This window comes from Gastrolobium bilobum, unplaced genomic scaffold (genome assembly GCF_033153095.1).
Source record: "Gastrolobium bilobum isolate Gb01-03AN ecotype WA unplaced genomic scaffold, APGP_CSIRO_Gbil_v1 utg34786, whole genome shotgun sequence".
NCBI classification, from domain to species: Eukaryota; Viridiplantae; Streptophyta; class Magnoliopsida; order Fabales; family Fabaceae; genus Gastrolobium; species Gastrolobium bilobum.
Window position 1 is genome coordinate 53,580 of NW_026897306.1, and position 144,179 is coordinate 197,758.

At 33.1% G+C, this 144,179-nt stretch overlaps 13 protein-coding genes and 2 non-coding genes across 16 annotated transcripts; 6 read left to right on the forward strand and 9 right to left on the reverse strand.

Annotated features, from left to right (window-relative positions):
- Window positions 1-6,530: 6,530 nt before the first annotated feature.
- LOC133305820 (phospholipase A1-IIgamma) lies at window positions 6,531-8,138 on the reverse strand. Its single transcript, XM_061506064.1, has 2 exons — window positions 7,527-8,138; window positions 6,531-7,136 (listed from the first exon to the last, which is right to left on the reverse strand). Exons 1-2 carry the CDS (start codon window positions 8,109-8,111, stop codon window positions 6,531-6,533), a joined length of 1,191 nt encoding a protein of 396 aa, XP_061362048.1. The 5' UTR covers window positions 8,112-8,138.
- A 9,703-nt stretch (window positions 8,139-17,841) lies between these two features.
- LOC133305797 (protein INCREASED PETAL GROWTH ANISOTROPY 1-like) lies at window positions 17,842-21,187 on the forward strand. The gene is made up of 6 exons (XM_061506034.1): window positions 17,842-19,022; window positions 19,355-19,486; window positions 19,599-19,780; window positions 19,903-20,014; window positions 20,722-20,856; window positions 20,946-21,187. Exons 1-6 carry the CDS (start codon window positions 17,907-17,909, stop codon window positions 21,069-21,071), a joined length of 1,803 nt encoding a protein of 600 aa, XP_061362018.1. The 5' UTR covers window positions 17,842-17,906; the 3' UTR covers window positions 21,072-21,187.
- A 2,216-nt stretch (window positions 21,188-23,403) lies between these two features.
- LOC133305798 (protein trichome birefringence-like 38) lies at window positions 23,404-28,158 on the reverse strand. The gene is made up of 5 exons (XM_061506035.1): window positions 27,857-28,158; window positions 27,161-27,332; window positions 24,873-25,048; window positions 24,370-24,528; window positions 23,404-23,949 (listed from the first exon to the last, which is right to left on the reverse strand). The coding sequence occupies exons 1-5, from the start codon at window positions 28,156-28,158 to the stop codon at window positions 23,658-23,660; spliced, it is 1,101 nt and encodes a 366-aa protein (XP_061362019.1). The 3' UTR covers window positions 23,404-23,657.
- Window positions 28,159-36,583: 8,425 nt separating this feature from the next.
- Window positions 36,584-37,507, forward strand: LOC133305801 (F-box protein At3g56470-like). The gene has a single exon (XM_061506037.1). It carries the CDS (start codon window positions 36,584-36,586, stop codon window positions 37,505-37,507), a length of 924 nt encoding a protein of 307 aa, XP_061362021.1.
- A 4,017-nt stretch (window positions 37,508-41,524) lies between these two features.
- Window positions 41,525-41,597, reverse strand: TRNAA-UGC (transfer RNA alanine (anticodon UGC)). The gene has a single exon. It is a non-coding gene; the product is annotated as a tRNA-Ala (tRNA).
- A 110-nt stretch (window positions 41,598-41,707) lies between these two features.
- LOC133305818 (large ribosomal subunit protein bL34c) lies at window positions 41,708-44,076 on the forward strand. Of its 2 annotated transcripts, XM_061506062.1 has the most exons (3): window positions 41,708-41,920; window positions 43,104-43,390; window positions 43,808-44,076. In XM_061506062.1, the coding sequence occupies exons 1-2, from the start codon at window positions 41,725-41,727 to the stop codon at window positions 43,352-43,354; spliced, it is 447 nt and encodes a 148-aa protein (XP_061362046.1). In that variant the 5' UTR covers window positions 41,708-41,724; the 3' UTR covers window positions 43,355-43,390; window positions 43,808-44,076. The 2 variants fall into 2 exon arrangements, with proteins under 2 accessions (XP_061362046.1, XP_061362045.1); XM_061506061.1 differs by lacking the exon at window positions 43,808-44,076 and having other exon boundaries at window positions 43,104-43,512.
- Window positions 44,077-51,111: 7,035 nt separating this feature from the next.
- LOC133305821 (zingipain-2-like) lies at window positions 51,112-52,878 on the forward strand. The gene is made up of 2 exons (XM_061506065.1): window positions 51,112-51,535; window positions 52,280-52,878. Exons 1-2 carry the CDS (start codon window positions 51,112-51,114, stop codon window positions 52,876-52,878), a joined length of 1,023 nt encoding a protein of 340 aa, XP_061362049.1.
- A 3,091-nt stretch (window positions 52,879-55,969) lies between these two features.
- LOC133305824 (GDSL esterase/lipase At5g45910-like) lies at window positions 55,970-59,366 on the reverse strand. Its single transcript, XM_061506068.1, has 5 exons — window positions 59,126-59,366; window positions 58,775-58,996; window positions 58,524-58,672; window positions 58,125-58,398; window positions 55,970-56,211 (listed from the first exon to the last, which is right to left on the reverse strand). The coding sequence occupies exons 1-5, from the start codon at window positions 59,364-59,366 to the stop codon at window positions 55,970-55,972; spliced, it is 1,128 nt and encodes a 375-aa protein (XP_061362052.1).
- Window positions 59,367-69,740: 10,374 nt separating this feature from the next.
- LOC133305823 (zingipain-2-like) lies at window positions 69,741-71,507 on the forward strand. Its single transcript, XM_061506067.1, has 2 exons — window positions 69,741-70,164; window positions 70,909-71,507. The coding sequence occupies exons 1-2, from the start codon at window positions 69,741-69,743 to the stop codon at window positions 71,505-71,507; spliced, it is 1,023 nt and encodes a 340-aa protein (XP_061362051.1).
- An 8,857-nt stretch (window positions 71,508-80,364) lies between these two features.
- LOC133305810 (GDSL esterase/lipase At5g45910-like) lies at window positions 80,365-83,900 on the reverse strand. The gene is made up of 5 exons (XM_061506047.1): window positions 83,657-83,900; window positions 83,297-83,518; window positions 83,037-83,185; window positions 82,636-82,909; window positions 80,365-80,606 (listed from the first exon to the last, which is right to left on the reverse strand). The coding sequence occupies exons 1-5, from the start codon at window positions 83,898-83,900 to the stop codon at window positions 80,365-80,367; spliced, it is 1,131 nt and encodes a 376-aa protein (XP_061362031.1).
- A 3,319-nt stretch (window positions 83,901-87,219) lies between these two features.
- LOC133305809 (uncharacterized protein YNL011C) lies at window positions 87,220-98,686 on the reverse strand. The gene is made up of 13 exons (XM_061506046.1): window positions 98,325-98,686; window positions 98,058-98,190; window positions 97,754-97,850; window positions 97,235-97,278; window positions 95,458-95,614; window positions 95,203-95,274; window positions 93,765-93,848; window positions 92,506-92,607; window positions 92,119-92,166; window positions 88,695-88,820; window positions 88,357-88,449; window positions 87,551-87,738; window positions 87,220-87,464 (listed from the first exon to the last, which is right to left on the reverse strand). Exons 1-12 carry the CDS (start codon window positions 98,629-98,631, stop codon window positions 87,607-87,609), a joined length of 1,395 nt encoding a protein of 464 aa, XP_061362030.1. The 5' UTR covers window positions 98,632-98,686; the 3' UTR covers window positions 87,220-87,464; window positions 87,551-87,606.
- A 14,452-nt stretch (window positions 98,687-113,138) lies between these two features.
- On the forward strand, window positions 113,139-114,272 carry LOC133305802 (UBP1-associated protein 2C-like). Its single transcript, XM_061506039.1, has one exon. The coding sequence runs from the start codon at window positions 113,139-113,141 to the stop codon at window positions 114,270-114,272; it is 1,134 nt and encodes a 377-aa protein (XP_061362023.1).
- Window positions 114,273-121,230: 6,958 nt separating this feature from the next.
- Window positions 121,231-124,251, reverse strand: LOC133305822 (protein spotted leaf 11-like). Its single transcript, XM_061506066.1, has 2 exons — window positions 123,761-124,251; window positions 121,231-122,225 (listed from the first exon to the last, which is right to left on the reverse strand). Exons 1-2 carry the CDS (start codon window positions 124,234-124,236, stop codon window positions 121,379-121,381), a joined length of 1,323 nt encoding a protein of 440 aa, XP_061362050.1. The 5' UTR covers window positions 124,237-124,251; the 3' UTR covers window positions 121,231-121,378.
- Window positions 124,252-129,318: 5,067 nt separating this feature from the next.
- TRNAG-GCC (transfer RNA glycine (anticodon GCC)) lies at window positions 129,319-129,389 on the reverse strand. Its single transcript has one exon. It is a non-coding gene; the product is annotated as a tRNA-Gly (tRNA).
- Window positions 129,390-130,303: 914 nt separating this feature from the next.
- Window positions 130,304-131,800, reverse strand: LOC133305803 (transcription factor bHLH106-like). Its single transcript, XM_061506040.1, has 4 exons — window positions 131,516-131,800; window positions 130,708-130,935; window positions 130,498-130,587; window positions 130,304-130,384 (listed from the first exon to the last, which is right to left on the reverse strand). Exons 1-4 carry the CDS (start codon window positions 131,798-131,800, stop codon window positions 130,304-130,306), a joined length of 684 nt encoding a protein of 227 aa, XP_061362024.1.
- Window positions 131,801-144,179: the final 12,379 nt, after the last annotated feature.

Genomic DNA, 144,179 nt, shown 5'->3' on the forward strand with positions numbered 1-144,179 from the left:
TAGGTACGTTTGGTACATAGTATAAGATAAAGCCTGATAGTATAAAACCTGATAGTATAAGACCTGATAGTATAAGACCTAATTGTATAAGACCTGATTAGATTTTAATACTATCATGCGTTTGGTATGGTATTGTATAAGATAATATCCTCCAATATTTTAAAAATTAATATATTAAAAAAAATATATTTTAATATATTAATATAGAAATGATATATTAGTTCTTGGAAATTGTACTTTTAAGCAACATTAATACATTAACCCCTTATCAGACCTAATCCTACCCCGTTAGGCTTGATTAAGTTATACATCATTTTGATGTATAAAGGGATCCTGTTGTATAAGCTTATACTATACGATGGTCACACCAAACAACTGAAAATGTCATAACGTATAGTGTAAGCTTATACTATCAGGCCTTATACGTCACACCAAACAGGCCCTTAGCTCCAATATGCTCATATATGGCGTGGCCGTGGACAATCGTTTTCGTTGAACTATTCTTGAAAGTCACGATTGTTCGATATATATTGTTAATATAGTTTAAATGGGAAGGATATTGTGACAACCAAGTTGTGTTACTACCAATCAATCTCACCGTTAGATCGATTATATTGATCCAACGGTTATATTTATTTCCATCTTTGTATGGTTATGATTCCCTATATTTAAAGTGAAAGCATTAAATATAGAAAATCATAACCATACAAAGGTGAAAATAAATATAAAGTATTAAATTTGGGTAATCATGACCATACAAAGACAGAAATAAATATAATCGTTGGATCAATATAATCGATCTAACGGTAAGATTGATTGGTAGTCACTTGGTAGTAACACAACTTGGTTGTCATAATATCCTTCCCCTAGTTTAAATATATTATTACAGAAAGATATTTCTACAGTTAATGCAGAAAGTTATCTGCATTTATTTCCAAAACGACATCGTTTTGGGATTGAAATATTAAAAAAATCAATTATAAAGACTATAATAATCCAAAAATAAATTAAAATTACAAAAATATCATGATTTTTGCCCCAAAATGACATCGTATTAGGCTTACTGCAGATAACTTATCTACAGTAACTGCAAAAAAAACGAACCAATATTATTAACATACAAGATTAATAGGTGAGAGGATAGTTATTTGGATCCACATGATAAAATTCAATAACTTGCATATAAACTATATGGTTTCCCTTAAGCGGAGGTAACATAGTTGGACAATTCAAACTTGATGTCTCTTGGTATAATATTTTTAGTAATTCTAAATCATGTTCAAACTCATAACATCTAACAATCTTGAAGTATTAATTTTGTGTGTCGAAATCGAGCAAGTAAAGTATCTATTCAAAGATCATATCAAGATGAACTCATAGGTGTAATCACTTTCGAGATCCGATGGTGGAATTCACTTGGATCCAAGTTTAAAGATTCTACAGCTGCAAGCTTTGAGTAGAACTCCCAGAAATTTTAGCCTGTGTCAAAAGATGAAACCTTTTGGGTTTTGTTATACTCATCGACGCGATAGTTTTAAGGAATCGTTTGCGTTAAGTAGAGATAAACGAAGAAGATACGACCATTATAAGTTTTAGCCTTTTTCGGTGACCAACGAGTTCTAGCGCGAGGTAATCTAGTGTTAGATTTTTGGGCACTCCAGATCCATTTTTGGGATCTGCTTTTCCAAATTTCACCTTAATAAAGTAGTTTGACAAAAATATCCATGGACTCCAAGGTTCACTCTTTCTAACTCTTTTATGTGATTAAAATGGATAAACATAGTTCCTGTAATATTTCAAAGCAACAATCATTTGATGTTACTGAAATTTGATGCAACAATCATGGTTGGAAATTACATGTTCAATTTGGCATGAAAGAACATGAAATATTCTACACTATATTGAGTGGTTTTGCATCTATCACTGAAAATATGGATGAATATCAACGGGACAAATATGAAAAATTTTGTAAAGATAGTGAACTTACTAAATCTTTGTTTAGTTGTGACTTATAATGAGTCTAAGATAGCGAAAAAGATATTAAATCACTTGAACGCTCAATTTCAAAAATAAGAGGGGATATTCAAAACTCTCCTAGCGAAGAAGTTCTTTAAATTTAAGTTTAATATGAATTCAACTATCACCTCTCGGTTAATTGGACTTAAGAACACGAGAAATAAGTCGAAAGATCATAACTCTAATATGCTTGATAATCTCTGTATTGGTCTTTTGTTGAGTAAGCTACTAGTTGAATACAATTCTTTCAAGACCGAAACACACAGATTGAAAGAACAAATTGAACTGGATGAATTAAAGAGATATATTATAATGATGATAAAAAATTCTCTAAGAATAATTTGGAATAAGTAGGACATCGAAATTGTATGTGTAGAGGGGAAATCTCGTTAGTTGTATGGTAGTATAAGAACAATATGGGGTTTTGGTAATGGCAATCAACCATATTCTTTTTTGGAGTAAGGGAACGTCCTTCAAAGCACCTAACACCCAACATGTACAACGTAGTCATGTGCTCCACGTGTTAAGTGGTGGCTTTGTCGGGAAATTATATGGCTGGTAGGGCAAGGTTATCCGTCTGGTCCATAATAGAGTGTAATTTCATATTACTTGGGTATTATACTAATGTAATTTTATGTTGTTGAGAAATTATATTGAGATTGATAAAAATTAGTGTGTTACATTATTGATCATATTTTAGCACTAATTCTTACTATACTACTAGCTCATTATTCATGAAGATGTAATACTTATTGTATGTGAGTATGAAAAGTCATATGCCATGGTATTTTCAGCATATTGATCATCATGTTCTTAAGATAGGGTTATGTTGGATTGAATTGGATTAAGATGCTACAATAGAAATAGTTTTACAAAATTATCATTGCATAAAATGATTTTCTAATTGTTAACACGATAAAGTTGTTTTCAAAATAAAACAATTTTTCAAAGGATACTAAATTAATTAATATTTCCCAAATAGAAGAATTTTAGAATTTTTTCAATATGTGGGCTTTATTAATTAATTATGTTTTAATATTTTAAAATATTTAGGTAAATAATATTTCAATTCGGCTAATTATTTAATTAAGCCCATTAATGTGATCATATATTTTTTGAGTGATGTCATCTGAATTAGATTTGGCAATGTAGTGGATACAAATTCTTCTAAGAAAGGTTTATAGCTATATCCCCTCTTTAGCTTATTCAACATAAGTTTGACTTTGTGTCATCCTAACAAGTACGGCCACAGATGTTTTTAAAAAATTTGAGTGTCGACACGTGTCCGATACGGACACACTCCGACACGCGGTTAACATTTGAGGATATGCGCTCAACTCTTCGACACGTTCTGACACGTTTTTCTGAGTAGCAGTCAACTTTTTTCGACACGCGACCAATGCTCCGACACGTTTTTTTTAATCTTAATTTTATTTTATTAACTAAATATAAAAAATTAATTTATAAATTAATTTTTTTCTATTATGAAATTTGACATTAAAATTAACAAAGTACGAAAAAATTATTTTTATTTATATTTATGTTATAAAATTTAAATATTTGATTGGTTATATAACTTAGTGTGGACTCTTATATATATTAAATATAAATTATATTATAAATATAAAAAAATTTATTTAATATCAACCCAACGTGCCAAAATATGACATTTTTTAAAATTAACGTGTCAGTGTGTCGTTTCGTGTTTAATGTCAGTGCATCATACGTGTCATCACAAAGGCTACCAATAACGATAAGCGAAAGAGAGAAAGGCTACAACATTAAGTTTCTTCCTTTCCTCCATTTTATAATGACCTAACAAGGTACGTATATATGCACATTAGATTTTATTATTATTCAGATATTTTATAATTATATATATTACATTATTCATCCAATTTTAAATTTATTCATGATCTACAATTGCAATAACAACGAGCGCTACGATTCATGTGCGTCGTCATCCTACCGAGTTCTTTGATTTATTTCTTATTTTTCTTCTTTATTCAATGCAGGGAAAATAAAAGATTACACACTGGTGTGGACTCTAAGGGACTGTTTGGTAAATGTATGTTTAGAAAAATACCAGAAAAGTTATAATGGGTATCCTATTTGGCTATGTTTGGTAGGAGTTTTCATATTAGTTGACTAGGTATCCAGTTTGCCCTGAAATTACTTTTATGACCAAAATGTGTTATACTTTATCTTCTGAAATTACCACCAAAGAGGTGATATTTGTAAAATACCCAATGTAAGGACTTGTAATCTGATATTTTCGGACAGTTATACCCTTCCCTTTTGGCAGCTGGTCTTCATAACTAGAGCCAGTAAAACGGGCTCGACTCGGCGGGCCAACCTGCCCAACCTGCCAAACGGGGCAGGGCGGACTCATTTTTTGGCAGGTTGACGGCTAGCATTGGCGGACCGAGGCGGGTCAGTGTAAAATAAGTTCGGGCTGGCGGATCAACCCGCCCAACCCGCCAAACGGAGCAGGGCGGGCTGAGTTTTTCAGCCCACTTTCAAAAGCGGAGCGAGGCAGGACGAACTGACTCATTTTTTGAAAGGTTGATGGCGGGGCGGGACGAGCCGCCCACTTTGCCACCTCTATTCATAACTAATGATAAATAACTTCATGGTATTAACTAATGATGAAGATCTCCGTTCACTTTTGGTATTGTTGCAATGTCTGTATGGAGATTGAGAATGGAACCAATATTATTTCCTCATATAGAAGCTGCAAATTCTGTAACTGATTGTGCTTTTTTCCTTCTTTCTGGAATAATTTGATTTTCTTCTGTTATATTCAGGGATTTGGGATGGAGTTTAGTGAGCTTGAGGAGCACACCCATGGATTCTTCAGCAAACTTACTAGGAGGATGAGGTGATCTACAAAAATCACGATCTGTAAATTTTCAAGATGAATATGGTGTTTTTTTTTTTGGTAAACTGAATATGGTGTTTTTGTTTTGAACCGTGTCTACATAGTTAATGTATAAGGTTATTTTCGTAAAACTTTCCTATATTCCCATTAATATTTTATCATCAACTAAACAACATCTCAGGAAAATTAATCAAAATACCCAGTAATATTTTTGCCTACTAAACAACTTTTTCGTAATATTATCGAAAAACAATATTCTAACTATATTCCTAGTAATCATGATTCCCGAGAAAAAAAAAAATTTCCTCTACCAAACGCCCCCTAAGAATCTGTTTGACATTTTTTAAGTTAAAATCTACTTTTAACTTAAAGTTAAAAAAAAACTTTAAAAATAAAATTATAAGTTGTTTGATGATTGTATAAAAAATTTAATTTAAAAGTTGTTTAAAATTGTTTATTTAAAAAAAAAAGTACACATTTTAGAAAAGGTGATAAACTTAAAAAAATAAAAATAAATCTTCCTATGAACTTTTGGGTTTTGGTTTCTTCTTTTTTCATTATAAAAAAAGCTTTTTTTATTATAAAAGATTTTGTAAAAATCTGTTTAGCCTAACTTCTACTTATAAGAAGAAAAGAAGCTGGTTACCAAAAAAAAAAAAAAAGCTAAAAAAAAGACATCTCATGCACTAAGAGCCTGTCTGCATCTTTTTTATACTAGAAGCTACTTATAAGTTAAAACTAAAAAAAGAGCTTAAAAAAAAGCTAAAACCTGTTTGATAATTACATAAAAATTTTAGCTTAAAATACATATTTCAAGAAAATTTTATCTCTCTTTATAGCTCTTCATTTAAAAAAAACACAATTCAAAAAAGATTGATAAGACCTTAAACAAAGCTCCTCCTATGAGCTTTTTGCTTTTAGCTTTTTTCTTCATTATAAAAAAAAAAAAAAATTATTATAAGAGTTTTTTTCAAAATTTGTTTGACCTAGTTTATACTTATAAGTAGCTTATAGCTTGAAAAAAAAAAGAAAAAAGAAGAGAGATCCAAAGAGTGACTAAGATTCTTTGGTTTGTACGTAGTCTATTTATGGAGCATAAATTGGTTATCAATTATTCGAATAGAGTAAAGAAGAAACATAAATTTGTGCGACAATAACAAAAGAATAAGAGTTCATATTATCCAAATTCACCTTAAGCTAATTCTTCAGGGAACATTCTTCATCAAAAAAAATAAAAAATTCTTCAGGGAACATCTTCTTATCAATCTAATTGGAACATAAAAATAAAAGAATAATCGCATCTACCAAAGTTCAAAAAGTGAGATTTGATAGCTACCAAAACACAATTTAATAACTAGTATATGTCACTTAAATTTTAACACGAAAGGATGAAAATCCCATTCACACAGGTGCATGGTTTATTAATTAAATTGACGATTTCATAAATTTCTGGTATAATCGATGTGAACAAATCACAGACCCTCATAATTAAAACCATAAGTATTGCATGGAAGAAAGAAAGATAATTCCCATCTTATAATGTTTTCTCCGGAGAGAAACAGAACAGCGCAAAATGACAACCTCAAATGTGAAACTGAAAACCAAAGTGTTCTCAACTCTTTAGTCTCAAGGATCAGAAGTCGTCATCCTCATGATCCATCAACTTCCATGAACCATCTGGTTGTTGAATCATACCCTTATTCTTTTCAGTCCTCCATGACACTGGTACAAGGTATTCATCTTTTAGAGCATCCAATATCTTATTCACAAGTGCAATATCACGATTAACCTCGAGTTTGAATCCTCCATTGCTCCCTTGAGTTCCTCCAACTCCATGCAAGTAAGCCTCCAAGTTATGCCAGCTAGATGGATTCCCTGGACTCTTCAAGTACATAGATTTTCTGGTATCAATTTTCAACTCTTCACCCACATCAAAATACCCAAGAGGAGGATAGTTTGGAACAATATCTAACTCATTTCGAACGCGTAAGGTTGATAGATCTTTGTACCCAGAATAAACCTTCCGAAAGTTGATGTCACCAACTCGTGGGCTTGCAAATGCAATGACTGTGACTGGAGAAGCCTTGAGAGATGGATCACTTGGCTTGTTGTACCCATTTGCAACAATGTCCACCGCATTAAGGGTTGCAATTGCAGCACCTAAACTGTGCCCAGTTAATGTTATGCTTATTTCTTCATTCTTATATTTCTCCACAAGCCTTCTCACCTCACTCAGGACCTGCACATATATATAATAAGTCAATATCAAATAAAATAATGTTATATATACTGTCATTGATTTGTAGTGAAATTAATATTCTCCCCTGAACATTAATTAATCTAATTCTCTTTCCTCTGTTTGGCAATGTTTCAAAGATCAAAGATTGAATGCCACTTTCACAGGAGGGTTTATGAAAAGGGACAGAATCATTTGCATTATTGAATATTTAAAATAACTAAACGAAACAAGCATATGTCTAATATATAAAATTATTAGTGTGACTTTCACTCAATAACTTAATAATTTGGATTGAATTAATACTTTAAATGATAACATATCATATAATCTAGTGGTTACGAGTTTGATTTTGGTGTCATGTGTTAGAATTAATTACATGTATTTAATTACCTGGGTTCTGGCACTGGTCTTATTGAAAGGAGAACGTGGGTCTTCAGAAGTGTAAATGGAGTACCAGCCTTGGTGAACTTTAGGATCAGTGTTATTACCAAACACTTTGGGAGCAGGGACAAAAATGAACTGAAGATCATTAACCCACTCCAAGGTCTGCACTGTTCCTCTCCACGCAATCACAATGTCCCTTCTACCTAACACAGCTTTCCCTTCATCTGTGGCCACCGCAACATACCCAATCCAATTTGATTCCTTACTCCAAGCCTCCCTGGACAAGGGCTTTATGATAAACGCTTCAGGGACATGGATGTTTGACGTTGCATAAAGAAACTTGGTCACGGAATACTTGAAGGGATTGCCATTTTCCAAAAACACCTTGGAGAAGAAATCTCTCTTCGCATACCTGCTGCTTCCAGCATACTTTGATGCTTTCTCTGTGTTGAAAGCATCGTATGTCGCTTGAGCCATTTCGCCATAGCGTATTATGCACTGACGCAGGTCAATATCAAGAGGATCTAGCATACCTTTCCAATGATTTTGGCCGCTGAGTTGTCGCCATTTTTTAGGTATATTGTTCTCCATCTTCTTCTTCAAACCGATCCACCTTGTTATGACCACTGCTACTGCATGTTTTATATATGGAACCAGAGAGACCTTGGTCTTCATATACTCCTAAATTAATGATTATCTGACTTTTGAAGTATATGCCACTAGCTATGTGATTCTAAGTTTTATCCAACCAAATATATACAATGTAAAAATATTAATATACTAGTATATAGTATATAGTATATAATAAGGTTCAAATTACATATTGGGTACACGTTTCAATGAATAAAATCTTCATTTCTTTCTTTTACTTCTAACTAAATAGTAACAATAAAAAAATATTTAATGTTTCTTGGGAGAGTAAGATATAACTTTATCTTTTCTGCCCATACATCAAAGAGTGGCGAAGTTGGGTTTTAATTTGAGTCCACCCCAAAAATTATATGTATATTTATTTTTTTAATTTTAATTAATTTATATTATAATATATTTAAATTATGTTAAATACAAAGCACATGAGCAGACAACACTAAGAAAAATTATAATTTTATTAAATATTTTTTAATTTCTTGTTATACAAGTGAGAATTGAACACATAACCTAATATAACTTACCCAAATCTCTTACCAAATATATCTTAATTTTTAGATAGGGCAAAATACAAATTTAAGCCGGACCAAAGTATAATTAATTATATAATTATATGTAATAAGTATAATTTATTAAAATTTAGCCTAGACCGAAGTCACTCCCAGCTACTAAGTGGCTCCACCACTGCATCAAAGTGGGCGGATCATCTTTTTTTTTCTTCTTACAGGGTCTCATCCATTTTCACGTGTATGTAGTGGATAACATGTGAGAGAAACATTAAATTCATAAAAAGATTATCTTTCAATATTTTTTTTTATTCTTTTGAGTTCTTAATATATAATTAAATGATTTAATATTTTTCATGTTATAAGAGATAACATTATCTCAAAAAAAAAAACTTATAATGGAGACAACTATCCGGATGATGTTCACTTTCAGCCTTCATGTTGTATGCTTAATTGAAGGGCTTCTCCTTGAAGTGTCAGCCATATCGCCTAATCACTTGTTAAACCTTTTAAACAACTGTGACAAGAGATAATGTTGTGATTATAGATTAACTTAATTAGTATATATGTATATATACTTCATCTACATTCTAAAGTTAAATATTATTTCTTTTCCCCGCAAATCATGGTATAACTTTCCAAGAAAGAGTATTCGTTCAAGTAATGTCTTGTCCAAATGTTAAAAAATTGAATATTGAAGGCTTGCAAGGCATTCTAAAAATTGGCGGTGACTTAACCCAAAGAAAAACAGCAGTACCTTTCAGTTAGGCAGGGATGATAACAACATCGCACTCAAAATTAGAAACTTCCTAAGTTAATTTCACTTTTCCAATACCTCAAGCAAAGGTTCTACCCCTTTCTAGGGGATCAAAGTGCGTGGAGCAATAGCTGTGAAGTCAGGCTAGGTACTATGCGTCACTTGCCCATACTAGCTCGTCTTCAAAGACCATTCCCCTGTTGGAGCAGAGTAAATACTAATCCTGGCCCCACATGAAACTATTTGTGTTTGCAAACAATATTCAATTATAAACCTATCAAATTATATAACCGGCACTTATATTTACAAATTTTTTTGTTTATAAACTTTTACAAATTACATTATGTAGGACTGGTCTTACATTAATCACACCGTGTACGACCAGTCCTACATTAGTGTAATTGCAAAAAAAATTTGTAAACATAAAATTACGGTAATCAATTAATTATTCCCGCTAATTTCAGTTATCACGATCTTTTCTCTCTACTTAAATCTTTAGAGTAATTATTTTCATTCTACAACCTAAAATAAAGCCAAGCGATGAAAAAAAAAAGTTCTACAAAGAAAATAAATAACACGTCAAAACAACTGCAATCCACTATGCTTTGCCACAAATAAATCAAAACATAAGTATTCGTGCCAGTTACTATCCGTGTAATTCCGTAAGCAAAGATAAACGTAGTATATATATGGCAGTCACGCACTTTTGAAATTAGAAATATAAATTGACCACATGATCTTAAGTTGATGTGGAAATCCTTATGTGTATGGCATCAGATTATAGTACTGCCTGTTTTTGCAAATTTTTATGTCCCGCGGTAGATTCTTATTTCTCAGCCTTCAAGTTACAAACACGCGATGCGCGTATATAGTATTATTGAGATGCTTGCAAGTTGAAGAAGACAGGTATTTTCAACTAATTGGTTAGATACTTTCGTGACTTGCCAAGACAAAGCTTAAAAAGGGGTAAAGTCAAGAAAAAGAAAGGGACTGCGTTCCCCCCCGAGCTGGGATTTCATACATGTAGCCCTCTAGGAGACGTTAGGAACCACCTAGATGTTGTATCTCTCCACTATAAAGCACGGACACGTGCTTTCTTTAAAAAAAATTGTGTGTGGGACATGTTTAGACACCGACATGTGTCCTATACGCGATTAATATTTTGGTAAACATAGTCAACACTCTGACACCTAGCTAATATTTTTTGACACCCGGTCAACATTCATACTGATTCAAATTTTATTTTATTCATATTTTAAACTAAACATGAAAAATTAATTTATAAATCAAATATTTTCTATTATGTAATTTGACCTTGAAAAATTAACACGACATGAAAAAATATTTTTGCTTTATATTATGTTAAGGAATTTAAATATTTGATTGGTTATATGACTTATTATGAGCTGCTATATATATTAAATGTAAACTATGTTATATATATTAAAAATATTATTTAATATTAAAATATGTTCTAACGTGTCGAAATTTAATATTTTTTAGAATTAACATGTCAGAGTGTCATGTAATATTCCATGTTGTGCCGATGCAAGATAGTATCTTTACACAATTTTTACCTTAAAAATGTATTCTTAGTTACCATTTGATCTCAATGTTTAAAGATATAATGTATAAAATCATGAAGGTAGTTAAGGTAGCCTTCACTTAAATAATTATGAGTTTTAACCTAAAATTTTAAGCTTGCAAGTGGTTAACTTTTAATGGTTATATATATATATATATATAGTCAGAATCATTTTACATCAATGTCAATTACACTCTCAATCTTGATCGTTAATCCTATTTATATCTAACGGTTCTGATTTATTGGATATTTGAGCCGTTAGAAACAAGCAAATCAATGATCAAGATTTGGTGTAAGCCTTCTTATTCTTATACCGGTGTCAAACTTTGAAATTTGACTCCAAATCCTAACCGTTGATTTTCGTCAATCAACGGTTATTATTTATTGAGAATTAATAATTATTTATAACCGTTGATTGGCAAAAATTAACGGTTAGAATTTGGTGTCAAATTTCAAAGTTTGACACTGGTGTCAAAGAATCCTATTTGTGTGTGTGTCTATATATATATATATATATATATATATATATATGGTTATATTTACAAACTTTTTGTTTACAAACTACACTATCTATTATGGGTAGTACAAGAGAGAGAGAGAGAGAGAGAGAGAGAGAGAGAGAGAGAGAGAGAGAGAGAGTAGGGTTATATTTACCCCTTTGAGGTGAGTCGGCATTTTGGGTATCTCCACAAGTTTTAACTCTTTGAGCCGACTGTGAGACTAATCACGATTCAGGTTTTTAATAGTTTTTAAATTATATTTCTCTAACACACCCCAAAACAAGAGTCGTTTGAGGTTGAAGCAATTGCACAGATCCAATTTTTTTATTCTACCTTGTGATGACTTAATTACACTTTAAAATGGAAGGGTGATGATTAAACTCGTGACCCCGTCGTCACCTTGGCTCTAATACAGTAATACTATATAAAACAACTAATTCAACCTAACAACTTAAGCTTATAAGTGATAAGTCTTCAATATTTTTTATATTAATCTCTATAAAAAAGGTAAAAATATGGACATGTGCATTATTCACACTTTAAGTCTGAGAGTTAGAGTTATTGTGTGAATGGGCATACTACTAAGATATTCTATGTTTAACAACTTAAATTTTTTGAATGAATTTACGTTCAGCGAGCAATGTCCTGGTTCATGTTTTTTGACCCGTTAACAAATACGTGTCGCGTATGGGTCGTGTAATTTCGTGTACATGTCGTGTCGTGTCGGGTTGACCTGTATTGCCACCTCTACATATTACATGTGGCATAGGATCGAGGAACTGAAGGAGAAAATTCATCAAAAATTGGGGATGCATGGAAATCAAGTTGTTTCTTAATTGACAGCTAAAACTTGTGTTGATGATGGTGAATACACCGATGTGCTGATTAATAATGATGGTGAATACAAGGTGGTTTATTGAGTTGTACATAGATGTTTAATATGCTGAGGATTTGTCACTACTGATTAGGTCACTTGATCTCAATCACAAATCATATATTAGTAACGATCACAAATATGCATGCATCATCATTTGTACCTTTACCAGATTTCAATCATATAACAATAGAGGATGAAGATGACCCAATCTGAATGCTCGACAGAGATGACAACGACAATGAGGATGACGAAGACGAAAACACCTATCTAGTTGCTGAGGTGGAGAATGATCTTAATCCAAGACGTGGGTGAAGGTTAATTAATTGACCGATTCAAACATTTATGGTTGTTTTTATATTTACTATGTTCTTATATATGATTTCGATATATGTATATTGTAGGCAATAGTATAACTCCATTTTAGAATAACATTTTGTGTTACACTTGTGTTACACTTATGTTGATTGGGAGTATTCAGATGAGGAGCTAGAGTATCAAGGTGCATGGAAAGTTGATGATGAGTTATTTGTTAAACAAGATTTTAAATCCAAAGAAGCAGTGCAAATGATGGTCAAGTCATATTGTATGAAAGTACATCAAGAAGCTGTGGTAGTTACGAGTATGACAACCAAGCTAGTAAAAAAATGTTAGAACCATGATGTTGGTTGCACAAGGCGAATGAAATCAAAGAATGAAAATATGTAGGTGGTAAGTAGGTGGGTTGGACCTCACAATTGTGTGAACCGATATCTATCCCAAGACCACATGTAACCATCACTTCTATCTGAGCCCATCACGACTCATATGTGCCGTGTCTCCCATAAGTTAAAATAAATTATTAATAATAAGACTAAATCTATTAAAATACAAAATTAAATTAAGAAAAATATTATATAACATTATAAATATATTTTAAATATTCTCTAACAAAACCAACCTTTTTATTTTTTTCCCTAAAAGTAATATATTTTGTTAGCAAAGCAAGGAGAGCCTAAAGTAGGAGAACTACAATCAATGGGTTAAGCGAAAATTTCCCACAATAAATGGATTTGACACCATGTATGAATCCAAAATCTTAAAACATTAAGTTCATAAGTCCTCCCAATTATATAGCCTTCACTTAGACCAATGTCAACCAATTTGGGATTGCAATATCCCAAAAATCTCTCCGTCAACGGAGGTCCCTTCGAGTACCCTAAGTCCAACTATTCAACTTACCTCTAGCCAAACATTTGGCTAGCCTAAGCTCATATTCTGGCTCTGATAACACTGTCAGACAGATTAGGGAGACCATATAAATTCATGGATCATCCTACTTATATAATCTTCACTTAATCTATTATCAACTAATATGATACTCAATCACGCTTAAATATCCTAACGTATTTATAATATTTGAATTCATCATGTTGGTGCATTTAATTTAAAACGTATATTAATATTATCCATATGATTTACCCATTCTTTGTTTTGGTGATATATATTGTAAATAATAAAGTCTTAATCATATATTTTTGGTACTATTGAAAATACTATGAAATTAAACATAATCTTTCAAAATTTCCTTTATTTCAGACTAAATCAATCTTTTAACTTATAAGTAATGGTTGGTTGACCATTTTTCCTTCCTTTTCATTTTTTTCCCACTTTCCTCCCTTCTTAAATTGTATATTAATTTTTCCATCTTTTTAAACTATATATCAATCTATATCTTCTTAATTAAAGTTTAAACAACACAAACTCAAGTAAATGAGTCTACTCAAATAAGTCATTTACATCAATTACAGTGTTAAAGAAAATATTTACTAAGGTAAACTCTCAGATTAAACCTTTATAGATTACAGTGTGTTATCACATCAAATATTTAGAAAAATATCAAATAATGTTTTTAAAGATTTAAAAAGTCACTACTATATTTGTCTGCATAGAAAACTAATTAAAGTGCTGACACAAAATAATCAATTCAATAACTAAATTGTATCTTTGATAGACTAATTTAGTGGCAAAAAATTAAAATTAAATTTACAACTTTTATCCGATTTTAGAAAGTCAGATAGATGGGTGGATGGACAATCAATGCATTAGAGTGCTGTCATTCTCCAACAAAATTAAGTCTATATATGTCCTGCTACCAAATGATAATTATTTGAAAATATTATATGTTTGATTTTATTTAATTTAATGAACAAAATCCAGCCTTCGTTCTTTATCTGTAATTTTTACATGACTTTTTTGCTTATTATAATTTCATAACTTAAGTTTGAAACATATAATGCTTGATTCGTGAATAATTTATATTTTAGTACAACTTTTCAGTAACTTTGATAGTTTATATTTTAGCTTTTGAAAGAAGGATCAGTTCATTTATCCTAAATTTTTATGCAGAAAAAGAAAAGCACAACTTTCCAAATATGGATAGTATCCTAAAGTTGAAACGGATGATCACTATCTTTTGGCTTGGAATAGCAAACAAACGACCTAACACTAACAACCATCACGTTGAAGTATGAGAAGGTGCAAGCTAACATGAAAGCGATGACGAAAGTGCGGGCTAGTGATGGATAAAAATTTGCAGTGGGAACTTTGGCTCAGTAGAGCAACTCTGTTAATGTGATTGGGACATTTTTAGTTTGTTTAACAAACACTATCTTGATTTCGTTCAAATTTATTTCTTATGTGTTAGCCTGATCTGGCATTAAGGGCTCTGATGTTAATGGAGAGAGACATTTTATTTTTTCTGAGCCTATATATATGTAGTTTTATTTTGATTGTAAATGTTATAATTTTAATATTTCTATTCTCTCTGTTTTTTTAGGGCTTAACAAAATATATATTGTTATAGTAAATGTGTAATTATACGATATCCTACTTATCAATATATATGTTTTATTATGATTTAAGTGAAAACATACGAGTAAGAATTTGCAATTTTATTTGGACGGGAAGATTAGATTGACTCGATGGATAATAGATATTTTGATTCATGATAAGATTAATAATATTGATCTCCGTATATTTAATGATTATAATTTATTTGAAATTAATAATTAATTAGTAGATATGAGAATAGATCTTTTGACTCTCGTATAAGATAAGAAAACTCACTGCTCATTTCAAACATTATAATTTATTCGAAATTAATAATTAGTTAATAAATATAACTCAAAAAATTACAATCATCAAATGCAATAAAATCAGCGGATGGAATGATAAGTAAGATTTTTTAATTTTAAACCAGAATCAACAGATCCTCCTTCATATATATTTATATGATTCAAGGGATTTCTAGAATTATCTATGTGACATTAGAAAACTCTACATTCACTTACAAATTCGCATAAGAAATAGGTTAATTTTTTTAATATCAATTTTAAATGAATAAAATTTTAAAGTTTAATTACATAAATAAATAATGAAAATATAGGTAGATTAAATAGTCCATAACCTATATAAAAAACCTGAGTAGAATTTATCTTAGCTAAATCATACTTTATTTATTGTTTACCAGCCGTATACGACGCAATCTTTCATGGGTTGGCCAAAATGAATTGGGCCAACCCAAATTTACACCCGACATACGTATAACGTGTTAATGGACCATTCCACTTTCAGACCACAAATTTCCTTTCGTTTCTTAATAAATTTAGTAAAATTACTTATGTACTTTGATTTTGATATCATCAAATGTTCCACGGATAAAATATGAAAACTTTTAAAATATGGGGTATGATCCGTTTACAAATTTTTTTACAAATTTTTACAAAATACAGTATCTTCTCCCGGGAGAATATAGTGTAACTAGTGTTCTCTCGGGAGAAGATAGTGTAGTTTGTAAACAAAAAAAATTGTAAATATAATCTGCCCTTAAAATATGGTAAAATTACTAGATATCTCTGATTAGTAAAAAATTGAAGTTTAAGTCGAATATATTATAAATAAGTTATTGCCCATATTTAAATCAGTATTATTATGATGTTAACAAAATTTAGAGAGATACTTTTATTGAAAAAGAAAAAAAAATGAGTTTAGAAGATTTTTCCACATATATATATATATATATATATAGTTTAAAGTTTATAAAGTTACTTTAGATAACTTTATTTAATCTTTACTAAAATACACACACACACAAAATGTGTATGGTTCATGTGGAACCATGTGAAAAAAAGAGAAAAAAAAAAGAAACATGAGCCCTACACACTTTTATGTATATATTTTGATGAACATTAGATAAAATTAATTAAAGTAACTTTAGAAATTTTAAACTCATAAAAAAATAAATATAGTTATTTTAAAATGTTACACTTAAATGGAAAAATAAACAAATATAAGACCAAAGTAATATATTATTCTCGTGGCAATATTTTTATAAAGTTACAAAAATCTCAACTTATTGTTTCAAATTTATTAGTGAATTTTAAATTAGTCTTTCAAAAATTAATATACGATAACATTAGTTTTATAATATATGTGGTAATAATATGTGTTGCTCGGACATCGATTCGTAACACGGGATGCAATACGATATAATATTCTGACACGCTAATTTTAAAAAATATTAAATTTCGACATGTTTTGATATTAAATAACATTTTTACTTTATGTATAATATATTATATTTAATATTCAATAATTTAAAAAAAAATAAAGCTAAAATTATAATACATATTAATTTTGCAAAAACATATAAGATATCATAAATATTTATATTAAACTTAATAAAATAGTAATCGTAATCCAACAAATATAATAGTCTGAATTGAAAATGCAACGCAGTGCGATCTAACCTCTCAACCATTTTTTTAGTTTCTACAATGCATGTTGGAGTGTCGAGAAAAGTCGAACACAATAAGTTACATTTTTTAAAATGTCGGTGCATCATAAGTATTAATCAATCATTAATTCAGAGATTTATAATGTCATCTACTAAAAAAAAAATTAAATTTCACAATATTAATTTTATGAAAAACTAAAATAGTAAAGAATATTGATTTCACAATATTAATAGAATACTTAGAAAAATATGGGAAAATAGAAGTATAATATTATAGAAAAATATTTAGTTTATGTTATAGAGATAGAGATTGTGGGACCCATACTTTTTATTTTTTTTAGTTTTTGAAAATAAATATAGGTCCCACAATTTCTATCTCTATAACATAACCTAAACACTTTTCAATAACATTGTACTTTTTTTTCCCAAAAATATATACCAATGGTTTCCTATAAATTTGTTGTTTTAGTTTATTTCAGAAGTGTTGGGCCAAAATGGATAAGGGATCCGAAAATAGAAGAAAAGACCGTTCATTGTAATTTGTGCCACCTTTAACATTTTCCCTCTCTTTTCACGAACCTCCTTCTTCATTAACTTGTTTTTCTCTCTGTCTCCGAGACAGACACTCAGAAAACGACGTCTTTGTTTAGTGTTACTGTTAGGTTCCTCTCTCTCTCTCTCACTCTCTATGTTATTGCGAACCAGACAACTCTAATCCTATTCTCTATCACCATTGCAAATGGTAGCTGGCAGGGTCAAGGTAGCAATGGGTTTGCAAAAGTCGCCGGCACCACCAACCCCTCCGCCCTCCTCCGCCAACAAGTCTTCCTCTCACAAATCCCGCTCCATCGGTGCGTACTTCCCACGCTCCTCTGCTCAGGTTCAGCCTCGCCCTCCCAACGTCGCCGACCTCCTCCGCCTTGTCGAGGACCTCCGTGAGAGAGAGTCTCAACTGAAGACCGAGCTCCTCGAACACAAGCTCCTCAAGGAAACCGTCGCCATCGTCCCTGTTCTCGAGAACGAGATCATCGCCAGGGACACACAGATTCTAAGGAACGCCAAGATAATGGAAGAAATGGAAGCAGAGAACCATAGGTTAAGAAATGAGCTCGAAGAACTGAAGTTCCAAATCCAAGAAGAGAAGAAACAGAACCTGATGAAAACCAAGGCATTGGAAGATGAGATGGCGGAGCTGAAGAAAACGGCGTCGGATGCATTGCGAAACGACGAGGTTTCTTCTTCGCAGAGGTTTCAAGGGCTAGTCGAGGTGTCAATGAAGTCGAATCTGATCAAGAACTTGAAGAAAACGGCGTCGGTTCAAGGAAGCGGGAACCAGAAGCAGCTCGAAGCTACTTTTACTGATTTCAAACGAGAGGTGCCGGAAACGGAAAGGGAAAGGGAAAGGCCACGTCACTCGCTGTTTGACTCGGACGAACTCGCTCACTCCACTGACTCAGTTCTAACCAGATCACGCGCGCCTCGGATACCCAAACCGCCGCCGAGGCCGTCCTCTTCGTCACCGCATTCGCCGTCGACTGGTTCCTCTGATTTTGCTCCGTCGGAGAACAATAAATTCGAAACAGAGCAAGCGATTCCACAACAACCGCAGCTAGCTCCTCCTCCGCCGCCGCCCAAGGCTGCTCCGCCTCCTCCTCCACCGCCGCCGAAGGGGAGCAGGCAGGTTACGGCGATGGTGAGGAGGGTGCCTGAGGTGGTGGAGTTTTACCACTCGTTAATGAAGAGGGAATCACAGTCACGGCGGGACTCGAGCTCCGGCATGGCGGAGGCACCGCCGACGGCGAATGCACGTGATATGATCGGCGAGATCGAGAACCGGTCATCTCACCTGCTCGCGGTAAGTGTGTCTAGTCTTCGCTGAAATTGCGGTTTTGCCACTGACCATTTGTGTCAGTGTCAAGTGGTAACTCGCTTGCTTTAATTTGAAATGGATTTCTTGGCACATAAGACAGTAATCAGATACGAATTTGGATGCCCAGAACCGTAAATATGCTCCAAAGTAGTGTCACTTTATGGAACCACATGTTTGCTTTTTTAATGGTCAAACAGGAAAAAAAAATTAATACGATCCATAAACTGAAATCAATTAATGTTAAATATGGTTAGGTTAGTTTAAGTTGTTAATTTAGCATAGATTAAGGTGATTTTATCCAATTTCTTCGTATTCAGATTAAGACGGATGTGGAAACACAAGGAGACTTTATTAGGTACTTAATCAAAGAAGTGGAGGGTGCCGCGTTTACAGAGATTGAAGACGTTGTGCTCTTTGTTAAATGGCTTGATGACGAGCTCTCCTATTTGGTATTTAATTTTATGTTACCTTTTAACATTTCTTCTATGTTTAAATTGAAAATAAGATAAAAAGAGAAGATTCATTTTAAATGGTTTTTTCGGTTTGTTGTTTTTATTTCAGGTGGATGAAAGAGCAGTGCTGAAACATTTCGATTGGCCAGAGCAGAAGGCCGATGCTCTGCGCGAGGCTGCATTTGGGTATTGTGATCTGAAGAAGGTAGAAACCGAGGCTTCGTCCTTCCTCGATGATCCTAGGCAGCCGTGTGGTCCTTCTCTCAAAAAGATGCAGGCTCTCTTGGAAAAGTATGTGAATTCGTGAAACTCTCCCCCACTTGCCAATATAATAGCAACATCACTTATAAAATATTGTGAATTGAAAGCCTCAGAGAACACACTAACTTTGTGGTAAAAATGCGTTATGCCAGATTAGAGCATGGAGTTTACAATATCTCAAGAATGAGGGAGTCAGCAACAAATAGATACAAAGTCTTCCAAATACCCGTACATTGGATGCTTGACAATGGTTTGGTGAGTCAGGTAATTTTCATGTACCAAATAGGAAGTTACATATGCTTAACTGTAGCTGCATCCAGCAAATATAGAGTAGACTACCAATTATCTTCCATGTCTCGTTAGATTAACTCAAATAATTAATTTTGTGGATTTCTAAAGAATAATCTTAGCCTTATTTATTGGTAGTGTTCGTTTTAAATAGGCCTATTAAGAAATATGAATGTTTAATTATGTCTGGAAAGATACAACCGAAACATTTAAAACATTAAAAAAAAAAAAAACATTTGTCTTGGTAAAGTTTGCCATCAAGTATCTAGTATAATCAACAAGGTGCAGTGCTGGTAGCAAAATGACAAAGCAATGGTTGGACTTTTACTTCTGTTTCCCTGTGCGTATCTGCTGCATGCGCACGTGAATTCCCAGATCTCTAAAATCTATCTGTTTGTCTGCTTCGGCCTTTTAACTTGAGAAAAAAAAAAAAAAAAAAAGAACGAGATTCTCTTTTCTTGACTGTTAACAGCATTCAAAGGCACACTAGGAAGGATAATATATTCTGTATGTTTTAAATAATTACATGAATAATAAAGTAAAGAACACCAATTAAGGGCATGGATTTCAGGGTAGTTTGCTATTACAATTTTCTAGCTATATAGTGACGAATGATGGCGCAAATTCTCAAATGTTGATTACCTCATTTCACTTATTGTGCTTGCAACGTTATGTTGTGGCAGATCAAGCTGGCATCTGTAAAATTAGCCATGAAGTACATGAAGAGAGTCTCTGCTGAACTTGAGACAGGTGGTGGTGGTCCTGAAGAAGAAGAGCTCATTGTTCAAGGAGTTAGATTTGCATTCCGTGTACATCAGGTAAATCCTCGAATAATAATACAAAATAGGTGCCTTTTCAAATACAGGGGCCATCTGATCTGGAATAATGAGTTGTTGATATTTGGCAGTTTGCTGGAGGGTTTGATGTTGAGACAATGAGGGCATTCCAAGAATTGAGAGATAAAGCGAGGTCATGCCATCTTCAATGCCACAGCCAGCAACAGAAATTCTTTTGCAGGTCTGCAACATGCTAGTGCTGACTGGAGCAAACTCAGCTTTAGAAAATTAGTAGCCCCGTTTTTGCTGTATAGATAGTGACATTTTGTTTGTGATGGTTACCGTATTCATAATTCAACCATTCATTAACGAGATATATATTTCTCTTCCTAAAAGATATAGCATTATTTTTGTGAAAAATATATAAAATTATTAATGTAAATTTACTTAACAACTTAAATTTTTAGGTTAAATTAATTTTTTACAATTTTTTTGTAAGTGAAATTAGAGTGTTTTAGTATAATATTTGGTTGGAAATTTAATTGTGAATGATAAAAAATTTGTAAGTGATTAAAATTTTGGGTCAAAACGTGATGTTGGATCCGTTTATTATAGGTATATTGTTTAGGTTCATTTTTTTTTTTTTTTTTGATAAACAGTTTAAGTCCGTGGTATATTTGTTGGGTTCATAACCATTGGTAGGGCTATGACTCATTTTGTTTTTTGAATTGTTTATTTTACTGGATTTGTTTGTTTGCCCCAAAATATCTTTCTTTTTATAAGAATTTACTTCTTGATTATTTTATTTTAAATTAACTACATATTTTAATGAAATATTATATTTTACTTTAAAAAAAAAAACATTTTCCCCTTCATTAATTACCGGGAAAGGGAAACAAGACAGTTAACATCGATTAGTTTCCTCTCGTGCATGTTCTGTCGGGAATAGGGTGTTTGCGGTCTGGATTGGATCAGTTTTGGAAATAAAAATCATCCGATCCAATACTTTCGGTTTGATTATATAATCATCTATTCGGTTTTGATTTTTTTCAAATCCGATCCGATCCAATCCAATTTTTTTCGGTTTAGATTGGATCGGTTTTCGGTTTTATGAAAATCTTAAAATTTATTTCATAATTAGTGTGCAAATAACATCTTTTGTATATATTGGCTTTGTATTTTTTTTTTTGAAATACAAAAGCATTAGTAAACTATAATATAATTTTTTTAATTTTAGCAATGAGATATGAAGTTCTACAAAGATAAAATTTTGTTGATGAGATATGACTAGATTTTTTCTTGGGTTTAGTTGATGAGTTAATGAGTCTTGGGTTTAGAAATTTTTAGGCTATGATTAGGGAAATACCCAAGTAGGTAGAGGGAAATTAATATATTGGATCGGTTTTCATCAACCCATCCAAAAACCGATCCAATCCAATTAAAATTTGTGGTTTTTAATCGGTTTTCGGTTTTTCAGTTTTCGGTTTATTCGGTTATCGGTTTTTCGGTTTATTCGATTATCGTTTTTTCGGTTCGGTCATAGCGGTTTGAATCGGTTGATGAACACCCCTAGTCGTGAATTCCTTCCAAATCCGCTACTCTAATACTATTATTTTGTTTAATGATTTATTAATATCTAGTGACTGAATTAATTGAATCGATAAATTTTTTAAGGCAAATAAAAGTTGGCTCAACTTTTTTTTGCTTTAATTTTTTTTTTTAACTGAACCTAAGAAATAAATCATAAAACACCACAACAAAGAAATAAAAAGTTGCAGTCTATTAATTGGCTCAGTTTGTTATTTTTAATTTTTTTAAACAAAAAACAATGCAATATTTTTTAAAGGTATAATGAAATTTAGAAGTGTTATATACATATTTCTTGTTAATAAGGATGGAATAAGGAGGAGATAATTTAAATTTGGCCATTCGTACTATCACTATCAGTAAGGACCAACACAAGTTGCTCTCAGATTCACTTTATGACAAGCATGATGTAGGGTGTATTCCATCCTGATATTGCATGTAATGAAATACTCTTGAAGAGAGGCACTTTCAATTTTGGGTTGTTCTCTCTGCATATTCACTTTGCGGCATTTTAGCACTTAATTTTTTATCCATAACATTTTTATTATTATTCGAGATTAATGAAGTTAATAAAAGTATTTGTCTCATTTTTTAAGCTATCACTTGTTGAAATTTCCATCTATTTTCAATTCAAATAATTAAGGAAGATATACAAATTTTAAAAAATTTGTTACTTAGCTAATTTCTTCAGCTTAATCAGATAGTTAACAAAAAAAAAAAAAAAAAATAACTTATCGTGCATGATCCACTGGGTTCAAACAAATGTGTTGATGGCGGAGCTATAGGTTACGTGGAAGGGCATGCCAAAAATGTTAGCTAGATTGCTTCTGTAAAGAAAACGACCAGTGACATTAAAGTAGTAGTAAAAGGAGAAAACGCCCTTTTCTTTCTTGGAAGGAAAGAAACAGTTTCACTAATAGAATTAATCGCGTAGCTGTTACAACAAGTATGGAATAGCTTACATGGTCTTGCACCAGCCCATGGTACAGTTCAATATCATTATGTGATAAAATAAAATTAATTTATACCCTTACAAAATAGTTTTCTTGATATGCAAAAATTTTGATCTCTCTGAGGAGCTTATTTTGTTTTGGAACTCTGTAAATTATTCTTCTTATAGAATCCTAAAATTTTACAATTGATTTTCACCCCTTCTTAGTATTATCATCCAAATAAGGAAGATATTCTAAAGACACTAACTGAATATATATAACCAAGGGATGAAGAAAATGATCAAGTTGTATGGACTTTCACCTTCACTTGGTGAGAGCTGCATATAAGAGTTGGTTCCAAGTATCAGGTAATCCTGGCAAGCACCAGTGGCTGCAGTCATTGCCTGCGTGATCCCCGCTATAGGCAGAAGGGTGTGCATCTTTTCTTAGTTGTGAAAGGAGTGTAATGTCAAGTAAATAAACTGGATTATTCATCTTCTTTAACACTGTGTTCACTATGGTAGTTGCTGGAGGTAGACCTGCTGGATATGTTGACCCTGACAATGGTTCAAGTTCTCCACTACAACTTCTTTTCGGTTGATTCCACTCCTTGCCTCTGTTTGAGTTACAAACATATCATAAAATACGTTTCAGTTGATCTTAACTGCATTGGTGCACATATTAAATGCTTCTAAACCAAGTTCTAATTTCTCTGTTGTTTTCTGGTAGTTTTGAAAAACAATCATCACAATTTAAATTTATGGTCCCTTTTTTAAATCTCATTTTTTGGTACATTAAAAAGTATTACAATTTACAACCCGATCTTATGATTTTTATCTAAATCATTATTGATATCTGCTCCATTTTCAATTAAATCAATGTTATAAACTACAAAGAGTTTTGAGAGGTAAATTTAGCTACTGATAAGCATAGAAAATTAGTTAATGTTCTAGTCTCAATTATACTAATTTTATAAACTACAAAGCGAATTTTGGCCTTTAAAAAACATAAAAGGAGGGGCATAGGAGTTACTTACTGATAATGAGTAGGAGAAATGCCTTGAAAGAAGACTTTAGTTTTGGTAGGATCAACATTGAGATCAACCCATCTAGCCCAAGTAGTCAATCCCTTATAGTATGCCTCCAAACGGTCCATGTTCTTGAGCAGATTGGGTCCATCTCTTATATAATCCCATCTGAATATGACAATCATCAACAACCGTTAGGTCAGAGCGGAAAATAAAAGGAACAATGAATGGATGAGGTAATACTAAGAGTAGTGCTAACAACTTTAAACTTGCAACTGCATAAAATTTAAAGGTTTTTTAGGAAAGCATCTATTTTTTTTAACACTAAGCATGCTTTATTTTATAAACACTTGCAGTATCTCTGGAGTAATATAAAATTCCCCTTATACATTTTTTTTTTCATTTTTTTAAAAATTATTTTTCTATGAGGATGCTGGCAGTTCTGCAGTTTTATGTGGTTTTGTCTCTACGGTGTTGTGCAGTAAGTAGAATAATGTTACATAAAAGCATACCCCTGAGTTTTTCCGGTGTGGGTCCACCAGTGCCAAGAATTGAAAATCAACATGTCCATGCCTTTCCATGCATTTCCAGCCACAATGGAGTTCAATGTGAGCACTCGGCCAACGTTTTCTCGAATTATGTCAACCAAATATGGTGTGCGGTATAGTTGTATTGTTACTCCATAGTCCTGCACAAACTCACCAACAAGTATATCATCACCAAGAATCCACCAATCCACTTTGAATGGCCGAGATTATATTTCATCACCCCCAGATATTTGACAAACCAGACAATAAATGCATAACAACTAGGATTCACGATAGGCATTCATTCATTCTTATACAAGGAGAAGGCTAATGATATTTATATCACTTTTTTACTTTTACAAATTAATAAGTATAAAAATGACTAAAGAATTTTAACGTAGAAACATCATTTTCAAAAGGAGAAACATGAATGCTTAAAATGTTCACATGGATAATAGTAACAATCTACAAACCTACTCTGTCAAGGTCAACTTTTAAATAGAAAAAAAGATAATGAAGCTATCACATCACTCTATGCTACACATTTTTATAATTATTAATAATTAATAATTAATAATTGTTATATGTTAATAATATTTTTATTATCATTAATTATTATTATTTTAAAATTTATTAGTATAGAATCATAAATTATCAACGAAATAAAGTTGGGGCATGATATTCTTGCACAAGAATAAAAAGTGTTACATCAAATCTTGATCATTGATTTGCTTGCATCTAACGGCTCAAATATTTAATAAATCAAAATCGTTAGATATAAATAGAATCAATGATCAAAATTGAGAGTGTAACTTATACCGGTGTAAAATAATCATGACCCAATAAAATTAAGTACATACATATTATTGAATTTATAACTTTTATTATTCAATTTAAATTTTAAAAATATAATACGGTTCATTATTTTAAGAAGTATCACAGTGGATCTCATAAAAGTAATGTAATAAAAGGGAGTTTAAGAAGTACCACAATGAATTCATTGAAACTTGATCGACGTAAACGTTTTTGAATCTATAGAATATTGGAATAGTTAACTATAAACATTGGAAAACTGTGATTAATCAAACTGTGAGATTTGTCTCTTTCTTAGGTAGGAATCTTGTGAATTTATCTGGGTTTCCACCTTGTGTCAATATGCTTGGGAGTTACTACCAAATTTTTATCTGCAACTACGATTTCTTGCATTATTTCCTATTTTTAACCGTTGATTCAGTTCTGAAATTTTTCCGGGTTTCAAAATTATTATGCATTTTGTAGCTTAACAACGTTGACATTCCATAAATGGTATTGAAATAAGATGTCAACTACCTCCAGCCTGTCAACTACCGGAGATAACTCAGGTTTAAAACTCTGTTTAAAACTCAGTTTCATGGCTTAATTTTGGTGATGAAACAATTTTCAGTTCCCTGAACTCTACATTTTCGTGTCAAAATCAGGCCTTTCTCCTAAGTATAATTAGAATTTTGGGTTTCCTTGAATGAAAATATGTGTGGTTGTTTTATCTGCTTTTTCTTTTGGGGTATTACTGTATTAGCACCTTTATTGCTATTCTTTATTGAGAAATAGTAGTCTCATGTGGTAGGAGACTAGTATCTTATGTCATAGACACTTCGATAAGTGTGCTGTTATTTTCTTTTTCTTTTTCTTTTTCTTTTTTAGTGGTGGGTCCCATCATCTTGTGTCTTAGCATAAGATATGATCTCTTATGCAACATGAGAGTAAACAAACCCTTCTTTATTTTGAATCTCTGATTGCTCCTGGCCCACCAAGAGGAATCTTCTTCTGCCCAAGCAATTATTGAAAGGTGTATGTATTATTTAGATTAGAAAGATAAAGGTCTATTATTTAACCTTTAATTCATTACATCCGCTTAACTTTGAGTACAAATGTACAATGTTATTTATACAATTAAATCCACGTAGTTCTTCCTTTTCTTTATGTTTCTCTCAAAAGTGATAAGTGTGTCTGAGAGCTCTAATAATTTAGATGTACGAGTAACATTTTTCTAACTTGAATTTTGCAAAACAACTACAAATAATTAAATATAGTAACTGAGGTTAGAGAAAACAGAGGAACTTTATAGTGGAAGAACCACCATGTGGCATGAACAATTAAATGAAAAAGCAACAAAGAAAAACAAACAAGGAGATGATAAATGAAGACAAATGTGGGAGGGTTGTATTCATTGAACACCGGTGATTTTTATACCAAAACCCGAAAGGAGACAAAGATACATAAAAAGAAAAGCAAACCTGGAAGGTCACAGTCGACAATGCTTCTTTCCTCAAAAAGCTGGTCTTGGTATTCGGCACAGACGCGTGAATCATGCAGGACAGTGATTCCCACATGTTCAGACTCAGTGAATCACCCACAAACATTATCTTCTTACCGCTCCACCTGTTCAAGAAATCCACTCCATCAAACCTGCACCACACAAAAATTATACTGATATTTACAAAAACCCATTTATCAAACACTTTTTTTTTTTTTTGATAACAATCAAACACTTTTTATTAGTCCACTAATTCACTAGAATGTTTGGCTGAGAATAATAGAGAAAAAAAGAGTACGCTGATTTGAAAAATAAAATGGTGTAAGAGAGTAAAAGTTAAAACATGTTTCTTAATTGTGCAGTTTAACATTACTTGTGATATTAAAAATGAAATCTGGAAACAAAAATGGTATGATTTCTTACACAAAAATGAAGTAGAAGAATTATTGACAAAACCCATTTATCAAACACTTCCAAAACTAACTCCATTAATCCTTTTATTTATTCCAAAGTATTTTTGTTAAACTAGATTATGAAAGCTCTGTTTCAATACTCCTAAGACACACTACTTTTCAAATATTCTGCACTGCAGTTTTAGAATTCGACATGTAACACTACAAATATAGAATCTGGGAACAAGAAGATTTTGGTTTGGACCCAATAAACCTGGCACTACCTGGGTAAGTTGCATGAATCAGGTTTCCAAGCGTATTTGAGGTACTGGTTGTCAGGTCTTCCATACTTTTGGCAATCAAACTCAGCATCAATGAAGGGGCAGCTTGAAGAGTCATAGAGAGGATAAGAAGGGTCAATCACCCAACTTCCTATGAACAAATTGCAACCACTTATTACTATTGGCTTTCTTCCTCTTATGCCACTCACATTGTGGAACTTTGCTGCTCCTGCTTGTTGCAGGGACACAAGCAAAGCTTGGCAAAACAAGGAGAATAGAAACAGAACAATGACCCTGAAACCCATATGGGATCTCAGAGTCTAAAAGCTGATAGAAATAAAGAATGGCTCTGAATTAAACTTGTGTTTATGGATCATATATAGGAGTAGGATGGAGAAACTCAATGAAAAAGTAGTACTTGGTGGGTTCCAACGGTGGGTGCTAGAGAACACTCATTTTTATTTTCTGACAAGTGCTATCTTGGATGGATTTGCTTGTGCTCTGTGTATCTATAACCTATGAGGGTTGAAATTGAATAGCTTGTTTTTTTATGGGGAAAATCAAATGTTAATTGCTACATGTGCATTCCATTGGTCTACCTTCTAAAATGTCACGGGCCAAAGGCAAACCTGTCTCTCCCAATTAAATATTCAATTTTATCTTCTGCTAAAAAAGTATTTTCAATTTATCTGCATAATGTCATGAACCATATGACAAAGAAATGGGAGTTTTAAAGATGGGATTGTCTTTTCTCATGTTGCATAAGAGAAAAGCTATCTCCTACACACATAGGGAGGAGAGAGAATAAGGGAGAGAAAAAAATTAAAAATGGGTCCCACAATTAATTTGTGTCTAATGCATAAGATAACAATCTTATGTAACATAAGATTATTATTTCCCTTTAAAGATTTACGTTACACCTAAATCTAATGAATTTTGATATCTTCAACAGATATAACAAAATATAAAATATTTAATTAATTACATCATTTTATGTAAGTAATTAAATCATTTAGATAAATGACTAATGAGTTAGTAAATATAATATGTAAATAAGTATTTAATTTAACTTGACATTTGATTATTAATACATGTCATTTTATTCTTAGAAATCAGGTGTCACCATCTGAAATTAGCTCTTGCCAGTGAGTGTTGGCTCACATGGTCCTTTGGTATGTAAAATAAAATATTTATTTTATTTTTTAGCAGGTGTCGACACTTATTTTAGATCTTGAGATATTTTTGAAACATTACTTTAGTTTTAAAAATATTATATATCACATTAATTTGATTTTTAAATTTTTTACATCAACGTAATTTAAAAAATATTATTTATCGAAAATATAGTAAAAAAGTAATTATCTAATACAGACTAATTTGACATTGCTATTTTTTAAGCTTGAATTGAGGTTTTGATATATTTTAATAATTAAATTAAGAAACTATTCCTGTTTAAATATTATATGGTTGCTATTTGTTGTATTGGTGTGTGCATGTGTGTGTATATTTATATACCACTCGCGCGCATACGAAGATATCATGATTATTTGCCTATTTCTCAAGCTTTTATAATTTGACAACAACCGCACTTGTGCCTAGGCTTCAGTGGCATGCATGACTTCCTCTATCAGCTCCCGTGGACCCATTTTTTGTTGCATTATATTTGTTTGTGTGTTTTTTTTTTTACTTTGTTTTGGAGTTTCATGAAAAACTTAATTTTACTTAAATCATAAAAATTATCTGATTGGATATTAATTAATATATATCTTTCATAATAAATCATATAATCTGTTTAATGTCAAGTTGAGCAATGCTACAATTATGCTAACTCAAAATATGTACAATTGAAATTAATCGCATTCGGATAAGAATCTGCTCAAATATTTTTATGGAGGAAGAATCTATCTTAAATGGATTTTCTCTATTGAACATATAAATACATCCATATCAATGACTACGAAAGGGAGGACAATTTTGTAAAACTACAGTTTCTTTTGTAAATTTGTTTTGTCATAAGCTTCAGACTTTCAGTTATTCAATTATAAACTGCTTATTAAATCAACTATCTGCGCATTATATTTATTGATATTTATATCACATAAATCTATCATTAAGATACCAAAAGAAAGAGAGAGAGAGAGAGAGAAAAAAAGCTTGATGCAAAATCTTGTTGAAGAAAATGAAAATATTTAAGTTTTTTTTTATCTTTTATTATTATTTTTATCACCATATGAATAAATTAAATTTGAACTATATTTCTACCTTAAAAAAGTCTTAAAAATATGTCACGAATATTAATCAATATCAAAGAGAACTATTTAGCAGAAAACGGCAGGAAAGTAAACCAAAGTTTTTGGGTTCCACTTTGTGGCTAACAACTCATTTAAAGCTCTGTCCACCACCATCGCCACCAACCCCCGTGTTAGCCACCCTCCACTCGGCGATTCGTTGCATCGGTTTACTCTCTTAACAAAACAACAAACTTGCCACCCACCAAAGCCCAAAAGGTAAGAGTATGATTTTCTGGTTCAGTGCTCAACAAACCCACTACATTACGCAATCCATAATGGCCAGAGTTTAGGTTCATCCACAAGATCACATGTAATGGGCCCTATGGGACCCATATAATATTGTTGACTTTAACTTCATCTGATTCCCACGATTGTCCGTTGTAGCTGGTATGCCGTGCACATCTTATCCTTGCATCTTGCAATTAAGGGCAATGTCTTCTTCTCAATTACTTGATAATCTTGAGCACGTGCAATACAACTATAACAAACTTGTCACGGATTAACTTTTATCCACTGTTACTGTACAAAATTAAAAATTATATCATAGTAATTGATACGTCATTGTAATTCAGATACTTTGGGAATCCGTAATTCTGCTCTATTTTTTTCATCTCATCAAAGAAAAAGAAAATATACATTAAAGATAAGTGAAAAAAAATATTAAAAAAAAAATGAGATATTTAAATTCATTATATGTTATCAGTTCTAAATAGTTCACCTTATTTCTCTTGTTTTTGTCAATATTAATTTTATGTGGGTAAACTTACCAAATTTTCTTTTATTTTGTCTTTCTTCTTAAAATCTTCTCTTCTCCTAAATAAGAAAAAGAAATCCTTTTCACTCGTCGTCCTTGAAGTTTATCATTCCCGTCCAGTTTTATACTTCTCCAATACATTTTCTAAAGTCACATTAGAAGCTCCTTTATTAAATTAAACCTACATTATTTCTCAACAATTTTTTCATGTATTCACTACGATCCTCCTAGGAAATCAAGCTCGGAAGGAAAAAGGCGAAAACAGATAATTGATGTTTATTAAATGGGGAAATAATTTTTTCTTTAAAAGCAGAAAAATTGTCTATGCCGAGACAAAATGAAAGAAAGAAAAAAGATAAAAATGTTCATGCAGTTATTGCAGATAATAAGTTATCTGTATTTATTTCCAAAACGACGTCGTTTTTGTATTGAAATCTTAAAAAATTATAAATATAAAGACTATTATAACTCTGAAATAAATTAAAATTACAAAAACACCATGATTTCTGTCCCAAAACGACGTCGTATTGACCTTAGTGCGATAACTTATCTTTAATAACTACAGAAAAAAAACGAACAAAAAAAAAAACATATTTGGTTGATATATAGAGAAAAATACTTTAAATTATCTCTCTCTCTAGTAGATAATTTTTTTCAGCTTTCGAAGTAGAAAGGATTTCCCCTCATTTAATACGAATAAATGATACTAATATGTTACAAAGTCAACTTTTAATCGATATTAAGCAACAAATTGTATATAAGAAGCATTATATTCAATTTTAATTATTGATCTATTTGTATTTAATAACTTATATATTTAATGATTTTATTTTTTTCCCCAGTAAATTTAGATAAATTATCTACGTTGAGCTCAAAAAAATATTATTTTAAGACAAAAATTAAGGTATTTTTGCAAATTTAATTTATTTCAGAATTATAATAGTTTTTAATTATCATTACAATTTTTTAATCTTTCAATATCAAAATAACATCATTTTTTAATCCATTAAAATTCTAATCGAATATCAACATATTTTTTTGTTCAAAAACATTCCATTAAAATTCTTTTGAAATCTCAATTCAATACACCCTTGAAGGTTGCAAGGAAATGAGGTTCATTTAGATTTAAATGGATTCATCTTTCACGAAAATGAGTGCAATTTTTTAAATGGATGGAAAAATATTGTTAGTTAGATATTTTTCATGGAGTATGATTTGCCCTAATTTTTTTACAAAAATTTTATTTTTATTTGAAGAATTAGACTGATGAAATTTAATTATACTAAGTATTGAAAAGAGTTAGAAGAATGATAATGAATTAATAGAAAAATATAATTATGTAATTTAAAAATATTAAAATTATGTAAACAAAATATCAAAGGTAAGTGTTCACTTCAGGTAGATTGTGAATATTTACTGCTTAGGTGATAGATGTATGCGCTTAGAGATATATATCGTACGGGCATATAGCCAATGTACCCATCACTGTGCACTAGTAATAGACGTATAATCAAGGCGTGAGGTGTGTATACAATGATAGGCAATAGAGTAAGGAATTTAGATTGTGTACACGAGAGACTTGACCCTTTATTTATAGAAGAAGTTATATGTAGGTGTAATAAGATTGTGATTGTTGGGGAATAAGATAAATTGTTTCATCATTATCCCTTAAGATATCCTTATCTCTTTAGTCTATCACAGGTTGTTATGTTGTTGAGATATGGGCATATAGAATGAGTCCATAACAGTAAGTATGTGACAAAAAATAATAAAGGCAATAATGAAAAAATAATCAATGGAATTAATGTTTCTCTTGTCATCACAAGTTATTTTCTGTAACTCTAAAATGATGTTATTTCGAGATTTAGAAATATTTTAATAAAATATACATAAAAATACTACTCAAATTTTATATGAGATAATTATCTCATGTTATCTTAATTCAAAAATTACACCCACTCTTTTTCTTTTTAATCCTTTAATGATGGATCCACGTGGTTTCTATATGTAACATAAGAAAATTACTCTCATATAAAATGAGTGTAGTATTCTCAAATATATATTACAATAAGAAAGTAAAAGAAAGACCACCAAAGCAGAAAGAAAAGTGTAGTGATACTGCAGTCTCGGAAATCATCATATGTAAAACATGAGAAACTCACTGCATTATTTGCTCTCGGTCGTTCTATATTTGAATGCTAAAAATATTTGTGCTTAAAATGTAGGGAAATGGAAAAGAGATAAATTAAGTTATATTCAATAATCTTAAATAACGTTGTTTTGGGATATGAAAAAAAAGTGCAGAATATTTTAAAAATTTTATTAAAATATCTCCTTTTTTTTCTCAATTCCCAACACCATGTTATTTTGAAGAGAAGGTTATACTTACAATTTTCTTTTTTTTACAACCTCTTACAATCATATCTTAACATTGTTGATTTTCGCCAATCAACGATTATCATTTATTGTGAATTAATAATTAATTAATAAGTTTAATTTGTGAAAATAATAACCGTTGATTGACGAAAATCAACGGTATTAAGATATGATTGTAAGAGATTGTAAAAAAAAAAATTATAAATATAATCTTCTTCTATTTTGAATTGCATAAAGTCAGAAATAACTTTATCTTTATCTCATATTGTTTAACAAGGGTAGTTAACTAATGCAAATCTAATTTGACTAATAAAAGGATGATGGAATATTTCTCCAAATTTCATTCAATAAAATCTAATTCATTATCCATTCTTGTTGATGCTTGTGCATATATTAATTACAAAACAATCAAAATTAAATATATTTCAAAAAAGAAAGTTTTATAATATTTTTCTTATGCTATTAGACTTTATAAATACATGCCAATGGCTAAAAAAAATGATATGATGTTAAAAAATTGGGACATGATACGTTTACAAATTTTTTTTGCAATTACACTAATGTAGGATCGGTCGTACACTGTGTGATTAATGTAGGACCGGTCCTACATAGTGTAGTTTGTAAATAAAAAATTTTGTAAATATAACATGCCCCTTAAAAGATTATTGAACAAATTTGCATATCAGCACCCGTGGATCCTTAAAATAATGTAGGAAAAGATAAGAAGGAAAACAGAGAAATCTTTATATATCCTTTGCTAATAGCACGCGCGCAAATCAAGGATAACTATGGGCTAGAGCCCATATCAAGAAAAAATCTGGTGACCAAGATTTCAAATTTGAAGAGTAATACGAAGATTTTAGAGGTTTCAAGTATATGGTAGAATAGCAGTTTATGTTCGATTCCTTTTGCCAAAACCCTGAGGTAATACTCTCCTTTTCTTTCATGTTTTACATGTTCATACTTCGACGATTCTGTAATGCAAAGTGATCCATGGTAATGATAAATCCTAATTTGTTATTGCTTCTTATTAATATTGTCTTTTGACACTGTGAACACTGTCATTATTGCTTCTTATTAACATTGTCTTTCGATCAGAGACGGATTTAGGTTGATCAGAAGGGGCAAGTGCCCACCTTTAAAATATGATGCAAAAATAAAAATATTTTTCTCTTAAAATTCAAAATTTTCCAATTGAATTTAGGGGTAGGATATTGTAACAATTAATTAGGGTTACTACTAATATTACTAGCAATCAATTTCACCGTTAGATCGATTATGTTGATCCAACGGTTATATTTATTTTCATCTTTGTATAGTTATGATTCCTCGTATAATACTTTATATTTATTTTCACCTTTGTATGATTATGATTTTTCATATTTAATGCTTTTACATTAAATATGGGGATCATAATCATATAAAGATAGAAATTTGATTGGTAGTAATATTGGTAGTAACCCTAATTGGTTGTTACGATATCCTACCCCTTTAATTTTCCTCATTCTATTTTATTTTCCGGTGAGTTTTTTTTTTTTTCTCCTCCACTTTCATTATCCAAACCTAACAACAGAGAACTCTATTCCATACCCATCGTTTGCATCTACATACTATTTATCTCCTCTCAAACCTACTCAATTTCTATTATTGGAAGTTGGAACATTTACTTCTTCCTCGATCGTTGGTCCAGTTGAGTCGCAATCCATCCAGATCTAGATCTCAACCAGACCCAGCCAGCCGGCTGTTGCTCGCAAGTCACATTCTAGACCAGACTCAGATCTATATGTACTTGAACTTATATTTTAAGTGCCCACCCTTTGTTAATTTTCTGGATCTGCCACTGCTTTTGATACTGTAAACACGATCATGGCATCTTCTATATTTGCTTCACCTCGCTATTCCTTATATTAGGGTATACAATTAAGCATGGCACTCACTGTTCAATATGCTATATATTTGTTTGAAATAAACGATTTGTTTATATAGTTACCATCGTTTGCCTATTTTAAATTGATAAACCCCATTCGAGCTCTTAATTTTTTTTCCAATTTATTTTAGTCGTCATGTGATATTATTCTTTATAAAATTTGATCTCTAAAACTTATTTATCACACATTGACTCTTCACACTTTTCCATTTTGATTTGTTAGAAACTTTTTATTTTATTTTTTTGAATTTTAGAGTTGAGTTTTGCTAAAACGGGTGAGTTTGAAATAATGGTAAAATTATTTTTTTGTCACTAAAAGGTAATCAGTTGGAATTGTGAAAACAACCTCTTTACAGGTATGTGTATGAGTAAGGTTGCATATAAAGATTGCACTCATCTCATACTCACAAGTCGGGATTTAATGAAAATTGGATTTTAGAATTGAAATTTGTTAGAATCAATTACTCAAAGTGAAATTGAATATTTTTATATATGTTACATTGTGTATTAAAAGAGTCTGCCGGCCATTTTGCATTTACTTCTTATATAGTTAAAGCAGGGTAGTATATAAATAGTAGGGGGTGAGTTTTAAACTCGGCGAAGCACTTATTGGTCATTTTGGAATTACTTTTTTATAGTTCTCTTATTTACTCTCATCAAGGACGTTTTCATTCGAAATTCATTGATAAGGGTAGAAATAAGAAAATGCAGATGGCATGCGAACTACTATCCCTCTACAAATACATTGTAAATATTTAATTTTACCTCTTCATTTTTTATTTTTCTATTTTTACTTCTCCCAAGCTCAATCTTATTCTTATCAGGTTTGATTAATTTGCACCAGAAATGCATGTTTCTCTTGAGGTGTCTTGTGCTTAAATGAATTTGGCTGCTGTCAATTTTGTTAATTTTCTATTTTCAGTATACATATTTGCATAGTTCTGTGAAGCAAATTGGATAGCGCAAGAAGTCAAATATGTTACAATTTTTAGAAAATCTTTGTAATGTTAAGATTAGAGTAGGGTTATATTGAAAATCTTTTTTTTTTTTTTACAAACTTACAAACCACATTATGTCTGATCGGTAATACTTTACTCAAGAGTATATTACTGGTCATATATAGTGTAGTTTGTAAACAAAAAAATTGTAAATATAATCTTCTCCTTGAGATTATACATAGAATATGTAAATAGAGTATGTCAGAGGATTTGTTAGGATTAGTTTCTTTATGTGTTTAAATTTCATAAATTATTCCTTTATTTTAAGAATTTTTTATTTAATATAAATAGGGATGGATGTTTTGTATTTCGTATCACTTGATAAAACATTAATATATAACATATTCATTATTCTCTCTTTTTTCTTACCTAAGATTCTACCAGATGCAGAATGACATGCAAAAAGTGCAGTGGTCAAATCTGCCTAATGACCTGCTCTTACAAATTGTGGATCGTCTAGGACTGATTGAGTTTCTGGGTTTCCGTGGTGTTTGCAAAGATTGGCACAATGCTTCTTCAAAAGCTAAGGATAAATCTTTTGGAGTTGATCCTTGGCTTCTTATATATGATGAGGGAGGTTCTCAGTGTTCCCTGCTAAGCAACCAAGATAAAATCTACACCATGAACATCCCAGAATTAGATGGGGCAACTTGCCTTGCATCCTATGAAGGATGGCTTCTTGTGTTTAGACATGGTTCAATGTTCTTCTTTTGCCCCTTTACCAGAGCAAAAATAGAGCTTCCAAGCTGTCCTTTCACAGAAGTATCTGACCATATTGCAGCATTTTCATCTGTTCCCACTTCTCAAGATTGCACTGTTGCTGTGTTTAGTCGAATCAATGATCATGAAGTAGAACTCTACTTGCTTTGCAGGGGGAATAGCATATGGGCCAAGCACAATTATTCTCCCGATAGATTATTAAGATTTGTTACAATAACTGGTGCGGTGTTTAATAAAGGGGAATTTCACTTTTTGGACAAGCAGAATATGTTAGTTACCTTTAATGCTGCTAAGAGCGAAAAATGGAACACGTATTTTTTAGTTCCAGTCCGGAATAAATCTAGCGTGGGTCAATTGAGCTATAATATACAAAAACACAGGTTGATGAATGCGAAGAGTAAACTGGGATTAGAGGCAAATGTTTCAATTTCTACATGCGGAACGCTAATGACACACTCTAGTGGTCAATATGGTATTGCAATTCAAGGTGAAAACATTGCTGCAACTACAGAATCTGAAAGCCGTCACCTTAAAGGGGTGTGGATCCAACCAAGTTACCTTAATATACCTCCAGACCAAAGCTGGTAATTTGTTGGGTGTTTCCCCTTTTTGTCTAGTTATCATTTTGCTGACTCTTCCATCGGTTTGTTTATTTATTTTAAACTTTGGGATTTTATTTTTTGATCTATAGATTTAAGACTATTTTATGCTTAAGAGTTTTTGGAGAAGTTTTTATATATTTTCTTGTATGCTTTTAATTTGGGATGTGTTTGGTCAGTTCTGTTTATAATGCTATCACATCTGCGAAATAGACTTTTTTTTTTTTTTTTTTTTGGTAAACAAAAATAAACTGTTTTATTGTAAGGTCAGAACCCGAACAACGTTCCTGCCCCGGAAAAATATTAAGAATTCAAATTCCAATGCATCACTAAAAGTAAAAATTCTCTCATAATGTTTTATAAAACATAGTTTTGAGACTTGAAAATTTATTTTGTTCCCCGAAAATTCTAATTCTCGTTCCGCTCTTGAGTAATATTTCGAGTGATTTGATAAATTTCTTTTTAAGCATCAATACATGAATCATTTTTGTTTCATGTTTTTTTTTTTGTATCAACATTTTTGTTTCTTGTTAATCCTTTCTCCTACTTATCATTTTCCAACAGTTTTCAAACACATGATGATAGTTAATTTTGACCATATGATATTCAATTTTTTAATGAATTTTTTTATTTTTTATATGTTGTTATAATAATTTTATCGTAATAGTACATTATGTTCTTTTTAGATATTATAACTAAATCGTGCTTTAATATAAATTAAAATTTAAATAGTATGTTTACCAAAAAAAATAAATTTAAATAGTATTTTTAATTTTTTTCGTTATTTAATTTTTTAAGTAATAATTGATACACGACTTTGATTTACACAATACAATATAGAAATAGAGAAGTCATGAAATAAAAGGATGGGGTAACTTGCATTGCTTCCTGTGGAGTATGAGTGTTTATCAACCGATCCAAACTGATTCAAACCGTGATAATCGAATCAAAAAATCAATAACCGAATAAATCGAAAACCGAAATATTGAAAATCGAAAAAAAAATCTCAAATTTTAATTGGATTGGATCAGTTTTCGGATTGGTAGATGAAAATCGATCCAATACAAACCGATTCAATATATTAATTTCCCTCTACCTACTTGGATTTTTTTCCTAATTATAGCCCAAAAATTTCTAAATCCAAGACTCATTAATCCATCAACTAAACTCAAGAAAAAACCTAGTCACATATCATCAATAAAATTTCATCTATGTACAGCTTCATATCTCATTATCCAAAAAAAAACTATATTATCGTTTACTGATGTTTTTGTATTTTAAAAAAAAAATTACAAAGCCAATATATACAAAAGATGTTATTTGCACAATAATCATGAAACAAATTTTAGAATTTTTAAAAAATCGAAAATTGATCCAATCCAAACCGAAAAAAATTGGATTGGATCCAATCGGATTTGAAAAAAAATTTAACCGAATGAATGATTATATGATCAAACCAAAGAAATTAGATCGAATAATTTTTACATCTACAATCGATCCAATTCAAACTGCGCACACCTCTGTTGTAAGGATGGCTGCTTTTCTTTCGAGAATGCTTAATATTCTTCTTTTGCCTATTATCAAATTGTCCTTTTTCAGAATTATCTGACAATATTTTAGCATTTTCAACAGCTAAACGTGTCAAGATTGCATTGATATTGTATTATGAGAAGCAGTTATCACTAATTAAAAAATAAAATAATCGTAAATTTTGCAATAGCATATATATATCGCTTGGTCCAGAGACCAAAACTCGAAGAACATAGAAAATATGTATAAAAATTGATAAAATTCCAAAGTAAGGGGTACATTATCTGTTAGGTTCTGCAACTCAGGGGTGTTGATCAACCGATCCAAATCGATTCAAATCACGGTGATCGAATCGAAAAATCGAATAAATCAAAAACCGAAAAATCAAAAACTGAAAAAAAATCGCAAATTTTAATTGGATTGGATCGGTTTTTGGATGGGTTGATGAAAACCGATCCAATCCAAACCGATCCAATATCTTAATTTCTCTCTACCTACTTGGGTCTTTATCTAATTATAGTCTAAAAATTTCTAAACCCAAGACTCATTAACCCATCAACTAAACCCAAGAAAAAATCTAGTCACAACTCATTAACAAAATTTTATCTTTGTAGAGTTTCATATCTCATTGCCCAAAAAAATAACTATATTATAGTTTACTAATGCTTTTGCATTTCAATTTTTTTTTACAAAGTCAATATATACAAAAGATATTATTTGCACAATAATCATGAAATAAATTTTAGGATTTTCAAAAAACCGAAAACCGATTCAATCCAAACCGAAAAAAATTGGATTGGATCAGATTTGAAAAAAAATCCAAACCGAATGGATGATTATATGATTAAACCGAAAGAATTGGATTGGATGATTTTTGTTTTCGAAACCGATTGGATCAGATGTTTTTTGTTTCTAAAACTGATCAAATCCATACCGCAAACACTCTACAACCTAACTTAAAACACTTTGTTGGGGAAAGACTCAATGGTTATTTATGCTAGCCAATAGACAAAGAAATAATAATAAAAAAATAAAGGGTTTGGTGTTTGTCATTTTAAATGACATAAGTTATATCATTTTAGGAGAGAGATAGACACAGAAAAACAGAAATCATGAGAGAGAGAAAATTGGTGGGTTTTTAATTTAAAATTCAAATTTTCTGTGTCTGTATCTCTCTTAAAATGACATAACTTTCTGTCATTTAAAATGACAAACACTTTTCCCAAAAATAAAATAACAGAAAGTAAAACATTAAAAGGGACAAAAAAATTTATTTATTGTAATTTAATTAAATAATTACGTATATATGACAGTTTGGAAAATATTTACGCATCTATTGCACACTGAGACGCCCCACTGGGGCGTCTCTCATGAAGGGAAGACGCCCAAATGGGGCGTCTCTCGTGAGGTGGTGACACGTGTCACTTGTTTTTCCAAAAAAAATTTAATTTAATCATAAAACTTTTAAAGGCCATAACTTTTGACTCGAGTATCCAAATCAGATAATTCTTTGTTTGATTCCACATAACTTTTTGAGATATACGCAATGACATCTCATTTGATATATTTTATTTCTCACCAACATAATTTAAATTTAAATCAGGTAATCCTTCTTCCTTAGATATTTAGAATATTTATTTAATTATTTCCTTTATTAATACAGATTTTTCAAATTGATTTTTGAGTTTAAATCACAAATCAAATCTTTATTTTGATTTCCTTATTAATAATAATTGTTACTTTTAATTTAAATCACAAACCAAATCTTTTTATAATAAAAATAAAAAAATTATTATTTTTAATTTAAATCACACATCAAATCTTGATTTATTTTTTGTATTAAATCACAAACGCAGAACTCAGAGGCTTCTGAGTTTAAAAATGTGACACGTGTCAACACTTGTTTAAACCTAACACATCACCAATCACGTCTAAATTGAGTTTCAATCAAGAGGAAATCACGCCTAATTCAGGTAATTGTTATAATAAAGAAAATTATTATAAAAAAAAATTAAATCACAAATCAAAATTTTTATTTATTTTTTTATATTAAATCACAAATCCCGAACTCAGAGGCTTCTGGGTTTAACCGCTCTTATAATACCATTCTTGCAAATTAAAATTGTGTTTGTGAGAAATAAAATATGTCAAATGAGATGTCATTGCGTAGATCTCAAAAAGTTATGTGAAATCAAAAAAAGAATTACCTGATTTGGATACTTGAGTCAAAAGTTATGGCCTTTAGAAGTTTTATGATTAAATTAAATTTTTTTTTGAAAAAACAAGTGACACGTGTCACCACCTCATGAGAGACGCACCATTTGGACGTCTTCCCTTCACAAGAGACACCCCAATGGGGGCGTCACAATGTGCAATAGATGCGTAAATATATCCTAAACTATCATTTTTTTTGTAATTATTTAATTAAATTACAATAAATAAATTTTTTGCCCATTAAAAGGATCTTTAAAAGAAATGGAGATGCAGGGGATCGAACCCTGTACCTCTCGCATGCAAAGCGAGCGCTCTACCATTTGAGCTACATCCCCGATATGATTGTTTATTTTATAAATTTAAATTAATTTAAACAAAATTGGCAATATGCGCTCTGAGAAGAAAGGATGAGAGTTATAACATCTCATCCTTTGGAACAAGGAGCCACAAGGAAAAAGGATAATGGCTTCGTTAGCGGTATCTCCTTGGATAGCCATGAGAGCCCCCACCCTCTCAGCTTCTCTCGGTCTCGCTGTTACAAGACCAACTTCACTTCCTTTCAACGTTGCACGCTCTTCCTCCAAAACTCGCTCTTCCCTTCTCCATTGCTCCTTCCTCTCCTCTCCTTCTTCTCTCTCTTTCCCTTCCTCCGTTTCAGGTAATTCTCCCGTCAAAGATAGTTCATTTGGCATCTGGGTACTTGTTATTTTCCTTCCTCCATGTGGTTCTTTACGAGTTATGCAATGGGTCATTTTGAAAAAAAGAAAAATATAATTTGCTTTTGTAAGTTGGGTTTAATTGAACTTGAGCATGGTAACAGTTTGGAATTGAACTTCCTTTTATGGTTTTTAAATGTAATTTATCTTTCTTTCAATTTTAGCGAAATAGGAGTTGATGCTGCTACTTTCTAATGAAACAATTAGGTTGGTTATAAGTGGATAAAGCTCTCTTATGAATGCAAGCAAATGTGCTAGTTATATAGCAACATTACTTCCATATTACCTTTTTCATTTTTATTTATAATAATTACCATATAACTTGCTCAAATTTTTGCCTTTTGGTTTTTGGAGAGATATCTCTGAAATCTGAAATCTAATGTATTTGGAATGGATCGAATTCGTATGCTGTCTGCTTCTCGGTCACACCTTCTATTTGGTGTATCCGGATTGAGCAGAACCAGTTTATATTTTGTACTAGTATCCCTTAATTGCATTTTTTATGATTGCTGAATGAGTACAGCAATGCTTTTACTGGCATGACAAAAATCTTTGCTCTGCTTTATCTAAGGATTGTGACCTGGTATTAGTACAACCCAGTGGTTTCCGTAGCATTAATGTTTGAGTTACTCTGGATTTGGAGGAGTCCTTAGAGACACAAACATAATTGGCTTTGGAACTTTTATTGTTATGTTGGTTGGTGGACCACTATGGAGGTGGAACTCCTTGGTTATCTTGATCTCTTCCTGGCTCAAAGTAAAGGATTTTGGTTAGTTATTATGTAAAAGAGATGCTAGTGAGACTGTTCGCCTGTGTTTGGCAGGATTACCTTAATGACATCCTTTCATAAACATCATTCATGACATTAGGAAACTCAAGCTGTACCTTACCCTGATATAAAAATGCAACATATTTTGCCAAAGAAACATCCTTATGAATAACTTGGCAAGGAAAAAGAGAAACTGTGGGCAGAAAAAGAGGAGAGAACACAGCTCTTAACACTTTTGTGATACAAACTTACCAGCTTTGAATTGTTTGGTGGATTTGTTTAATCTGCATGTATATAATTAAAATTCTTATTCAGATTTTTCTTGACTTGATCTCAACTAATTTCTCAATGTTCAGGTTTGTCACTGGGATTGGATTTGAAATCTAATGTTGGGGCTAGAAGAGGAAAAGGCCGAGGCCTGGTTGTGAGGGCAGGCAAGTATGTTCTTTGCCAAACCAAGAGAAACAGATCACGAAAATCATTGGCACGCACTCATGGATTCCGCAGACGAATGAGAACAACAGGTGGAAGAGCTGTCCTAAAGCGACGACGGGACAAGGGACGGAAAGTCCTTTGCACCAAGTCCCACCCAAATAGCGGAAAATAGTGACGAAGAGGGCTTAAATTTATTCTATTTCAGTGGGTAAATATTTTGATTCCTCTGAACTTGTCTGCATTTCAAGCTTTTCTTTTCTTTTTTCCTGACAGTGGTTTTTGTACCCTTTAAATTTGAAAGTTTTATTATTTTGGAGGCTTCATTTTGTCTTTGTCATCTATAATTCTTGCTTAGTTGCTTATATACTTGCTCAAAAGATGTTTGCTGCATAACAAATCACAAATTAGGCTTCATGGAATGTCAAACTGGATAATTAGTTTGCATGGATAATATCTCTTATGCTATGTTAACCCTATTATCACTGGTAATTTTTCTAAAAAAAATAAAATTGAATATTCTGTACATTATCAAATTGAGTATATTTCCGTGACTGATATTTCTTCTTTACTCACAACATTTCAAACTGCTCCTTCTTTGTTGCAACGGATCTTTCATTGGCATCAGGTATGGCATTATCTGTTGTGATCAGTGTCAAATTACCCCTTTTACATGAGGGGGTGCTATAAACGAGAGACTAAAGATTCAAGTCATTCAACGATGAGATTTCCTCTGTTTCCTTCTATCCTTTGTTACTTGAAGAGGATGCTTACGAAAAAAGAGAGAGTAGTCGAGCAGTATTTTCAATGAAAGTTTAAGCCATTTGTTTCTTTTGCTAATGTTTGTTTGCATGATTGTAAAAATTGTTGGAGGTACAACCTTGTTTTAGATTCAGGTGTCTTATGAAATCCATTTGTGTCCTTCCAGGTACAAAATCCACTTTTTTCCTTGATTTTATTGATTGCTCCTTTCTTTCTCCGGTCTAAACCTGACTCAGGCTAACAGATATTCACGTTTTGTTACGGTAATGTGTTCCAAATATTGCGACCCTTGTTGTGTTTATGGCCTATAGAGAGTTCCTGCCTGAAAGGCAAGGAATTCTTCATAAGTCAGCATAGTTGTTCGGTCATAACTTATAGTAGTGTTACATTCGTTGAATTTCTCTACAAATTCACAAGTTGTCCTTGAATCTTTTATTGGCTTCTACCCCTCTCTGTATTGTTTGCATAAACATGACCATGCACTGCCATCCACTCATCAATTTGTTTGGCAAAGGAAGCTTCATAGCATGAATTGTGAGCCCTGAAAATGATTAAGATGGTAATAATGGATTTTCTGTCATAGTGAAAGCCATCACTCCCAAAGTATAGAAGCCATGTAGCAATGTTCTTTTACTGATAGATTATCTGTGATGAAGTTGTTGGGATCGACAAACGATTTTTTATGTGTATATTAAAGTCAAAGTACAAGTAAGCATAAACAAGCATATGGTAAAAATTGTATCTTCAACTGGAGTGAACATCCCCTCCCTCTAAAACTTAGTTTTCAAGAAATCATTTTATTTTATTTTATTTTTTCTTTAAAAAAAACCCTCTTGTTGGATATACTGTTAAATGTGTGAACACTAAACCTTAATATAGGAAACCTTAAATATTGAGGTGAGCTCTTAAAACGTTTAACTTCATGAATAATAATTGCAATACTTTTCCACATTTCCATGCAATAGATCTGACGAAATATACTTTTTTTTAGTGAGACTTAATGTGTCAATACTATATTTGTCTATAATTATAATACCAAGAAGTGTAAGAGATAATGGCCAATTATCATCTCTCATCATATTTGTCTATAATCCCTCTTTCTTGTATTTCTAGCTGAAAGATTCAACTATTATATATTTACGCTAAAAAAATCCTATCATAGAGAGCTTGAATGAAAAAAAAAAAAAAAAATGCTGTGACAACATAAAAAAGTAAATAACGGAAAAGAAGAAAAAATATATAAAAAATAAGGTATGATCATTTGCCATCGGTGTCAAACTAAAAAGTTTGATATTAAATTTTAACCGTTGATTTTATGAATTTAACGGTTATAACTTATTGGGTTTCACTTATTAATTAATTATTAATTCTCAATAAATGAAAGTCATTAGATTGATGGAAATCAAATGTTAGAATTTGATGTGAAATTTTTTAGTTTGATATTGGTGTCAAAGAAGTCTATTCTATCACATAAAAATTATTATAATATAGGTATGGGGATGCAAGAAATGAATCTTTTAATCAAGCCACTATAATTGATTTAGTAGTTATGGGTTTGGATAGTTTGTACTAGGTTATGTGTTCAATTCTCACCAATGTATAAAAAAAAAAAAAAAAACTTTTAATCATACAATGTCATCACCTTCGGTGTATTACTCATCATTTCGCATTGTTTTTTTTGAAAATATTTCAATCGGTTCATTGCTTCACAACTAATCCGATTCAGGACGGGTCCAGGATTAAAGCTTTAAACCCCTCTCAAAGGTAATCATTTCGCATTGTTTTAACCAGAAGTTGATAACAACATAGAATACTATCATTATTCTATTCGTAAAATATATACTATTTACTCAATAGTTGTTGTTCTAGTTGCAACCTAGCTACATCATAGGGTTTGACATGTCCAAATAATAAAGATTTTGATTTTTTGGGAGGTGAAGAGATTCAAACCCGAAACCAGATTAATCTGATCAATTAGGACTTCGAATAAAGGGATAACAAAATGGGTTGACATGTCATGACATGAACATAAAATCGCCCAACCCATACACAATACGTTTTTGTTGACGGATCAAAAACTTGAACCCAAACACACACGACATGAAAAAATTGAAATTTAAAAAAAAAAAACCAAAACCCCCCTGAAATTGACACGTATACCAGTTGATTGATACGATACAACACAAATAAATTTTATAATGTGAATGACTAAATATATTCCCAATACGGGTTGACACACGAGTCAACCCGTGACATGGCACGACACTAATTCGTGTCAAAAACTTGAACTCGTACACGACCTATTTGAACTCGAGGATCGACACAACACGCATTTTGAAGTGTCAGGTCACAGGTTAACCCACGGGTCATGACCTGTTTTGTCACCCCCATGAATATCGGTTGGCATCTATAAATAAAAAATAAAAAAATTCATTATTTATTCTCTGTGAAATAGAGTTGTTTCAAATCATTCTAGATCGACTAGATGGGCATTTATGAGTTTCTTTATTAGCTGCCTAGCAAGCCCATCATATTAACTCACTAGACTACTACAATGACCACTACAAGAAAGTGTGTGTTTCACGACCGACGATCCTCGTCGAATGAAATATCATGACGGTTATGACGACGTCCTACTCAACCTTAGTTGAATATGAATGAAATATCACGACAGTTATGACGACGTCCTACTCAACCTTAGTTGAATATTATAATTCTACGACAAAAATTCTGAGGCGGTTAAATCGCTTCAAAATATATATTTTAAAGTCGAATTAAACCGACGCAGAATAAAGTATTACACGACGGTTTGAAACCAATGTATAATAAAGAAATATTTTAAAGTCGAATTAAACCGACGCATAATAAAGTATTACACGATGGTTTGAAACCAATGTATAATAAAGAAAGGGAAAAATATTTCTGCAGTTAATGCAGATAAGTTATCTACATTTATTTTCAAAATGACGTCGTTTTGGTATTAAAATCTTAAAAAATTATAAATATAAAGACTATTATAACCCTGAAATAAATTAAAATTACAAAAACACCATGATTTCCGTCCCAAAACGACTTCATAAAGAAATTCACGATCGTTTATGGCATTTTACAACGGTTTGGCTAAATGTGAAAAAATATTTAAACATAATTGTCAGTAGCAGGATTTGAACACAATATGCATTGGAGGATTTAAACGACAACAACCACTATGCCATTAAATTCTTTGTGATATTCTATTATTATTAATAATATATATTACAAACTTTTGTATAAATTTAAATTAAGCTTTTTAGCTAGTAATTAAATGACGGTTACATAAGTGCTATACTTGCCCTAATATATACGCTGGCAATTGGAATGATGAAAACTTAATTCATAGAACAGTGACCAATATGCCATATGTTTGGCATTTATATAACAAACCAGCACACGAACAGTAAATTTATCATACTGTCACGTATTGAAATTCGCTACGATTGGTAGCGAACTTGGTAACCAATAATTTCTTGACACGTGGCACACATTCGAAAGAAAAGTTGACTGCCCCATGTCCAGGTTCGCTACGACTGGTATCGAACTTGGTAGTCAATGATTTCATGACACGTGACACACTTTTGCAGAAAAAATTGACTAAATTAGTTCTCTACCAGGGATAAAGAACTTGATGCGCTATGTGGCACAATCTCGTTGCCCGATCAGAATTAATGTACCAATCACAATCAAAAAAAGAGAACGAAGGAAAATAGTTATTTAATTAATGTACAAATCACAATTAATATAACAATCATCAATCACAATTAATATACCAATTATCAATCGGTGTTAATTTTGATCACAATTAATGTATCAATCACAATTAATTTTGATTGATACATTAATTATGATTGATGATTGATACATTAACTATGATTGGTGATTGATATATTAATTATATATGATATCATTGTTATAAATTCGAACGTGCTACATTGATATAATTCACCCTTTAAGGAATACATCATTCTTTCTGCCGCTTAAGAAGTTCACAAATAATACCGGCTAATTAAAAAACTTCATGGCTTGATTCATCAATAACTCAATAAATTAGAAAATTAAGTTTTAAATAAAACAATGCTATTAGTAAGAAAAGCATTTTTTGAATTTGACCACAAAACGAGATGCACCTTCAAAACGTTGGAGTGGATTTAAAAATAACAGCTTACAGAACTCATTGTCAATCACCATTTTACCACTTTATATTTGTGAAACTTTTTAAGAATATATATATATATATATATATATATATATATATATAGGGGTTTGCATTTGTCATTTAACATGACACAACAAATTTTCCTACACACACAACATTTTGTGGGGCCCACATTTTTTGAAGAAAAATCACGGCACGCAAAACGAATCTCTATAACATTACACACTCACTTTTCCTACAACATAACTCTTATAAAACCCATATATATATGGCTTTAATGTTTCTAAAGTGAATGTAGATAAGTTATCTACATTCACTCCCAAAATGACGTCATTTTGGGTTGAAAAATTAAAACATTATAATGAAAAATACTATTATAACCCTGAAATAAATTATAATTATAAAAATACCTTGATTTTCGTCTCAAAACGTCGTCGTTTTGGGCTCACTGAAAATAAGTTATTGATGCTTCCCGGCAAGTATACCGATCGCACAAGTAATATAATAGTAAGTAAAGTTTGTCTCCACAGAGATTGTGATCGTTTATCAATTAATATTCCTTTCAAGAATGGAAGAGTTCAAAAGGGTTTGTTTGTGACAAATAATGTCGATTTGAGTAAAATTAAAAGTAAAAACTTGTTTTTGTATTTTCATATTGAAGAATAAAAATAAGAATAAGAATGAATTGATTTGTAAAAATGAGAAAAGCATTGTAGCTAGGATACACTCATCATATGATCCCCACTTCTTACTCTGGATTGATTTACAATATTCATTTATAAAATTACTCGGATAAATTATTATCTAAAATGTATTACTAGTTAACCCTCAATTCCTTGCAATGTTCCTCATGGTATTAAGCAATGAACTCAATAATTTAGGCATCCACAATTCAATACACATATATTCCTAGCATGCATACGAACCGTTATCCTACCCCTTTCAGGATGAAAAATCCAATATTCCTATCTAGGGTTTTAACCCTCAAACTATCATCAACTATCAGATTGATCAATTCTAATAAAGATAATATAAATACGCACATGATAGAGATAAAGACAATTTATATAAACGAGTAAAAGTAAACCAATCCGTCGTGACAAGGGTTCACATAGGGTTTGTGACCGTAACTACAATAAAAATAAACTAGCCAACCATAATCACGGCTAAAAATCCAATATTCAATAAAAATATAAAATTAAAAGAGAAGATGAAGAAGAACTTGATCTGCAGAATCCTCTCGGAGCACCACCGTCGTCTCACTTCAATAGAATAGGTCTGTCTCTTTCATTCTGTCATTAGGATCCTATTTATAAACCTCGCTTCTTTATTCCAAAATTTCCCTTCAGAAAACACGGTACTCCTTCCCCGCAAACCGGCGCCATTTGGCGCCGGTGTGGCGCCATCCCGCGCGGTGCCACTGTCCAATTTAGAAAAGTCGGGACAATTCCACGTAACGAGCGCTACTTTGCTTGAGTTTGGCGTCATGTTGCTTTATAATTGTGGCGCTAGTTGGCGCCATTAGGCGCCACTTGCAATTGTCCGCTTCACTGTTCATAGACTGGCGCAGGTTCGTGCCAGTGTGGTGCCGGTCCGCGCCATGTTTCTGTCCATCTTATTATGATACATCCGTGTGAAATTGCGTTAACAGACTTTTTATAATTTGTAATTTTCACTCCTTTTAATTACCTGTATAAACACAACCAATAGGTGAGAAATATTATTGACATAGAAAGAAACAATATAATTAGCAAATATGTATTTAAATTGCTCTTTTATGACTCAATTCTTATCAATTTCAACTTGAAAAACCACACTTGTCAGAGGCACATCAGTTATCTACATTGATTGTAGAAAAAGCGAACCCTATATATATATATATATATATATATATATATATAGGGAAAAATGCTTCTGCAGTTACTGCAGATAAGTTATCTGCATTTCTTCCCAAAACGACGTCGTTTTGGTATTGAAATCTTGAAAAATTATAAATATAAAGACTATTGTAACCCTGAAATAAATTAAAATTACAAAAACATCGTGATTTCTGCCTCAAAACGACGTTGTATTGGGCTTACTGCAGATAACTTATCTGCAGTAACTGCAGAAAAAGTGAACCTATATATATATATATATATATAATTATTTATCATGTCATTTGATCGCTCTGTCACCCAAAACTACATCATTTTGTATATTTATTTTTCTTATTTAATTGATCTTAAATAGATACTATATTTCTCTTTCTTCCTTTATATATTTGCAATTAGCATTTTCCTTTTACATATTTTTTTAAAAAACTTTATTTTGAATGAATAAATATTTTATTATAATAAAATCACACTCTAATAATTAAAAACAACACCAACAAGAAGAATCTATTTTATATGTTAAATACACTTATTGAAAGAATTGAATGCTTACATATATAAATTAATTTTAGGAGTTAGGTAGATGCATATTTTAGTTATTTTAGAAAATTTGAAAAAAAAATTATTTTTTAAAAGAAATATTTCAAGAAGTTGTTTTAATTTTTTCAAATAAGTTAATCCAAACACAAAATGATATGGCAATTATTAAATTAGAAGGGATCAGAATCAGACACATTAGGCATGATATATATCACGACATTAATCATAGATATCGTGTCTAATCCCTACTAACTTGAGCATTTTTAATGTTAATTCGACCTGATACAATTTTGAAATTCAGATATTCAAATATCATCATATATATATATTGTGTTCAGAGAAACTTATTATAAAATTAAAACTCCTAAGATTAATTAACGGACGCATTTATTATTTAACTCCTAAAAAGAAATGAATCTCTTTTAATCGGTAAAAAATAAGATTTTGAATTCTATATATATCTCAAATCTCTACTTACTTTCTGCACAGTTATACAAAATCAGTAAAAAGCCATTGTGGTAGAACAACCTCTTGTATCTGCAAAAGATGTCTATTACTGTTGAAATGAAACGTCTCATCACTGTTTGCTTTATCTTTTGGACATGTGTATATCCAGCCATGTCCCGAACCTTGTATGAAACATCCGTTGCTAAAAAGCACGAGCAATGGATGTTGCAACATGGACGCTCCTATGCAAACGATGCGGAGAAGGATAAACGCTTCAAGATTTTTATGGAGAACTTGGAACGCATTGAGAATTTCAACAATGCTACGAATAAGAGTTACAAGTTGGGCCTGAATCAGTTTTCTGATTTAACTACAGAAGAGTTTATTGCTTCACATTCAGCAAAACTTAAGATTTCAAGCGTACCATATTCACCTTCTTCGATGGCGCCAGTTCCACCCTTAAACACTGATGAAGTCCCCGAAAGCATGGACTGGAGAGAGCATGGAGCCGTCACCGATATTAAGGACCAAGGCACATGTGGTAACACCTTCTTACTTTATATTAACAAAAATTTCTAGGGAGCTAGCATGCATGGCAAAAATTAGGGTGATTTCATTTCATGTTTCATGTTAGGGTTTAATGTTTGTAATTTTAGGAGAAAAATATATACAAGAAATGAAAATCATGGAGAGGAGAGAGTGGGTGATTTTTTTTTAATTTAAATTTTAAATAAAAACTATTATTTTATATTTATCTCTTTCTTAAAAAATGACATAATTTTGTGTTATTTATAATAACAAATATTTTTTCCTTCATATTTTAATATCATCGAGTCTACAATTTTTTTTTTGTCATTCATTAATAAATTAGCGGTTAAAATTTTAATGATAAAATTTAAAAAACATAAAAGAGAAAAGGGTTTAACAAAGATAAGAGAAAGAAAATGTTAGAGGAACCTTCTTACCTTACCGAGTATGGCAGAAAAAATTTATGCAGCAAAAACAGAAATATTGATGACTATTGATGTATCATTGAATAAGTTATATTTTTCTTGTGAAAATTTTGTGCCTGCTATATATCAATCCCTTCATTAAATTAAATAGGTGAAATTAAATTAAATTTTTTGAAAAGAAATAGATAGGTAGAAATTTCAACATAAAAGGATATTCATTAGCGCTTGGTGCCATGGTTGTCACACACAAAATAATCTTTTTAGCCACACCATGATTAATTTCTTGGTACTACTATATAACTCTACCCTATGACCAATGTGTACGTTTGCAGGATGCTGCTGGGCATTTTCCGCTGTGGCAGCTGTAGAAGGTATTATCAAAATAAAAACCGGCAATTTGATCTCATTGTCAGAGCAACAACTTTTGGACTGCGATTACAATGAGGAGAACAAAGGCTGCAATAAAGGTTATATGCAAAATGCCTTCGACTATATCATACAAAACAAGGGTCTTGATAGTGAAACTAGTTACCCATACCAAGGAAGTACTTCAACCTGCCATATTGCTACTGCAACCGCAGCCCAAATAAGTGGTTATGTAAATGTACCTTCGAACAATGAAAAGCAACTACTAATAGCCGTGGCCAATCAACCAGTGTCAGTATACTTAGCACTTAGTGATGACTTTCATTCATACCAAGGAGGCATATTTACAGGAAGTTGCCCAACCAAGCTCGAGGGTGCAACTGATATCCATGCGGCTACTGTTATTGGCTATGGGACGAGCAAAGATGGCATTAAGTACTGGTTGATTAAGAATTCATGGGGTAAACTCTGGGGTGAGGGTGGTTACATGAGGTTGCTTAGGGATACTGATCAACCAGGAGGTCTTTGTGGCATTGCTATCAATCCTTGTTATCCCAAAGTTTAACTAGTTTCAAAAGCAATTGCTTATTATGCAGTGTACGCGCGTTCATTAATAGGTTGAATAACTTTTCTTTTGTCTTTATATTTTTTGTTCAACATTCCTTTCTTTTAATATAATATATTTTCAATCCATGTTTTGATGCCTCTTGTTTGGTAAGGAGTTCCTAGTTTGATGCTCTTTATATATATATATGAAACTGAAGCTTTTAATTAATGAATTTAAGCCCTTTATAACGAATCTGAAAAACTAAACGCAAAATCATGACATGGAAAGAGAAACAGAAAAAAATGGACATATATAAGCTTGCAAAGAAAACTGAAAAGCAATAGAATGGTTAGTGAATTGAATATTATTCATTACGTTTTACTTGCAATGAAATAATGTTCGTCGTAATACAGAAATAAAAACAAATTATTTCGGAACATGTTTCAAAATTATTCACAAGTAGAAAAATAATTTCAACCAGCATTTTCGTGGTGACCTTCACAAAACAAGCTTTATTAATTTAAAGGAACTACAAGAATACATTTCAAATTTTATTATTTTAAAAAGCTAACTATTTCTCTTCATATGTTTTAAAAAATTTATAATGCTCATCCAACGGCCAAAAGTATTGGTAGTTCAACATATGAAGATTAATAATTAAATTTTTTTTGCTGCCTGAAAAACTATGTTAAAATAAAAATTGTTAAATGTATATCACAATTTCTTTAAGTTCATTTCCATATCTTTTATTTTTTCGGTAAATGGTATAGCAGTTTATAATAATGCCATTATAATTAGGTGACCTCATAAATAGGTCTCAGGAGTCAGGTGAGGGATTAAAAAAAAGAAAGATAAATAATGGTGAAAATCAAACCAATTAATTTTTATCAACGAAACCGCCAGCATGAAACGTAATTTACTAATTTCTTACATTTATTCCAGAAAATGTCACTAACAGTCATATGTTGAGAAATTTTGACATGCTAAAGGAGGAAGAATTTCTCCGAAAGTATAACAACTTGAATGAGTCCCTAGCTAACAATTATCAAGAAACACAAATATAATAGGGATAATTTTTTTTGAGAGAAATATAAAATTATTAAAATGATTTTCACCTAATTGTTAAAGTTTTTAAGATGAATTAATTGTTTTACATAATTTTTCAGTGTTGGTGGATGGTCCTATACATTATTCTTCGTTCAAGTTATTGGAAGTCACGTCATCACCATCACATGAAAAAAGGATCACGGCCACATCAGCAAGCGCTTCATGCAACGAATAACTGCATATGACTATTTGTTGAGTAGTTTGTTAAGCAATTGGTTAAGCTGAGCTCTGTTGCAGCTTTAGTTTGTTACATTCTGTTTTTAGCTTTCCCGCGTAAACTGTTGTATAAATAGGAAAGACTGTGTATCCCACAATTCAATTCAATGATGAAATACAGTATTAGTTTCTAGAGAGCACTCATTTTGAAATAAGTTTTAGCCCGCAGGTGACCTAAATTTTTTTTTTTTTTTGGTAGTTACATGGGGCTAAAAGCCCCACGAAAACAGAAGACAAATAAAGACAGCTACAAACAGAAAGAAAACAGCACCAAACTAAAAACCAGAAAAACAAAACAGAAACTAAAAACAGAATCAGCATGCAGCTATCTAGGAACTTCCTGGATCCAGCATATCCGCAGCAAGAAGGTTGATCAGCTCCTTATGAGGGGATGAGATAACAGAAAGACCGAAGGAATCATCCAAAGCTTTCTTTGCTATCCAATCTGCACAACAGTTGCAGGATCTGGGAATGTACTTCAAGGAGACAGTCCACTCCCTGCTTAGAACCGCTCGAATCTTAGTTACCAAAGGTACTTTTCGAGACTCATTACCATTCCTGGTAAGAAAGCCAATGGCTTGTACAGAATCTGATTCAAGAACAACTTCCTTACAACCAGATTTCCAAGCAAAATCCAAACCATAAAAAATAGCCCATAATTCAGCTTGCAGAGAGGAACAGCAACCAATAAAAACAGAGAAACCACCAACCCAATTTCCTTTCCAATCTCTCAATAGACCTCCACATGCAGCTCTCTCAGACGAAGCAGCACCATCAACATTTAATTTCAGAAAGCCTTGGGTTGGAACTGTCCATACAGCAGGTGTCCTGATGGTGGAACTGGACTGAGTAAGAGGATGGAATTTTTTCCTGCTGAAGCACCTTATATCCTTTACTGTTTCGGCCAAAGATGGAGAAGGGTCTTCAGGTCTGTTAGCAGTGACATCATGATACTCTTTATTTCTCCAATGCCAACACTTCATATGCAATGTAATTGGCAAGGAGTTTATCGTTACAGGAACGTCATGTACTATTATCCGATATAAATTTATTATTAGTCACAATTTTGTTTTATAATAGGGGGCATATTTTCTTATGTTGTAGGATAGTAGGAGAGAAAATAAGTAGAGATAAGTTAAATGTGGGTTCCACATTTTAAATTAAAAAAGAAAAGAAAAATTAATTGGCACAGAAAATAAATTTGTGTAGGAAAAAGTTCTTTATCTCATGTAGATGGAGATAATGATTTCCCTTTATAATATTGCTGTGGATTACTTCTTTGTTAAATTTATTAGCTCTTATAGAATTAGTTCGAAAGAGTTTAATCGATTTCTTTATGTATTTATCTTATATTAAACTTAATCGAAATAAGCATTATTAATAAAAAAAATTGAATAAACGTTAAATTACACCAAGAACCATTTTGCATGAAGGTAAATTAAATTCTTAACAGTTTTCAATAAAATACAATGGCAAAAAATAATAATTTTACACATACTGTTGGGTTTACAAGATAAAATTAAATTTATTGCGAGTAGACCAAATAGATGAAGCCAAAACTTAATCTGGATTTATCCAAGAGAAAGATTCACGAAAAAAGTTTATTTGTGACGAAAAATTTCGTTATAAATTTTGTCACAAATGACAATTTTCGATACAAATAATCAAATGTCGTCACAAATAAACTTACGACGCAGGAATTTGTGACAAAATTGACTGGCGACGTAAGAATTTGTAACCAAATTTTAATCTTGTAGTGATTTTCTCGTGTTTGTGTCAATTCGATCTAAGCAATCTTAAAAGGAGGGGATTTAAGAGGAGGATATGCAAAAGGTCCCTCAAGTAGTCCCTTTGCTATTTGCCTATAAGCAGCTTCGGTATAGTGGAGTCCATCCCAGTTTATACGTTTCGAAGGTTCAGAGCAAACGGTTGAGCGAGGCTCTCCACAATTTATGTTTGGAAGGAAATTGAAAGGTCCACCTGCTCCACAACATGCTTTGAAAGTCTCATTCTTATCAGCAGAAAAGCCTGCATATATAATTAGTGTACATAAAATGATGTACATATTTAATGTTAAAAATCAAATTTAGACTTTTCAACCTCATCTTTGGTCCACTATTCCAAACTACAAAACTTGAGAAAGAAAAATTGTGATGTGTAACACATGTGCACACAGCCATGTAGCATAGCTAGCTGTCATGTTAGTAACTAGTAAGTGTCATGTGATAAGGTTATTAGGTGTTATATTGTCGGTAGTTATGTCTATATATATAGAGGTTATGGGTAGGTGTAGTGTGAATGGAATGAAATAGAAGAAAAGCATGTGTGTCTTAAAAGATGCCATAGCACTTGTGAGAAGAAAAAAGAATTAGCAAAACTGTGAGAGAATATAAAGAGTATTGACGTACTCAAGTAGAGAGTTTGTTTTGAGAAAAAATAGTGTTGTATTGTACTTAGAGAATCTTCTATTAAAAAAAAAAAATTGTTATTTTTTTTTCTATTTCTAACAAGTGGTATAAGAGGAACTAAAATTCCAAGAATTGGTATCAGAACCCTCAATTTGGGGGCTGTGGTGAAGAGAAGTGTTGAAGCATTGTGAAAGGAAAAGAAGAGCTTTAGAGCCTTGATCTAGGAGCTGTGTATCTGTTTGAGAAAAAAAAAATGGAGATTCCAAATTTTTATGGAAATGAAGGAGATGATAAAGCTTCCCGATGGTTAATTCGCCTGAAAGAATATTTTCAGGCAGAGAAGATCAATGACGATTGAAAGTTGTGGGAAGCTCTGAGAAGACTCAGAGGAAGTGCGTTTACTTGGTCTCAAGTTTGTTTCAATCAAAGAGGGATATGGTTTGCTGCAAGTTGGAATGACTATCTACCTGAGATTAATGGTGACACAGAATTAATCACCCTAAAATCAGAACTCGCTATCCAAAATGAATTGGAGTCAGAGAAATCAAGGGCTATGAAAGAGGAAGAAGAAGAACAACAACAAGAATACAAAAGCTGTTGAGGGGATAAATAAATTTTCTTTGACAAAAGAAAAAGAAGAAGAGGAAAATGAAGCAGTACTGACACTTTCAAAATCGAAGATGGAACCACACAAAAATTTCATATAGCAGGAAACAATGGTAATAGAGAAAAAGCATGTTTCAAACGAGAAAGAAATTGAAACTCGGGAAATGAAGTTAAGGAGCAGCAGCAACAAGTCATGGGATGTATCAACAAAGAAAAAATCATTCTAGTAAAAGAAAAATAATCTCTCATTGATGTGCCAGAAAAGCGTGAGAAAGAAAAGGTTATGGAGAGTGAGCAAAGTGAAAAACTAAGGATCACTTGGTTGAAATTGGCAAAAATCATGTATGTATCAGAGATGTCACAAATACCAATAAAGATTGTTCACCTCCCACCATTCTCGAAACCACCGGACAAATGTGTTCCAAAGTTAAATTTGAGAGGAGTGTTAGAAATCAAATTTAGACTTTTCCACTTCATCTTTTTGCTCCACTGCCAAACTACAAGAATCTACAGGACTCGAGAAAGAAAAATTGTGATGTGTAACACATGTGCACACAGCCACGTAGCATAGCTAGCTGTCATGTTAGTAAATGTCCTGTGATAAGGTTATTAGGTGTTATATTGTCAGTAGTTATGTCTATATATAGAGGTTATGGGCAGGTGTAATATGAATCATGTGTGTCTTAAAAGGTGTCGTAGCAATTGTGAGAAGAAAAAAGAATTAGCAATACTGTGAGAGAAAATAAAGAGTACTGAAGTACTCAAGTAGAGAGTTTGTTTTGAGAAAAATAGTCTTGTACTGTACTTAGTGAATCTTCTATTAAAAATTTCATTTTTTGTTATTCTGTTTTTTTTTTTTTTTTCTATTTCCAACAAGTGGTACCAGAGGAATTGAAATTCCAATGTTTAAATTCCAACACAACGCACCATATTGATGTGGTGCTTGAAATAAACGTTTGGCATCATTGAAGTAGTCGAAATATTTTATCTTTGCTTGAGGATTTTTCTTCCTTAGTGTCTTTATGGCCTGTTTGAGCTGCTCATTATAGTACTCGGCCAAAGTATTGCAAGATTTCAAGCACCCAAATTCGTCATAGTCGTCCTTGTTATCACTCTTCTTCACCGTCAAAACTGCAGAATTGCACCCAATGGGGAAGTTCCCTGGTACCACTAGCTCTACAGCTCCTTCTTCTATTAATGCCTACCAAATATTAAACAAAAAACGATACAGATATTCACCACCGGCCGTGATATAATCAATCATATTTCAAATTAAATGCTAAATGAACTATTAAAATTGAAGCTACATAAATTTGATAAACATACAGTGGTGGTATTGGTAATTGCTTCAACAATCAGGGGAACTATTTCTCGGAGTTGTGGAATATTTTTATTTGCCACCATATGCGCGATAACATCATTCCCACCAATCTCTCCAACCAGAAACAATGATCTCTTGAAGCAGTTATCACACTCTGTGTGTCATAGAATTGAATAAAAGTGATTTAAGTCATGTTGGTAAAATTTCATGTATTGCATTGGATAGAAATATTATTATAAAGGAGTTTTGTTATAACCTTCTTTGGTTTTACAGAAAGAGGGTTTGAGCTTCTCAAACCAATCAAGTTGAACGCTCAACGATTTTTCATCTGGCGTCACAGAATTGATTCCTTTTCGTATGAAATATTCCATATCAAGTGCAGTTGCACCAACATATGCAAAATTTACTCCTTGCTTAACGTTTTGGCCTTCGGTGAGATTCAAATAGGCCGGCATAAATCGCAACCCATATGCCTCAGCTATGAATTAAAATGACCACATGTTAGTGTATTAATTAATTCTTCAATCACTAATATTGAATTATAATGCAAGTATAGTTGTAATGTTTCGTACTCTATTATTAAGAAAATAAGGGTAAATATATATACCAATGAAATCAATGATGAGTCGCCCATCTGACATGCGTCCGCTTGGATGTTTGAAGTAGGTTGAGCCATAAGGATTCTTGCCAATGTCACCGCCAGGAGGAGGTTTGTGGAGAGAAGCAGCATTTCCGGTATCACTTATAGAGTCACCAAAGTTGAAAATAGCTTCATACGGTAAAGAATTAGCATTTGAAACAAGGATACCACATGCGAGTGTGATGCTAAAGAGAATAAAAATCTTCATGATTATGCTCCAATAAGCTGGGAAATTAAGGACCAATGAAAAGAAGATGAATATTTTGGAGTTGGATGATGGGTGCTTGGAGTTGAGCTTTATATATTGTCATTTTGTTCCGGAAATATATGATTTAGCTGTTTCGATTCTTTAAAAAAGAGAGTCATGAGTTGTAATAGAAGATATTTAACTAGGGCTTTGATATAGAAAACTAAGAGGATTTGAATATGTTGTTATATTTAATGAAATGGCTGATAGCCAATATATACACAAGTCGGTTATACAGAATCAAGGAGGATCAACTAGAATAAAGTATACTGTTCAACAAACTATACATGGAATAATAACAAACTATTCTTGCTAAAAACTAGGACTTAGTTGCTAAAGGATAAGATCAAAGGTGATCTTCTCCTAACACGCCCCCTCAAGTTGGAGCATGAAGTGACGAAATGCCCAACTTGCTGCGAAGAAAACTGAATTGCTTCATGCCAAGCGGTTTGGTAAATATGTCTGCGAGTTGCTGATCTGTACGAACGTAGGTAGTAGTGATTGTATTGCTGAGAACATGATCGCGTACAAAATGACAATCAATCTCTATATGTTTGGTACGTTCGTGGAAAACTGGATTAGCAGCTATTTGCATGGCAGATTGGTTATCACAGTGCAACTGCATAGGGTGTGAATGTGGAACATCAAGCGAGTCCAGAAACGATTTGATCCATAACAACTCAGCTGTAGCTGCTGCCATTGAACGATACTCAGCTTCAGCGGAGGAGCGAGACACTGTGGGTTACTTCTTTGTTTTCCAAGAGATAAGAGAAGTACCCAACATGATAAAATAACCAGTAACTGATCGACGGGTGAGTGGACAGCTAGCCCAATCCGAATTAGAATATCCACGAAGAAGGAGATCATTGTCGGATCGAAGGAGTAAACCTTGGCCAGGATCAGTTTTGATGTACCTTAAAACGCGGATGACAGCATCATATTGAGCAATAGTAGGATTTTGCATGAACTGGGAAAGAACATGGACGGAGTAACTTAACTCAGGTCTAGTAATTGTCAAGTAAACCAAACGTCCTATGAGTCTTCTGTAACGTGCGGGATCCGAGAATGGAGGACTTTCTGTAACTGCAAGCTTATGATTTGTTTCGAGAGGGAAGGCACATGGTTTGCACGCAAGGAGACCAGCGTCTTCCAATATGTCGAGAGCGTACTTTCGTTGGCTCAGAAAAAGACCTGATGGACCGTGAGCTATTTCGATGCCAAGAAAATATTTAAGAATCCCCAAATCCTTGATGTGAAAGCATGACTGGAGAAAGACCTTGACATCGGTGCATAAGGCATCATTGTCGCCCGTTAGAATAATGTCATCAACGTAGATGAGAAGAGCAACAAAGTGGCCATCTTTATGTAAGGTGAATAGGGTGTAATCTGCCTTGGATTGGATGAAGCCATATGATTCAATGGAAGACCGCAACTTAGCAAACCAATTGCGAGGGGACTGCCGCAAACCGTAGAGAGATTTACGTAAGCGACATACTTGATGTGGTTTGTGATGATTGAAACCTTGTGGAACGCGCATGTAAACTTCTTCGGTAAGGTCTCCGTGTAGAAAGGCATTCGTAACATCCAACTGGTATAGGTGCCATGATTTGGCAGCAGCTACCGCAAGAAGTGTTCGGACACTCACCATTTTGGCTACAGGAGCATATGTATCGAAGTATTCTTCTCCAGCTATTTGATTGTTACCGGCAATGACCAACCGTGCTTTGAATCTCTCCACTGTACCATTTGAGTTGTACTTAATGCGGTATACCCACTTGCATGGAATGGCACGTTTTCCTGGTGGCAAAGAAGTGAGTTCCCACGTGTGATTTTGTTCAAGGGCATCTATTTCTTTTCGCATTGCTACACGCCACCTTTCATCAGTTACAGCATCCTTGAATGTTTTTGGTTCAACACCAGAAGAAATGGCAGCAAGGAATTGTTGATGTTTGGGAGAGAATCTAGAACAAGAAACAAAGTTAGCAATAGGATAAGCCATACCTGAGGAAGGACTGGAAGAAGTAGAAGAAGCTAGTGGATTATGTGCGATGACTTTGGAGCATTCGAAATCTTGGAGATATGATGGAGGACGGCGAGAACGGTGACCACGTCCCAAAGGTGCAGATGGATGTGTGACTTCTGGGGGCTGTTCTTGTCGGATAGAAAGCTCAATGGAGACAGTAGGGGCAGATTCGGGCTGAGCCTGTTCAACAGGGAGAGTGTCTTCAATTAAAGGGACAGGGTTGGTAACAACTTGGGAATCAAAGGATGGGCTTTGTGGAGCAAGGGTTGGTTCGGGTGATATGGGGTTATGGGGGTTTGGGTCGTGAGGAATATCAGTGGTAGGAATGACTGTGGTTGGTGCAAAAGGAAAGGTGTTCTCTTCAAATACCACGTCTTTGGATACAAAAACAGTATGTGTTTCAAGGTTATAAAGCCTCCAACCCTTTTTGCCAAAAGGATATCCCAGGAACAGACACCGAGTTGATCGAGCTGCAAACTTGTCCAACGGTTTGGGACGTGGATGAGCATGGCAAAGACATCCGAATATGCGAATATGATCATAGCTGGGTGTGCGGTTGAAAAGACATTCATATGGTGTTTTTCCTTGGAGAAGAGGAGTGGGGGTTCTATTGATTAAATGTACCGCAGTTAGAACACATTCACCCCAAAACTCGATAGGAAGACTAGCTTGAAAGCGTAATGCTCTTGCAACATTCAAAATATGTCTATGTTTCCGTTCAACACGACCATTCTGCTGTGGTGTGTCTACACATGATGTTTGATGTATAATTCCCATATCGGAATAAACCTTGCGGAGATTATGAGCACAAAATTCTGATCCATTGTCGGAGCGTATTATTTTGACCATGGTATTAAACTGATTACGTACCATGAGAAGAAATCGAGTTAAGTATTGGAACGTTTCAGACTTGGTGGTCATTAAATAAACCCAGACGTTTCTGCTATAATCATCCACAATTGTTAAAAAAATATCTTGCACCGGTTAGAGAGGTAGTTTGATATGGACCCCAGATATCGCAGTGAATAAGATCAAAGCATGCAGTAGTTTTATTAATGCTAATAGGGAATACAGTACGAGTTTGTTGTGCGCGTAGGCAAATGTCACAAACTGAAGGAGAATGACCCCTATTTTTATTCACTGTAACAAAAGGAAGAAAGCTTAAAAACTAAAATGAAGGGTGACCCAATCGACGGTGCCAAACATCTGCATTCTGTTGAGTGTGAGCCGCACATGCAGTAGAGATGGATTTGTTGTTGGATGAGTCATGCACATAAACACCAACTTGCAATCTACCCAGTCCAGTCTTGATCCTCGTTATGGGGTCCTGCAATTCACAGCCATTGTGAGTAAAAGAAATGATGCAATTTGTATCAGCAAGTAATTGAGCAACTGATATGAGGTTGCATTGTAATTTGGGAACATATAACACATTCTGAAGAGAAATATGAGATGTCAACTTGAGACTGCCACTGTGATTGGAAACAAGTTGATCACCATCAGGTAAACCTATTGTAGTGGGTGGAATAGATGTAACATTGGAGATTAAATGGAGGTTCCTTGTCATGTGTTGAGAAGCGCCACTATCCACCAACCAGGTAGAAGGCAGAGTGTGCTTACCAGAAAGGGATGTAGTGTTAGCAGACGGTGTAGTGGAGGAAACAACCATGTTGGCAATTTGCTGTAGAAGCTCAGGACTCAGGTTGGGAATCGAGTTTTGGTTGGATACTATAGGTGTTGCAGCTGCTGTTTGTGATGCAGAAAAATTGAATGGGTTGGGACGCTTGTCATAAGATTTGCCACGTCCTCTTCCACGTCCATATGGTGGTCTTCCATGTAATTGATAGCATTTGGAAACATCATGGTATAATTTACCACAGTGAGTGCAACGAACAGGATCAGCATTGGAGGAATGAGGATTTGAATTTTCTCTTGCAGCATAGCTAAGTGCATCATTACGAGTGTCAGGAGTCTGAGCCATATGGAACTGAGTTTCTTCCTGGACTAGCGTGGAATATGCTTTGTTTAAGGATGGCAGAAGCGGTTGATTGAGGAGTTGTGTTTGAATCGTGCCAAACATAGCATTGTCCAGGCCTAATAGAAATTGGTAGACCCTATCATCTGCCATTTCTTTGGTGATATATTGTGTAACAGGACAATTGGAGCCATGAGGGCAATCTGGTAAGGCTCGTGCAGCATCAAGTTCATCCCAAGCACCTCTTAATTTGGTGTAATAATTGCTAACAGACATGCCTTGTTGTCGTAGCTGAAAAAGATTGGATTTGAGCTGATAAATTTTAGGAGCATTTTGAATAAAGTACCTTTCGCGTAGATCATCCCATAGTGCTTTAGCAGTGGAGAAATAATGAATATATGGCTTGAGAAGTGGATCAATAGTGTTGTGGATCCAGCTGTTGATCATGGAGTTGCAAAGTGTCCAAGCGTGGGTTTCATCAGATGCTACAGCAGCAGGTTTGTGAATGGAGCCATCTATGAAACCGATTTTGTTCTTTGCAAGGAGTGCATTTTTGAATGCTTTGGCCCACACATCATAGTTGGTTTCACCTTTTAACACAACATTGGTGAGAAATAAACCAGGGCTATCAGATGTGGGCATGAAAAATGGGGAACGAGGATCAGACGGTGTAAGGGTAGGGTTGGTTGCATTGGCATTAGCATTGATATTGACAGCGGAAGAATCTGAATCAAAATCAGCCATTGGGAAAGTGGATCGATACCTTCAAACTGATACCATATAGAAAACTAAGAGGATTTGAATATGTTGTTATATTTAATGAAATGGCTGATAGCCAATATATACACAAGTCGGTTATACAGAATCAAGGAGGATCAACTAGAATAAAGTATACTGTTCAATAAACTATACATGGAATAATAACAAACTATTCTTGCTAAAAACTAGGACTTAGTTGCTAAAGGATAAGATCAAAGGTGATCTTCTCCTAACATTTGATTTTTGATTTTTGCACGTGAGAATTGTTTTCATCCGTATTTATTAAAAAAAAAATTACATGTAAATCAAAAAATCACGACATAAGAAAATAATTCTCATTCTATGTTTCATTCTCATGTTTCTTGAGAGTGTTTTTCCCATTTAACTAAGGCTTTAATAGTTGTAGATAAGAAAATTTACAATAACATTTATTTCTACCGGAATACGATTTCATATCCTGAAAAAAAAAAAAAAAATCTACGTATCCTAATATTAATAGGTTTGTTACAACTTTTTCTGTCTATAGCAACGGTAAGAACGAGAGATCCTTTAACTAATGCCTTCTACCGACTTATCTTTGAATATGGGCCTCTTGGCCTAAGGTTTTGTTACTCTTTAACATTATTTCCTGTAATCGTTTTGGATCTTAATTTTTATGGTTATTGTTGGTTGCACACACGACTCTTTAATACAAAAATCCATACACTAAAATAAGAATTTCCTTGTGTAGACAGAAGAAAGCCTATCATAAACTAACAGAGAATATTGTTAGGAAATAATATAAATCATTAAAAAGATCATCACCCAACATCTTAAGGTTTTGAGTTGAAGTGGTTCTTTACATGGTATCAGAGCTTGAGTGACCATAAGGTCACGAGTTCGATCCTCACCGCCCCCCACTTGTGGAATTAAATAAAAAAAAAGCACAAGAAAGTAAACCAAAAATTGGGCATGTGCAATAGGGCCCTTGTATGAGGAGGTGTGTTAAATTGGGTCTGTGCATCCACACTTCAAGCCCAAAGGGCTCTTGTGTGAGAGGATGTGTTAGAGAATAATATAAATCATTACAAAGACCCTCACCCAACATCTTGGAGTCCTTACTCACGTTAAGGACGAAAACCGATGTGGTAATCATGTTCAACAAACCATTTTTAAGTGCGTTAATGCCTATATTTAATAATACATTAAAAGTGATCGTATCATGAATGTAGTTCCTCCTTCTGATCATGATGGGAAGGACCGCATCATTTGGAATGGGACAACAGATGGAGTTTCTTCTCTGAAGTCAGCTTACTCCATCTTGGATAATAGTGAAAATTCGATTCACAATCGACAATGGGGGCGTATCTGGAAGTGGATGGGGCTAGAAAGAGTTCGTATGTTTCTTTGGTTAATGGAGGGTAAGAAGCTTTTGACTAATGCTCGAAGATTACATTGTCATATGACTATTTCAGATAGGTGCCCACGATGTAACTACAGTAGTGAGACAGTCCTCCATGCCATCCGAGATTGTCCGAAGTCGAAAGAGATTTGGTCTTTAGTTGTGAGCAGTGTAACACCCCGTATATATCCGGTAATGTTATCATAATATCGTATTAAGCTGCGCTTAATTTAAAATGCGGAATTACTTTTTCTTTTCAATTATGATGCCATTAACATTACCAACTTGTTTAATAATCAATTTAATAAAACATCGCCTGTATGTAATTGCAATAAAACAGCTAACTGAAATACCTCATAACATAGATAAAATAAGTGTGGCTCTAGTCACGGAACTACAACAATGTAGACCGGACCATCAAACCGTTTATACCACTCCAATCTAAAAAGTACTAACAGAGAGTGTCATGGACAATCCCCATGCTCACTCAAATAAGGCAACATGCCTAACATCAGTCTCAACAACAACATAAAGACAAAAGGCATAAAACATAATCAGCATCCAAATCCAGTCATGCTAACACAAAGCAGTAAAACATAATCAGCTAAGCTCTGGCCTCCTGCCGCCTGAGGCATCAGTACCCATACTACCTGATCCTGAAATAAGCATTCCCTAAACGTGGGGTAAGATCTCTAATCTAGAAATCTCAGTAAGTCAGTGAGTCCTCAAGGATCTTCCACCCCAAGCTCACTTACATGTGCAATATAAGTTCAAAAACAGTTTATCATTTCTAAAACAATGCAATGCAGCAGATAATCATGCCATGTGTGTCAATAGTAATCTACTGGCCAGAGACAGTGCAGGTATACGTCTATCACCTACACACCGTGCAAGTACCACTTGCATTCACCCCGGTACACCGTCTTGTATGGCGCTACATAGTCAGGCTTCCCGTCAAGATGAAACAACATATGCATATTAAAAGCCATTACATGTAAAGTTCAATCAACATATCAAATATCCAAAAGCATGTAAACAGCATGCATAAACCATACCCCCATGGGACATGGTGGAACCACAACATGGCTAAACCGAGGACACGAAAGCTTACCTTGCAAGCTCACTCCAAAAGCCAAGAGTCCACAGCTCAAAGTCCAAACACAGCAGATTCACAATCTGTTATGGACCAATACTATATCAATAATAATGCAACACAAGCATATAACTTAAAGACAACATCTTTCCTTATGTTTTACGTCTTAAGGCTCCATACCAAGCCATAAGTCCTTAATCACAACGATTCTGACTTAGTTCATAAATTACAGAAGTTCAACTTTATCAATCTAGGGTCCACAAACCCCCAATAGCCTACTGTACACACAGCACAGCTACTGTTCTACGAAATCCCAGAATATCCGGATATATGTCGGGGGCATATCCAGATATCCATATCCGGATATCTCCAAGCCCATATCCGGATATCAATATCCGGATATTTCGCGACAGAATGCAGTTTCTGCATTTCGCGAGATATCGCTCCCAAGGTTCCATTTTATTAAAACTGAAGTTGTAATTCTTTCCCAAAAATTCTGATATTTTAATATGTTAAACTAGACATCACAAGTTTTCCAACGACATATCTTTTGTCTCAATCGGAGTTGTATAGCTTCGGTTATGATTTTCGCAAAGTGATTGCTGCCAACTGAAATTCCAGCAACCAAGACGCGACTTTAAACTAACACTGAGTTCAAAAAACTTATCCAATGGCTACGAAATTTTACAGTGTTATAGCCCTATGTGTTAGCTTTACATAGGTCCAAACGGCACTCGATTTGGAGCTCTGTAGCTCAAGATATTGAATTTTTACCAAGACAGGTTCGTTGCTGTACCGAAATCCGGATATGCATATCCGGATATTTTGCGACAGAATGCAGTTTTTTTGCATTTCGCGAAGATATCCAACGAAGGTGGTTCATTTCAAGTATACAGAAGCTTAAACATGCGATTTAAGGTGTGTTCAACATTACCCAACAGCAAGTTATCATCTTTAAGCCTAACATGCATCAAGCTTTCATTTTTAAGCATAAAAACTCAAGATCATGGGTTCAACAACTTACCCAAGCTTAAAACAGAAAAGGATGATGCTCTTGGAGCTCACTTGAAGCTCCAAAGTCCAGCACACAAGGAAACGAAAATGGCACACCAAAGGTTAGTTCTTAGCACCAAAGATGGCTTCTTGGCACCACAAATGACAAGCCAAAGGTTCACACCCTCAACAAACTCAGAGGCAGCAATTAACACCCCTCACACAGCAGCTCCAACTCAGCAAGAAGGTCTCACACCCACTCCCACGGCTTTATCTCACTCACACAAGGATGATTGGTGAAGGAAAAGTGAAGAAAAGCTACAAGGAAGGTCAAGAAATGGTGGAGAAGGCAAAGGGTAGCAACCACCAGCAGCCACTCACGTAGCAAAATCTGATATCTAGGGCAATGTGCCCTTAATAAGGGTATTTATAGCTCAAACGCACTTAAACACACAGTATTAACTTTAATTGCTACGCTTAACATTTTAATCCCAAACTTTGAAATCTGAAACTACACAATTTTCTAAGATTTATCATATTTTTCTTATAATTTTCTGAGCACTTTTCCAGTACGCGCTTTTCCAAGCCAGTACCGGTTTCCAGCACCATTTCTCATTATCTGGACTTGAAACTCGTTTTACAAGTCCTACATATCATTCTAGTAATTATCATATACTTATTATAATTTTATGGGATACTTTTTCGATACGCATTCATACCGACTAGCAGAACTGGTATCTGCACTTTTCTTCCGAAAAGCGACTTTCAGCATTATTACTCACTTACTATAATTATTAAAGCCTCAAAATAATCATTAGGGTCAATTATGAAATCATTTCCTATTTTCACTCTTTTTACCTGTATAAACACAACCAATAGGTGAGAAATATTATTGACATAGAAAGAATCAATATAATTAACAAATATGTATTTAAATTGCTCTTTTATGACTCAATTCTTATCAATTTCAACTTGAAAAACCACACTTGCCAGAGGCACATCAGTTATCTACATTGATTGTAGAAAAAGCGAACCCTACATATATATATATATAGGGAAAAATGCTTCTGCAGATAAGTTATCTGCATTTCTTCCCAAAACGACGTCGTTTTGGTATTGAAATCTTAAAAAATTATAAATATATAACTCTGAAATAAATTAAAATTACAAAAACACCGTGATTTCTGCCCCAAAACGACGTTGTATTGGGCTTACTGCTGAAAAAGCGAACCTATATATATATATATATATATATATATATATATATATATATAATTATTTATCATGTCATTTGATCGCTCTGTCACCCAAAATTACATCATTTTGTATATTTATTTTTCTTATTTAATTGATCTTAAATAGATACTATATATCTCTTTCTTCCTTTATATATTTGCAATTAGCATTTTCCTTTTACATATTTTTTTAAAAAACTTTATTTTGAATGAATAAATATTTTATTATCATAAAATCACACTCTAATAATTAAAAACAACACCAACAAGAAGAATCTATTTTATATGTTAAATACATTTATTGAAAGAATTGAATGCTTACATATATAAATTAATTTTAGGAGTTAGGTAGATGGTTCTTTTAGTTATTTTAGAAAAATTGGAAAAATATATATTATTTTTTAAAAGAAATATTTCAAGAAGTTGTTTTAATTTTTTCAAATAAGTTAATCCAAACACAAAATGATATGGCAATTATTAAATTAGAAGGGATCAGAATCAGACACATTAGGCATGATATATATCACGACATTAATCATAGATATCGTGTCTAATCCCTACTAACTTGAGCATTTTTAATGTTAATTCGACCTGATACAATTTTGAAATTCAGATATTCAAATATCATCATATATATATATTGTGTTCAGAGAAACTTATTATAAAATTAAAACTCCTAAGATTAATTAACGGACGCATTTATTATTTAACTCCTAAAAAGAAATGAATCTCTTTTAATCGGTAAAAAATAAGATTTTGAATTCTATATATATCTCAAATCTCTACTTACTTTCTGCACAGTTATACAAAATCAGTAAAAAGCCATTGTGGTAGAACAACCTCTTGTATCTGCAAAAGATGTCTATTACTGTTGAAATGAAACGTCTCATCACTGTTTGCTTTATCTTTTGGACATGTGTATATCCAGCCATGTCCCGAACCTTGTATGAAACATCCGTTGCTAAAAAGCACGAGCAATGGATGTTGCAACATGGACGCTCCTATGCAAACGATGCGGAGAAGGATAAACGCTTCAAGATTTTTATGGAGAACTTGGAACGCATTGAGAATTTCAACAATGCTACGAATAAGAGTTACAAGTTGGGCCTGAATCAGTTTTCTGATTTAACTACAGAAGAGTTTATTGCTTCACATTCAGCAAAACTTAAGATTTCAAGCGTACCATATTCACCTTCTTCGATGGCGCCAGTTCCACCCTTAAACACTGATGAAGTCCCCGAAAGCATGGACTGGAGAGAGCATGGAGCCGTCACCGATATTAAGGACCAAGGCACATGTGGTAACACCTTCTTACTTTATATTAACAAAAATTTCTAGGGAGCTAGCATGCATGGCAAAAATTAGGGTGATTTCATTTCATGTTTCATGTTAGGGTTTAATGTTTGTAATTTTAGGAGAAAAATATATACAAGAAATGAAAATCATGGAGAGGAGAGAGTGGGTGATTTTTTTTTAATTTAAATTTTAAATAAAAACTATTATTTTATATTTATCTCTTTCTTAAAAAATGACATAATTTTGTGTTATTTATAATAACAAATATTTTTTCCTTCATATTTTAATATCATCGAGTCTACAATTTTTTTTTTGTCATTCATTAATAAATTAGCGGTTAAAATTTTAATGATAAAATTTAAAAAACATAAAAGAGAAAAGGGTTTAACAAAGATAAGAGAAAGAAAATGTTAGAGGAACCTTCTTACCTTACCGAGTATGGCAGAAAAAATTTATGCAGCAAAAACAGAAATATTGATGACTATTGATGTATCATTGAATAAGTTATATTTTTCTTGTGAAAATTTTGTGCCTGCTATATATCAATCCCTTCATTAAATTAAATAGGTGAAATTAAATTAAATTTTTTGAAAAGAAATAGATAGGTAGAAATTTCAACATAAAAGGATATTCATTAGCGCTTGGTGCCATGGTTGTCACACACAAAATAATCTTTTTAGCCACACCATGATTAATTTCTTGGTACTACTATATAACTCTACCCTATGACCAATGTGTACGTTTGCAGGATGCTGCTGGGCATTTTCCGCTGTGGCAGCTGTAGAAGGTATTATCAAAATAAAAACCGGCAATTTGATCTCATTGTCAGAGCAACAACTTTTGGACTGCGATTACAATGAGGAGAACAAAGGCTGCAATAAAGGTTATATGCAAAATGCCTTCGACTATATCATACAAAACAAGGGTCTTGATAGTGAAACTAGTTACCCATACCAAGGAAGTACTTCAACCTGCCATATTGCTACTGCAACCGCAGCCCAAATAAGTGGTTATGTAAATGTACCTTCGAACAATGAAAAGCAACTACTAATAGCCGTGGCCAATCAACCAGTGTCAGTATACTTAGCACTTAGTGATGACTTTCATTCATACCAAGGAGGCATATTTACAGGAAGTTGCCCAACCAAGCTCGAGGGTGCAACTGATATCCATGCGGCTACTGTTATTGGCTATGGGACGAGCAAAGATGGCATTAAGTACTGGTTGATTAAGAATTCATGGGGTAAACTCTGGGGTGAGGGTGGTTACATGAGGTTGCTTAGGGATACTGATCAACCAGGAGGTCTTTGTGGCATTGCTATCAATCCTTGTTATCCCAAAGTTTAACTAGTTTCAAAAGCAATTGCTTATTATGCAGTGTACGCGCGTTCATTAATAGGTTGAATAACTTTTCTTTTGTCTTTATATTTTTTGTTCAACATTCCTTTCTTTTAATATAATATATTTTCAATCCATGTTTTGATGCCTCTTGTTTGGTAAGGAGTTCCTAGTTTGATGCTCTTTATATATATATATGAAACTGAAGCTTTTAATTAATGAATTTAAGCCCTTTATAACGAATCTGAAAAACTAAACGCAAAATCATGACATGGAAAGAGAAACAGAAAAAAATGGACATATATAAGCTTGCAAAGAAAACTGAAAAGCAATAGAATGGTTAGTGAATTGAATATTATTCATTACGTTTTACTTGCAATGAAATAATGTTCGTCGTAATACAGAAATAAAAACAAATTATTTCGGAACATGTTTCAAAATTATTCACAAGTAGAAAAATAATTTCAACCAGCATTTTCGTGGTGACCTTCACAAAACAAGCTTTATTAATTTAAAGGAACTACAAGAATACATTTCAAATTTTATTATTTTAAAAAGCTAACTATTTCTCTTCATATGTTTTAAAAAATTTATAATGCTCATCCAACGGCCAAAAGTATTGGTAGTTCAACATATGAAGATTAATAATTAAATTTTTTTTGCTGCCTGAAAAACTATGTTAAAATAAAAATTGTTAAATGTATATCACAATTTCTTTAAGTTCATTTCCATATCTTTTATTTTTTCGGTAAATGGTATAGCAGTTTATAATAATGCCATTATAATTAGGTGACCTCATAAATAGGTCTCAGGAGTCAGGTGAGGGATTAAAAAAAAGAAAGATAAATAATGGTGAAAATCAAACCAATTAATTTTTATCAACGAAACCGCCAGCATGAAACGTAATTTACTAATTTCTTACACTTATTCTGGAAAATGTCACTAACAGTCATATGTAGAGAAATTTTGACATGCTAAAGGAGGAAGAATTTCTCCGAAAGTATAACAACTTGAATGAGTCCCTAGTAACAATTATCAAGAAACACAATATAATAGGGGTAATTTTTTTTGAGAGAAATATAAAATTATTAAAATGATTTTCACCCAATTGTTTAAGTTTTTAGGATGAATTAATTGTTTTACATAATTTTTCAGTGTTGGTGGATGGTCCTATACATTATTCTTCGTTCAAGTTCAATAAATTATTATGAGGGAACATGTTAAACAAATAAAAAATTATAAATATGGTGTCAGTGAGTTCTGTAAGTAATTTAATCAGTAATTCATGATTCATGATTCATGTTCAATAGTAATCAGTCAAGAACATGACATAGGATCTTTAGAATTCATGAGTTTCACATAAACATACATTTGTCCATAATTGCGGAAGATCTTTAACAGTAGAATGCTTTCTCTAAGTCTTAACCCTTTCACCATTCTTGTATCTTCTTTGATAGGAATATGATACAACTTTTCTAGGCAGACTCAGAAGGACGTTTGTTTTCTATCAGATACCCTTATATGAAAACTGACCATATAAACTATTATATAACTGGCCTATCACAGTTATTTCTAATTAACTTCCCTTAATGCGAAACGTCAAAACGTCAATTACCATTAATGCGAGACGCTACCATAATGCAAAACGTTAAAACATCAATTATCATTAATGTGAAACGTCAATTACCATAAAGCCACTTTTATTATTAATTAAACCAATTGACACACGTTACACATGAGACACAACTAGTTTTACATTCTCCCACTTGGCTCATGTCATAAGGTGTCCCTTCATGATTTAATTAACATTCACTATAATGCGCATTTACTAGGCTAAAGGTTCCATACATTGACGTCATCATAATTCATTATTAGAAATAAAATCAACATGAGTCATGGCGGTTGTATGCTATCAAGTCGGCATAGTCCCTTCCATGTACCACTATATTGACTCTTCTTCCTAACATGATACTTTAATAGGAAGTACACATTATGTCCAACAATAATGTCTTCATTAACGGACCATAATTATTTTTAATATCATCACATATACTTGCATGCATACATAAATTGAAAATAAGACAATAACAGAAACATATATCTATCAATGAGCTCAGAGTGTCAACACTTAATACATAACAATAATTATCATCATTCATTAGCTGACATAATGCTCATTCTACATACATGACCATAAATGTCTTGGGCGGTAATCCCTTCGTCAAGGGATCAGCTATCATAAGATCGGTGCTAATATGCTCTATAGACACTCTATGTTTCTGAACCTCTTCTTTAACGGAAAAGTACTTTAATTCCATATGTTTAGTACCTTTGGAATATTTGTCGTTTTTAGAAAAGAAGACAGCTGCAGAATTATCACAATAAATTTTCAGCGGCTTTTCAATATTGTCGACCAATCCAAGCCCTGAAATAAAGTTCCGTAGCCATTTAGCCTGAACCGTGGCTTCAAAGCATGCCACAAATTCAGCTTCCATAATGGACGCAGCTATTACAGTCTGCTTCGCACTTTTCCATGATATAGCTCCTTCAGCTAAAAGATATAGGTAACCATATGTAGACTTTCTTGTGTCTACGCATCCTGCAAAATCTGAATCTGTGTATCCAATCACTTCAAGGTTGTTAGACCTTCTATAAGTAAGCATGTGACATTTAGTTCCTTGCAAATATCTCAGAACTTTCTTTGCAGCTTTGCAATGATCCATACCGGGATTTTGGTATCTACCCAACATCCCAACTGCAAAGCTAATATCTGGTCTCGTACAAGTCTGAGCATACATTAAACTCCCAACTAATGATGCATACGAAATTGCTTCCATTTCTTTTCGTTCTAATTCACTTTTAGGACATTGTATGAGACTAAACTTATCTCCTTTCTGAATTGGAACTGGAGACGATGAGCAGTATGAGCAGTTTTCCATTCTGAATCTCTCTAGAACTTTATTAATATATGCTTTCTGAGACAAACCTAACAGTTCTTGTGATCTATCACGGAATATTTCTATTCCTATCACATAAGTTGTCTCACTCATATCTTTCATTTCAAAGTTACTAGAGAGAAACTTCTTAGTCTCATTTAAAAGGCCAAGATCGTTAGTTGCCAGCAAAATATCATCAACATACAGAATCAATAAGATAAACTTGCTCCCACTGATCTTCAGATATATACATCGATCAACAATGTTTTTCTTTAAATCCAAAGGAAACAACAATATCATTAAATTTAAGATATCATTGTCGTGAAGCTTGTTTAAGTCCGTATATTGACTTCTTAAGTTTGCACACCATGTGCTCTTTACCCTTTTCTATGAACCCCATTGGTTGGTCCATGTACACATCTTCATCTAAATTTCCATTTAGAAAGGCGGTGTTCACATCCATTTGGTGTAACTCTAGATCATAATGAGCCACCAATGCCATAATAATTCTTAAAGAATCCTTCTTTGAAACTGGTGAAAAGTTTCTTTATAGTCAATGCCATCTTTTTGAGTGAATCCCTTTGCAACTAGTCTGGCCTTGTAACGTTCTAAGTTACCATAAGAGTCACGTTTGGTCTTAAAGACCCATTTACACCAACTCTCTTGCACCCTTCTGGTAACTCAACAAGATCCTAGACCTTATTCTGTTCCATAGATTTCAACTCATCTTTCATAGCATCTAACCATTTATCACCATTTTCTCCATTCATGGCTTGTGAAAACGTTACTGGATCATCCTGAAATACCCATGTCAAATTCAGACTCTTATAGATATACCACATAATCATTAGAAATAGCAGGTTTCCTTTCTCTTTGAGATCTTCTTAATGCTATTTGTTGTGGTTCTTCTACTGTGGGTTCATTTGGTTCATCAACAATGATTTCTTCATGAATAGTGTGATTATTAACTTGTCCTTCATTATTATTGATTGGTTCAATATCATAAGGAACAATAACTTTACTAGAGCTACAAGGTAATGGAACTTGTACTCTCACTTCATGAATATCCACTTTACGTGGTGTTTCACTCCCACTAACTTCACCATTCTCAATGAACCTTGCATTTCCAGATTCAATAATCCTTGTAGTATGATAAGGACAGTAAAATCTATACCATTTCGATTTTTCTGGATAACCAATGAAATAACCACTGATTGTCCTTGCATCCAGTTTCTTTTCTTGCGGATTGTAGTATCTAATCTCTGCCTGACAACCCCAAACATGTAGGTGTCTTATACTAGGTTTCCTTCCAGTCCAAAGTTCAAAAGGAGTCTTTCGAACTGACTTACTAGGAACCCTATTCAATACGTACATGGCAGTTTTTAGAGCATAAGTCCACAATGAAACAGGTAAAGAAGAATTACTTAACATACTCCTAACCATATCCAGTAAGGTCCTATTACGCCTTTCTAATACACCATTCTGTTGCGGTGTACCGGGCATTGTGTATTGAGCATAAATACCACGTTTTTCCAGAAATTTAGCAAATGGGCCCGGATGTTGTCCACTTTCATTATACCTTCCATAATATTCACCACCCCTATCAGACCTGACAATCTTCACCTTTCTGTCTAATTGCCTTTCAACTTCATTAATATTAATCTCCAAAGCATTTGCTGCTTGAGACTTATCATGCAGCAAATAGAGATAACCATAACGTGAATAATCATCAATGAAAGTGATAAATTATTTTTCTTTATTGAAGGCATTAACATCAAACGGACCACATACATCTGTGTGTATAATTTCAAGAAGCTGAGTGCTCCTTGTGGCTCCTTTCTTTGTGTGTTTTGTTTGTTTTCCTTTAATATAATCCACACAAACATTTAAATTAGTAAAGTCTAAATCCGGAAGGATTTCATTATTTACCAATCTTTTCATCCTTTCTTTGGAAATATGTCCCAAACGTTTGTGCCACAAGTAAGCGGAACACTCATTAATTAAGGTATGTTTAGTACCAACATTATGATGTCGAGTCATAAGTGTTTCAGCATAAAGATTATCAAGACATAATTTATATAATCCATCACAAAAAGTATCATTACCAATCAAATGATTGTGCTTGTACAAACTGAAACTACCACTACCAAATTTAAAAGAGTATCCAGCAACATCAAGTTTGGAAATTGAAACTAAATTCCTAGATATACTAGGTACATAAAGAGTTTCACATAAATCCAAATGAAATCCACTATCGAGAATTAAACGGTAAGTCCCAACAGCTTCCACCGGAACTTTAACTCTATTGCCCATAAGGACAAACTTTTCATTTGGCTTTGTGGTTTGGGTCATAAGAAATCCCTGCATTGTATTAGAAACATGAGTAGTACAACCAGAATCAATCCACCAAGTATTATAAGGAACTTCAGCCAGGTTTGATTTATAACATACATAAGCACTAGGCCTACCTTTCTTTTCGAACCAAGCCTTATGTTTCAAGCAATCCTTTTTGAAATGCCCTTCCTTTTTACAGAAATGGCACCTCATATTTGCATTACTTTCCTTTTTGTGGATTTTAGAAGAAGAGGTCTCATTCACTTTAAGGGGTCCTCCTCCTCCTCCTTTCTTCTCATGCTTCTTACCTTTATACTTTTCAGCTTCTTAATGCTTTACATAATTGATAGAATGAGCTCCCTGATTCTTAAGTCTGGTTTCCTCCTGAACTAACATACTGTGCAATTCATGCACATTCCATTTATCTTTCATGGTGTTATAGTTCATTTGGAAAGGACCATACTCAGACGGTAATGAGTTCAATACGAACTGCACCAGGAAGTTCTCATCCACAGCCATTCCCAATGCTTTTAATTTTGCCGCAATGCTTGTCATTTCAATAACATGCTCATGCATAGTACGCGAACCATCAAACTTCATGGTGGTCAATGTACTCATAAGTGTCCCAGCAAGAGACTTATCAGCGGTTTGAGAGCGCTCTTCCACAAGTTTCATCATTTCGATAGCACTTTCGGTTTGTGGAAGAGCTGACTTAATGTTGCTTGCTATGCTCATTTTCATGTACATCAAACTTAATCTGTTGGACCTTTCTCAGTTCTTAAAATGGTTCCTTTCATCCTCAGTGCTTTCAGGAGTAATAGCACCAGGTTCCTCTTCTCTAAGAGCCATATCCATATCCATTACCCCAAGGTAAAATTGGATTTGCTCTTTCCATTCAGAGAAGTTCAGCACATTAAAAACTGTAACAGTTGAGAACATGGAATGTGTAGCCACCGGTACTGCGAGGAATGATATTTAAACATTAATGCTTTGAGTCATACATGTCACATACTAACATACTTCACAGATTCAACTATATTAACTTCAATGCATATCAATGTTCACCTTTGGGGATCCATTAACATACAACATTAACTATAATGATGCTATATAAATTTCACATAATTTGGCAATGATGCATACCCTTATCATAATTATTTGTCATCTTTGGATGTCCAAATGTGAGAAATATGCCAACAATACCAACATCCATGTTCATTTTATAAAACAAATAATCAACCTTTGGGTTAATCCCTAACTGTTCTATAATAATGAACTTCAATATACCACAACATGAATAATTATATCATACTATTCACAGCATCACAGTCATGGTAATTGAAATAAAATTCATAATATTTGAAATTTAAAATAACTCTTCAAGATTCACGATTAATTGATTCAAAAATATCAAGTAATCCAACAATGATGCACGATTACCGAAAAGTCATATATTTCTTCAAACCAATATGTAACAGCAATCTTTATATAAAACTTCGTATATTACAAATGTTATTCCATTACATGGACACAAAAATCGAGACAAGAAATATATCTCAATGTTGATGATAAATGAAGAAATACCATTCTCGATTTTTCTTCCAGCGACCAAATTCATATTGGTTGTAAATTTCAAATGCTTTATCCATTAACACAAAAACCGAGACAATTAATTGCTTTTCATGATTCATGGTTAGTAATTCAAATCCTTTATATTGGACACAACATCGAAAATGCAGATGAACTTTAATTCAAAATTAATGCAAGTTTCATCCAATAATTCAACGAGAAATATCGATTTGACAGTAATTTTATATTCAACGATGATCATGAACTTTCAAAACCTAACTTTTCATGAATTAAGAATTCATTCATAATTGTTATGAAAAAACACAAATTCTTAAACACACGCTCTGATACCACATGTAAGTAATTTAATCAGTAATTCATGATTCATGATTCATGTTCAATAGTAATCAGTCAAGAACATGACATAGGATCATGAATTACTGATTAAATTACTTACATGTGAATCCTTTTGTTCCTTGCAAATATCTCAGAACTTTCTTTGCAGCTTTCCAATGATCCATACCGGGATTTTGGTATCTACCCAACATCCCAACTGCAAAGCTAATATCTGGTCTCGTACAAGTCTGAGCATACATTAAACTCCCAACTAATGATGCATACGAAATTGCTTCCATTTCTTTTCGTTCCAATTCACTTTTAGGACATTGTATGAGACTAAACTTATACTCAGAAGGACGTTTGTTTTCTATCAGATACCCTTATATAAAAACTAACCATATAAACTATTATATAACTGGCCTATCACAGTTATTTCTAATTAACTTCCCTTAATGCGAAACGTCAAAACGTCAATTACCATTAATGCGAGACGTTACCATAATGCAAAACGTTAAAACATCAATTATCATTAATGTGAAACGTCAATTACCATAAAGCCTCTTTTATTATTAATTAAACCAATTGACACACGTTACACATGAGACACAACTAGTTTTACAAGTTCCACTTAGAAACTTAAATTTTTGAGTTGAATTTATATATATGACAATTTTATCTCATGGAACACACAAAATTCATTTTTTGTTTGTTTGTATTAGAAATATGATAAACATGTTTTCCTAATTGTATATATATCATAATTATTGTATGTATGTATCATCTTTTGACTCTTTGCTGTATTTTACATTGCTTATATGAGTTCAAGCCTATAGCATCGCCTTTGGAGTTACGAGGTTATTTTTTAACTAGATTAGCCAAATGCAATTAAATGCATATAAATTGTGACAGTATCCCCCAGCAGAGATTGTCATGTGATTAACTAAGTTACGATACTTTTTAAGCCAACAAAGTGCGGAAGCTAGCCATTAAAACTAAAAGCACTCATTTTCAAATAAGTTTTAGCCCGCAGCAGGTGACCTAAAATTTAACCAACACTTCATATGCAATGTAATTGGCAAGGAGTTTATCGTTACAGGAACGTCATGTACTATATTATCCGATATAAATTTATTAGAGGCAGGTTATATTTACAAACTTTTTTGTTTACAAATTACACTATATTCTCCCGGGAGAATACAAACTTTTATAAACTACACTATGTTCTCCCGGGAAAATACAGTGTAAATTGTAAAAAAATTCAAAAAAATTTATAAATGGATCATGTCCCAATTTATTATTAGTCACAATTTTGTTTTATAATATTGCTGTGGATTACTTCTTTGTTAAATTTATTAGCTCCTATAGAATTAGTTCGAAAGAGTTTAATCGATTTCTTTATGTATTTATCTTATATTAAACTTAATCGAAATAAGCATTATTAATAAATAAAAAATTGAATAAACGTTAAATTACACCAAGAACCATCTTTGCATGAAGGTAAATCAAATTCTTAACAGTTTTCAATAGAATACAATGGCAAAAAAAATAAGTTTACACATGCTGTTGGGTTCAACTTCAACCTACAGGATAAGAGTAAATTTATCGTGAGTAGACCAAATAGATGAAGCCAAAACTTATTCTGGATTTATCCAAAAGAAAGATTTTCTCCGTGTTTGTGTCAATTCGATCTAAGCAATCTTAAAAGGAGGGGATTTAAGAGGAGGATATGCAAAAGGTCCCTCAAGTAGTCCCTTTGCTATTTGCCTATAAGCAGCTTCGGTATAGTGGAGTCCATCCCAGTTTATACGATTCGAAGGTTCAGAGCAAACGGTTGAGCGAGGCTCTCCACAATTTATGTTTGGAAGGAAATTGAAAGGTCCACCTGCTCCACAACATGCTTTGAAAGTCTCATTCTTATCAGCAGAAAAGCCTGCATATATAATTAGTGTACATAAAATGATGTACATATTTAATGTTAAAAATCAAATTTAGACTTTTCAACCTCATCTTTGGTCCACTATGCCAAACTACAAGACTTGAGAAAGAAAAATTGTGATGTGTAACACATGTGCACACAGCCATGTAGCATAGCTAGCTGTCATGTTAGTAACTAGTAAGTGTCATGTGATAAGGTTATTAGGTGTTATATTGTCGGTAGTTATGTCTATATATATAGAGGTTTTGGGTAGGTGTAGTGTGAATGGAATGAAATAGAAGAAAAGCATGTGTCTTAAAAGATGCCATAGCACTTGTGAGAAGAAAAAAGAATTAGCAAAACTGTGAGAGAAAAAGAGTATTGAAGTACTCAAGTAGAGAGTTTGTTCTGACAAAAATAGTGTTGTATATTAGTGAATCTTCTTTTAAATTTTTTTATTTTTTTTCTATTTCCAAAAAGTGATATCAGAGGAACTAAAATTCCAAAAATTGGTATCAAAATCCTCGATCTGGGGGCTATGGTGAAGAGAAGTGTTGAAGCACTGTGAAGGGAAAAGAAGAGTTTCAGAGCCTTGACCTAGGAGTTGTGTATCTGTTCGAGAAAAAAAAAATGGAGATTCGAAAATTTTATGGAAATGAAGGAGATGATGAAACTTCGAGATGGTTAATTCGTTTGAAAGAATATTTTCAGGCAGAAAAAATCGATGAAGATGCAAAGTTGTGGGAAGCTTAGAGCAGACTAAGAGGAAGCACGTTTAGTTGGTCTCAAGTTTGTTTCAATCAAAGAGGAATATGGTTTGTTGCAAGTTGGAATGACTTTGAGAAGGCTTTTAAAGCAAAATATCTACCTGATATTGATGGTGACACATAATCAATCACCCTAAAATCAGAACTCGATATCCAAAATGAATTGGATTCAGAGGAATCAGAACTCGATATCCAAAATGAATTGGATTCAGAGAAATCAGGGGAAAGAGGAAGAAGAAGAACAACAAGAAACTGAAGCTGATGATAATATTGATGATATGGAAGAAAATACAAAAGCTGTTGTTGAGGGGATAAATAAATATTCTTTGATAAAAGAAAAAGAAGAGGAAAATGAAGCAATACTCATGACACTTTCATAATCGAAGATGGAACCACAAAAAAATTTCATATAGCAGTAAACAAAAATGGTAATAGAGAACAAAGATGTAGCAAACGAGAAAGAAATTGAAACTCGGGAAATGAAGTTAAGGAGCAGCAGCAACAAGTCAAGGGATGTATCAACAAAGAAGAGAATCAAAGGAAAAATCGTTCTAGTAAAAGAAAAACAATCTCTCATTGATATGCCAGAAAAGCGTGGGAAAGAAAAGGATATGGAGAGTGAGCGAAGTGAAAAACTTAGGATCACTTGGTTGAAATTGGCAAAAATCATTTATGTACCAGAGATGTCACAAGTATCGATAAAGATTGTTCACCTTCCACCATTCCCGAAACCACGGGATAAATGTGTTCCAAAGTTAAATTTGAGAGGAGTGTTAGAAATCAAATTTAGACTTTTCTAGCTCATCTTTGCTCCACTGCCAAACTACAAGAATCTACAGGACTCGAGAAAGAAAAATTGTGATGTGTAACACATGTGCACACAGTCACGTAGCATAGCTAGCTGTCATGTTAGTAAATGTCATGTGATAAGGTTATTAGGTGTTATATTGTCAGTAGTTATGTCTATATATAGAGGTTATGGGCAGGTGTAATATGAATGGAATGAAACAGAAGAAAAGCATGTGTGTCTTAAAAGGTGTCGTAGCACTTGTGAGAAGAAAAAAGAATTAGCAATACTGTGAGAGAAAATAAAGAATACTCAAGTACTCAAGTAGAGAGTTTGTTTTGAGAAAAATAGTTTTGTACTGTACTTAGTGAATCTTCTATTAAAAAATTTCATTTTTTGTTATTCTGTTTTTTTTTTTTTTTTTTTTTTCTTTCTATTTCCAACACCAGAGGTATTGAAATTCCTACATTTAAATTCCAACACAACGCACCATATTGATGTGGTGCTTGAAATAAACGTTTGGCATCATTGAAGTAGTCGAAATATATTATCTTTGCTTGAGGATTTTTCTTCCTTAGTGTCTCTATGGCCTGTTTGAGCTGCTCATTATAGTACTGAGCCAAGGTATTGTAAGATTTCAAGCACCCAAATTCGTCATGGTCGTCCTTGTTATCACTCTTCTTCACCGTCAAAACTGCAGAATTGCACCCAATGGGGAAGTTCCCTGGTACCACTAGCTCTACAGCTCCTTCTTCTATTAATGCCTACCAAATGTTGAAAAAACAAAAAACGATACAGATATTCACCACCGTGATATAATCAATCATATTTCAAATTAAATGGTAAATGAACTATTAAAATTGAAGCTACTTAAATTTGATATAAACATACAGTGGTGGTATTGGTAATTGCTTCAACAATCAGGGGAACTATTTCTCGGAGTTGTGGAATGTTTTTATTTGCCACCATATGCGCGATAACATCATTCCCACCAATCTCTCCAACCAGAAACAATGATCTCTTGAAGCAGTTATCACACTCTGTGTGTGTCATAGAATGGAATATATAAAAAGTGATTTAAGTCATGTTGAGAAAATTTCATGTATTGGATTGGATAGAAATATTATTAAAGGAGTTTTGTTATAACCAACCTTCTTTGGTTTTACAGAAAGAGGGTTTGAGCTTCTTAAACCAATCAAGTTGAACGCTCAACGATTTTTCATCTGGCGTCACTGAATTGATTCCTTTTCGTATGAAATATTCCATATCAAGTGCAGTTGCACCAACATATGCAAAATTTACTCCTTGCGTGAAGTTTTGGCCTTCGGTGAGATTCAAATAGGCTGGCAAAAATGGCAACCCATATGCCTTAGCTATGAATTAAAATGACCACAGGTTAGTGTATTAAATATTAATTCTTCAATCACTAATATTGAATTATAATGCAAGTATAGTTGTAATGTTTCGTACTCTATTATTAAGAAAATAAGGGTAAATATATATATATATACCAATGAAATCAATGATGAGTCGCCCATCTGACATGCGTCCGCTTGGATGTTTGAAGTAGGTTGAGCCATAAGGATTCTTGCCATTGTCATCGCCAGGAGGAGATTTGTGGAGAGAAGCAGCATTTCCGGTATCACTTATAGAGTCGCCAAAGTTGAAAATAGCTTCATACGGTAAAGATTTAGCATTTGAAACAAGGAAACCACATGCGAGTGTGATGATGCTAAAGAGAATGAAAATCTTCATGATTATGCTCCAATAAGCTGGGAAATTAAGGACCAACGAAAAGAAGATGAATATTTTGGAGTTGGATGATGGGTGCTTGGAGTTGAGCTTTATATATTGTCATTTTGTTCCGGAAATATATGATTTAGCTTTTTCATTATTTAAAAACGAGAGTCATGAGTTGTAATAGAAGATATTTAACTAGGGCTTTGATTTTTGATTTTTGCACGTGAGAATTGTTTTCATCCGTATTTATTAAAAAAATAAAATTACATGTAAATCAAAAAATCACGACATAAAAATATAATTCTCGTTCTCATGTTTCTTGAGAGTGTTTTTCCCATTTAACTAAGGCTTTAATAGTTGTAGATCAGAAAATTTGCAATAACATTTATTTTCACCAGGATACAATTTCATATCCTGAAAAAAAAAATTATTATAGAATACTATTCTGTATCCTAATATTAATAGGTTTGTTGCAACTTCTTCTGTCTACAGCAACGGTAAGAACGAGAGATCCTTTAACTAATGCCTTCTACCGACTTATCTTTGAATATGGGCCTCTTGGCCTAAGGTTTTGTTACTCCTTAACATTATTTCCTGTAATCGTTTTGGATCTTAATTTTTATGGTTATTGTTGGTTGCACACATGACTCTTTAATACAAAAATCCATACACTAAAATAAGAATTTTCTTGTGTGGACAGAAGAAAGCCTATCATAACGGAGAATATTGTTAGAGAATAATATAAATCATTAAAAAGATTCTCACCTAACATCTTAAGATTTTGAGTTGAAGTGGTTCTTTACATGGTATCAGAACTTGAGTGACCATAAGGTCACGAGTTCGATCCTTACCACCCCATTTGTGGAATTAAATAAAAAAAAAAAGCACAGCCAAAAATTAGGCCTATGCAATAGAGCCCTTGTATGAGGAGGTGTGTTAAATTGGGTCTGTGCATCCACACTTCAAGCCCAAAGAGCCTTTATGTGAGGGGATGTGTTAAAAAATAATATAAATCAATAAAAAGACCCTAACCAACCTCTTGGAGTTGTTACTCACGTTAAGGACGAAAACCGATGCGGTAATCATCATGTTCAACAAACCATTTTTAAGTGCGTTAATGCCTATATTTAATAATACATTAAAAGATATTTTTTATGATTCTAATAAATTTTTTATACTATCGCACAATGAATTATTCATGTCATTAAAAAAGTTTAGCTCTCGCAGCATTTAGCTCAAAAGTCTGATTAAATGTTGGTGAAAAAAAAAATTACAATTACTGTGCATCAAAATTAATATCGATTCAACATCTATTGTAATTATTTTTTTTTTTATTTTGAGAACTGATAATACCTATTTGGCCAAGATTTTATTAATCTTTTCTTTTCCGTAGAAAGTTAAGTCACACAGTACTATTTAACATAAGCTCTTTTAAGAATAACAATTTTTGTTAATGAAAAAAAGAAAACAGTAAAAAATAGCTTTTAAGGAGAAGCGCCCTAAATCAAATAATGGTAGCTCTGTTGGTACATGAGAATTGAGTAAGTGATGGTAATAGTATGTGTTCAATCCTCCTCAGTATCATCTTTAGGAGAGATTTAAAATCTTAATTATGCATTCACCTAAAACAAAAATTAACTCCCATAGACAATACATGTGATTTATTAAAAAATAAACGCCTAAAGGAGCTCCAAGTTTCTTCGTTCTGGCTTTTTTAAAAAGAGGCGTAGCTTTTCCGGAAAAAATATCATTTTTCATGTATATTCTAATTTTAAATTTTTATTTATAATTTTAACCCGTAAAATTCAGGATGTTGCTAAAAATAAAATATTAATATATTACAAAATTCCTAAAATTATTTACTCGTATGAATAGTTATTTGATAATTAAAAATATTTTAAATATAATTTATAGATTGATATATTAATGTGTATATATATATATATATATATATATATATATATATATAATATATATATATATATGTGTTGATGAATAAATATTCATTATTTTTTTAGGAAATTTGAATTTTATCATTAAAAAAATTATAGAATCACTAAATAATTTTTAACTTTATTTTTTATGCTCTTATTTTTAACTCTTACATAAAAATAGTTTTAAAGCTAACCTCAGCCACAAAGGTAATTTAACATATATATAGCCTCTCAGCCCCATGTGATTCTATTATAGAGACCAACGATAGACAATAAAACCATGTATGTTAAACTTATTTTTACGTTTAAAATAACTTCAATCAAAAGCTAACTAAAAGAAATTTTGCCAACTCAAGTAATTTTAAATAATCTATTTGAATTTAGGATCACAATCACTTCTAGTTTAAATTACACTCTCAATTTTAATTGTTAATTCTATTTATATCTAATAGTTCTGATTTATTAACATTTTGAACCACTAAATATAAAAAAATTAAAAATCAAGATTTAATACAAAACATCTTATTCTTACACTGATATAAGAATAACCTACATCTTGAATTTATTTGCGTATTGACTGCTAAGCAGTAATTTTTTTGCTGTAAGAAATCCATGTGTTGATCCTAGACTCACAGCTATAACTTATTTTAGGCATTCTTTGATACTTGTTTGACTCTATGGTTTGAATTAACAAACTAGACAGATAATTTATCTTATATCACACGAACAGTTTCTACGACGAACAGTGTGGCAAGTAAAAACTCAGTTGCTTCTCAAAAGAACAAATGAAATTTTCAATTGAGAGTGAGAGTGAGAGAGAGGAAAATATATTTTTTTAAATTTGAAATTTGATTTTTATTTCGCATCAAAGTAAATATCAAGTTTGAGATAAAAGTAATGCTGATATCGTTAAAATTAAAGATCGAAGTGTTTCCATAGTCATAGGAGTTTAGCGTATGGTGGAAGGATATAGATTCCTAATTTCCAGAATTGAAAGTCTGGACGTTGCATATTTTTGCCTGCATATAGAATACATTTTGATAAGTTCGAATTATGTTCTGGTTTTGTAATTAGAGGTACTTATTCCCTCCAGCCTAAGATCTTCATCACCATGTCTAATACACATTTGGCCAAAGCAGACACACTAGCCAAATTCAGAACTTCAAAACTTATTTCTACATGCAAATGAAAAGCACTTGTCTTAAGAAGATCCTTGTTTGTAACTCAGAATCATACTTCAATCCTTTGTTTCTTACCCCCCACATAGGAGCTTATGTAAAAGAAAATTAGCATAAAACATACTCAAAAAGAAATGAAAGAAAGAGAATTCTAAACAAACCGAAGCTCTATGCATGATAGTAATGCAACAGCAAAATTTAATTACGAGATATAAAAACACAACACTAACTAGAGATTGTTTTGTTCTCAATATTCTTAATAATAATACAATAACAACCTCACATGTCTTTGTTTATCGTCAATTTAGATAATCTTCCCCTAGTATTTATCACAAAAATATTATGTCATTCGGAGAACTTTTGAGCGTCATCACCGGTCTCTGTATTTTGATGGCAAGGGATAAACTGGAACGTTTTGGAAAAAACTGAAGTTCCCATATATGATTTCGCATAATAGGCCAATTCACCTAGAATTCCTAATTTGTTTTTAGTACGAAAATGGGATTACAGGCGTGGAAAAAGTTGCTGTTGAATAAGAAAAACAATTTCATACCTTGCACCTTGTGAAGAACTTTGACTGCAAAAGTAGGATTCAGAAGTCAAATCTGATCATTTGGTATCAATTAAGCCATTGATCTGCAACTTCATGTATCTGTTTATTAAGTCAGCAAGAGCTTTTATCAGCGACTTCGGGTCATATATTATACCCACTTTAGGATCACGTAGGGAGTCAACGACTATCTGCAAAAGATAAGAATTGTAGGATGATCACAATTCACAAATACAGTAAATTGCACTATAGAATGACCATGAATCCTGTACCAACATAAGAATACACAGATCCATCATAAATATGACCCAGCGTTAAATAATCATTCAGCAACAGTATCAAGGATGCCATTAAGGCTTTCATATACTACTACAATTTCTCATGCACATGAGCATATAAACTACAACATGAAGTCTTACTTTTCAGCAAGCCAATTTTACAATGTCACTCCAATGACTCAGGTCATCAGAATTATACCTTTAAACAGTTTAATTTCGATCGACTGTCAATGTAATTTTTTATTTTTATTTTAATATTAATAGTCTAATAATGTGTTGTCACATCATTAAAAGAGTTTATTTAGATATTATAACAACAATATGGTAACACATGATTGAATCACGGTTTAAACAAGTTTTACGTTGACAGTAAATCAAAAATTAATTCTTAGACAAAATGCCAGCAATATTCATGAAATTATCCACAGGAAATTTCAACGAGAACAAATTGGAATATATCTTCATCATGCTAAACGGCATAGATTCTTTCCACTCAATACTTTGCATAACGAACAGATTTGGGACACATACCACATCAAATATTCCTTGGGCAGCCAAACAGTCCACATCAACTGGAATTTCACTGTTTCTTGGCACCAAAAGCGCATTGATATACTGACTTGGCTGCATTAAATATAAACAGCACATAAATTACTTTTAGAGAGTTAAATTGTCCAAATAGCTCAATCAATTATTTTTATATTTTATTAACAGTTTATGAATTACAACAGGATAAGAAGTGTGCATTCAAACTATAATATTGGCATTCTTTAGAGAGTCATGCGAATCAAATGCTTTATCTAGAAACAGAATCAATATAAAGTCTTCTGTTTGGAACCAAGTAGTTTCAATAGGGAAGGAATTCTCACAACACTCTGCAAGCGATTGCTCTGATCTCCATATGTTCGATTTAGGGCATCCGTAATGGCAGTTACAAAACAAGAAGCCAAAAACCCATTAGTCTCTCGGTCTTGCGTTCCATTTAACATAAGTACCTATCATTTTTTTCAGTCAAATTAGTAAAAATCAAGCTAAAAATGTAGTTAGCTTTCAATGTTTGAGGTCTCCAAATCTAATCCAAAATTACACAACCAAAATTACAGTTACTATGGTCTGAATATCACGCATAGAAGAGCTCAGCAAATACTATGCAAGAAAGCATTAATTAATTTCCATTTAATAACAAGAAGCTTTGTGTATCCAGAAACGTGTGCTTCACAAGTTCCAAGGCATGTGACTTGGTGATTACATTCACACCATTAGATGGATGAAGTTTTAAGGTTTAAATCTGTTACGGTTAAGCCAAGTACCAGTAATGCTGAATCAGCTTCGATTGGTTAGGGGGGAATTTGTTGCCTAGAGTCACGTTTCTTGCAATGGACAGGGGCTGGTAACAAATAGTAGGGGAAACATCATTGGGAGGGGACTCTATTGTAACTGGAACTTTGGGCTTGGAACCTTGGGAGAGGACCAAAGCCTCTCTAATTGCTCTGGCATAGTTTCTGTTTTTACTTTTCCCTGTAATTTTCTTCCATGTTAATTCTGTAATTTTTCCTTTCTACAAAACTTCATGAATTTAGATAGTTGAGTCTGGTTTGGATTCAACTATAGCAATACAGTCTCAGTTGTTTCTTGCTGTTCTCGGTTCTGATACTTAACAAAATTACAACAGCATCAGAAAGCAAGGATGTTTTCAATATAGAATGAATAATTGTGTAAATATTATAATTTCGTTTTTCCCTTTCATTAGATAGATTATGGTACGACATATTTAAAAAGATATGCAACAAATTATAGGTCTGATTTACTTCTTATTTGTTTCTGATGGGCCTTTCTAAAGTATCCAAGCCCAATAGTTAAGAATTAGTTATATATAGATGTTTAGGGTGGGGTTTCTCTATGCTCATTGTTATTTGTGATTCGGGAATTAGGAGAGGAAATAGGGAAGCTTTCAAGGCTAGGTTGTTGTCTTGGAGTGGAGTTTTCCCTCTTGTTCTTTCTATGTTTGTTATTACTTTTCTGCAATTGTATTTTTCATTAATACCATTAATTCTATTTGGGATCCATCAATTTGGTACCAGAGCATCTTCAATTCGGAGGTGCTTCTGGTAAATGAAAACTGTAATGAACCAATTCAATCCAAAAACTTAAGATGTTGAGTGAGGCTACATTAATGGTTTTATATATCTTTAACATGTCCCCTCACATGAGAGCTCATCGGGCTCGAAGGGAGGACTATGCATTAGACCCAGCCTACCTGTGCTAAGAAACTCCACAAGACATAATTAATTATTAATAAATGGGGGGTGGTGAGATTGAACCCATAACACTTAGCTCTGATACTATGTAAAGAACCAATTCAACCCAAAAGCTTAAACTATTGGGTAAGGCTACATTAATGATTTTATATATCTCTAACAAAAACCATGGGAGGAATCAGAGATTTCGAGCTTAGGGAAATGTTGATGAAAATGGCGAAAATTATAGATGAGGCATTAGAGAAGTCAGACAGTTTTAAAAAAATCGAAGAAAAAAAGAAAAGAAAAAGCAGCAGTAGGAAAAGAAGAAAAAGAAGGAAACTTAGGAGGAAAAGAAAGAAAAGGAAAACAGCAGGACACGCAGGAAACGAAAAAGGAGAAGCAAATCAAAACATAAATGAAGATGCAGAAGAAATTGGAGAAAAAGAAGATAAAGAAGAAGAAATCAAAGAGAAAGAAGGGGATAAAGAAGACGACGAAGGAAAGCGAGACGAAGAGGTGTTGAAGGCTGCATTCTTGAATAAGTCGAAAGCATGAATACTAGGGGAGGTCTGTTTGCTGCCAACAATGAGCGTTACAGAAAGGATGTCTCTGGTGCTGAAGTTAGATGAAAGGGAGATCGTTTCAGAGAACATGGGTATGGGTTTGGGTCGAAATGGGCTAGGGTCTAGTAGAGGAGGAGTGGGCCATTATTATCGAGCTGCCCTTACAACCCAATCCATTAATCTGACGCTAGCAACTGGAGGTAAATCAAATAATGGGCCAAATGGGAGAACACATGTTGGGCCTCGTGAACCAAAGCGGGCCTAATACCTCTGGAATGCAATTGCAAGCAGGTGGGCTTCACGGACAAACCCAAGACCCAATTAGCAATCTGCAGGGCAGCAACACACAAAACACCAACACAGTGACCCAGTCTTCACATGGAGACGCCACAGAAGCGATGTACAGCGGCGAGTGGTGGGAAACAAGATGCCAGCGACTTACGCCGAACGAGATGGAAGAGAAGAGGAGGAGGAACCTTTGTTCTAGGTGTGACGCACTTTTCTCCGTTAACGACGCATGTGGTTATCATACTTATGCAGGGGCTGGTGAATTTTTAAATGGTGAGTTCCTAAATGAGCAAGTTGCTGCCAAGCAGCCCTTAGATAATTCAAGGGGCGCATATGTCTTTTTAAATGGTGAACATGCAGAGAACGATGATGATCAACAGGCCATTGCTTGTAAAACATGGAGTAAGATATCGAGGAAGGGAGCAAAGGAATTCAGCAGTGGCAAACTTTTTACTTCAATCATAACTTGGTCTATATGCTTTAAGCAATGAGATCCAGGTGTAATCCTAGTCTCTTACTTCACCTTGAGGACAAGGTGAATTTTGAAAGGGAAGTATTGATGGGCCTTTAATAAAGTATCCAAGCCCATTAGTTGGGAATTAGTTATATATAGATGTTTAGGGTGAGGTTTCTTTATGCTCATTGTTATTTGTAATTCGGAAATTAGGATGGGGAATTAGGAGAGGAAATAGGGAAGCTCTCCAGGCTCGGTTGCTGTCTTGGAGTGGAGTTTTTCCTCTTGTTCTTTCTATGTTTATTATTACTTTTCTGCAATTTAATTGTACTTTTTATTAATACCGTCAATTCTATTTTTGGGATCCATCACTTTCCCTGGAATCAGCTCTTTATTGGAAAAAAAAAAATTCACGTTAGTCTGCATATGGTAAACATTTGTATATGAAAATTCAAGTAAATGATATTCAGAATATCTCAGATTTCAACAAAAAGGCTTATGGGACCCAAGATTTGAGTTCATATCAAGAGCCATTGGCTTGTGACCCATTTTGCCTCAATGTGCGGTCAAGCTAAGCCTGGACAACCTTGAAACCTTATTTCTTCCAAGGGAGGATCCAAGATTCAATGTAAATTAAGCAAGCAATCTTGTCAAGTCTAGATTCCTCTAATATCACAGGATAGAAGGTCCATCACACTTTCTACAAATAGCAAAAGAAAATGTGAATGCAAACATGACAAGGAAATACCTTGAGGCAGGACCTTGAAGAAATAATCTCCCCAATTCCAAGTAATACCTAGAATAATTTGTAAGTCGGTAAACATCTAATGGGAGAACCAAAATAACATAAAGAATGAAAGCTAGATGTTGTTCCAACAAAGTTACATATTAATCTAGTAAAAGTTGCCTCAATAAAATACTGTACGAGTTGAACAATAAATTTTTTCAGATACACAATCTCAATGCATTCACAATATCCAAGGAAGAGAAGGCCAATCATATAAACTACATCAGCTCAAATGTTTCAAATACCATGGTTTTCAAATATATATAATAATCAATGTTGTTAATTGGAAATGCTAACACTACCATACGTGACAGCAAAAATCAACAGTACTAATTGTAAGAATCTTACCAACGAGGGGCAGATTGAAGTAAAAAGGGAGCCCATGCCATAAACAATGCAGTCCACATTTTTTAACTGCTCTAATACAGCCATGTTAGCTGAGGGAAAGACCTATTCAAAGAAGAGAAAAAGGAGTTCCAGTCATAAAATATTTATAAATTAGGAACTCAAAGGCCAAATTCTTATTTAGATTTGCTAGAGTAAGATAAACAATTTAAAAGCTTCAAGTATTAATATTTCCATAACAGAAGAAACAAGCAAAATAGCACCCACTCACACAGAATTGAAAATATAACATGTTGTGTTCTAGTACTACGGTGCAGAAATAGTTGTATTTAGCTCCATGCTATAAGCCATCAGGCCATTGGCCAGGAAGTAATCCACTTGGTAATAAGTGTTTCATCCACCCCCAGTTCAAATTGAACCTCAAGTACACCAAAAAATAGAGGCTTGTTTTAGTACAAAAATAATAATTCTAGTACAGAACAAACAAGGGAAGTTAGATTGCATATGCACGAATATATGAAATGCAAGGAGCAAATAGTCCATATAGACACTAGCCAATATATCAAAACCCCAAATACAATGTTTATATACTTTCTCCTCAAATGTTTATATACTTTCTCCTCAAGCTGATATCAACCTTAATTATTTCAATAGATGCTAAAGCTCCTTACAGCTTATTACATATTGATATATTAAAGGACTATCAAGTAGATCCATTCTAATCACATGATATCATTGCTTTATAAGAAAAAGATTCATTAGAAAAGAGAAAGAAAGAAGCTCAGAAATAAGGTTTAAGATGTCCTCCTAAAGAAAAGATCCGACAAAACAAAAACAAATCAAGTTTGTAAAGCTCAACAATCTCTCTGTATTTGCAGAAAGAATCCACTCTAAAATATTTATTATACTACTCATTGGGTTGAATAAAGCGTCTAAATTTTTACTTATTTAAGGGAAGAGGTCAAAACTTTGCTGGGATTGCAGTGTTTACAGTTGATCAAGACATTTCCCATGGAATAATTATGGATTTCCTAGTATAACACCGAGTAGTAGTCCAAAATTCCAGAATTTTGTACATAAAGCAACGTGAGTAAGATATACCACAGATAATAAACTCTAAATCTAAGATATAGATAGAAGGGTAATGCTGTATCTTTTCAGCTATTGTTAATAGCAATACATAACACTGATGTGAGAGCCATATGGCAAAATTCCTTCCATAAAATGTGAAACAAGTAGGTCCAACAAGACACAGCACTTACCTCATGGAGCAAATTTTTTCCCTCACTCGACATGTAGAACACCCGTTTTATTTTTGAAGGAAGTGCTGGTGCTGAAAAGCTTTCCTACCCGTGAAATTATAAAGTTTCAATAAAAGAGAAATACGAGATACGAATGCCAGAACCAGTAGCAGAGTGTAAAATCTCAATCAAGTGAACGAAAAAATTACAGAGACTTTGACTTTCACTAGATAGACACAGCAATCAATATTATGTAATCAGTGAATGTAATGAGAAAACAATTTCTACATTTCAATTTAAAATCAATATCCATCATTAGTTTGCAAGGTAATATTCTTCACCAAAACCTATAAAAGAAAAGACAAAATCAAAGGAATAAACTAACTTTGAAAATCTCTTTTCCAAATTTAAACCAACAAATACTATTGTGTATCAAGGTTGTTGAATCGCAATGCGTATTGTGTATCGTTACGCTATTTTTTGTATCGTGAATCGTATCAAATAATAAGATTCACAAAAAAAAAAATCGCTCCCTATCAAATCCCGACTAACGAGGGCGGGATGAGGGCAATCCTTGTACGTAATCTCACCCTTGCATAATTGAAAAGAGGCAATTTTCCAGATTCAAACACGTGATTTTTAGTCACAAAGGAACAGCTTTACCACTGCTTCAGACTCACCCTCTTCGTAAGATTCACAAATATGATAAAAAATATTTCAAAATATGTAATATCACACAAATCGTATTCTAAGCCTCCAACTTCTCTCTCTTTGTATGTATTATAGCTCTTTGAAAACTTCTCTAACAAACTTTGTTTTCTTGTGCACAAGTCTCTGTGTAAGTTTTTTTTTTTAAGATTGAGAGATTTGTATTAATTTGAATGTTTGTCTGATTGTTTACCTAATTAATAATGACTTTTTGGATTCATTTTTGGATTTGAATCACAAATCACATCTCTGTTTCCTTTCCCTAATTATTGGTGACTTTTCAGATTTTTTTTAATTGAAAATCGCAAATCTTGATTTGATTTTCGAATCGTAAATTGTAATACGATACACGATTCAAAAAAAATTGTACGATACAATAATACACGATTCGATACAAGACCAATTCCGATACAGGCAACTGATTCGTATCGCTCAACTTTTGTATCATATCGTATCAGATGAATTGTATTTTGTATCGTGCGATACTAACAACTATGTTGTGCATATCACTCAATTAACACCGAACAGCATGCAAGCAAATCAGCATACACTCCACATCATTACTATCCTACAAAATATCATTATTCTGACTGTTGGATCCCCTTGAAGAACAGAGTGCTCATTTTCATTCAGTAAGAGTCCCAAAAATATACACAAGTTTATCTCAGGCAATTTCCTTTCAGATCAGCAGAAATTTAAACAAAATACTGTAGGGAGTAGGCATAATGTCATAGCACATACACTGATATACCTTCTTAATAAGTTCCATAGTTCCACTGGTTGGATGAGAAATTTCATTTTGTCCCCGTATAACAGTTCCATCCTATATGGATATTAGACCATAATGTTAAATTATGCGACAACTATTAAAATAACAGGTCAATCATTTTTGTGAATTTCTATAACAAGTTCTTTTAACAGGAAAAAATGAATTTTCCCTCAGAATAGCATTTACCCTTTATGAAACCATAAGATAAGTACACGGTTATATAGATGTATAACATACCCATAATTCACACCCTAATGTAAGCCTGTCGTTGGTTGAAATCACAGGGAGAACCAGGCTTTCAGGGGGAATATCTGAAACCCGTGAAAACAAAAATATTGCAGAATCCAAGGACTGAAAAAATATACGTGCTCCTGCAAAAAAGAAATTCCCAATGCTGCATAGATTATAAAAGTCAGTTAAGATCTTCTAATGCTGCACACCAAAAGTCAGTTAGTAGGAAATATTATTATATATTTAATTTGGTTTAATCTGGACATAGAACCAGTTTTGCAAACACTAACTTATCACTAAAGTAAAACAGAAGTTGCATACACAAAAGACTACAATTTGAAGAACAAAACCACAACACCGGCAATCTCGTGACAAGCAATTATTTTTCATTCTTTAGAGGCAGAATCTAGAATGTAGTTAAACCCATAGCCAACGCTCTTTCTTATTGTTTTTAACTTTTCTGAAGATGAAGTTATTTTCTTCCATTTTGGAAGATGTCAATTAAGTTTTATTGGCATATCTTCAGAAGAGAATTATCCTCTTCGAAAGCCTGCAAGGATGCAAGCCTTCAAACTAAAGTTAGGATCACACAACAAAAGAAAGAGGAAATTATGGCACAGAAAGAAGTAAGCAATCTAACCAGTTATAATGTCTCTAGCATATAATTTATTTCAGTTCAGGAAATCAAGGTATTTAACCAGGTACGATTGTGGACTGCCATTGTACCCTATAAGAATTAGGTATTAGGCATTTTATTCATCTACTTTTTGTTTTTTTAACTGAAAGTCCTAATCCTAGAAAACGGAAAGCCAAATAGATTATATTGTTCTTTTTAATTTCCAAGATGTTGAAATACCAACAAGTTAAATAAAGTGTTTTACTCATAGTTATCAAATGCGGATTGCGGCATGTCGCGGCCAACCCTGAAAAATGCTATAGCGTTATAGCGGGTTGCGGTTGCAGAAATAGCGGAATAGATATGACAGAAATAATGACAAAAAGAAACATTTTTTAAAGGCAGAGATAGCAGAATTGACAGAGAGAGTCGCGGATAGGCTAAAAAACCCTTAAATTTTTTATGTTACACATTTAAACTTAGGACAAAATTGACATTTTGCCTTATGAGAGCAATATGGCCGCAAATGAGATCGCAATGGCCGCTATTGCGTTCCGATACGGCGCGGCGCGATTTCTTGCGGTGAGGCACAGCAACGCCCATATGGCGCGGCTCGCAGCGCTATTGCGGCGCAATTAACTACTATGGTTTTACTTACCTCTTAATTAGAACTAAACTCATAAAACCAAACATATGCTAGCCATTGGACATGACATACTTGAATTATAAGAAATCTATCAAGAAGCAGGCAAAGGAAAAATACAAAACAACCAGAAAAAGCATAGAAGCATATCTATTTTATTTGAGTTTTCTCCAACAAATTTTGCATTACAATAAACCTAAAATTCTTCTGAACCAATCACTATTGTATGAGGACTCTTGCCACGGGCTAGAAATATGAACATGGCATTCACAAAACCCACTGGCAATTGCTGCATTCCAAAATATAGAAATTTAGATCCTCTCCACTTAAAGCAGAAAGAAAACACACAACGGTTTAAGGCCATTATGTCTGATCCACTTCTGCAATGTAATGGGATGCCACTTTTGTCATTATAGAATGACGAATATAACCAATAAAAGCAAGCTTATAGAGGTGGAGAAAAAACTATGGCACAAGAAAATATTAACCAGGGAAAGCATCTTGCTAAATTAAAAATAAAGGACCTGCCATTGCTGAAACAAAATGATTCTTCAGACCGGCGGAGGATCTGTATAAAGACCAAAAAGAAAGCAAAAAAGCATAAAAGAATGAAAAAGCTTGATCAAAAACAACTATCATAATGATTATTGTGATGATCATAATAATAGTTTAACCAAAAACTGGATAAGAAAATGCTATTCAACAATAAATATATAAAGGATGAAAAATAATAAATTACTTTGAACTTTGAGGATCAAATATCCTTATAGCATTACTAATTCCAACCAAAAAAAAATTGACTGTTAGCTTGATATGCAGTAAAATACTAAGCTCCACTCAAAGAAGCAACACCCCCATCTCAAAAACAAATAATTTTAAAATAAAGAAAGGAAACCAGCATTTATAACAGTCACATAAGAAATATTTTGCAATTGATATTTAAGCCCAGGATTAGAAAGAAAAAAATATGTAAGCGTATATAAAAACAGATCAGGCAACCAAGAAATAATCAGAAATAGCCTCAGTTTGCTTGTAGAAGTCACCTGGTTCTGGAAATAAACCAGAAAAGCTCGAATAGTCTCCCTGTAGGGTTTTGACACACCTTTCCATAAAAAGTGATCACCTTCCACAATAGAGTACCTATACATGTCATCAGGGGTGAAGTTAAAGTTAAAAAAAAAGTGATGTAGATAAAAATAATACATAAGGACCTTTATAAAATAAGTTCTCTTTACACACACACAATGCAGCAACCTTTAAAACAAGGAATAAGAAAAATGGACCAAACTATCCGTAATTGAAACAGAAGTATTAGGCATTGGGAAACAATAAGTTAGAACATGTTACCATTCTGCTTTAGCTTGCAATGGATCAAGTGGTAAACGATGACCAAGCAAATTTCGAACCGCAAGAGCCTCAGCGGTACTTTGATCAGACAACCTCAGACACCTCGAGCGTATGTCTCCAACAGCAGGACCACCTGCAACGTACGTACGTACCCAATCAATCAAAATCCCTAAAAATCAAGCCTTTCTTCATCCCCAAATTTCGATTCGGTGAGTGTACCAAAATCCCCAAATGTAGAAGCACAATTAATTAACTACTGAGTAATACCGAGGACGCGAACAATCTCGGCTGTACTTCCACCATCATCAGAAACAGGGAGAACATGAGCGACACGGGTGGTGAAGTTCTTAAGCTCTTCTACGACGCCGTTGAAGGCAGTTCCTCCAGAAAAAACGAGCAATGCAGGCTGGGGATGAGTAGGGTTAGCATTTGAGTAACAGTGACAATGATGGCGATGCTGTGATGGAAAGGACGCCATGGGAGAAGAAAAAGAAGAAGAGAGGATTCTGGTAGGGCCGGTAAAGGTGAGAGGAAGAGTGTTACAGAACGTGGGACCCAACCAAGTATCCACCATATTCGCAACCTTTGTGGACTTTATTTTTGTGACTGGTTCCAGGGTCGGACTCTGCCACCATATCCATTTCTTACGTCCAAATTTTGTTTTGCCTTCTTTTTTATTTCGTGTTTTTATGGTTTTTTTATTTATTTTTGGTCCTTTTACGAATGTTGTTATTAATAATTTTAAATAAATTTATATTAAAATAATACAAAAAATTTATATTTTCTCTCTTTTCTTAAATGAATTTATAATTTATTTACCTGAAAAACATTTAAAGTTATAATTGTTATGTGTTGGAAGCAGAAATATTTAGAATAAATATCATTTTCGGTTCTCAGCAAATTTTACGATGTCCGCTTTAATTCCTAGTAAATAAAAAGGCTATTCGTGGTCCCTAAGAAATTTAAAATAAACTCATTTTAGTTCTTTTGAAGGACTAATATAGATCTTTTTTAAATTTGTGAGGGATGACGATTTCAACTAAATGGGTCTATTTTGAATTTTTAAATACCACGAATAGCCTTTTTTTTTCTTAGGAACCAAAACAGACATCGTGAACTTTGTCAAGAACCAAAAAAACATATTTACTCATAATATTTATCATTGTCAGAACTACCACTAAAAATTAGGTCACCTCCAAAAATTATTAAGGAAGATTCATTGATATAAATGATTTTGAATTTAATCTTTTGTCGTTGCTGATGATAACAATGTTAACCATTTAGATTTTATTTTATTTTCAACAAAAGGACATTGATTTTTTTTTTCTTAACTATTAATATATTTGAAGTCTCGATTTATTCAGTTTTAAATCAATATATATATATATGCTAAAAATAACAAAATTAAATAAAATTATATGGGCTTATCATTTCTCAAGCTGCCGGAAAGTTATCTCCTGCTACTAAATCATAACCGTACAAAGATGGATCAATGGTGATAAAGGAAGAGAGAGAAAAGGAGAATCATAACCATTCAAAGGTGAATCAATACATATAAGGAAATAAATAATCAAAACGACGTAGTTTTGAGGTGATCGGAGATAAATTTATCTCAAGCAGCTTGAGAAATGTTTTTCCCAAATTATATATATATATATATATATATATATATATATATATATATATATTAAATTTACAATAATAAAGAAATGAAGTTTGTAGAAATATTCAAAAAGTTAATCTGAAAAAGATAATTAAAAATGATAAAAAAAAATTATAATAACAATAATAATAAAGGAAAATGATTTTAATGTATTATACTTCAATTTGTGTATATCTATGTCAAAACTCACAATGAGCATCGAATCAACTAAGGGTGTAATTGGGTTAGGCCGATCTACAAAAATCTACGACCTAACCTATATTAGACCAGACTTGACATATTATAAATAGTAAAATAAAATAGACTTAGACTTTTAAGAAAACCTGTTTAGAAGATAGGTTATACGCTTTTTTTGTATATGTCGGGCCTATAAGCCTACAGGCCAGCTTATATCACATTATTTATTTAAAATATAATAAATATAATTATTATTTTAATAATTTCAAATAATAAAATAATATTATTTTAGTTATTCTTTTAATTGTTGAATGTTTAACAGGCTTAAACGGGCTAAAAGGCCTAGGCCAAGGTTTTTAATTTTTAAATATAGGTCAGGTCAGATTTATAGTTTGGGCATACACAGGCTAATAAGTGAGGCCATACCAAATTTTTTTACACAAACCTGACATATTTAAGCCAAAATTTAACCTAACTTAGGGTTCGTTTGGATGAGCTTTAAAAAAAATGACTTTTTATGTATTACTTTTTTTAAAATAACTTTTTTTAAAGGTAAAGTTATTTTACGTTTGGATGTATAATTTGAAAATCACTTTTACATAAAAAAAGGTTTTTGGATATTAAAATAAAAAAAAGCACTTTTATATATAAAATTATAATAACGGAGAGATAAAATAGCATGATCATGAGATAAGAAGAGATAAAATAGGTACGATAAGATAAGGTTAAAATTGTATTTTAAAAATTTATATTGCCTTTTTTCTATAAAAAAATTATATTATATTTTAATTTCTACTTTTTTCAAAAGCAATCAACTACTGGCTATAAAAAAAAGCAGCATTTTAACTTTTATTTTAAATTTTACTTTTTAAAAAATTTATTATCCAAACATCTAAAAATTCTTAAAAGAACTTTTATTTAAAAAAAAAAAGTAACTTTTTTAAGAATAAAAGTTCATCCAAACCGCACTTAATCTATTTACAGCCCTAGAATCAACCAATACGCTTGCTTTGATCAGTGGGAATCTTGATGTCGTATCCATTAGGGGTGTTCGCGGTCTGGATTGGATCGGTTTTGAAGCAAAAAACCATCTGATCCAATTCCTTCGGTTTGGTCATTACATCATCCGATCGGTTTGAATTTTTTTTCAAATCCGATCCAATTTTTTTCGGTTTGAATTGGATCAGTTTTCGGTTTTTTGAAAAGTCAAAAAAACAGAACTTATAAGAATTATTTTTAGAAAAATGAGTAGTATTATTTGTCATGGATCCTTTGTATTGGTAGTAGCAGAAAATTTTGACAATACCGTAGTAATAAGTCTTCCAAAATCACTAATAAAAAAAATTATTGATCGATGTTCTAATAAAAAAAGTAATGAATTCTTTTACAGAAATCACTGTTTTACTACTTATAAATTATAAGGGCTGCAAAAGTGGCCACTATGAACAGTGGCCAAAACACAGCTTCTACAAAAAACTTAACCATGTATACTAGATTAACGAAAGTAATCCAGAAATTCCATAACATAGTAAACTTAAAACATAAAACTGGATTCTTCTTATCCATACATAGATCATTAGCATGAATACTACATTAACAAAAAAAAAATTTGGTAGAAAATAAGTTTGGATCGGTTTGGATTGGATCAGTTTTCAACATCCAAACCGAAAACCGATCCAATCCAGTAAATATTTGCGGTTTTTTTCGGTTTTCGGTTTTTCGGTTTTTGGTTTTTCGGTTCGGTTTTTGCGGTTTGAATCGGTTTGGATCGGTTTATGAACACCCCTAGTATCCATGACTCCATGAGAATGTATGTCAGTGTTAAAAACTCGAACTGAACTTGTCTTCGATCAACCAGTTAAGAAATCGGTCCACTAACATATTTGATTAGTTACGCAGTGACTTCTTTGATGTGACGTATAATGTATGATGGTGTAAGTTTATATCACATATTATGATATTTTTAATTATTTGATGTGTATAATTATTGACCATCGTATAATATAAAGTTATATAACAAAATTCTTTAATATATTAAAATAATGAATAACTTAATCTAACATAAAGAGGTGAGATTAGGCCTTAGGCCTGATAAAGGTTAATGTATTAACATGAATATCATATGACATATTTGAAAAAATTATATAAAATTTTTATAATGATATTTTATTCTATCTATTATTATACAGTGCATTATCAAACATTGGATAATATTATTTTATATAATACATTATCTTATATAATATCATGCCAAAAATTGGATAGTATTACAAATTAACCAAATATTATGCAATCAGACATTATACTATCAGATCTTATCATATATTATACACCAAATATGCGCTTAGTGCGGTTTGGTCATACATTTTTTAGAACAATGAAAAAAACTTAAAAAAAATGTCATTTCATATAATGAAAACATAAACTCAAAAATAAAAGGAGGTAGAAGTTAAAATTTCAGATCACTAATTTTTATGTTTATTTTTTTGATAAATTTTAATTGAACTCTACTTGAAAGACAAAAACATAATTAAATCATATGAACTTTTAATATGAGAACATTTAGGGGGAAAAATTAAAATATTATATTTAAAAAAAGTATGAAATTAAAGTGATTTATAAAGTATCTACAAAATTAATGCAACCAATTATGCATTGTTTTGGGCACGACTAGTTGCACATTAGCATGAGCATAATAGGCATTCAGTTGCGCCTGATTCTATGCATTATAAGCGCAACTCAGTGCCTATTATGCCTATTCTAATGTGTATCTTATGTTTTATTACGCCCAAAATGCTACGCAACTCATGGGATGATGTCAATTGGTGCAATCCATGTCGTTCAATTCAACTACCCTTTACCATCTTCACATCCTTATCATCCGCAACTCGCAAACTAAGGTGAATTATCTTTAGAGCATGATCTTCTTGTCACTTGAGAAATAAGTGAAATAGAAACAATGCATGGAATAATAATGTTTTTTGGAGAATAATATAAACCATTAAAGAGGCCCTCACTCAACAGTTAAGCTTTTGAGTTGAATTGATTATTTACATGGTATCAGAGCCTCGGTGTTCTGGGTTCGATTCTCGTTGCCTCCCATTTTCTTTGTAGAATTTTTAGCAGAGATAGACTGAACCTGATGCATCATCCATCTTTCAAGCCCAATGGCTCTCTTGTAAGAGGGCGTGTTAGAAAATAATATAAATCATTAAAAAGGCTCTCACCCAACAACTTAAGCTTTTGGGTTTACAATGTTAGTTTTTTATGTTGGTTTTGTGTTGCCAGTATATGGATATGTCTTGCAAAGAAAAATCAAATTATGTATGTGATATTCTAAAACTTTGGAAAGACATAATTTTTGACCTAGTTATCTGAATTTTATTTCACATAGATTTTCGAGATCTATGTTATGACAAATTTTGTTTTTATGAATTATGAGATTTGGTCAAAAAAATGCTTCCTTGTGTTCGTTTGACACATTTGATTTCTATAAATTATATTAATTAATTCTTATTCCTATTTCTCATTATCTAACAATAACAAATGATGATGACTCATTATTTCAATGCATATGAGATTATGTATAATTTATTGAACTTGTCTGAAAATAAGTATCTGTATCCCAAAATGGACGAAGTACTTGACGATGGCCGAAGATGCACATCAACATACTTGCAACACGCATTGAGTTGTGCCTATTTTGATGCGGGACCAGAGCCCAAAACAGTGTGCAACTAATTGCATTAGTTTCATAAATATTTTGTAAATGGTTGTAATTTCTTTTTTTATTTAAAATATAATATTATAATCTTTAATTTTTTTCTCTTTATGAGAGTGTGTTTTGATTATTGGGTGGGAAAGTGGATCTTCTCATTTGTTAATTAACATGATTAAGTCATGTTGAAAAATCATGACTATACAAAGGTGAATCAATAATGATAAAAGAAGAGAGAGAGAAAAGATGAAAAAAGATATTTACAAAAACATCACCTTTGATTTTCCTTTGTATGATTAGGATTTTCTCACAAAAAATAATCATATTAATTAAAACATGAGAAAATCAATTTCCTTTGATTATATATATATTGGTTTGGTTGACTCATCACGGTAATTAAAGCACATAGTCTTTTACTTTTACCTTGGCTATTGTGTTTTGGAGTCATAATTGTAAACTTTCATTGCTTATTATATTTTCAACTTGTTAAAAGTGTATTAGGTAATCGTTTAATGTTCTATTAATGACACCGGCCCTTGTTCCTTAATTAAAAAACCTTGTTTTTTAAAATCTTATTTTGCATTCATGCATATTAATAGTGGGGTTTATATTTCGTATGCAATGTAAGAAGATAATTTTTACGGGAGCTAAGCAAGTAGGAGTGAGAGCACGTATTCGAATCTTTCCAGTACCACTTTTGGAAGGGGTTTAAAGCCTTAATCTTAGATCCGCCCCAAATCAGATTAGTTGCCACTAGAAAAAAGTAAATAAAAAAATTAAAAATATTGGCACGCAAAATGATGTAATTGCAACATGAGGAGAATGTTCTTATGTTGCATAAGAAATATAAAATCCATTTTTTTATGAAACTGAATATAAAACCCAATATTTTTATTAAACTAAATATAAAACCCATTAATAGTTGTTTTTTCATTAATATCTATTAAATATGTTGAGCATTTTCTAAAAGAAATTTTATACCGAATCGGATTAGTTGCGAAGTAATGAACCAATTGAAATATTTCCAAAAAAAAAGAAAGATAATTTTTACAGCACACATATACTCAGATGAGCCTCACTAGAAAAAAGTAAATAAAAAAATTACAAATATTGACACGCAAAACGATGTAATTGTAACATGAGGAGAATGTTCTTATGTTGCATAAGAAATATAAAATCCATTTTTTTATGAAACTGAATATAAAACCCAATTTTTTATTAAACTAAATATAAAACCCATTAATAGTTGTTTTTACATTAATATCTATTAAATATGTTGAGCATTTTCTAAAAGAAATTTTAAATATATTGAAGACTTCCTAGAGTAAAGTTTTCAAAAATAACTTAAAAACTAGGTTTAGAAATCCAAAAGGATAAAAAACAAATTAAAATATATTTTTATTCATATATCCATCACTCAATTTTAATTTTAGCAGCTATATAATATTTTTAGATTAATCTCCATATGTATGAATATGGGTGTTAACGGGTCGAGCAGACTTTAGTATTAAAAGGCTAAACTTGTGTTTAAATGTGTTAGCCTGAATTAGTCTGTTACCTATTATTGGTCTGTGGTATGACTTATTTACAAAAAATAAAAGTCTTATTTTAGTCTGTTAAAAAATAAGACAACGAAAATTTATCCAAACAAAATATGCGATCAACAGTACTAATAATTCCATAGAGATTTATAAATTCAATATATATCTAAACACCATAATATAGAACAAAACCATTCCAAAAGTCTATTTAACCAATAAAATGGAATGAAATGAGTTGAAGAAATAGAGAAGGCTATTATAAGTAGAGGTGTAAATGTGTCAGGCTGGCCTACACGTGCTTACAACCTGGCCTGGCCTGCAATTAGAACAGATTTAGGCTTGTAGAGAAGCCTATTTAAAAACAAGGTCATGGGCCAACTTTGAAAAATCTGTCCTAAAAACCTGTAGGCCTGCCTATTTAATTTTTAAAATAAAATAATATTTTTATCTTATATATTATTTATTTATCCTAATTTAGTTATGGCATATTGCACTTTTGATACTTGTTTGAATGAGAACCTGGATATGGGTTTATTGGTTTCATATGTTGGTCTTAATATTAAAACGGATTCGATTTCCTTTAAATTCATGTTATTAAGTGTGGAATGTATGATCCTTGTTATTGATTTGGTTTGGGTTATTTGGTTTCATATTGCTCTTGTAAATATGTCATATTTGGTAGGCGTAGAAGGCCTCATAGGCCATATTAGACTTTTTATTTTTTAACAATAAGTCAGACTTAACTTATAAATCAAGTTTTTAATAGGCTAATAGGTCAGATAGACTTAACATATTCTTACGTAGATTTAGGCTATGAAACCCTAAGCCTAGCCTAACTCGACCCATTTACACCCTCATTTATAAGTAGTATAAATAATAAAAAATAGTATATACTAGGTCAGCATAAGAGGTTCTAAGGTCAGACTTTTGAATTAGAGCCTGAGGCCTTTTTATTAAATGAACTTTTATACAAGTCCAAGTCTGGTTCCAACAACCAATTTTAGATATATAAACCTAAGCCTTCACGAGTCGGGTCAAAGGCCCCTGGTTTGTTTACCAGTTACAATTAATTTTAATATTGTTTTAATTATGATAAAACAAGCTTATTTTGAAGTTGTTACGAAGTATAAAAAAAACACTAAGAATAAGTGACACATATAAAGATTAAAAATAATTTTAATTTATATTTTTTTATATATGATACTTATTTTCGATTTAGTTGTTACATTTTAATTTGTTATAACTCCAAGAGATGGTATTTAAATGATGGGTTATATATCTATTATGTTATAGGAAAAACATTATTTAGTCCTGCAGAGACTGAAAAATAAGAGAGAAAAAATGTGACGAGGACAGAGAAACAAAAATTGTGGACCCCACATGTTGATTGTTTGTGCAGGAAATCAAATTTTGTTCCTGTTGCATGATTGATACATATCCCTTAAATGCTAATAAACAACTATGACGGCGAAAATAATTATACACATAAGAACTCAATTAAAATTTTTATTGTAAAACTAAATTAAAAACAAATGAAACATGTGAGAATAAATATTTAATTAAGAAAATATTTTCTTGTATTGATCAGGTGAAAACTAGACTTGTATCACTATCTTGTATTTTGAATATTTTTTCTAGACTCGTTATGGAACTTTAACACTTTTATAAACTCCGTCAACTAATTAAGGATTTTTAACCCCAATCCTTGCTGGGGGGTTGCATTGCTTATGTTTTAAACTTTTTCTTTTTTTAATATAAATTACCAGTATTTTTTTTTTGGTAATCAATTACAAGTATTCTATATAAGAGACAATTTCATTCGAGTTAGGAATATTCACATTGTAGTAGGGTTAGTTTTTTTCAAAAGAATGTTTTCCATTCATAAAAATTTAAACCCAAAACTTTACTTAAGCAGAAATTTCAAACATATATTACTTGAACTAACTCATTTCATTTATGTTTTCAACCTATGTTTTTATGCTAGCCAGATCCTTCAATGCAATTTTAAGAAGCGAATCAGATGCCAGGCTCGTAAGAGGTGTTGTTTTATATTTTTAAGCGTAATTAATTAGCGTTATTTCATAACAAAATAATTTGGTTCAAGGTATTTTTAGATTAATCCTGAAGGAGTTGAATCTCCGGATGGCATGATGACCATTTCTCAAGAAGAGTATCAGAATTTGGTTCAAGGTCTGCATCTGAGTTCCTCCAAAGAAGACACTCCACTTAGTTCCACTAATTTGGTCCAAACCACTGCATTGAATGCTCATACCTCAGCTGTCACAGGTAATTCTTCAAAATGGCTCATTGACACAGGTGCCACTGACCATATCAGCTCCTCATCCTCCATTTATTCCAATCTTTCCAAAATTAATCCCATCTCCATCACATTACCTGATGGATCACATTCCACAGCACAATATGCTGGCACAATAGTTTTATCTCCCACTTTGACACTTTTCGATGTTTTATTTGTGCCTTCTTTTCATGTGAACTTAGTTTCTGTTACCAAATTACTTAAAACTATCCCTTGCTATCTAATCTTTCGTGATTCTTATTGCCTCATCAAACAGATGAATACCAATGTGATGATTGGTGCAGCTGATCAAACTGATGGATTATATGTGATGAAGTTTACAAGTACAGAAACTCCAAAAAGCCAACCCACTGTCTGCAATTTACAGAATTCTGTTTTTCCCATTTCTCTTCATTCTGTTAATAACACTGATGCCTCCATGTTATGGCATTCCAGACTAGGCCATGTATCTTCTTACATTTTGAATCATATGGCAATAAAATTTCCTTTCATTTCTGCTAAACATGTTTCCCCTTGTGATGCTTGTCACTTTGCTAAACAACATAAACTATCCTATCCTATCAGTAACACAACAACTACTTCTATTTTTCAACTCATTCATGTTGACATTTGGGGCCCTTATTCTATCCCCTCTGTCCATGGTCATAGATACTTCCTCACCATTGTTGAGGACTTTTCCCGTTTCACATGGGCTCTCCTTTTAAAATCTAAGGCTGATGCTCGACCCTCTTTACAAAATTTCATTACCATGATTCAAACTCAATTTCACATAACTGTTCAATGTATTCGATCAGATAATGTGGCTGAATTTGCTATGTCCTCATTTTATCAAAAGAAAGGCATCCTTCATCAAAAGAGTTGTGTAGAAAACCCCAACAAAATGGTGTTGTTGAGCGAAAACACCAACATATTTTAAATGTGGCACGAGCCATTATGTTTCAGTCAAAATTGCCATTACCTTTTTGGTCTTTTGCCATTACACATGCCATCCATATCATCAACCGAACAACCACACCTCTTCTCAAATACCAAACTCCATATGAAATTCTGTATAAACAGCCTCCTACCCTATTGCATCTTAAAGTTTTTGGTTGCTTGTCTTATGCATCTACTCTTTTGTCTCACAGAACTAAATTTTCATCAAGAGCTCATAAATCAGTATTTTTGGGCTACCAAGAGGGTGTCAAAGGATATATCCTTCTTGACATTCATACCAGAAAAATATTCTTGTCACGAAATGTCATATTTTTTGAAACTGAGTTTCCTTTCACTGTTTTACATCATGCTTCTGTCCCTCCCAATTCTCATGTTTCCCCCCAATACACATATAGATGACTTTGATCATTCTTCCTACCCTACACCAATAGTAATGCATCCACCAAACCCCATTCCCCACACTGACATACCCCCAGCCAATCCCAATACTCAATCTACCCCATCAATATCCACTCTACCATCTCTTCCTGTTACTGACCAACTCATACAGCCTATGCCTATTCCCACACGAAAATCCACTAGATTGAGTAGACAACCATCTTACTTGCAAGATTATCACTGTACTCTATCAGCTACATCATCTATTCCATCTCACTCAGGTAATTCTTCTTCCACTCCTCTTTATCCCATATTTTCAGTTTTGACTTATGATAATTGTTCTCATTCCTATAAAACCTTTTGCTGTAACATCTCCACACACAAAGAACCAAATACTTATCTACAGGCTTCCAAACATGATTGCTGGCGCCAAGCAATGCAGGCTGAAATTTCAGCTCTTGAACTCAATAAAACTTGGACTCTTGTACCTCTTCCCCCTGGCAAGAACATCATTGGGTGTAAGTGGGTCTACAAGATCAAGTTTCATGCTGATGGTTCCATTGAGAGATACAAGGCACACCTTGTAGCCAAAGGGTATACCCAAGCTGAAGGATTGGATTATCTTGATACTTTCAGTCCAGTGGCCAAGCTCACTACTGTTCGATTGCTCATCTCTCTTGCTTCCTCCAAACAGTGGTTTTTAGAGCAACTTGATGTCAATAATGCCTTTCTCCATGGTGATCTACATGAGGAGGTATGCATGGCTTTACCACCTGGCTCACACTCTTCCAATTCTTCACTTGTTTGCAGGCTCCACAAGTCTCTCTACGGGCTCAAGCAAGCAAGTAGACAGTGGTACTCTAAACTGTCCACTGCTTTGCTGTCTCTTGGATATTCTCAGTCTCAAGCTGATTTCTCCTTTTTTACCTGAAAGCAGGATCACTCATTTACAGCACTCCTTGTATACGTTGATGACATCATACTTGCTGGTGACAATATGGATGAAATTCACAGAGTCAAGTCTTTTTTGGATGCCACATTCAAGATCAAAGACTTAGGTAAACTCAGATTTTTTCTGGGCCTTGAGGTCTCTCGTGCTTCATCAGGAATCATCCTCAACCAACGTAAATACACTCTGGAGCTACTCTCAGACTCTGGTCTATTAGCTTGCAAGGCCGCTAATACTCCAATGGATTCCTCTTTGCGTCTTCGTCGTGATCTTGGTGAGCCTCTACCTGATGCTTCTCTGTATCGCAGACTCATTGGACGTTTGTTGTACCTCACCACCACCCGTCCAGATATAAGCTTCAGTGTTCATCAGTTAAGTCAGTATCTGTCTGCTCCAACTACCATTCATCTTGAGGCTGCTCATCGTGTCTTGCGGTATCTCAAAGCCTCTCCTGCCCAAGGGTTATTCTTTCCTGCTAACTCTTCTCTACAGCTCAGTGGCTTTGCTGATGCCGATTGGGCTTGTTGCCCTGACACACGAAGATCAGTGACTGGATTTTGCATCTTCCTTGGTTCTTCTCTTATTTCCTGGAGATCAAAGAAACAAACTACTATCTCCCGCTCATCCACTGAAGCTGAATATCGTGCTTTGGCTGCCATAACTTGTGAGATACAATGGCTATCCTATCTTCTTCATGATTTTTGCATCCCGCGGGAGAAACCAATTCCGGTTTTCTGTGACAACCGTTCAACTATTTACTTTCTCACAATCCAGTTTTTCATGAACGATCCAAGCACATCGAGCTTGATTGTCACATCACTCGGGAGAAGATTCAATCAGGTCTCTTACATATTCTTCCTATCTCCACTGCTGACCAGACAGCGGACATCTTCACCAAAGCTTTGTCACCTTCACCCTTCACTGCTCTCCATGACAAACTTGGTCTTCGTGATGTTCATACCCCAGCCCAAGCTTGTGCGGGGGGGGGGGGGGGGTGTTACCAGACCAAAATCTAAAATGATTTGGGCTTGTTGAGGCCCAGCCCATTAACTTAACTAATCAGTTAGTTCAATTTATGTTAGCTAGTTAGTTAGGATTATGTTAGTTTTGGTTAGCTGGTAGTTCCTAGAAACCTTCTGTATATAAGGATTAATCCTTTTTGCTTTCATCAATTATTCAAGAAATATTCTTCAATCTTTGCTTCAACTATCTTCTTTCTCTCGATTCTGCAACATTTGCATGGTGATGCTGCTGTTGTAGTACATCCAATAATTAAAATTAGATACTTTGCAAATTTAGCGTAGATTGTGGGAACCATCTCACCGTACCCCTTATTGATTACAAGATCCATATTTATTTTATCTTACTGATGGGGTATTACACTATTACTTGGGGGAAAAAAACAACAACTTGAATATACGGATCCATTTGCATCGTCACGATATGAGGTAACAGTGATCAAAACATTATTTTTTGTCAAATTTTTTATTCAAATACCACATAAATAGTACTTTTTATCCATGTGATGTAATTCGTTATAATTGGTAGCAAATTATATTCGTCGATAATTTTGTAACACGTGATACACTTTCTCAGAAGAAAGCTGACAGAACTAAATTTACTATCGGTGATAACAAATTTGATATGCAATATGACTACGTATCACAAGATTATTGATCACAAAATTCACTCCCAGTGATATCGAATTATAACAAATGATAATCTGATAAAAAATATTATTCGCATTACAAATGAGTAAAAAAATTACCAAAAAATGATATTTTGATCTCTATTTCCATATGAGTGTTGTAAAACAAAAAATACACGTGAGTGGACCCACTGTGACGTGAGACTTTCGTTTGGTCTGAGAAACGGTTTAGATTCTATTTCGTAAAAGGAAAATACATGGGAGTCAGTGAGTTGACCCACTGTTGCATGAAATTCTCGAGCGATCTAAAAAAGGATTTAAATTTTGTTATAAATATTATAAACTAAGCATAAATTATACGATACTTTTATTAGAGATTCTCAAATTACAATGTCATTTTTTAAAAATTGATCCATTTTTTCACAGCATATTCATTTTTATTTTTTAAAATATATTCACTAATATTTAAAATATTATTAATTATATTTAATAAAACTTTAAAATTTGTAATAAAATTAAAAGCTAATAAATGTTTAACAAATTACTTAAATACTAGAATTGGTAAAGGTATCATACTAATTTTCTGTATACAGAAATAAATAACTTAAATAATTTTATCTATAAACATGTTGCTCATGAATATGCTAAAGTATTAATTATAGAACTTATAATATTATTTATAAAATATTTTTGATTATTATTAATTATATTTAACAAAAATGATAAATTTGTAATAAAATTAAAAGCTGATAAATGTTTAACAAATTACTTAAATACTAAAATTGGTAATGGTATCATACTAATTTCCTGTATACAGAAATAAATATTTTAAATAATTTTGCCTATAAATATGTTGCTCATGAATATGCTAAAGTATTAATGATTATAGAACTTATAATATTATTTATAAAATATTTTTGATTATTCAATACAATTTAAAATATTTGTCATTTAAGGTTATATACAATAAATAAGATGGCCATTAAATAGCTTTAATTTTATTCAATTAAATTACTCATCATTAGAATATTAAAGAATTTTTTTTAACAAAGCGATAAAGAAATTCAAAGAATACAATTATCTTAACATAAATGAATATTTTGAATCTGAGAAAAAATTTAATGGTGCACACATTAAATGCATTTTGAATTTATAATGTATTAAATGTTTTGTATTTTATTCAAAGATTCAATTAAGCGGTGTCAGAGAATAGATTAACGAGTATTTAATACTTTCAATCATTAAAAAAAAAATCGGTGTTTGTCATTTTAAATGACATAAATTATGTCATATTTATATCATTTTAAGAAAGAAATAGACATAAGAAATGAAAATTATGAAAGATAAAGTGAGTGACTTTTTTAATTTAAATTTTAAATAAAAAATATTTTCTTGTATCTATCTCTTTTAAAATGATATAATTTTATGTCATTTGACAAACACTTTTCTCTACAAAAAAAATATTAAATGTAATAATTTCTCTAGTTTTTATTTAATATTTTTCACTTTTATTTCTTTAACTGCCTCAGGAGTATTTATCAATAAATCATTTTTTTAATGCATTTTAATATTTTATATGTTTTTCATTGGATTCTGTGCACAAATGATTTGTTTTGCAGATTAGTTCCTGGGTTTATAAATCCACAGTAATCGCTAGTTCACAGTCTTCACTGCTTCTTCTTCTTATTCTTCTTCTGATCCTGCTTTCCCACCCAAATCAAAATCCCTAATTATCAAAAATTTCCCCCCTCACCATGGAATTTCAGAAGAAGCAAAAGATTGACGAGGGTGGCCACTTCGAATCCCCTCCACCACCCTCCTCCGCCGCCATTGCCTCCCTCACGCCGGAAGAAATTCTAAAAATCATCAAACCCTTTGACCGAAACAAGGTCATCGACATTCTCGAAACCGCAGCACTTCGTCACCCCGAAGTGCTCAACGCCATTCGTTCCGTCGCCGACCGCGACACCAATCTCCGGAAGCTCTTCGTCCGGGGACTCGGCGGCGACACCACCAGCGCCTCACTCCACGAGGTCTTCTCCGCCTTCGGGCCTATCGACGAGGCCGCAGTCATCTACGACAAAGCGACGGGTAGGTCCAAAGGTTACGGCTTCGTGACGTTCACGCACGTTGACGGCGCCGTTTCGGCTGTGAAGGAAACCAGCAAGATAATAGACGGGAGAATGACGGTTTCTAATCTTGCTTCTGTTGGTGTTTTGAGGGACGATAACGAGGTTTGGACGAGGAAGATCTTCGTGGGGAACGTGCCGTTTGATATGTCGCCGGGGAGGCTGTTGACTTATTTTGAGACGTTTGGTGAGGTGGAAGAAGGGCCTCTTGGGTTTGAGAAATGGAATGGAAAGACCAAAGGCTTCGCTTTCTTCGTGTACAAAACGGAGGAAGGTGCGAAAGCCTCGTTGGTTGAGCCTATCAAGACAATTGATGGGTTTCAGGTGAATTGCAAGTTGGCCATTGAAGGCAAGAAGGGAAGGCCATTAACAACAACAGCGACGACGTCGCAGGGTACCCAGGGTTTTGCTGGAGATGGAATGAATGGTCAGCAACAGTTTCAGCAGCAGCAGCAGCATGCTCCTACTACTACGATGGATCAGTCATCACAACAATATTGGGGGTATGGATATGGATATGCTGCTCATCATGCTCCGTTGCCTGGACCTGGAATGCAGTCGTCTTCGTTTGGTAATCCATATGGTTATGGTTATGGTGGTTACGCTTACGACTATGGAGGAAGCATGCATCCGAATTATTATGCTGGTGGAATCCCTGCTGGGGGATTTGGAGATGGCTATGCGCATCAACAACAGCCCATGCAAGTTCCCACTCAGCCACCCCAAGGCACGTTCCAAGGCATGTTGCCTTATCAATGAGGTAATCATCGTATTTGATATTCAGTTGTGGTTTGCCGTATCTGAGCTAAGTAGGTGGGGTGAGAGCATGTGTTCGAATCTTCTCAGTACTATCTTTTGGGAGGGGTTTGAAGTCTTAATCTTGGACTCGCCACGAATCAGAATATTTGTGAAACAATGAACTAATTGGAATATTTCAAAAAAAGAAGAAGAGAGAAGTGTTTGTGTTATTTTTAATGAATTTATCTGGTGTATTTTTTGTATTTTTTTATAAAATTAAGAAGAAGAAAAATATATAAGAAAGAGAATCTAAAAACATAACATAGTTTTATTAAAAATGACATAAAAATTATGTCATAATAAATACTTTTCCGTTATTTTATACGTTTTGTGCTTCTCTTAGATTTACGCGTTGGATTTGTGTTCTTGGTGTACTTTGAAATTATTTTTTGGGTATATAGCTGCTGTTGGTTTACTTGCTTCAGCACTTTTTTGGAAGGAAAAAAACACCTCAAGTTTTTTTTTTTTTTTTTTTAATTTTACATGCAACTTTTTCTCAATTTGGAAAATGAGACCTAAGGTCTGAGTAATTGTATAGTTTTTTTTTTTAGTTTTTTTAATATGCTGGATTTAAAGGGAAGAAACAATAAGAGGACGTTTGGATAGACATTTTTTTTCTAAAAAAAGTTTCTTTTTTTTTCAAAACAAAAAATTCTTTTGAGTCATTTCAGTCGTTTGATTCCTTTCTTCTAAAGAAAGGAAAAGTCAAAAGTTAAATAATTTTTAAAAATTTCAATTTTATATATCTCAATCCCACTCCAATTACTCAACCCCATTATCCCTATTACCATCACATATCCTTTTAGGTAATATTATATAAAAAATATTTATTATTTTTAACATCCAAATAACTTTTTTATTTAAAATTACTGCATTTTATCCAAATGTAAAAGGTTTTAACAATTAAGAAATGCTATTATAAAAAAAGCAAGCTATAAAAATTCCATCCAAATGGGCTCTAAGTAGATGGATTTTTTTTATTTTCCTTTTTTTAGTTTGATGGAATAGAAGGGACAGATTGAGATGTAATGGAGATTTGAAAGAAAAGGAAGCAGTCTTTCCTTACCTACAATTAAACCTCCTTATGAAACCAAACATAGTATAATATAAATGTATCTGTTTCTTTGAGCTGAACTTTCTCTTCAGCATGTATACTGTTTTCAAGGAAGTGGAGCTTCATTATGAGTTTATTACTTTGTAATAAAGACCATGATCACTATCTATCTCTACCTTCATGTATTTTTTAATGCATATGCATTTATACAGGAACTTGTGGATGGCTCTTCCATCTTGCCAATCTGCATTTTGCAAATTGCTTGATGATATGAACTGGGTTCGGAAATATTTGTCTGTCTATTGTAGTTGTTGTTGATTCAAGTTTACTTATTTGTTAATTCTGATAATTATTTGAGCAATGATTATGATTTTCAATAGTTCATTGTGTTATCAAAATGTTAATAATTACTGATTTGAGTTTTGAATAGGTTTTTGGTTCAGGTTTGTGATGGCTTCTTGGGCTGATTTCCTGCCTATAGACAATGATATCTTTGGTTTTGGTTGCGACTGCTGAAAATTTGTTGCTGCTTCACTACCCCTGCTTCGATGTTTTGTGGTTTCATTTGTGATGGATGTTAGGGAAAGCTTACATAACATTCTGTAGTATTTGGATGAAGTACTTATGTAATCTCTGCAGAACATTTTATTCAATGGTTTTATTTATTTTATTTTATTTTATTTTATTTTTTCTAAATCAGGTTTCTAAATTACTGAGAAAATGCCATGGTGGTGTGGCCTTGGATTTTGAAATTTATTTTATTATAATCTATTTTCCTCTATGCATGCGTGCACATTGTGGAGGTGTTTGGTATGTAGGAAAAAAAAAATTTCTGGGAAAATGATATTGAATTTCTTATTTTTCCATGTTTGGTATAATGATGTGCAAAAATTTTCCTGAAAAAATCACAATCTTAGGATTCTGATTTACACGTACAAATCCCAACCCAGAATACCATCAAACATGTGGTATTTTGAGAATCCCACAATGGGAAACTTTGGTAAATTTTCTGGGACAAAATTAACTTCGTCTTTTCTTCTTCTTTTGACTCCATTATTGCTGAGCTTCTTTCCTTTTGCTAAAGATGGCATTTTACTAAAGAATCGTGGGTGCTAATCAAAAGCAATATTATAGTACTTTCTCAAATTTTGTACTGTTTGTAACTCCTTAGTTGATGTTCCAAATTCCAGTTAACTTAAACTATATTCACTAACATTCGATTTCTGAACTCGCGAGTTAGACATGGCAATTATCTCTTATTCCCACACGGAGATGAACAGAAAAAGACTCACTCCAAAACCAAACCTTTCCCATCACATTCTTCTTTGTCTTAGTTCAGTGCGAGTTTTGATCGATCCAATCCTGTTGCGTTTCTGGAGAGAGTCTTCGAATTCATCTTCCAAGAAAGCGACTTTCTGGAGATAGAGACTGCTGAGAAGGAGGTAGCATCTGTGGTGCGCGCTATGGGAAAGAAGAAGAAGAAGAGAGGACCTAAAGGCCTTGGAGTAGAGAGAAAAGGTGGAGAAAAGGTTGAAGGAAGAGAAGAAACTCAAAGTGGAGGACAATAAGAAAGATGAAAGCCGCATAGGTTATTTTCATAAAATTACTCCACGTTCTCAGCAATATTTTATAATCAATCAAACATAACATTAGGAAAATTGACTCAACATTGTCGAAATATTTTGGCTTATAAACAGCTTTTTGGTAACATTTCCGAAAAATTCACTTTCTCATCATATTTTTGGGAATCGTGATTCCCGAGTAAAAAAATTTCTCCACCGTATTCCTTTCTTTCCTTATTCATATATCCACCTCAACATCTTCATTATTCTATGCTTACATTGCTTCTGTGTTAGCCTACATTCATCTCCATATAACATTGCTCATGGTGGGACAATTTACATATTTGAGTAATTTTGAATTATATGTCCCATTTGTTTTGAAGTTAAATTCAGCATCAAGTGATCTCTAAAGTGGAATTCAGAAGAGTCTAGTTTTGAAAGGTTGCTGTGTTTCTTCTTAGAGGTCAGATATGGTGTTGATTTGGCCCTGAAATTGATGCTTACCTTCTTCTCCTTTTAAAATTGCCAACGGCTTGTGAGAAGAAAGATTATCTATTTATAAAGATAAGAAAGATTATTCTTGTGAGAAGTATAAAGAATTTAAGTTGCTTAAAGCTCAACTGGAGTTCAATTATTACTTTGTTGATGATACAGAGAAAAAAACGAATAAAGTGTAAATTAAAATTAGATAATTAATATGACTAAAGATTTTATAAGTTTATAAGTTTCCTCTAGTTGTATTATAAAAGAAGGTTGATGCACTTAAGTCACCATAAATTATTATAATTGCAGTCGTTTTAGTTTTAAAGCTTTTTATGGATTTTAATAATTGCAGACGTTTCAGTTTGCATGACTTTATGTTTTGTTTATGGTTATTTTCGTTTTGTATCAGTTTTTAAGACCATTGATGGTCCTTTGTTGTCGGTTACTCTTTGTATTGCCTTTAAAAGGCTGGTTAGAAGGATGTGAGGGGAGACTTTTGATGATTGAAGAATGATAATATAGCAGAAAACTTCTGCATTTTCCTGAAAGCCTGTTTTCCATATAATTTTGCACCATTTGGTATCAGAGCTCAGGTTGCCTTAAAGATGACTGAGCAGGAAAATCGCGGAGGTCATGGTCGTGGTCGTGGACGAAGAGGTCGTTGCGGCAGACGCGGTCAACAACCTACCGATGGTGATTATTATACTGATGCGAGAGATGCTGAAATTGAGGAAAAGGACATACAGATCCAAGAACTCGAACAACTGTTTGCAGAGGCACAGTTGCACGAGTCAGATGAAGGATGGGAATCTGAAAGATCATCTCATGAGGAGGAAAGAAGATTATGGAACCGGAACCAGGAGCGACCAGGACGAAGTCAACCTGGAAATCAATCCTTTTTTGCTAATATTGAGGTGAAGATTGAGATCCCGGAATTCGAAGGCACCACTCATCCAGATGAGTTTATCGACGGGTCACACACCCTCAAAAAGGTCTTTGACATCATAGACTTGACAGAAGACCAGAAGGTCCCAATCTATGATGAATATGATGATTCTCAAGATGATGAGAATCCTGTTATGGATGCTCTAATTTATGACAAGTTCCCTATCTATGATAAGTATGATTGGGAGCAAGACGACGAGAATCCAGAGGTGAAAGAAATCTCTTGTAGTGATTCCGATGGAAAGTCAGTTATTAGAAATTCTAATATCTTTGACAAAGATGAAGTTCTACCCAAAGATATCATGCATAATGATCCTTCATCCAAGACGTCTTTAGTTTGCAAGCAGTATTATGAATTTGGGGACAACGAGCATAACAACCTTATGCTCCATAGAGATAAAGATTTAGCTTTTGGTAAAAGTTTAATTGGCCATCGTCAAGGGCAATGGGACTTGTTGGTACATCAGACAAAGTTTTCCTATGACGGATCACAGATGCGATCATTGATCCAAACTACAAATGAATATACCAAGCATGTCAAAGAATTGCATTTCCAAGTCCTAATCTTAATTAGGAAATTTGGTAATATTGTACCAGAAGAGTTGCCGCCTGGATTACCACCTGAAGACGTTGCAGATTCGAGGGCGAATCTTTTCCTAGTGGGAGAGGATGATGCACTTAAGTCACCATAAATTATTATAATTACAGTCGTTTTAGTTTTAAAGCTTTTTATGGATTTTAATAATTGCAGACGTTTCAGTTTGCATGACTTTATGTTTTGTTTATGGTTATTTCCGTTTTGTATCAATTTTTAAGACCATTGATGGTCCTTTGTTATCAGTTACTCTTTGTATTGCCTTTAAAAGGCTGGTTAGAAGGATGTGAGGGGAGACTTTTGATGATTGAAGAATAATAATATGGCAGAAAATTTCTGCATTTTCCTGAAAGCCTGCTTTCTATATAATTTTGCACCAAAGGTATTTGAAGTAAATAATTGATTACGAAAACTATTTAAAGAATGCATATAAAAATAGATTTATAATTTCTTAGCAGCTGATGGTATCAAAAATTAAAAATAGTAACTATTGCTTACGACAATTATAAGACAAACAAAGCTAGAGAGAAGTTAGATATTTTATTATTAGTACGTCAGAATATAATTCATATTATCTCTATGTATAATTGAAGGTGGAGGAAGTAAACAAAGTCTCTTGATCTGCTATATAATGTTAGGGAAATGCATTTGTCATGTTACATTACAAATGAATAGTTGTTAGAGTAAATACTATTTTTGATCCCTAATAAAAAAACACGGTCTTCACTTTAGTCCCTTACAAAAATAAATTAGTCAGTTAGTCCCTAACAAATTCAAGGTGGACCCATTTTAGTCATTTTGAGGGACTAATATGGGTCTTTTTTGAATTTGTGAGAGACCACGATTTCAACTAAATGGGTCCACTTTGAATTTGTTAGGGACTAACTGACTAATTTATTTTTGTAAGGGACTAAAGTGGGAACCATGTTTTTTGTTAGGGACTAAAAATGGTATTTACTCTAGTTGTTATGTTAAGAAAAAGACAAGACAACTTTATTGAATAATGTATCCTCTCACTTTTTTAATATTATATAATTTGTCTTTTTCTTAACACGACAACTATTCATTTGTCATCTAACATGACAAATGTATTTCCCATAATGTTACTACATATATTTGTTTTATTTTCCTCAAACTCAAGTTATCAAATGTAAATAACTAATTAGTTGAGGCCTTTAGTATCGTGATAATAGCATTGCTCCATTTAAAATTTTGCTTTCCACAAGCAATTTCCTGAACCAATTTTTAATTGATAAAAAAAAATTTAAAAAGAGAAGAATGAATTAAATCATGAGAAGGGATACTTTCTTTGTATAACCAAGTGAGGTGAGATCTTAACATTGTGTGATCTTGTTACGTGGATTTGCTTTAGTTTATAAACGCTCAAGCTTTAACAACGCTATCACCTAAAAGATGAACTAAATCTTTTTCACTTTCTCAATTTTTTTAATACAATTTGAAATTGAACACGTAACTTAATACAATCTATTCAAATTTCTCACCACTATATCAATCTTAGTGACTTCACTTCCTCAAGTTTTAATTATGTCCTAAGTCTCTTTTTGTTTCATTTTCATCGTAAATGCATATCCTCTTGGACTCTTGGTTAATCGTCCTCACTTCCTTACTCCGTCGATTCTTCATTTCTTCTCATTTATGTCTTCGGAGCAAACCCTTTGCTTCAACTCACGCCACATACCGCAATTTTGGTAGATATTATCTACTACTCTGCTTTCATAGGCAGTATGATATATTAAATTTTTCTGACCGTCTTGGCCAAGATCATATAATGTATGGATAGGAAATTTTGAATCTTTACACTGGTATACAAATTTTCCTATAGAAATCTCAATATACTAACTTAGCCACGTCATTACCATATATTTATATAGGATTTTACTTTTCTCATACCGTAGGAGATAAATATCTTATGTTATAGTACACATTTTATGTTGGTCTACATCTATTAAAAAAATAAAAGAAAATATTACACGAAAATTAAAGGATCATTAGTAGAAGAATTCTCCTACAACAAAAGAGTTGTTTTTCCCATTTATCAAAATAAACAGGAAGATGTAGATTTTTTTTTATATTTGAAGTGAACTGGGAAAGCCCTTGTGATTTTTTACCGGTCAGACTGGCTGTGATGTTGAAGCGAAATTTAATATATTAGTTTGAATTCCTAATATTCAACAAAGTTCTGTCTTTGGAAACTTTTCATTTATATTTGTCAACCTATACGAATATTATAGCGAAAAATGTCAAGGTGACACTTCCACGTTCTACCGTTTTTCATATTTTTGTCCCCTAATGTGATACCATCAATGGCTGGCCAAAGAATAGCACATATAAGGAAAGTCCAAATTGCTAAAACTGAGTCAACTTCAAATATTATAAGACAAAAAAAAGAAAAGAAAAAAAAAGCGCTTTAGTAGGGCAAACTCTTGGAACTTGTGCTGATAATCAATGACTTCAGCTTAGAAGACTCCCCAGCTGCATTTGCCCTCTGCGTTATTATTTCCATATTCCTATGCAAGCTTTGTGTCACCAAACTCTTCATCAATTTCTTGCCTTCTTTTGCCTCTCTTTGATTTACTGGTGAACCCATTGCAAATCTAGGTGTTTGTGGACCCGAATGTGGCCCCATCTTTTTTTGCCTTTCATCCTTAAACCATTGCAATAATTTCATTGCTCTCTTTTGAGCTAAAGGGCTCCCCAATAAAACCACTTCGAGAAGCACAGAAACAATCCCAGTCTGTGTCATTTTCTCTCTTTGGGATGAGCTTTGATGCGCTAGAATCATCAAAATATAAACTGACAATTCTTGGCATTTGGGTTTATCTTCCCATGACAATATCTCAATAAAGCTTTCTGGCACCATTGAGCTGTTCTCTATTGCTTTCTTTCCCATCAAAGTCACTAACAAGTTCCCTAGAGTGGCAAGTGCCTTCTCTGAAATTTCCTTCACTAAGGACAGTTCCAAGAGGATAGGAACAACCCCACTAGAAACCAAAGGGCCTGCATTCTCTAACACAGTTGATAGATTGTATAAGGCACCCAAACATGATTGTTTGGTATCAAAACTTGAGCCTGTCTCGAGAATGTACCTAAGTAATGGGAGAAAGTCTAATGAAGCAAGAGGGAATTGTGTGTTTGCCAGAGATGACAATGATAAAAGCAACTCTGCAAATTCACTTATTGTTGATTCATCTACAAGTTCAATTGTCTTAGGTAGCTTGGACAATATTCCTGCCTCCACTATCAAAGCCTTGTTCCTGAAGAAACAAATAACAGACACGTCAGACAACAAAGGAAAACATGTTTCAACTCAGTCAAAGTTAGGTTAGAATCAAATATTTGATATATTCTCAAAGTCAGCATAAACTAGTCAAGGTCCACTAGCATCATCCCACCTTCTTCAATTCATTTTTTTTCTTTCTTTTGATGGGAATGACGCAATTTGTGAACAAACAATAAGAAGGCCAAACCAACTATATTAAAAATAACATTTATAGCAGGGTGAAGTCAACGAGAATCTGGAATTAATATCAGTGTTGGAAAATGGAGGTCAACAGAAGACATAAAATTGTCCTAAAGATCATAGAGGAATCTAATCAACTACCCTGTATTTTATAATCTGTAATTAATAAATTTTAAGACCAAAATGTCGCTTCAATATGAACTTGGTCCCCTTGTAGCTCTTCCTACTACCAGCAACTCACTTGACACTCAGCGCACATTTTGGTGATTTAATATTAATTATGTTTCTTCCAACTAATACTTCCATAGCACGTTGTGGCATGGTGGTGACAGTAAGATTACGACAAATTTGATCCGAAAATATTGGTTAAATTCCATTCTCATATTTAATGCCATGAATACAAGTTTAAATAGTTTGATAACTTCTATATTTCTACAGCCTGTAGGAGAGAAACGTAACTCTAAATGCGAGGCACGGTACCTACCATGATTGTATTTGCTTCCGTCTTTGAAATGTTCATTCCTAACTTTTCTTTTTGTTTTATTCTATGGGAATTTATAGAATAACACTTTGGTGGTGATTACTGTGGAGTCATGAACCAAACCCGCCAAGGCCAACCCCCACTTTGTATTCATCAATTTGTCCTTGCTCCCCAAAAGTCAAAGTGAGCGGTTACTCAGCACTCATAATGGCTCCACTCTCACCGGTTTCTTTATAAATTATGATAACATATTTGTCCATATCATAAAATTTGGGAAATGAGAAGACACCATAAGTATGAGCAAAAAGATTCAAGTACTAATACATTCACCTCGTGAATGATTTCAAGTTAGTGGACCTTAACCCACGTACAAATTCAGTTCTAATTTCTTTATCATTTTTTTCACTCATAACATGTTAACCTAAAAGCATTAATTTTAACTTACCAAAAAAATAAATAAAAAAAATCCATTAATTATATCTTTCCGTGCCATTGGTTGGTCCTCTATTCTGGGTATGAAAATATGTTAGCCACGCACAACAACTCAGACTCTCTAAACTCATCTAATGTTGAATCAATTCAATTATTTCAACCAATAACATCTATAGGATTTATTAAATCAATCACTCGGTTTCGAATTTGAATTAAACACAAAAGTTTCACATCTCAAGTTAATAACAAAAGTTTTATACTTGAGCTGCTTGTTTCTGCTTGATCTTTTTGAATTCGAATAAAGACTATCAAACACTAAAAAAACAGAGTAGTTTTGGGTGGCAAGTGTTCATAAAGTGATTCATAGCAAAAACTAAAAAGACACAAAGAAATAAAACTGGAATTTTAAAACTTACGTGTAAGTTCCGTCAGCTAGGTGGATCAACGCCGTCAACCCTGCTCGTCGGCGGCTAGCAACCGGTGACTCCACCATAGATACCAACATCGGCACCACCCTAAATTCTGTTATCAACTTTCTAACCTTGACATCTTCTTTAGCTAACCTTTCAATCTCCTTTGCTGCCATCTCCTTCTCTTCCCAGTTCCCAAAGTGAAGCATCTTCACAGTCCTCTGCAAAAGGGTTGAAGACTCCTCCTCCTTATGCTTCTCCATAACTTGAACTGTTTCTAGATTCTCAACCTTCTTGTTATCTTCAGCTCTGCTTTTTGCTATGTCAATTCGATCAGAGGGGTCACAGCGCTTCCGGGTTGCTTTGGATTGAAGAAACCGTTTGATGCGGGCAAAGAACCGAAGCTTTATGGTAGTCAATACCCAAATAGAAGAAGAAGAAGAAGATGAAGATGAAGATGATGGAGTAGTACTAGTAGACATGTTTGGCTTGTGAAGGGAAGAGACAACCAAGCGAGATATTGAAAAAGTGTTTTTGTTTTTGTTCTTTTATAATTTTGTTTTGTTTCCGTTGATTTGGAGACAGAGAGAGAACAGAAGAGGAAGGTGCATAAAGCGAATCAATGAGACTATTAGAAGGCCTCCGTGAACTTAAAATACAGGGGAAGCAAAGAGCACATGCAGAGAACAGTGCTGTCCCATTATAATGTAATAGTGGATATTATGATGATACAAGATCTCAAATTATTCATTTATTAAGTAATGGAATTCATGCATAATCTGTACCTCAACTTAAGAAAATGCACATTTAATTGTTTATGCAGTTGTGACTATATTTTAACTAAAATATTATATAAGTAGAAAGGTAGTTAACAGTCCATGGTCTATGTTGTCATTTTTTTTAGATATAGTATTTGGCACAATATCACTAACGTTTAATGTTGAGTCTTTTTTTCTGCCACCTTCTCAACCTAATTAGTTTATAAATTAGTGGAGATGAAATATTAGGACCTAGTCATTGTCTTCCCAAACTCAATTTCAGGTGAGCTTCTTGGGTGGATAGAAAAATTGGGAACTCATTGTTCACTTGTCCCAAGTAGACCGAGTAATATGACTTGGCATTCTCTTCATTTCTTCATTAAAAGAGACAACTACCAACTAAATTGGGACTTTGGTTTCGATGTAAACCCACGTCCAGTGCACGTGAGAATCAGGGAGAGACCCACCTTATATGCTACCCTGTGGAACCATAAAATTTGGGGCAGTGCACACGTGTTAACATTAATGGACACTTACTATATCTTTTCATAGTTCTTCGTTGGTTACAAAATCTGATCTGGATCGGTGGCTGTGATATTCTCACATGCATTAGTGATTGATCATGTCAAGTTTCTCTTGCACGAAGAGGACCATTCATTCATTAATTTCTTCGATTCCTTTTTCAATCATGCTCCTGAGAAAGCAAGTGAAATCTAAGTCCTCAATTTATTTGGTATTCTAATGCATTTAAAACCAAACAGTTTACAGATGTATCATAGAGATTTGTGCTGGGAGAATCCAAAAGGAATATGTGGCTATGGTGGAATTTCTTAATAAATATAATCTAGAAGAAGCTATGCATTAAAGAGCATCTTCATTAACAAATAAAAAAGAAAAGAAAAGAAATAGAAATATTATTTTAGTTATATATCGGCTTTAAGGCATTTTGTATGAGAGAACAAATTCAATTTGATTAATTAAACAATAGTTGTGGTTGAACAAGCTGTAAGCTAGGATTTTCCAGGAAAAGTAGCTTATAAATCTAAGTGCACATGCAAATAAGTCATCACCAATTTTGACCCACAGAACAGAGCTATTAAGTTAGCAGAAACAAATTTTGGTATAGCTTTGGGTGGGGGATATATAATTTTGAGACTTTGATGGCTATGGTATTTCCATGTTGGAATCCACTCAAAATTTTTATTCATTTGTGAGTTGCAGGTACTGAAGTTTCTACACGTGTGAAGTGTGTGTGATTAATTTTTATTTTTGCTTTGGATTGGAGTGTGTGTGACAAGGAACTGCTGGTGCAAATATGATGTGTGCCACTCTCAGACCTTGCGTATCACCAACAACATTTGTTTCTTACTTCCAAGAACTTCAGATTAATATCTGCTTGCACAATTGGTTACAGTTACATATGAAACCGTGTAAAAAACTTAAGTACAAGCTATCAGCTACGAAGCACCTTCACTTCAAAAATCCTGACGTGTTGTGTCCGATACTTTCCGACACTACAATACGCGTTATAAAAATTCAAAAAAAGGTTCAAAAGTTGCGTTGCGTTGCGTTGAGTTTTTAGTTCCAACTACTAGATTCGAAGGATTACAATTATCATTTAATAGAATTTAATATAAATATTTGGGATATCTTATGTTTCTTTACAAAATTGATGAATATTATAAATTTAGTTTTATTTTTTTTATAAATTATTGTATATTAAATATAATATACACTACATAAATTAAAAATATTATTTAATATCAAATCGTGACCTAACGTGTCGAAATTTAACATTTTTTAAAATTAATGTGTCGGAGTATCGCGTCGTATTGTGTCACGTGTCCGTATCAGTATCGGTGCTTATAACGTACAAGTGTGTGCAAATGTGTATTACTTGTATAAATGAACTTTCGTCAATAAAATTATGGATTTTATGTTTATCATGTAACATAACACAACTTCACTTTTCTATACACACATTAAAGAAGTGGAGTCCACATGTTTTTCTTTCTCTTTCATCATTTCACTTTCTCTCTTTCTTTTATTGTGTGTGTGTTGGAAACAAAACTTAAGTTATGTAACATAACATTACCCTAAAATTATTATGTAAATTGGTTTTCACCGTGTATCTAATTTTCCCAAAAGACTTAACTTTTTAAGAATTCAAACTCGTGTTATTGTCCCATGAAATTGAGGTAACCAACAGCGAGTGAGATGTAAATACGTTTTGTAAATTTTAAAAAATTCCGACATCTCAATGCGTTTCCATTTGTAGTATGGACGCCCATGGAGCGTATATACACAATCTTTCCTCAGACACGCTTTCCATAAACAAAGGCCATGGGTATATATATAGACAGTAGTTTTCATGGAAAAAAACACTAGGAGGAGAGGAACTCGTGTCACACACACTTATGTTAACTTTTAATCTTGTGTGATTTATACAAGTTTTAAGAGTATCAGATCGTAAAGGTGAATGATTGTCCACTTTTAATAATTTATATCTTTCTCCCCAAGGTCAGGTACAGATTACATGTAATGCTATTTTTAAAAAATTGCAAAGAATTGAACGGAGTATTTCATAAAACGATAAAGGTAAGACTACGTGTAAAAAAAAAACTATAATTTTTGAAATGTTAAAATAATCATTTTTAAATTAATTTCTTGCCAACTCCATTACAAAACCCATGATAAAACATGGATCCAGAAATATAGAAACAAGAAAAAAAAATAAAAAAATCAAGAGCATAAGTTTTGTTAATGCCTAAAACTTAAAAAATCAAGAGCATAAGTTTTGTCAATGCCTAAAACTAAGTAAATAATTGAAAGTAAGTTGAGCTAATTATGACTCAATTCGTTAATAACTTAATTAACTTCGCTCGTTAGTTCTTGAATTGCCTTATATATAATCATGATTTCAAAGAGGAAAAAAGAAAGAGACATGACCCAAAAGGAAATCCATTAGTTTTGTATATGGCAATATTAATTAATATGATTAACCCTTTAGGCTTTTGATATTTGTTGGTATTGAACTTAATTGAGCAATATAGTCTAGGTAGTGTAAGCATTGATATTTGACTAGACTTTGTGATAGAGTCTTACATTGGTTAGTAATGTTGGTTAGGAGAAGTTCATGGCATAGTACCACAGCTAACGGATTAAGCTACATCAACTGTAACAAATGAGTTCAACTTTAATTATAAACTTAAAATCTTAAGGTATTAAATTTATGAGCTTTGAAATTCTTCTGTCACCGGAGAATTCGGACCATTCCTGCACACACAAGGCTGTCGCTATCAACTCTTTTTTTTCTTTTTCTAAATTTTCATGGGGTCCACGTTTTTTTTTGTTAGTGCTGAAATGTGTTAAAACTTTTCTGCAACATAAGAAAGTTTTAACCCTAAGTTTATATGTGTATAAATATTGGGGTTTAGTTTTCTCCTTTAACAGGAGAAAACTATTCTCATGCAGTTGATAAAAGAGAATAGGTTAGAAAAAAATCTAAGGTGAGAGAAAAAAAATCTAAAGTGAGACTCATTTATTATTTGTAGGAATGGATCATTTTCTCCAAGATTCCCCATAAATATTTACATTCATTCTTCTCTAACCCAAAAAAATTTCAGAAATGGATGGGAACCAGTGAGAAGCTTTGTTTTTCCTTTTTCCCATTCCATAAAAAACAGAATGCTGATGTGTTGAATTCCTTTTGTAAACTGATTTTGCAGGATACATTCTGGGTAAATTTGCACACCGTTTCATTGGTTAATGCAACCCCACACAAATTGCATGAAATTAGATTAAGATTCAAGGATTATAAATATATGGCTATGAGCCCTCCCTACATCAACTATAGCGCCATATTGTGATATTTTGGCAAAACCTGAACAGTGATATGATATGTCATCACACACGTGGCATAATGAAAATGGGCATCCCATTTTGAGATTTATGTCATCACACATGGGATATATAATGAGGAATGTGGAACACAAAATGGGTATCCCACTAATGAAATTTCATTAGTTTAAAAAGGTGGAAGGTTAGCAGTGCAAGGGACAATTTCCACAAGCAACACCAAGTGCAGTGCCACCTAAGGGATAAAGAAGTTGATAGGCTGATGACATGTACGGGTCTTGGTTGCAATTTTATCTAATGATGGCTCTCGAGACTAACAGAGACAGAAAAGTGTAGAAGACCCACTAGAGTACGCGATGCGTGCTTATCATTTTCGGCGAGACGTGGAGGTAGTGGACTTTTCAGAATATTTCAAGTCCTAAATAATCCTCATCATTTGGCACTTTTCATTGTTTCTCAGCCCAACTCACGAAGCTTCTTTTGTTCCAGGGTCAGTTTGAACTTTTAAAGCTCGTAGTCCACCATGTGTTTCAAGGACAATATAACGTTGACATACTCTATATGTTTATCATGAGTATGGTTAGTGCAAGGGTCAAATTATCCGAGGGACATTCAAGCAATTAAGGAAATTTCATTCTCCCTTCTTTTTAATTCTTCTTCCTTTTTTTGGATATCCGTGTTTAATTTGGCTGCAGCCAACTTATGCCTAATAGGCTAATCTTCACAGAAAATAATAGTAAGTTCTTGAAAATAGAAAGATTTGTTTTAGGTGCTTAGTAACCAAAAACATAATGGGGTCAAATACAAAGTAGCTGTATGATACTACGAATACTCATTCATGTGAATATTATATAAAAATTCAACACCATATATGTATATAATCATAAAAAAAAAAAAAAAAGAGCACAAGCAATAAAGAAGACTTCAAAGCAAATTATAAAAGATAAATGCACCAGCCGGGAATCGAACCCGGGTCTGTACCGTGGCAGGGTACTATTCTACCACTAGACCACTGGTGCTGAACTGTTCAACAACCGACGGAAACTAAATTTAAGGAAAACTAAGTTATCCAACCAACGGCATAACAGATACATATTATTAATGTAATAATTGCAGAGGGGAAACCATGACCAAAAAAGATATATCTTGCAAGCAAATTGCACTTTAAATTATTAAGTTCTGATGCATAAGGGAACGAAAGATCCATTAATTAATTAATAATACGAATTGCAAATACGGATGGAAGAGAAAAATCAATTTATGATCGGCTTCTTGGTAGTTTACTGTTTTAAATTGATAGCATGCTTCATTCATAATGACAGTAGCCCTCGGCTCGCACCCGAGGGACAGACTTTTGATGTACGATTACTAATATCCAAACTCAGCAAAATGGCTTGCCAACTCCATTACTAAACTCGATTAGCAAAATTTATCTCTTATGATTTCTTATGTCATAAGAGATAAATTTATCTTCTATACATATATAAAAGTGTGTCGGCCTCTTATTAACTCATGTGAGGAGAAGAGAAATAAAAAAAATTATATGAGCTCCACACATTTTTATCTCCTACAACATGAGAAACAATTAATCCTTAATTATATATCAATTATAAAAAAAACTCCAGCTGCTTAAACTCATCGATGCATGCATTTGACCTTCATACAAAGGCGTGATTGCACGTGTGCAGATTAATTTTACAATATATTACACAGTTTAATATGTTTATAAAGTTAAGTTATTAAATTTTTGAACTATAAGAAGTTAGCCCAAAAAGAAAACAACGTTAAGAGGCTTGTAGTTGTAGCCGTAGGTATGAATTGACTTGAAACTCGAAAGTTAATGAACTGCAGCACATATATTAATGTTTTCTCTCAATTATAATGACTTCAATACTTCATTATTCTGCACTCGATACATATCCAGCGCAACAGATCAAAAGACTACGCTAGCAATGGCAATATATATCAGCAATGACAGCGACAACTTCAACTTGAGAATAAAATTATATTTTGCCTGCAGGAAAAAAAAACAAAAACAAAAACAAAAACAAAGACAAAAACAAAAACAAACGGACAACTATCTAAACAAGGTATTAAAATGGCAATATTTGATTTGTTTCAGTATACATAGCAGAGTCTTGAACGCTTGCTTGGATTTGAAGTTGTTAGCGAGTACTCCATTGAGCTAGAAGCCTTATCCAATACAAAACTCAGTGCCTGGTGAACTTTACTAGCAATAACTTGGCATGTCTCAATATGAATCATGTCCCCTTTGCAGCAAGTATAGACAAACGCATTCTTCACCCTGTCTCCCAAAATAGATAGTTCTATCCTCACCAATTGTAGTTGAAGGGCTTCAAGAGTTTGTGTTAGCTCAGATAGTAGCTCAGGTCGATAATCACAGCAAACAGATGCCCTGTAAGACATTGATCCATCATAAGATGGTTCTACTTTCACTTCATCAGCATCCATGGGAATTAGAAAACCTTTGCTTGCTTCCGCTGCATTCTTCTTCAATTCCTTCACTCGGCTAATAACTTTAGCTAGTAATGTTGCTTTATCCATCTAAGAGTAACAATTGACCCCCCCAAATCAAAGTCAACACAAATGTTTTCTTACAGAATACGAAGGATTGTTGTAAATAAAAATAGCAGTACGTGGGTTGTTCCTTCCTCGTTGTTTAGCAAATTAACAAATAAATTTAGAGTAATAGTAGAACCGCACAACCTAATTGGATAGCCTAATGTTTACAGCAAAAATCAGATTAACAATAAACACATCCAGAATTTGTGTAGGGCCAGTGATATTCAGCTAGTGAAAAGATTAAATCTATTCTTTCATTTTCTTATCAGCATCAAAGAATATGCGTTTCATAAAACATTTTCACGGTTGGTATGCAAGAACATACCAGATTACAGTTTTTTCAAATGTTAACTCAAAAAATGCATTTTGGTCACAATATTTCAGTCGTAATAATTATATCAAAATCATATTTTGATAAAATATGCTGAAACGATTATAAGATCAAAGTGAAATAATATAATTCAAAATCGAAAGAATTTAATGCTGTTACAAATTATGATGAGTTACCCAGAGCAAACCAAAAGCTTTTCCAATGGACAAAAAATGTTGAAAAAAGCAATACCTTTGCGGTGCAAGGCACAAGTTCACGGAGGGTAGCAAGATGACTAGTAATTCTCTCCCTTCTCCTCTTTTCTGCTTCTCTATGGTTCTTCAAAGCCGCTAAAGCTTTGGCCTCGCGAATCTTTTTATGTACTATCATTGCAGGGGACTTAACAAGTTCTTCCTTCTCAATATCCGAATCCAACGAATGCGGTGATGCAAACCCGCCTCTTGAAATCCCATTTGAAGCACCAAGGCTATCTGAAGTGGGATTGAACACCCTCGAAATATCAGAGCCAGAAATCATGGTGTTGAGCTTTCTACTTGTACTGATGCTACTTCAGAAACAGAAGGTGGAAACTGGGTGAACTAGAAGTGGGGGAAGAAACGAAAAGAAACTTATATGTAGCTTGCTTTGTTGGTGGTGTTGGTCATAACTTTCCATTAAGCAATAGGACAAGTTTGAAGGGAAGAGGATGTTCAGTTATAAAACATCCACATTTTGTTGTTGATAATGTTTTTGAACTGCAGCATTTCGTTTAAGGTAGGAAAAGGGCAAAAGAGTTTTTTTGGGGAACTGAAAGAGTTTGGGAGGACTTTGAAGACTGTCTCGGATTTCTATGAATACAAAGAGAAAGGACAAGACCTTATGGAACTCGGACAGGGCTTCAGCCTTCAGGAAGAAAAAGCTCACCACTGTTGTAGATCGAGCTCATGTGGACGAAGAAACAAGGGGCTGATGATTCACTATAAATAAGATGGTGGTGTATTTCTTGTAATATAAATGTCAAAGAACACTTGCACAAAATAAAGTAACTGTTTTTAAAGTCTTAAATCTCATTATGTAGTTAATAATTTTTTAAGCAGATAGATTTCTATGCGCACACTTTCTGGAAGCAACTAAATAATAATTTAAGGATTTAATATTTTTTATATTATATAATTATATTTTTTTGAAGGGTTCGTTTCTTATATGGTCAATGTAGATAGTTATTTACATTAAATCTAAGAAGACATCGATTTGGGATAAAAATTAAGGTATTTTTATAATTATAATTTATTTTAGGGTTATAATAGTCTTTTTTATTATAATTTTTTAATTTTTCAATCTAAATACGTCGTTTTGGAAATGAATATAAATAACTTATCTACATTCACTATACAAATATTAAATCCTTTTTAAAATATATATCAAATTGAATAGGGATTATTTTTTTCATATAGCATGAGAGAACTATGAGAGAAGTTCTCTCATGTTAGAAACAAACAAAATTGGATCCATCAATTTTAAAAAAAGGAAAAGAAAACGAGACACAATTTTCGATATAAATATTACATAAAAGATCAATCTCATATAATTTTCCAAATATTAATCTTATAATTTAAATATATTAAATTGGAATACGCCAGCAAGATTTTATATATATATATATATATATATATATATATATATATATATACACGTGGGTCAGGAATATTTTACACCAGTGTAAATTACACTCTCAATCTTGTCCGTTGATCTCACTTATATATAAGGGCTCTAATTTTTTAGTAATATGAGTTATTGGATACAAGTGGATCAATAGTCAAGATTGAATATAAAACTTCTAACTCTTATACCGATGTAAAAATATCATCTCCCAGTATATATATTTCGTTTCCGTCTTTCTTAGACGTTTAAGGCTTAAATTGTCAATGTGATTGATTACACGGAGTGAAAATAAATTGCTAGATTTTGTTTATTCTTTTGCTGGGATTATATTTGGATGATTAAGGCCCCCCAGCCCTCTAGTCTTGGACTTTCATTACTTTTATTGAAATTATTTTCTAGCCGCTCGCTTTTAGAAAGTTACACGTACGTATACAGATTGACTAGTTATAGATACATCATTTAAAAGGTTAAGTGTATGTCATTTAAAAAAAAATAAGTTAGGTTCTTTTAGCGACTTATACAGAGTCAATAGCGAATTTAATTTTTTTTTAATGTCTGCACACTTATAAAAAAATTTAAAAGAAAATTTTAAATATATTAAAATACAAAAGAATATATATAAAAAAACTTTAACTTAATATAAAAAAAATAATCAAGAGTCAACTAAACTGTTATAATAGAATATTTTGAGTTCTCAACAAAAATTACGGGTCTCAATTTAATCTCTTAGGAAAAAAAATCTACTTGTGATCTATCAGAATTCAAAAATAGACCCAGATAATCAAAATCATGATCCTCTGAAATTCAAAAAGATCCACATTAATCTCTCAAAATGACTAACATGGATCTATTTTGGATTTTAAAGGGATCACGAGTCGACTTTGTTTTAAGAGATTAAATTGGATCCTGTGATTTTTGTTCATGACCCAATATATATATATATATTTTTTTTCTCCAAAAAATTTGTGTGTGCACTTGCACACACTAAAACCTACATAGGTTCGCCACTGCATACTCTGTGTAATTCTGTAAAGTTACTTTTTTTTTTTTACTATATACGTCAATGATATGACTGAGTAGAGAAAAAAAAAGTAATTCTTTAGATTTACACAAAATATGACCGGTCATATACTACGTGTAAATCATCTAAAAAGACACAACTTGTGTTCTTTTAAATGATACTTCTTTTTCCCTTAGTTAAATACTAGTTCTACAACTAATTTAGGTTTAATGAAAACTTATTAAACATTATTTAAAAAAAAAATTCATATTACATTTAATTTGGACTATATCATGATTTTATAATATGTTTGGTTCATTTTAAATATGAGAAAGAAAAAAATTCCGAAGCTCTTTCAAAGAGTTGTAAGAACAAAAAAAATGATCTTTTTTTCAAATTAAATTAATTCAAAGGCACGCTTAAAGATACATTCTTACTAATTCATTTTAAAGATAATTATACTTTAAATGAGCTTTTTTTCACTTTTAAATATCTTATATGGATTTAATGAAACTGTAATTTTCGAACCATACGCTTGTGTTTGGAATAGAAATTAAATGTGTTGAACGCTCGCCAACTCCTGATTAAAAAAACAAACAATTAGGGATTTCTGCTATTCTTAACAAGAGCAAGGTAAAATATTGGTATATGAAATTAGGAAGGCTTTTTTACCTTTATAACCTTTTATTAATAATTAATTACCAAATTGACCTTCATTATAAACTATTTCAAAAATTTAACCTCCCCAACAAACATAACACCAATCTGCCCCTGTTTGACCGTTGACCACCAAGTCTACCCGGGTACTCCCCTCCCTACCCGGGTATTTTTTGAAATTTTTGCCTACCCGGGTAGGGAGGGGTGTACCCGGGTAGAGTTCTTCAATCTGGAAAAATAGTTGAATTATTTACCCGGGTACATAGGGGTGTACCCGGGTAAATCTCCACCAGAAACCCCAAAACCCCTCCTAGATCTCTGCAGCAGCCAACAGACATACAATTTACAAAATCGGTTTCTCCTCCTTATCTTCATCTTATGTTAATTTTTTTATCCCATCTTCCCACGGTATTGTCACCTACCATTTGCTATGGTTTTTTCAAATCTTGGGTTGGTTGAAAGTTCTAAACTTTTTTTTGATTTCTTTGCAAGTTTGGTTTTGAATGAATGCTTCTGAGAAAAGGGTACCTTTCAACTTTACTGCTCTTGTACTTGTTCCTCATACAATTTTTTCCTAATCTAGTTTGTTGCAGTTTTTGAACAGGTATCGCTTCTTGTCATTGGATGTGTGAATTTCTGAACCTATTTGACAGAGGCCATGCATTATTCTGCCTCCTCCTGCTTCATTTTGCATCCAAGGCCTGGTGTCAGTTTTCGAGTTCTGTTAGAATTCCTGGTGATGACTGTTAATGTAAGTAAACTTACAAGTGCTATAGGAGTTGTTATGTAGCAGTCTCTTGAGTTCAATGAGATTTCATTTTAGTCTCTTGAGTTTTATTTCATTTTGGGGTTTTTGACAGAGATTTACCCGGGTACACCCCTCCCTACCCGGGTAAATAATTCAAACATTTTCCCAGATTGAAGAACTCTACCCGGGTACACCCCTCCCTACCCGGGTAGACAAAAAATTTCAAAAAATACCCGGGTAGGGAGGGGTGTACCTGGGTAGGCTTGGTGGTCAACGGTCAAACAGGGGCAGATCGGTGTTATGTTTGTTGGGGAGGTTAAATTTTTGAAATAGTTTATAATGAGGGTCAATTTGATAATTAATTATTAATAAAAGGTTATAAGGGTCAAAAAGCCAATTAGGAATGTATGTAATAAACATATCGAATATTAAAGCTATAAATATTTTTAGGAACTTTAGGTAGTTAATATCTTATCTAACTTTCAAACGCTTTTAAATTTAATTATAAGATATAATAAAATTTAAATTTCTGGTTCAATATGTTTTATAATCAACCTAAGAATTTAAAAACAAAAAAATTCAAATTCTTTAGAAATACATAAATAAATTAAATAATGCTGCAAATACTTGAAAAATAGAATGATTGACCATATTTGATGCGGTGAGGGTCAACTGAATTATAGAGCCCAATATATTCTGACTCGTGACTGTGAGAGTGACTTCCCAGATGTTATACACCAATAAAACTAAAAAAAAAAAAAACCTTGTTGAAATCAAGCCCAAGCATAGAATTATTTGTTTCTTATGTAAGATGTTATTTCTTTGTTTTTTTCAGTGCCTTTTTTTTTCTTTTTTTGGCGCTACTTGTTTTATTTATCCACTTAATATATTTCTCATTTATGTATACACATATAAATGGGTGGAATCATATGAGAAAAAAGAAAAAAGAAAAAGTAGAATCGATTCACTTAGTCTGTTGGAGATAAAGTTATTTCTGATTTATTGAAAAACATTAAACTCTTTATTTTATATACATTTTCATTAAAATTTTAAAAGAGAAGCAGGACATAAAAATATTATTGTTTACATTAATTAGACGCGGGGAAATACTTAAACTTTTTATAATTCTAGGAAGTAAATATTTGAATTAATCCTCCAAAAATACACAAATATTATATTAGTCTCCTAAAAGTTTTAAGGATTATTTCGATCCTTTAAGGTTTAAAATAGATATTAATTTAGTCTAGTAATTTATATTTAAACGTTGATTTAATTCTTACTATAATATTGTCTCAAATTTTTTATGATCAATTAGTACTCAAAATTCTAGCAATCACTTTTTTCAGAAAGGCGACGAGGTAGTACTCCATCAACTTTCAAAAGTTTATAAAGATGTCTAATATATAGGTTCTTTTAAATTAAATTAAAATATTTTAAAATATTAATAAATATATAATTAGTTGAAATATAATTTTAATTTAAAATATAAATATAAAAAAATAACATATATTACTTTTTTACAAATATATAATAAAAAAATTAAATAGATTCTCAAATGATATGTGCCTAATCTTATTATGCAGTGACTTTCTTCCATTATTCATGGAAGGTTCATGTAGATTCAACGTACAGAGAATTATATGGTCAATTTTTTTATTTGAAGGAAAATGATATACTAATTTGACATTTTTATGCAAGTAATTGTTTATGTTGTTATGTTCTAAGTGTTAAGTAATACGTGCTAGTATATTACAACGACAGCATGTTCAAATGGCTCTTTAAGCTGATAAGATGAAAGATACATGCCGGTCATAGCCATGTACGTAACTATGTAAGAAAGCTCATATAAACCTTCATAATAGCGATTTCTATGCCATATATTCCTTCACAGTTATATATATTTATCATGTCTTCATAGGATATAAAAAGGTTAGACTGGAGAAGCTGTCAGCCAAGTGTTTTCCTTGTCATAAAAAAGGAGGTGAGTTTCTATATTTGTAACTTCATCTTACATTTTTTTCATGTGCAGATTACCGCAACTATTTATTTTTTATTAAGGGTTTTTGTTCTGATCCTGAGGTTTGGGCCTTTCGTATGACTTACTTTCGTTCAAAGATAAAACGTTCACATTATAATATTTTTCATTTTTTATAACAATATCTCATTAGTATACAATCGTGCTTGTTTCGACTATTCTCACATCCGGCCGGGTAACCATTCATTTCATTACATATATTATGAAAGATTTTTCACAACTGCTTATATATTCCGAGCCCTTAGATGTGTCCTTTTGCATCACTTCACCTTTTGCACTAGTAAATCAGCACATGTCATCCACAACCATATATGGAAAATAAACCAATCAAACGTACTAGACAATTGTTAAGGGAGATCAAACTCAAATCAGTCCCTCAATTTTAGACTCAAATGGTTTAAGGATAGCGTTATTTTTACAGATTTTTATTTACAAACTCTTATAAACTATATTATGTATTTCGAAGAATACATTTCTAAATGAGTGTATTTTCCGAAATACATAATGTAGTTTGTAAATAAAAAATTTGTAAACATAATATTCTCCGTAGTTTAATAATGTATATTCTTCCAACTTGAAAAGGCCGATGTCGAAGAAGCGCAGTCTCGAGTTTTTCCTTTTTGTCCACCGAAATTGTCCTTCTTAATTAAGTGAAGATGCTCTACAAGGATTTGGACTATTTTATTTTAGATGTTACTTTCCCAGATTCATAAAGAAATAATATACACGCGCGTTGATGAATTATGGGAGTTAAGTTGCATAAAATTATGAATTATATATAAATATTCATCTCTATTAAATTATTTTCTTATGATCTTAATTCTTAACTCTCGATTGGGATTTTCAGGAATACACGTAAGTTTCTTTGACGCAAGTTACAACTCAGATCGATTTTGACGTCTTACCAAATCCTTTAAGTTTGACATTTTTTATTGCGAAGGAAACTAACTTATCGAATAATTGAATTGACATAACCATGGTTATGCAGCTTAATTCAAGGGCCAGAAATGAAAACTATGAAATAGTCCTTTAGTTTAATGGGAATTGAATTGACATCAACATTTTTATTTGCAAAATGTGTCAAATCTTTGATAGTCTTTTAGTTTAATCATATTCTATGTGCTTTAAAAAGTCTGAAAATAAATTTAATTTTGAAGCTGAATCATAACCATCTAACTTAATGTTTAGGTCATGCATATATAAAACAAATAAAATGTTCTCTATTATGTTTGGAATAATATCAAAATCGTTTCATCTTTAAATAGGTAGTTAAGAAGAGAGGTTTATTCAATTAATAAAAAGAAGAAGAGAGGTTTAGGTTACTCCAGGTTTGAATAAGATTTTGTACAATTTCTAAATATTTTATAAACATATATATAAAAAAAACATAACAAAAATATGTTAAATATATTAATATGATAATAGAAAAAATACGATAAATAGATCTTATCCTGGATACATCATAAATTATATGAAAAATGTGTTTTTCATATTATATAAGATAAAAATATTTCATGCACATACAAAAAGTGAATGAAATCTACTTATTTTCTTTCTCTATGTTCTCCTTAATGAGTTTCACCCATTTTTTTTATGTATGTGTATGAGTTGACATTATGCTGATGTAAATTGTAGTTGAGATACAGTTAGGATTGTTAGAATTCAGTTACAACTGTAATCAGTGTTAGCTCCACTGTAAATAATGTATGAATTAACTCGATGACACGTAGTCAATATTCAACACAATACAATTTCTTTCATTTTGTATCGTTTTCTTTCTCTTTCTGTCATTTTCCTTCACACTTAGCTTAGGCAAGCCAATCGTTGTCCTAATCTTAGTGTAGAAAGTTACAATCAAAATGAAAACAATTTTTTCAGGAATTAGAAAATTAATTATTAGATAAATATGATATAAAATTATTAATATTGTCTTCGTGTAAAAGCTTAAATATTTGGATTAAAATAATTCTTAATATAGTATTAGAATTATTTCTGTGATATGATTACGTGTTCATGAATTTGATCCGCACTGCTTCCAATTTTATTAATAAATAATTAAATATTATAAAAAAATTTAACGCAGATGAGTGAGTTTGTGTGTTACACCCTTCAAATTTAATAAATTCTTGTATGAAAGGATATTTGTTGTTTATCTTTCAAATTCAATACAATCTTATGTAAAGAGACATTTTGAAAAAGTATAATATAAAATTATTATTGTGACTTTCACGCTAACTAAACTAATTGACAAGAAAAGTTAATTTAGAGAAAATTGCATCCTTATGCATAAATTAATCGTGTTTATTCTTCAATTAATTATTTATATGTTGTTAATGTATTGATAATAAATTTAATTTGAATTTGATTGCAGGGCACCGTCAATATAAGAGAATGTTTGGTAGAGGAAATATTTTTTTACCCAAAAATCACAATTCTCGAGAATATGATGAAAAATTTAGTTTTACAAGAATTTTACTAAAAGTTATTTGGTAGGCTAAAATATTTCTTTGAGTTATTTTATTGATATTATGTTTATTTAATTGTAAAATATTGATGGGAATTTGGATAATTTTACAAAAATAACGTCCATGATTTTGAGACAAACCTTCATGTTCAAGCATAATTTGTGCTCCAAATCATTTTTGTGTTGGGAACTCGGTTCCCTCAAGCTCGACTAAGCAGCCTTTGTACGGAAGTCAATCAACAAGATCCTGATCTCGGCAATACCTCGGCCTGAACTTCACCAGGTCAGGCAGCGTAGCAGAAATATCAAAACGAAAAACACAAAACAGGAGAGAGAGAAGAAGAACACAACCAGATTTAACATGGAAAAACCTTCTTCAATGAAGAAGTAAAAACCCACGGGACCTAGTCCAGATCAAAAATCCACTATAAAAATCATGGTTACAAAGAATCAAATACACCAATGTGGTGGTTAACTCAACCTCTCCAACAATGGTGATAATCAAACTACCCTAGAGATGTTTCACTCAAACTCTCTCTAGAGATCTCTCAAATGCAAAGCATAAAGCTTTTCTCAAACAATCAAATAATTCTCTCAAATTTTTCTCTCTAATCTCTTAACCTAGCCTCCAACCACAACTAATGAATATATAGAGGAGGTGAGATCTAGGGTTAGGGTTTTTAGGAAACCCCTCAATAGGCTTGGGCTTAGCATTGAAGGAGGAAGCCCAACAAATCTCCCCCTCCGAGTTCAATGCGTCGGCTTCAGCATCAACCCGGCTCATTCACAGCAGTCTTCAAATTTTCTTGCTGGAACCAGCTTCGTCATCATGTCGGACCAATTTTGGTCAGTGTGCACTTTGACGAGTTCGAGCTCTCCACCTTCCACCACATCCCGGATCCAGTGATACCTTACATCAATATGCTTAGTGCGGGAGTGATAGGTCGAATTCTTCGCAAGATAGATTGCACTTTGATTGTCACAACCCAGCTCGTACTTGTCTTGATCATGGCCGAGTTCCATGAGGAACTTCTTCATCCACAGCATCTCTTTGCTTGACTTAGTGGCGGCAATGTACTCAGCCTCTGTTGTAGATAGTGCAACACATTTTTGAAGTCTTGATTGCCAAGAGACAGCTCCTCCGGAAAATATCATCAAATATCCTGTAGTCGAATTCCTCGAGTCGGCGTCTCCCCCTAAATCTGAATCCGAGTAGCCTTGCAACTCGGCTTTGCCTTCTCCAAATCTGAGACATAAGTCGGTCGTACCTCGGAGGTACTTGAAGATCCACTTCACTGCTTCCCAGTGCTCTTTGCCGGGGTTTGACAAATATCGGCTTACCATTCCAACAGAATACGCCAAGTCGGGTCTAGTGCAAACCATTGCATACATCAAGCTTCTGACGGCAGATTGGTAAGGGACCTTCATCATCTCATCTTTGTCTTCATCAGATCTCGGACATTGCTTCTGGTTCAGCTTTATGTGTCCGGCAAGGGGGGTGCTCATTGTTTTGGCTTTGTCCATGCTGAATATGTTCAGAATCTTCTCAATATATTTCTCTTGACTCAGCCACAGTAGCTTCTTCTGTCTATCTCGGATGATCTTGATTTCGAGAATCTGCTTTGCAGGGCCGAGGTCCTTCATTGCGAAGGACGAGCTCAACGCCTTTTTCAGGGTGGCTATCCTCGATTTATCTTTCCCTACAATAAGCATGTCGTCAACATATAACAACACGATAAAAAAATATTCGGCCTCATACCTCTTCACAAATACGCAGTGGTCAGCATCTGTCTTTTCAAACTTATGATCAGTCATGAATGATTCAAACTTCTTGTACCACTGTCGAGGTGCTTGCTTCAAGCCATAGAGGCTCTTTTTCAACCGACATACCAAGTCTTCTTGGTCTGGAGCTCGAAACCCTTCAGGTTGCTCCATATATATTTCTTCTAAATCACCGTGAAGAAATGTCGTCTTCACGTCCATTTGTTCTACCTCGAGGTCCATCAAAGCCGCCATGGCTAACACGGTTCGGACTGGGGTCATTTTCACCACAAGAGAAAAAATCTCCTCAAAGTCTACTCCTTTCTTCTGATTGCAGTCTTTCACTACAATTCGGGCTTTGTATCTTGGCTTTTGCTCGTTCTCTTCATTCTTAATCTTGTAGACCCATTTATTCTTCAGAGCTCCTCTTCCTTTTGGAAACTCAGTCAGCTCATAAGTTTGATTCTCGTGCAGAGACTTCATCTCGTCTTGCATTGCCTTTTTTTCATTCTTCTTTCTCTGAGCTCGTTACAGCCTCATCATAACTCTGAGGCTCACCGTCTTCAGCAACAATGGTGTATTCATCAGATGAGTATCTCGTAGAGGGTCTTCAATGTCTTGGTCATCTTCAGCTTGTTGCTGGTCATCAATTTCTTCATTCTCTTGATTTTCTCCCCCCGCTTCAGCTCAGACAGGAGGATTGGGTTCTTCGCGTCTGACAGTAACCCGGACTTTGGGCTTCGAGATGTCATGAATGTTCTCATGCTCATGAAAGATCACATCTCGACTTCTCACGATCTTCTTATTGATTGGATCCCAAAGTCGGAACCCGAACTCGGATTTCGGTGAACCGAGATAGATGCATTCTTTTGTCTTCGCATCAAGTTTTGCCCTTTCATCTTTAGGGATATGCACGAAAGCTCAGCATCCAAACACCTTCAATTGATTGTAGGCCGCTTTTCGACCTGTCCAGACTTCTTCTGGAATTTCTCCTTCAAGTGGCCGTGATGGTGAGAGGTTGATCAAGTCAACAGCTGTTTTGACGGCTTCTCCCCAGAATGATTTCGGCAATCCGGCATTGGACAACATACTTCGGACCTTCTCTTCAATAGTTCAGTTCATCCTCTCATCCAGTCCATTCAACTGTGGAGTCTTGGGGGGCGTCTTCTCAAGTCGGATCCCGACCGCTCTGCAGTATGCATCAAAAGGGCCGCAATACTCACCATCATTATCAGATCGGACCACCTTCAATTTCTTGCCAGTCTCCCTCTCAACCATTGCATGGAATTCTTTAAAGGATTGGAGTACCTGGTCTTTAGACTTCAACAAATATACACACACTTTGCGAGAATGGTCATCAATAAATGAAACAAAGTATTGCGCTCCTCCAAGGGATCTTTTCGACATGGAGCAGACATCAATATGGACGAGGTCAAGAATATACCTGCGTCGTCTAGGTTGATCCGGTCTCACAAAAGAAACTCGGTGCTGCTTTCCAGCTAGGCAGTGCGTGCAACTCTCCAACGCTTGGCCTTTCAACCCGGTCAGTAATCCTTTCTTGTTCAGGATCTGGAGCCTTTTCTCGCTCATGTGGCCGAGGCGCTTGTGCCATAGCTCCAAGCTAGGTTCATCTCGGACAGAATTGGCTTCTCCGCCATTGATCTTTCCTTGCATCACGTACAAGGAGTCTTCCTTCTTACCTCGGGCCACGACCAATTTTCCTTTGGCCAGCTTCAATCTAACACTACCGAAGTAGTTTACTAACCCGACATCATCAAGTTTGCCTACCGAGATTAGGTTCAAACGCATGTCAGGAACATGCCTTACATCTTTCAGCACAAGTCGGCATCCGACATTCGTGGTCAGAGTTACATACCGACACCAACAATCTTGCTGGTCACTTGATTTTCCATCTTCACGACTCCAAAATCACCACCTCGGTAAGAGGAGAAAAAACCTTTGTGTGGAGTAACGTGGAAAGAGGCACCAGAGTCAATAATCCAGGTGCAGTCATCATATGCAACATTCAAATAATTATCCTCTCCAAGGAGGAATATCTCAGCATTCGAGTTGGCAGCCACCGCAGTGGTGCTCTTGTCTTCCCTCTTCTTGGGAATAATCTGATCCGGCTTCACAGAGCCGTTCTTCTCATCATTCTGCAGGGTCCAGCAGTCTGGCTTCTTATGGCCTGTCTTTTCACAGTAAAAGCACTTCAACTCATATTTCGACTTTGACCGACCTCTGGACTTTTCTCTTCTGTCACGATCTCGACCCCTACTTTTGCTTCTACCCCGGGAGTCGGATTTCCCTTTGTTCTCAGCAATGTTGGCCTCAAACGTGCTTGAAACACCTCGTTCTCTTCTCCTCCTGACTTCTTCGCTCAGGAGGCTGTCTGTCACGACATCCATCTTCAACTTTCCCTCTGGAGCTGAATTACTCAAAGTCACCACCAGAGTATCCCAGCTTTCTGGCAGCAAGCTCAACAACAGCAAAGCCTGCATCTCATCATCAATTTTCATCACAGCTTTTGACAGCTGATTTACAATACATTTATAGGTGTTGAGGTGTTCAATCATGCTCATGTCGTCC

Coding starts and splice junctions, on each gene's coding strand:
- LOC133305820 (XM_061506064.1), bottom strand. CDS start 8,111: ATGGAGAACAATATACCTAAAAAATGGCGACAACTCAGCGGCCAAAAT. Junction 7,137..7,526: donor AGACCAGTGCCAGAACCCAG/GTAATTAAATAC, acceptor ATATATGTGCAG/GTCCTGAGTGAGGTGAGAAG.
- LOC133305797 (XM_061506034.1), top strand. CDS start 17,907: ATGGTAGCTGGCAGGGTCAAGGTAGCAATGGGTTTGCAAAAGTCGCCG. Junction 20,015..20,721: donor ACAATGGTTTGGTGAGTCAG/GTAATTTTCATG, acceptor ATGTTGTGGCAG/ATCAAGCTGGCATCTGTAAA. Junction 20,857..20,945: donor TTGCATTCCGTGTACATCAG/GTAAATCCTCGA, acceptor GATATTTGGCAG/TTTGCTGGAGGGTTTGATGT.
- LOC133305798 (XM_061506035.1), bottom strand. CDS start 28,158: ATGGGTTTCAGGGTCATTGTTCTGTTTCTATTCTCCTTGTTTTGCCAA. Junction 24,529..24,872: donor CACACCGGAAAAACTCAGGG/GTATGCTTTTAT, acceptor TGTCATATTCAG/ATGGGATTATATAAGAGATG. Junction 23,950..24,369: donor ATTTCTCCTACTCATTATCA/GTAAGTAACTCC, acceptor TAACTCAAACAG/AGGCAAGGAGTGGAATCAAC.
- LOC133305801 (XM_061506037.1), top strand. CDS start 36,584: ATGCAGAATGACATGCAAAAAGTGCAGTGGTCAAATCTGCCTAATGAC.
- LOC133305818 (XM_061506062.1), top strand. CDS start 41,725: ATGGCTTCGTTAGCGGTATCTCCTTGGATAGCCATGAGAGCCCCCACC. Junction 41,921..43,103: donor TTTCCCTTCCTCCGTTTCAG/GTAATTCTCCCG, acceptor CTCAATGTTCAG/GTTTGTCACTGGGATTGGAT.
- LOC133305821 (XM_061506065.1), top strand. CDS start 51,112: ATGAAACGTCTCATCACTGTTTGCTTTATCTTTTGGACATGTGTATAT. Junction 51,536..52,279: donor TAAGGACCAAGGCACATGTG/GTAACACCTTCT, acceptor GTACGTTTGCAG/GATGCTGCTGGGCATTTTCC.
- LOC133305824 (XM_061506068.1), bottom strand. CDS start 59,366: ATGAAGATTTTTATTCTCTTTAGCATCACACTCGCATGTGGTATCCTT. Junction 58,673..58,774: donor TTTCTGTAAAACCAAAGAAG/GTTATAACAAAA, acceptor TATGACACACAG/AGTGTGATAACTGCTTCAAG. Junction 58,399..58,523: donor CAATTACCAATACCACCACT/GTATGTTTATCA, acceptor AATATTTGGTAG/GCATTAATAGAAGAAGGAGC.
- LOC133305823 (XM_061506067.1), top strand. CDS start 69,741: ATGAAACGTCTCATCACTGTTTGCTTTATCTTTTGGACATGTGTATAT. Junction 70,165..70,908: donor TAAGGACCAAGGCACATGTG/GTAACACCTTCT, acceptor GTACGTTTGCAG/GATGCTGCTGGGCATTTTCC.
- LOC133305810 (XM_061506047.1), bottom strand. CDS start 83,900: ATGAAGATTTTCATTCTCTTTAGCATCATCACACTCGCATGTGGTTTC. Junction 83,519..83,656: donor ACTCATCATTGATTTCATTG/GTATATATATAT, acceptor TTTAATTCATAG/CTAAGGCATATGGGTTGCCA. Junction 83,186..83,296: donor TTTCTGTAAAACCAAAGAAG/GTTGGTTATAAC, acceptor TGACACACACAG/AGTGTGATAACTGCTTCAAG.
- LOC133305809 (XM_061506046.1), bottom strand. CDS start 98,631: ATGGTGGATACTTGGTTGGGTCCCACGTTCTGTAACACTCTTCCTCTC. Junction 93,849..95,202: donor CTATGGAACTTATTAAGAAG/GTATATCAGTGT, acceptor TTTCACGGGTAG/GAAAGCTTTTCAGCACCAGC. Junction 88,450..88,694: donor GCAATCGCTTGCAGAGTGTT/GTGAGAATTCCT, acceptor TATTTAATGCAG/CCAAGTCAGTATATCAATGC.
- LOC133305802 (XM_061506039.1), top strand. CDS start 113,139: ATGGAATTTCAGAAGAAGCAAAAGATTGACGAGGGTGGCCACTTCGAA.
- LOC133305822 (XM_061506066.1), bottom strand. CDS start 124,236: ATGTCTACTAGTACTACTCCATCATCTTCATCTTCATCTTCTTCTTCT. Junction 122,226..123,760: donor CTAGCTGACGGAACTTACAC/GTAAGTTTTAAA, acceptor TTGTTTCTTCAG/GAACAAGGCTTTGATAGTGG.
- LOC133305803 (XM_061506040.1), bottom strand. CDS start 131,800: ATGATTTCTGGCTCTGATATTTCGAGGGTGTTCAATCCCACTTCAGAT. Junction 130,588..130,707: donor AAGCCCTTCAACTACAATTG/GTGAGGATAGAA, acceptor AAAGTTCACCAG/GCACTGAGTTTTGTATTGGA. Junction 130,385..130,497: donor AGCGTTCAAGACTCTGCTAT/GTATACTGAAAC, acceptor TTTTTCCTGCAG/GCAAAATATAATTTTATTCT.